The sequence below is a fragment of the Emydura macquarii genome, unplaced genomic scaffold (assembly GCF_026122565.2).
Source record: "Emydura macquarii macquarii isolate MOO-44397 ecotype Brisbane River unplaced genomic scaffold, CSIRO-AGI_Emac_v2 contig_2897, whole genome shotgun sequence".
Taxonomy (NCBI): Eukaryota; Metazoa; Chordata; order Testudines; family Chelidae; genus Emydura; species Emydura macquarii.
Genome location: NW_027133034.1, coordinates 5,214,339 through 5,358,517, shown reverse-complemented (window position 1 = coordinate 5,358,517; position 144,179 = coordinate 5,214,339). Strand labels below are relative to the sequence as shown.

The following is a 144,179-nucleotide window of genomic DNA, read 5'->3' as shown; positions in this document are numbered from 1 at the left end:
GTGAGATTATTATTTTAATGATGGACCACTTCTTTTCAGTCACTTAGGAGAGTGGTACTCCTGATGTGTCAGGGAGATATCCACTGTGCTTGTGCTCAGGCAGTTATGTGATGAGAAATGGAATTGTTTTATACCCTGAGTGTCTTCCACTTTACATCACTCTTAGGAAACAAAAAAGGACTACTCCTAGATGGGAAAGAAATAACACAGTGAAAATACATACATTTGAAGAAAATAGTTGCCTAATGGTAGAGCTGGTCAGGAACTTTTTGCCAAAACTTTTTTTTGTCGGAAAATACCAATTTGTCAAAACTGACACTTTTCATTGGAAAGGGTTGGTTTTGACAAGTTTTTTTACTCAAAAACTAAGTTTTGAAATTGTTGAAATATATCATTTTGTCTTTTTTTAAACAAATAAAATCTGGTTTTCCAAATTGTAATGACTTTGTTTGAAAGTTTAAGTTAATTATAAAAAAAAAACTTAAAAATGTCTGAAATCAAAACATTTTAAAATTATTGAAACAAAATGTCTTTATTGACCCAAACCAACTTTTTTTCAGATATTGGATTCATTTTATATTTTGCCCCAATTTGAGATGGGGAAAAAATTAAATCTCAAAAATATTTGCAGAATGGGGAACCTGAATATCTTTCAATATAGTACGACTTCAGTGAGATGCTGCCATTTAAAACATTGTCAAATTGGGTAAATTGAGGGACAGGACAATTAGTCAAATGCCTCAAACTAACACTCCTACCATTAGAAAATGACCACCTTTGGCAACAACCTGCTACTTGCTTCTCCCCTGTGTGTGAGAGGAACTGATCAAAAGGTGTTTCAGAGAACTGATGTTTCAGGAACTAGCTATCAGCCCTGCTATCAGACATCATTTAGTGTGCCTAAAGTGGTGGTCTGGGGTTCAAGTCGAGGGAATGAATTTTTGCTTGCTAGAAGGAAGCAGTCCCAGGGCCAGCTGAGTATAACAGGTACTAGCTAAGAGTTATTTTAGCTATCCAAGGTGAAACCTTATGCTAATATAAACAAACAATGTTCACTTGTTAGAGAATATCTGCAGATGACTCAAAAATATTTTGAGTTTGTTTGTAATATAGTCATTTGATTAAGTAAAGTAGATGGCTCGTGATAGACCATAAGCATCTTAGTACAGTTATGGAACTTGTATTCTGTTACATCTGTGCATATATATTATCTGCTGGCTTTGGCTGATAAGCATTTGAATGATAAGTTTGTCTGCTAATGTCATACTTTTGTAGAATGCAGTTATTGCCTTCTGATTACCTCTCTGTCTAATCTAGCCAGTCTACATATTCATAGAGCACAGGCCTCCACAATACCTGGATACCTCTTTCTGGTCTCAGAGTATCACTTGGTATTCTTATCACTCTTTATTTTTAAAACACACTCAAGATACCTTGAGTATAAAAGGTGCCAGGAAAAAACCTAAATTCTGACATTTGTCATCCCTCGTGCTCAAGGTGGTCAGGTATAGGCATTGTTAAGACATTAAACTTCTCACTGTTGCTAATTGAAAAATAAAGGTGGAAGAGAGAGTATTGAATGAAGATAACAAAGGCTAAATTAAAATTCTGGCATTTTTTGGAGCATATCATCATTTCCCCCCCAAAAATTCAAACTGTTCTTCAGCTCGTTCCCAACTCAAAGCCAAATGTTTTGAAATATATTTCCCTTGATTCAGTCAAGTCTGCCACCCACCCACCCACCTTAATGTGTGGAACACTTGATGGGACTAGACACTTTATCTATTCATTGGCCAGCCAACGGAGGAAGGAAGCCGATTGGTCCTTGCTAATGGGGGCATGTAGAGCCTCTTTTTATTCTTTTCCTGACACAAACTGGGTCCATCCTTATCTGTGTGACATTCCTGCCCCACAAACTTCCAAATTTAATTGACCCCATCATGAAGTCTAGCAAGCTGGCTACAAGGAAGACACAGGTGCATGTAGATACCAGGATTGCATGTATTTGTTTCTAATAAACAAAGGTATGTGCTATGTTCATGGCATATAAACAGAGAAATTAGATTAAACAAATGTACAATATTCTTGCTGGAAAGTTGCAACATAACACTGTTATTTTGTAAAATCTAGAGCCTTTACACACAAGAACCAAAAACAAAGAGAGAAAAAACAGGTTGCTCCCTAAGGCAGAAAGACACAACTCATCCCTCCTTGCTCTTTGCAGACTGACTGCTGCTAAATTGCATGCTTCCAGCAGAGCCCCCTCACCTGCAGACAGGACCCGGTAACCCCTTATAAACAAATTGATAACTTGTAATTTTAACACATTTTTCAATACATCACAGTATGAACATTTATCAATGCATTCACAAACAGGGTGTGGTTCTCAGGGACCTGGTAAATTGCTAATAAGGTGGCCAGTGTTTCAAAGTTTGGACGCCACAGTCTTAAACAAGTATCTATCTAGGATCTAAATCCCAAATTTGTCACAGTCTTTATACATAGTAACATGAAAAGCATCACTATGATAATACATAGTCTTTGACTGAACATAATAAGCTGTAATTCACCCCAGAGGTGCCTCTAGTTAATATCATCAACTGTGAAAGTACAAATCAGGAGGCTTTATAAATTAAATTGCAAGAAAGAACCCTGGGACTTCATTTTAGTGCTTGATTTTCAGTTCAGATCAAAAATTATTATTATTATTATTACTCTGTTAGCAGTTGTAGGAAATCATGTGGCGAGAAAGATTATTGCATGTGGAGATAAAGGAGACAAAATTTTTTTGAAAAATATAGTGATGGGAAATCCAGATTGCAAAGAGTGAATCAAAACAGATGAGAGCAGTAGGAAAAAACTGTGCTGCTGACATTTCTTCTGCAGTTAAAAATGCAGTTTTCATTTATAATTTTTAGATAGTGGGCCAGATTTTCCTGTCATTGACACTGAGGTAAATCTAGAGTAACTCGAATGAAGTCAGTTACATCCACATAACTGATATGCAACTCCTCTCTCTCAACCAGGCCTAATCCATTTATTACATTATTTACACTGGCGTAAGTAAGTGGTAACTCTGAAGTTGATGAAGTTGCATCAGTCTGGTGGTGAAACTCTTGCTTAGTGACTGTGGATTCACACAGGGAATAGAATTTGGCCCACTGTTTCACTGCATTACTGTGCTGATGCTGGCATTAGAGAACCACTTGGCATGGGGCTTGATTATTGACAAGGCTGATGGAGGCCACAGCTTGGAGCTCCATAGAATAATAGAGATGTAGGACCAGAAGGGACCTCAGGAGGTCATCTAGTCCATCCCCCTGTGCTGAAGCAGTAACAAGAAGACCAGACCATCCCTGACAGCTGTTTACTTAACCTGTTCTTAAAAACCTTCAATGATGGGGACTCCACAACCTCCCTTGGTAACCTAGTCCAGTACTTAATCAACCTTATAGTTAGAAAGTTTTTCCTAATATGTAACCGAAAATCTCTCTTACTACAGATTACGTCAATTACTTCTTGTTCTACCTTCAGTGGACATGGGGAACAACTGCTCACCATCCTCTTATAACTTCAGTAGTCCTTACATATAATGTTTAATAGGAGTGGCCCATCACATATTGTATGTGATATTGTGATGTTTACAGGGCAAAAATTGCTGGTGTAAGAACTCACTCCTCCTGAATTTTACTTCGAATTGCTATCCCCATACAGAGACCGCATACAGACAGGGACTTGGAGTATGAGGGATTTATGCGGCTATTTTGAAGTTGCATACGGTTGAAATATAAATTGTCCAACTAACCACGTTTTGTACCAACCCTGCTCTAAAACACTGACCCTGCGACATATTCTCCACAGGCAGACCCCTGTACCAGTGAGGAATTCCATTGACTTCAGGGACACTTCATGGGCATATGGAAATTGTGGTGTTCGCTGATCACTCAGGTCCAGATTCTCAAAGGGGTTTAGGTGCTTAATTCCCACTGAAATCAAAGAGAGTTAGGTATCTAGTCCCCCTGAGGGTGTGAGCCTCAGTGCTTAAAGTGCTTGCAAGAGCTCTGCTTTATTTTGTGTATGGCTGTGTGTAACAATAACACAAGCTTTGCAGTGCCCCACCCAGGCCCTCTGTCTGGGAAGCGCATCTGTTAAAGGCACAGTCACCCATTCCACAAATATGACTGCACTGAGTCCAATGGAGGATCAGGGCCTTAGAAGTCACTGGGAGTTTTGCCATTGACTTAAATAGGTGTAGGACCAAGTCCTTTTTTTTTTCTCTCTAAAATAATGGTTTTAAACTAGGAATATATCTTGTTTATAACAGTGTTATTTAATTGTTCAGTTTTAAAATTGATTTCTACTACATAGCTTGATGGATAGTGAACAGAAATTTCTTGAATATATTAAATATGCCTGACACTGTACAATTAACTGCAATAAATAGAGTAAGCAATAGAGAGGAGATCACCTGTAGATAGCTGAGATCAGAGGCGTGCACAAGAGAGGGCAAGCAGGGATCCGGGCTTCTCCAATAATCATCTCCGCCACCACCCCCCAGCTTCTGTCCTGGCTCCCTGCCCTGGGATTCCTTCCCACCGAGCCCATGCTCCCCTCTTTCTGTGAGGGTGGGAGTCGGGCTGAGTATGGTTGAAGGGACGTGCCCGGGAAAGGCACTGCAGCTAGCGTGCCCACTGAGCCATGCTAAATGGCGCCCATAGCAGGGAAGCCAGAGTGGCAGCACAGCTCTGCCAGAGAGGATGCTGGGAAGCCTGCTGAGTCCTGTCCCTTTCTCACCCACAGCCTCCAGTTTGGAGCCTCCCTGGGGTGCACAGAAGGGAGCTTGGGACAACGGGTGGGGGAGGTACCAGAGGGAATGGGTGGGGAGCCTGGGGAGGCAGCAGGGGGCAGAGAGCACTGGGTGGGGGGGCTAGTGTTTAAAGTGCCCCTCCAAAAGTAGTCACATTTAAATCCCTGTGCACGCCCCAGGCTGAGATATTATTCCAGTGAAATAGCTTATTCATTATATTTCTAATTATCTTCTGGGCCCTAGACTCAATATTTGGCAATTTTGGGACATAACTATAAAACATGTTCCAGGTTTCCCCTCCCTCCATAATCATGTCAACATGAAGCTGAGATATTTTTGTCAATATGGCTTAATCTGGGGCTAGGAATAATCTGAAATGTATTTTTAATTAAATTTCTATGAGACTACATGACAGAGCTCTACCCCACATCTAATCAAAAACATAGCTCCGATTATCTCTATACAATTTCACTGTTAGCTGTTTTTCTAATTTTTCTATTCATTGACTTTTCCTGACCTCCTCTACTAGCCTCCAAGCTTTGTATAGTTTTGCACTAACTAGTCTGTCTTATAGTAGTGTCTTTCATGAAAAAAACTAATCCTTCAAAGATAAAAACAGAGAAAAAATTGTTATGCAGACTAACTTGTACCCATGGGGGGGAGGGGGAGCATCAAGGTTTGGTGGAATTACAACATCAAAGGTAGCCTTTTTTCTCATCTTCTCCTCCCCCTTCCTTAAGACTTTTATCCTTTGTAGGTTGCAACCATTAGAGGATAACATGATCAGGCCTGCCAATAACATTCCATCCAGAAGAAGGCAGAGTTTGAGAGCATAGACTGACATGAAAACATAGCATGTTGTTCCATAGATAGTGCACATGAGATCTGAAGTCAAATTGTAAAAAGGAAAATGTCACTAGCTTGTACCAATCGTCTATTTTTTCCTTAAATTTAATAAAAATGAATATAGTAAAAACAAAAACTCAACCAAAATGCATAATGGAATCCAGGAGGTACCCATAATGGCATCAGTGGAAGTAACTCCAAACTTCGCACTTGCATTGTTGATATCGTGAGAGTTCTGAAGCCTGGACACATACAGAAAAATGTATGTCAATGATAATTCACATGGCATTTGGTATGAACATGGACCCAAATGAAACTGTATTTGTCTTAGAAGTGACTGACCTGTGTGGCTACCCAAGGAACTGACATACAGAAGGCATGTGACTAGATGTCAGTTTCTATGACTCTGCATGCAGCAGCAGGGTTACTTGGCAGTCAGCTGGCAGGCAGACAAAATAGCACCAGTCTGAGTGTATGAAAGGGGTTGTGCTCTTTCTCTGAGGCAAAAGGAATAAGGCTAAGATCAGACAGGAAACCTTGCTTGAATAATGTGAGAAACGCCCTGCTCCTCAGGAAGCCACGGTGCTTTTTTTAAATTATTTTATCTATTTAAAGTTTATCATAAAAGAGAACCCCAGGAAGGAGAGTGGGGTATCTCAGTGTCTGTGAGCCGTGTTGAGGAGTTGGGATTCAGCTTGTTCCCAGGGGAGTTTTCTTCCCCAGTTGACTGCCTGTCAGAAGGAGGCAACTTCTGGTTAGCCTAGGGAAATATTGACCAAAGGTATCCCTGCCAATGTGGCCTTGTGATGGGGTATATAAACCCCACACTAGGTCAGGATAGGAATGGGTAAGTGGTCTATCCTGGTGATAAGAATTTAAATTGGCCCTGTCCCACAACATCTGCCAAAAGTGCCAGACATGGAAGAAGAACCTCTGGTTGAATTAATAACAAGTGGGGAAAAGATACAAAGGTGACTGCCCTGACCAGAGGGATGACCCCATCCTTAGATGGAGCTGGTTCACAGGCCCGGTGACCACAGTGAGACCAGATGCTTCCAAGGAAAAGAGAAGACTCAGTCAACAGCCTGTTCAACCATTTGGTGGATTGAAGGGCGTGTCCAAGTTGTCCTGAGAGAAGGGCAGGACTAGCTCTGGAGTAGAGGGTTCTTTACTCCTGGCCCTGATACTAGCTCCTACCCAGCTTGGGCCAGGGTTACACTTCTGATTGATTTGTTTGCTTTTTAAGTAAAGATTTGTGTTTTCCAACACCAGCTGGAGGCATGGCCTTTTTGGTCCAGCTCTACCCAGTGGGCACTTTCCTTACCTGACATGCACATAGGGGTCATCTATACTAGAAAAACAAGTCTCTTTAACAGCCACTGCCAGCAACAGTGCATCTGCACCAGTGGGAGCAGTGGTATAAGACCTTAGTGGAGGCAGAGCTTAGGCATTTTTACCACTGTCATGAACATCTGCTCTGACCTGGCTGCTGCTCTGATACAGTTATTCTGGAGTTGATGCACCCTTATCATTTTAATGTAACTGCTCTTGGACTTGCACACACTGTTTAGATCTTGATAGAAAAGATTTTTAAATTTTCTTTTTTGCAATTAACTTATTAGCTTGTTGCTTTGTAATGGTTTGGGAATTTTTTTTTTGGTCATCTTTCAGTAACACTGTGGTTACTACATGGCTATAATACTGTGCTGAAATCTCCAGGCATTCAACGATCAGGAGATGGGCTAAAAATCAAGCGATTCCTTTTTAAAACTAGTGAATTTTGAGTACTTTTTATTTGCCTTCTGTTTTGTGAGTCTTTCAGATACACTTGGTTCACATTTTCTCTGAAGCGATGAGCCCTAGAAACTTACTTTAAAAAAAAATAGAAAAAAAGCTGAGAGTCTCACAGGCCTACAGGAGCTGGGCTTTAAGATAAACTCCAAATATTGTGAGAGTTGGCAACATTCAAAATATTCATGCTAGCTATTTTAGAAGTTTCTTTTCTCCTGCAGGGACAGCTGAATGGCTTCACACTGCCTATGGATTACTAATGGACTAAATATTAATGGTACTTTCTACTCATTATATAGTGCTTTTTTATTGGAGGATTTCAAGTGTTTTAGAAAAGTGGTAAATTACTATTCTTATTTTACAGACGGAGAATAGAAGCACAGAAAGACTAAGCAACTGGCCCTAGGTAAAATTGTTAATAACAAAATATAACTGCAAAAATAATATATAAAAACAGCATAAGGAGTAAATATTTAGAGCATAGTGAAGGGATTTGGCTATGTGAACCACATTAACCTCAATGGAGTCATGTGGCAAAATCCCTGGCACCACTTTTAAGATTTCACCCCCCAAGAGCCTTACTTAAAGCAACAGTGAAGATTCATTGCAAATGCTGGCGTTCTTCCCTCACCCACTCTGTGCCTATGTCCTGTAGCACACATTGCACAGTATATCAAGCCTTAGTAGTATTCTGTAGATCCTTGTTCTGTCTTGCAGTATGGTGGATAAAACTGGAAAAGTCAATATTTATTACACTACAGTATTTTCACTCGTCTGAGGAATTTCCTGTACTTACAACGTATATCTCAGCAAGGTATTATACTTTACCACAGTAAAAATGTTGACAACCTTGCTAGTCTTACAGGGAACAGAAAGGAAGCTTAAATAATCTCCTTGATTTTTGTCACTTGAAATCTGCTCACTAGAAGTCTTACAATACAAAGTTTTCCCTGTATTAATTAATTTGTTCACAAGGACAAATGAACCCAATACATGTTACTGCATTACTGTGCTCTGTCACTGAGGTACAGCCATATCCCCTCCCTAATATTGCACATACTCTGTCTAGATCTCCTCTTAGCAGAGCGTTCATACAGTGACTGTCAAATGCTAAACTTTGGCATCTCGGATTTGTCTCTGTTAAAGGACTGGCCTCCTTGGAAGTGACACATCGTTAGTGATGAAAAAGGAATTGTTCTTGTTCTTAGTGCCAATTTTGCAATTACTGGATAACATGTTTTCTGACTTATTTATGATAGGATTACAAGACCATTTTGTTGATGTATACACACTGTGCACAAGGTTCTAGAAGTTGTTGCTCTCTTTTTTCTTTTTTTTTAAAAGAAGGGATGAAAGCAAACTCAAGCATAAAATACAGCCAAGCCCTCTTACACGCAGTTCCTGTCTGCCCACACTAGAAATTGGTGTACAAATAGCTTCAGGGAAACATTTTGCTCTTTGCTTCACACTGGGCAGCCCACTGACATTAGTAGGGTTGTACTGGGTATGTTAAAACAGAATTTAGCCTTTACGTGGAAGAGAGATTCTTTGTATAATGAAACGTCACTTTCAGATTTGAGGTTTTATAAATCTTGGACACTAACTTTCTCTGTGTTCATCAGCATTACAGTGCTTGCAAATATTATGATGGATATTTCTTTACTATAGAAACAAATATTAACCTTGTTTATGTATTAAAATGAATTTTTTCTTAACTTCTGTTAAACTTTCTCCAGTTCACTAGCAGAACTAGCTCTTGCCTTTTTACGTAAAATATTGTTTGTAATGATAGTACTTTTTGTTCTCGCAGTACAGGTTTTGAGAGCTCTTCTGACCACTCGCAAAATAAATATGTGACTTGAAAAAAATGGACTGAGGGACTGGATGGCTCATGGTATTGGACAGAGAATCTTTCATGTCTATTAACTGTTCAAATCAAACCTAGTTTGGCAGTGATAGAACATTGTTACTATCTGATGGCTCCACACTTTCTTTTTTTGTGTATGATTAATTTGATGGCTCCACATTCTTATTTGACATGTGTTAAGTGATTTTAGTCTTGCTCCCAGCAGACAGGTATCTTTGATTGATTTGTTTGTGGTAGCTCACACAATGTGGTAGGTGCTGTACAAACACTGAGGAAGGCGTGGTCACTGCCTTACAGATTTAACATTATGAAAAGTCACAAGTGCCCCAATTACACCTGGGCAATCTCAACAGTGAGACTGAGAATTAATGGTCAGACTGTGTTCTCAGTTAATCCAATGTAATTGAAGAAACTAGCCATTAATGGGTATGAAAATAGAATCACCCTCTGCCCTAGAGATGGTTTATCCACATCAGAACGTAGGCTCAGTGCAAGGTATCACGGTCCTGTACTAGATATGGACTGGCTACAGAGTTTACTTCTGGGCGAGATACACACCACATGTGTTCACCATAAGATCTTTTAATGCACTGCCAGGTATGGCTGAGGTTAGTTGAAATAAGGTATTTTACACACAGTGCCCCCTAGTAATGGAACAGTATAATATGGTTTAGCCTAGAGTTGTCTGCCGAGATTGGGGCCCCAGTATGCTAGGCATTGTACAAATGTATGGTAAGAGAGAATCCCAGCCTCAAGATCTTATAACATGACTAGAACAAGACAAATTATGGGAGGCAAAATAGAAGTATAGAGAAGCAAAGAGACTTGCCTGAGGTAATGCAGCAGTTCACGCAGGAGCATAAACCAGGGCTCCTGAGTCCCAGTCCAGTGCACTATCAATTGGACAACACTGCCTCCAGAGAGGAGTTCAGTCTCTTGGGATGTTAATCTGACATCTTTTTGAAGTGTAAAATTAATATTTTAAAAAGGCTGGATTATTCGATAACTTGCTGATTCACTGTACTGCCCCATGTGGCATAGTCTCCCGTGAGCTACAATCACTCCATACTTCTACATGGTAAGGAAATGAGCCTCAGTTTAGCAAAGAGTTTAAGCACGTTCTTAAGTGCTTTCCTGAACAGGGTGGATTTAAGCAAGTGCTAAAACTGATTTGCTGATGTGGTGACATATTCAGCTTTCTCCCCAGATGAGTATCTGTTGGAATCCTGTAGCAGTTTAGCAGAGAACTGTATAAAGAGGGCTGTGGCCAATGGTGCAATAGGTCAGAACTGGATAGCGGCACCGTGGATGAGAAGAATCCAAAATTAGCGGTTATAAGGGTTAGGATTAGAGTAGTTTTGAAAGCTTTGTTAGAGACTTGTTCAGGATTGGGTTGGGGGTTGAGGTTAAATAGATAACTAGCAAAGCATTTAAACAATGTAAAAAGCAACTGCCTTATTGAAATAGTACTTTATAAGTATGTCAACACTTTCATGTGTTGTAGAATCATAATGATGTTATAGTTTAAAATTAGTGAATAATGCTATTGGCTAGCTTACAGAACAGTATATGGAATTGCAGGAGACAATTCAAAGGAAAAGTGACAAGTAAGTTTAACTGGAACATTTTAAAGATCAGTCACAGAGCAGCATTCCAATGCCCTGGTGGGCCTTGGCTTTATTCATCTCCTTTGCCTCTGAATTATTTTCTGCCCCATGCAAAATGCACCACTTATATTCTTAGTGCCAGATCATATCCCCATTGAAATTAATGAGAATTTTTCTGTTGGCTACAATGGGAGCAAAAAGGCACCTAGTTAATTAAGCAATCCCGAATATGATGATTAATTTATTCCTTAGATTTTTTTGTCTGTATTTATTCCTTGGATATTCAGGATTATATAAATGTATAATCTGGTACTTTAAAACATGATACAGTGTCATGAGATTTCTAGATCTACACTTTTTAATACACAAGCTTCTTTCTTCCTGAAGATTGTAGTAACCATTTTCCTCTGAGTGCCTTATAGTTCTTTCTTTAAAACAACAATTAGTAGTATATTCAACAAATAGCACAAATGATGCAAGGGTGATATTGAAATTATTTACCCATCAGATCTAGTCTTTAATAGTCAGAATGCTCAAAATTACTGTAAATTTGCCTGTAGTTTTAGAAAAGTAAATTATGGTCATCTAAACATTCCTGACAATTGAGTAGTGAATACAAATCCATGTTTCTCAACCTCTCATAGATTCACTTTGTTTATAAAAATATTTGGTGTACCAACCTTTATTGAAAGACTGTCTCACTATTGGCTAATGTCCATTGGCCTCTTAATTAATTGTGGCTATTGACTTTCACTCTTGGACATTAATAGCTTTAACATACAAAATATTTAGTGGCACAAAATGGTCTAGCAGAGAAGTTTCAATAAAGGATAGTAATATAACACAAGACTGCAGATAAAATAATTCTACCAAACAACACAATTATCTTTAAGTTGAAAGATGTTTTCCTTTTTCAGTGAACTGCACACAACACTGCTATATAAACCAGACCAACCAATCTGACTCCTTGAGGCTAGAGCTCCAACAGATTCTGCTTCAAATGTATGCCTCATTGACTTTTTACTGTTTTAGGTACTGATCTAATTGCATGCCATCAGTTCAGATTCTGCAACCTCATTTGCGACTAGGACCAGGACTGCAGGTGATCAGCCTTTTAAAATTCTGGAGAAATGGAGGTGAAAAAATGATTTACATTGCTTTCCCTGGCTTTTTATTACAGAAACAGATGTTGGAGTTTTACTGGCTGAAATAATCAGCCCCAGAGCTAGTGGGTCATCAGCCCTGCTTTCCCCACCAACTGCCACAACTGTAAAACAAAATGTACATTCCAGAAATTACAAGTTTTGTCAGAAATGCCAAAAACAGCATCTAGAGAATAAAGGGGGGGGGGGGGGGAGCAGAAAATAGCATGATAGCTGTGCATGATGTTGCTTAAATCATTATTTAGAGTAGATTTGTAAATCAGTGACTTCTTGACCCAAGATGCTGGAGGTTGTTTTGCCTTTTGGGAGGTAGGCATTTGTTATAGTATGATGCCCAAATTGGCAGGTACATAGTAATATATAGTACTTAGTACCTTCAAAGCTCTTTACATACATTAACTAATCAGTCCTCAGTCTGTGGTAGTTAAATATTATCTCCAGGTTACACACAAGGAAACTGAGGCATGGAAGTTTGAGATAGTTCCCTCGGGTAACGTAGGGAATCTATATAGAGTCAGGATTAGAATTTGGGATTTTCCAGATCTTCTGCCTGTCTCTACATAGTACACACTAATTTATATGGTACAAATAAAAGCCTGAGAGCTAATCAATTCTTAGCATTCTTGGTAAAAATGTGTGTGATTTAGGAGCCTGTCTCATTGAAAGTTAAACTGACTTAGGCTCCTAAATGCTCCTTAGTGTTTAATGCAATTTAGGCACTTTTGAAAATTGTCCTGAGGGACTCTGAGTTTACAGTCTGAAACTGCAACACAATCCATAGTATGTGCAATGCAAAATGGAACAAACAAAGTGCCATTTGGAACTTCTTTATTGGTATCTTTAGCCAGAGGAAAATAGGCAGTATTCTGTAAGGTGCCCTGAGCGAGAAGGAGTGACTTCTTAATGAAGGGTTATGGGTGCTCTTCAGAGAGGAGAGAGGTCAAATTATTTCCCAATGATCATTCTGCTAATTTCCTGAACATGCAAGAAGCTGTGTTTGGCAAGACAAAAGCAGGGTGTGGGTGTGGGTGTATGGTACAATTCATAACCACATTTATTTCCCTGTGGACATGAGCTGTGAGACTTTTACGTCTGTCTTGGATAAAAAGAATCTGCACATTCTTAGAGGTCTTCTCCTCTGGGAGGCCAGGAGCCAAGACTGAATAATACCCTCCAAATCATTCTGTACAGAAGCTCAGCAGAGGAAACCTCAGTGGGCTCAGTTAGTGCCTCATAATTAAAATCCTGACACTAGTTGTGTACATAACTCTTGCTGCGTGTGCAAGCACATCCATTTTCGGTGGTGGCTGACTATACCTGTCACAGGTGAGACTGAATGACAGTTCATTAGTACCCAATGGATTATAATAACAAACAGTAAAATGAGACTAATTAGCTGAGAAATTAAACGCAGGGTGACAAGTTCAAATGACTGATGAATATTTTGTATTTAAAACAGCTGTAGCATGTCACAGAAGGCAGAAATGAAGCTGTTCATGAAAATGTGACCTTTTTATTTCTTGGCACTGATCCCTCGTTTGGGCATTTTTGACATTTACAGTTGTTCTGCCACATCTCCTGCACTGACAGCAGAACTGAGGCAGGGAGAGGTGCTATTTTCAGAAAGTACTGTGGAGCCCCATAAGGCCGCTATTATCGCACTGAAACCTGGCATAAACAACCACTATCAAAAGTCACCTAGCAAAGAGAGTTGTGCTGAAGGATTGCATCCACACCTATTGGTGCTGGTCACCAGGGATGGGCCAGGCTGGTACAAAGCAGCTGGAGATGCCACAGAGGACCAGTGCATCTTGAGAAGTGGGTGGTGCTGGTGAAATCTGCTTACTTAGCATGTTGCCCCTACCAGCTGTGGTGCCCCCGGTGGAAACGTAAAGCTCCAAACCACTGGCGGAAACCCTGAAGGAAAAAGGCAGATGTTCCATTGCCTGACCTTCCCCAAGTGAATTCCCCTAACTTGTAGGGCTGCCCAGAGAGGTGTAACTTATAGCAAGGGTGAATCCAATTGGTTTTTGTTTAAGATGGGTGCTGGCTGCAAATTGGATGTAGTCCTCAATGCAGGTTTCATTGTGTTACTACAGCACATGGTGAGCTAGTTCCATTGTATCTAGATATTGACAGCTTGTACCTCTTAAGGGGGGTGAATGAGGGCTTCACACCTTGTTTTCATCTACAACTTGGATTCTTTCTGAAAAAGTTTCCGTATATTTTTTCAGACATTTTTAGAGTCCTCTGTGTAGTGTACTGTATCCTGCATCCATCTGTTTTTAATGTAAGTATCAATGTTGGATCTAGTTGCCAGTTACAAAACTGAGTTAATATTAGATTGTCTGTAAAGGACCTTGTATTCCACCACACCCTGGTATTCATGTGCTGTAACATAGACTCCCCATCCCCCACACCAGAGGAGCCCTTAGCTTAGTACCAGCAGATCCTGTAAGGTAGGGAGGACAGCTCTGTGCTTTGTAACATGTGCCGGAGGGAGTTCTGATGGACCTTTAGAGTTCTGTAAATACCCAGGGAACGGTGTCTCACAGATTTGTCAAGGTGTGCGTGGGGGAAAGGAGGAATGGTGTCTAGCCAAATGGATCAATATGATGGAAATCACCCATGCTATTGTCAAATTATTGCAAGGCAGCAGAGCTTATAAATTCTAGTGAATCTCCTTTCCTATTTTCTTTTTCTTTTCTTTTCTTTTTTTTTAACTACTTTGAGTGTTTAAATGGCACAATAAAAATCTCCAAAGTCTGGAAATGCCAAAGTTAAGGTTGCATGTGCAATCTTAACTCTGCTCTGTTATGAATGTGCAATGCAATAGTCTTTTATTACATAAACACACACTGTTTCTCTGATAATACAATAGAATATCAGGCAGCCTTTGCTACAGCATGTGTAGCATCCTGCAGAACAGTGTTATACATTATATATGCCAAAGTGTGAAATGAAAAGTCATTGCTATAAGTACAGTAAACTGCAGTTACACAACATATTATGTATTTCGCATGGCAATTTTGAAAATGTGGTGATATGTTACATAATTTCTCAGCTAAGGTGGGATTTTAAAGAATTTTTACTCCCTGAATTGTATCTTATTGAAGGCTTCGCTGTTGGTTGTTCAGAAAATGTGCACTGCATGAACATAACAACATTATTAAAATACATAGTTCAGAGAAGAACTTACCATATTAAATGTGGGTATCTGATTCTCCACCCCATTACACCAATGTTAGGTTTGTGTCTCCATTGACTGAAATAGAATGACACCAATGTAATGGAGTGATAAAGCAGGCCCTAAGTTAACAAACAGGTTCTTAAGACCCTTGATGATAAAATAATACAAAATGTTACCCATGTGTATGGCATGTAGAAGAAATTGCATGTAATTGACATGTAATATGTGACCATGTAATTAAAGATTGTAGTGTAATGCATACACATGGGTACACCAAATTGGGGTTGCATATAGATACACACATGAATTTTTATTATTATTTATTTGAATTACAGCAGCACGTAGGAGCCCCAGTCAGGGACCAGGATCCGATTGTATTAGAGCTTTGCTATTATCTGCCTTTTGAGTTCTTCACTGAAACCTTAATACTCTAAAAAGTAGTTTTTTGTATAGAATATACAATGAATGTGTGTATAAATTCATTTGACAAGCATTTAAGATCAGGATGACCTTGTTACAAAAGTGCTATGACTAATAGACAGGCCCTCATGATATAAGGATTCTGCTGTCTTTTGTTTTACACTTTGATACAGCATGATAGTTTTTAATCAAACAGAAGTATATGTGGCAGTCTGTGGTCAGAGAGGTGGGGGCCTCTAGGTGGGGAAGAGAGTGAATTTTTTTCATCCATTTTTGTATGAAGCTCATTTGAAAAGGCTTTGACCAGCACTGTGGTTTTCATGTTCTACAATGAAAGAACTCCCTTGCCTCTCATAAATTGCTGCCTAAAAAGAGCACACCAGACTAGATCTTTTACCCTTTTAAAGTTTGATTCAAGGAATCAGAAGGGGGAAATAAGCCATAAGATAATATGGCCATCTACTGATAGAAAACTGCATAACTGTAAAAAGAAGGAAGGAAGCATAAATTTCAATACTTGGTTAACTCACTATCTCTTCTAAAATCTCCATTCTCTGTAAAGGGATAACATGGCCAAGAATAGATAAGATTTATGGAAGATCTAATTCATTTTTAAAAGTGCATTTAAATTGTTCATTATCAGTTTGCTTCTTAGAGCGTATCTATAGATGGAAATTTACTGGAATAACTTCTTGAGCAGACACTCTTATACCAAAATAAGGGTGTACACATGGAGAGTTATACCAGTCTAACTATTACAGTATAATTATACCAGTATAATTATGCAGGTAAATTTTCTTGTGCAGACAAGCTCTTGGAATTACATGTGTATCCATGGAATTTCAGTGGGAAGTGAGTGTTCATCCAAGGGCTGAGAACAAGACCTGTATTAGGCAAAACTATTTATGTCCCCTGTGGGTCTATGCTCACTCAGTGACTCATGGCCCATCCAGTGTCTTCTGGGAGTGGGTGCAGATGAAGTCAAATTAATATTAAATCAAAATAAAATATATAATATTAAAGATTGTTCCAAAATGGCTACCTACATTAGGCTCCTAACTAGGCTTCTCAATCCTTTCTTTAACTTTGGGCACGCACCCATTGAAAAAAGATCTTGGCCATTATCATTATTATGTTAATACTTATATTAAAAAATTAGCACAATGAGGCATCGACCCTAAGTGTAAGTGCTGTACAAATATATACGAGGACATGGGCAGCAGGGAATTCTTAACCTATTGAAGTCACTGGGAGTTCTGCCATCGACTTCAGTGAGCCAAGTTTTCACTATGGTCCCTGCTCCAAAGAGTTTAGATTTTCCCATACCCTGTGGAAGATTGAGGCTCAACAAATTGTATGGACAACCTTGAAAGAGAACATTAAAAAATACAGGACCAACCTAGGAGAGCAAGTTATTCATGTGAATCCCCAATCAGTTCTCCAATGAATGTACCATGGGGCATTTCAAAGATACCCTTTGCTCCTGAATAAATGTGATTATGTTGGAATATCCTCAATATTATTACAAACAGCCCAGAAATAGATGTTGTGTTCAGATACTACAGTGGTGGATATGGTATTAAACCCACAGATAAACAGATGTGGTGGGAAATACATTAGTTCCAGCATTTAAGAGATTATCTGTCAGTGCTGTTCTTGACTCATGCCACTGTAACCTTATTGAACCCCAACAAGATTACCCTAATAATATGCAATGTCATAAAAATAATTATCTTGCAGATTTTCTTTGGTTCAACTCTGACAGCCTAGCACGATGTATCATTCTCTCTTCCTGGACTGAGAATCCATAGAAACCAAATTTTAAATTTTTCCATCATTTTTGCTTAAGAATAATTCTCCCACAGATAGGTCATGTTTGATATATCAGGGGAGATAGTTTAACACATAGCAAAATTGAAGCCTGAAAAAAGGGAGTATCAATTAGCACAGGATTTTAGCCATCAACATTCATGCAATTAATAAGAGAGGGGAGAGGGAAATCATCTCTTTCAAGCTTTGTGTGAGTTATCAGAAAGGGAGATGAAATCACCCAGTTACACAGAATTTAAGTGCCAGGCAGAAAATAGATATAGTAATGTTTAGAATCTTTAGATAGAGGTGAGAATACGCTATGACAGAGTGAGTACGGGTACAGTATCTTCCGGTGAAAAGTGACATACTGCTCTAAGATGGGAACAGAAACTCACAATTTTCCCATTGCAGTGCCTGGGGAAATGTTTTGGGTTTGATCATGCCTGAGCATTATACATATGTACCAGAAGTCTCCCTCTCTCTCTCTCTCTCTCTCTCTCTCTATATATATATATATATAATTTGTATACCAGCAAATGTGTGTTCATACTAGAGTACAAACACTTCTAAACGTATTTAAACATACCTCTAGCCACCCTTGTCTTTGAGATAACACTGGCAGAAGAGAGAGACAGCTGATTATACAATATGGGCCAAATCCTAATCTCAAAGGTGCGTGTGGTATTCCAATTAATTTAGATGTGTGAATTCATATTAGGGATGAATTTGGACATGTGTGTGTTGCTGTATAGCTTAGCTTTCTTGGTAAGCTGGAGGATGAGGAATGGAGCAATAGGAGTGTCCACAAACTACAAATGCCTCAACTTTAAAAGACTGAGGAATTGTCACTTCCATTTAGATCAACCTTCTGGGTGTCTGATGAGGCCAAAGCAACGTTCTACTTTCCATATCGCAATGTGGTCTGTGCTCTTTCAGTATCAGACACAGCAGCTTTTCAAAAGTAATGGAATGGGAAGTTGTACAAATGGATATTGTATCCAGTTGCCTACTCATTTCCTAACCTTCAACTAACAATTTGGAAAAGGAGGACAGGAATTTGGTTTTCAATTGTTCATTACCCCACTAACCTGACAGTGCTCTTGCCGCACTTGTTACCACAACCATGTATTAGGAAATGTATAAGAATGAAAGAAAATGTCCACAGCATGAAAATTCGGGCACTATTAGGCATGTGATGCTGGGAATCTAAAAATGTTTGGTTTTGACAAGTGTTTTGGATCTATGCATGCTTGTAACATTAGCATGCAGCCAAATGTTGACATTTCCCTACCAAAATCCAATTTTCCACCTGGGAAGTATTCCCTTATTTTTATCTTAAATGCATGAAATGGGACTAGTTATCACTTACTCTCTAAAATAGAAATTATTTGTGGAAGATGTTTCTTAATGTTTAAATATGATAATATAAAACATGTGACAGACCACAAACCACTCATACAATTCATAAGCACTGTAATGCCAGCCCCAATCCATCCAAACTCAGGAGTCAGCCCTCCAAAACCATGAGATCATGAGGGATGTTTAGTAATTAATTGTGGGCTGTTTTTATTTACCATTTGGTTTCTGAGTATCTGGGGTTCACTTGCTTCACATTTTGAAGCTTTTCTCTACTGCCATAAGGGCTAGAAACTTGTCTGTTTTTAAGACAGCTGAGATTCTCAGGTAATGTCCTGATTCCAGCAGTTGGGGCTTTGAGAAAAACACAATAAAATTGCAATAAATTTGTGAGAGCTGGCAACACTCTAAACAGTATTATTCTTTAAATCTTCTAACTCTGTGTTTCAATTTACAACTTGGAGGGTATTTTTATGTGCAAAGCATGTTCTGTGCAGCTTTTAAACTCCTGACCCCAGATCATTATCAGGTGAAAACATTATCAATTACCAAAAATGTAATTGTGTTACTTTTGATATTACACAGGAAATCATGCATGGTAATACCTATGCTTTTTATCTATACTGTAGAACAATTGTGTCTAGAAATGTATTATCCTGAGAGAGCAAATTATTTTGTTTCACTTTGTTTGTAAAGACAACACCCTGAAGTATATTTTTAACATATGCTTTAGAAAGGTGACAGCACACTGAGTTGTTTTCACAATAAAAACCTTACCCATGGAAGCATTTTTTACATAACAATGCAAATTTCATTTGTCAGAGACAATTGTTCTTATTTTATCGATTGATATGCAGTATTCTACTAGAGATGGAAATTATGCTCTTGTTGCAACAAAGCACATTCATAGTCCTATTGAGTTCAATGAAACTACTCAAATGCTTAAAGCTATGCACATACTTTAGTGCTTTGCTGCATCAAGACATATATCCCCATTTTGATAGCATACCGGTTAGGCCCAATCCTTCACCCATTGAAGTCTTTTGAGCTCAATGATAATAGCATTGGACCCACTGGCCCAGATCCTCAACTGATGTAAATTGTCATAATTCAATTAAAGTCAAATGATCATTTACACCTCCTGAGGGTCTGGGAATTGTGTTCTACAAGCCATTAGCAATTCCTGTGCTCTCTCTTCCAGTTTCTGTGATTTCAAACATTTATTCACCTATTTTATTTGAAATACCAGTGGTTGCTCAGTTACCCAAATAGAAAATAGGCACATGAACTACCAAAGATTGGATGACACTGGCACAAGAAGTTTTGCAATGATTATGGCAGACGTGGACAACCATTGGCCCGCACACTCTCCACATGCTGGCAAAGAACCCAGCAGTCTTTCTACCCCATGACCCAGGCATGGTACCCCTGTCTGACCCTGGGAAGGAGAAAAGTCCTCCACTTCTCCTTTTCTTTGTGGCATGGCTAGGACATCAAGACATCTGCCAGACTGTGCTTTTTGATTTTTCCAGGCCTCTGGTGAGATCTCCAGATCTGCACTTCGGCCCAATCCAGTCCCATCCCTATGTCTCTTTACAAGTCTCCAGTTAAATACTTTTATGATTGCTCTATACTTTGTTCTGGCTTTCTGACCCAGGACTAGCTGCATGGTCACTTATTTATTGAGCATAATGGAATAATTAGATGTAATAAAGAGTGGTTGTCTGCTTTAACTGACTATTTGGCATTTGGTTTGCATGTGACTAGTTACATACTAATTACTTCTCCAAACTCTACTCCATAATTTTTGCTGCTGATGGTATATGTATATATACATAGTTATTCTGTATTTTTAGGTTTGTACAGTGTTGCTTTTAGTTATATTTTACAGTTAAACATAAATCACATGCCAGTGATAATGTATATCTGGATCTGAATTTGATTTGGGAAATAAGAAAAAAGTCTCAGAAGTCACTTCAGATTAATTATCTTTAGGGAGAACTTCCTCAAACACTGGATCGTCTACCCTGGAAATACAAGGATAGTGATTTATCTGAACCTAGCTTAAGAAGAATCAACTAGAACAAATACATGAACAGCGTCCCATGTCCCCTACCATTCTTAATTTCAACTTAGACAGAGAAAAATCAGATTTGGAAAGAAAGTGTAAATTGACTCTCTCCCAGAATAATTAAAAGAGTAATGTAATGCCACTTAGCCAAAGCTGCTGAAGTTCCTCAGTGCGCGTACTGCATGACACACAGCAGCTGGCTGGCTTCCAAAGATAAGAAACTGGTTGATCAGGCTGCAGGGAAACCAGGGATCTGCCTGCATCATTATTTGGAAATGAAGTGCCAGCTTTTTACTGAGTAAATGATTGACAGTTTGCTCTCATGGGGCCGGCAATTCAAAACAGCCATGGTTGCTGCCCAGAAAGACTTTCAAATATTAAAGCTATTTGAAAATTTTTTTGAGCAGGGAACAAAATTGTTTAAAAATGTTGCTTTGATGAAATCAAAATGTTATGTGTTTTGAACTGTGGAAGAGTTCTGTGGCTAAATACTGTGAAACTAAATTGCATTGTACAGATTGCCTAACTATAATCCAAACCCAAATCAAGGGGACTGTCTAATTTAGCTTGAGTGATAGAGATGAAGGAGCTATCACTACATATGAAGTAAAGGTGATAGAGAGCCACATCAAAAACTTCGCATTCATTTTAACCAGTAAACTGTAAAATTAACCATATAAATTCATTACACCCGCCACCAGCATCTGGTTAGCTATCAGGAGTGGGTAGAATCTCTCTGAGCTGGAGACTATCTCCATGAGATCTTGTTCACTGACTTCCTGACTACATTCAGAATGGCTGGCAGGTCACTTTGGAGATATACCCAAAACTAATTATTATTGAGCAACAGCTACACAATGGTTAAGATTGTATTAAAGACTTTCAGTTTGACAGAGGAAAGAATGGTGAACATCTGTGTCTTTGAGTTTTAGTAAAACAAAAAATGAATATCTATTTACTGTATCATTCTACCTCTGCATCTGACGAAGTGAGCTGAGTCTCACGAAAGCTTATACCTACAAAAATTAAATCTGTTAGTCTTTAAAGTGCCACAGAACTCTCGTTGTTTTTAAAAAATGAATTATAATCTTTATCGAACTCTGCCTATACATTAAGAAAACACTGGTTAACAGGAATATGTAAATGATGAACTTCACAACTTGCAACTCTAAAGTCTTTGGAGAGATGTAAGTACTATAATTAAAGTACAATATATTTTAATCTGTGTAGAAAGTACATAGAAATGTACATTTTACTAAATATCAAAAGCAACAGAAATGTTTACTACCTTTATTATATTTAGAACAACAACAGTAAATCAGAATTTAGGCTGGGAAATATATTGTAACTCATTAGTATCATTATAGGAAGTGTAATTATATTAAAAAAAACAAAAACAAAAGGGAGAATTCCTGAAATAGATTGAAATATTTGTTGACATAGAAAAAATTACCTTATGGTACCTTAAGACATATTTCCCAGATTTTAAGAGGTTTTTTTATTTGATTTGTTCTACCTTAACTGAACATAAACAAAGCTTGTTTTCCTATGAATAATACTAGATTGACTATATTTGAAAGACAGTTTTACTTTAAACAAATCAAGTACATTTCTCTTTTATTTTGATTTATATTTTTAATATTCTATTTTGGAAAATGAATGTGCTCATTGCTCTGGTTATTTTCCAGTATGAGATGTTTTCCCAATAAGGTTGTAGTTCATACATGTGCAGTGGATGTAAATCCAATCTGCATTTTATTATATCTCAGTCATTGCATGTGCTGTTCCAGCTTGTAAAGTTAGAGACAAAGGACGTGATTATTTACATCCTACAGATCAGCGATTACTGCTCTGCATATTATTTTTAAATACAGAAAATGAGAAATATTTTTTGTGATTTGAGCCTTTTTTAGGTACCCACCGAGGTTGAATTTCACATAAGGATGCTGAAGAAAACTGGGTTGTGTGTAACAGGGCAATATGAGAACTGAAATACCAGATCAGACAATTTGGTCCCTTAAGGCCAGTATGAAGCCTTTGGCAGTTGCGTGTACCTGATCTTTCATAAAAGGCCAACACACAATCCCCCAGAACCATTCATTATAATACAATTGATTGGTTGTGAGGTGTTGTGGAGAAGGGGCTAGATATGGTATTGGGAACTGTACCTTTAAGGCTACACCTACAATACACACCACTTTTGGCAGCAGGTAGGGTACATGTGCACAGTGAAAAGCAGGCTGCGTCCACACTGTGGTGCATAGCTACACATCGCAGTGAAAGGCTCTAGCCTGGGAAGGCAGCAGGAAGACTTCAGCAGCTCCCTGGTACTGGAGTCTTTCCTTATGGCAGAGAAGGGGTCTAGCAGCAGAGAGTTGTGGGAAACTTTCTCCCCCGTCTCTCCCCTGAAAACACCTTTCCTCACTGCCAGAGTCCTTTCCTGCGGTGGGGAAAGGCTCCAGCACCTGGGAGTCAGTGGGACACTACACGGCTAAAAATAGCACTGTAGATCAGAAGGCATACCTTGGATGACAAGAGAGTGTGTAGGGTATGTACTCCGGTACATACTCACACCCTTCAGGCATGTCTATGCTCCTCTTGCGTAAGCCTTGTTTCCCTGTCTACACTGCTACTTAAACCTGTGCTAAATCTGGGGGCTACACAAGTACATACACACACTGTCGAAAGAAGCATGCAGTATAGAATGTATCCTATGTGGGTTAGCTTCCCAGACTACATATATATATAATTTGCTGCAAGCTATATATATAATTTGGGGTCTTGGGAGTTGTCACTACTTCATGGATATCATGCAGTGCACATCTGTGATGGAAATCAATTATCACAACAAACAGCAGCAGTGTCAGATGAGGTTGCCCCACAGTCTTAAGATATTGTCACCCTAGATAGACATACTAAGGAGGAACAGGCAACACCTTCTGTGTAGATCCCAGAAGGGAGCGAGAATTTGTTATTTTCCCAGAGAAGTTCTCAGTTCAGCAACAATCGGAACAGGTTAAGACAATCAAGCCCTAGGACATAACACTGCCAGAATAAATGGACTCTCCTTCTCCTGACGACAGTAGTACAGATATTTCATGGGGGACCTGTAGGTCCGAACAGCAGAGATTAATTAAACATTGTCAGTAAATTTAGGTAGGCTGGTTATAATCTTTGGAATTGTGTGTTTATGTAAATGTTAAGTGGTGTTATTAACAAGTTCTGGCTGAGAAGGGAAGATGTGGTGTTGGGAACAATACCATTAAGTGAGTTAGCTTCTCAGACAGGGACATAGGTGCTGGAACTAAGGGTGCTACAGCAGCCCCTGGCTTGAAGTGGTTTCCATCATATACAGGGTTTACAATTTAGTTCAATGGCCTCAGTACCCCCACTATATAAATTATTCCAGCACCCCTGGACAGGGAGTCTCGGTGGGGCAGGTACTGCAAAAGCCCATGTTCTCTTATACAGAGGCAGCTGGAGCTGGTCACTGCATAAAGAGGATTTCTCTCAGCACCTTAAATCCACAGTGGCTACTGAACATCTTCGTAAGCTCCTTCCCGATCTCCAAAGCAATTAACTTATGCCCTATATGATGAGGTTTGACCACACATAATAACACTTACATCTGAAGCTAAGATGTTCTATTGATCAATATATTCTCCAGTCCCCTTTAAAAAAAAATACTCTTACACATAGGTGGTGTGAGTTAAGCAGTGGAAGTGGATGTGATTGTAAATGGATGCAAGTTACATGCTGAACAGGCAGAAGGATCAGGTTGTAGAAAAAGTAGGTAACAGAAGGGTGGTGGTGGTGGTGGTGGTATATATTTTTGTGCATTGAAATGCTATTTAAAATGTTGCTGTCACAGATTTTAGCAAGTGCCCCTTCCTGGCCACCCACTCTGGCTGCCATGAGGGGAATCCTCGCCTCAGTGCTCTGGATCTCTTGGGCAGTTCCAAGCTCTTGGAGCCTCAGTAGGGTGCAGCACTAGTTCCTCCCCTGGACTCTCTGGCATGTTTCCTGGGCACTGACTTTCAGTCTGTTACCCCTCCTCAGAAACAGAGTTTCTGAGCCCACTGCTGTAAACCCCAGCGCCAGTGCTGACCCCCAAGGTACCTCAGTGACTCAAAACACACCCCTTTTCAGGACTCCATCTAAAAGATTTGAAGCTTCTACTTACAGTTTAACTCTGTCAGGGCACACTAATTGTGTGAAGCACATAAATACATACAGGGCACAAGCATAATTTTTTCGGGCCCAGTACAAACTTGTAACACAGACTGCCTCCCACACACACATACCACAATCCCTCATCCCATACATACAATCTCATGAGCCATGAAAAAAGTTTGTATTCTGAAATTACCATTACAATAGATACAGGGAAATAAGTTTGTATAGATATCCTCAGGCATGATCTACAATTTAGCCTCAATTTTTTCCTCATGGTAATGGGGGCTGCAACCTGGGCGGGGCCCCCCAGAGCGTCCAGGCCCCGGTAGAGTGTACCCTTCCCCTCATGTGCGGGCCCTGAATACATACACACACACTAACACCTTTATGTTCTTTCATGTTTAATCATGTAAAACACAGGAGAGTGCAGAACATACAGAACAATACACTAAATGTATGTCCCTGCCTCAGTTTCCTCACCACTCCAGGGTATTCTTTGAATCTGGCTCCTTTGGGTTCTCCAGAGTCCTTGGGGCCTGCTGGGCTCAGGAAAGCAGGCAGAGCCCTCATCACCATCCCATAAGGCTGATTTCCTGTCCCTCCTGAAGCACCTTACACAGCTCCTGCTACCTTGCTCTCTCCTCTGCCTCATGCTTCCTCTTCCTGTCTGGTTCCCCCACCTCCTGTCCTGTGTGATTCTTTATTTAAATTCTTCCTGGTCACCTTCACTCTTTTGTTCTACTCCTGCTCCTTCCCTACCTCCTCTGTTCAGTTTTCTAAGGATGCAGTTTACCCATTTTTACCATATGTTTGCACCTGAATAGGATCGTTGAGTCTAAAGCTCTGGCTACACCAGAAAGCTTACAGCAGTGCCTCTGGTGAAGACACTTTATGCTCATGTAAGAAGCTCTCTTGCCAACATAGTATTGTGCACACGAGTGTTTATGCTAGTGTAACTTATGTCACATGGGGGGTAGAATATTCACACCACTGAGTGACATAAGTTTTACCATGTGGACAAAGTTTTTGTAGTGTAGACATAGCTATAGCCTTAAACACCTTCTGTTGTATCTTTCTGGTGCGTTTCTACTACAGGAACCATCAGTAATAGTGGGTCCACATTCATATAGGCGTAGATGATGCAATCAAAAGTTATAGATTTTACAGACATATTCCCAAATCGTCACAGTTGCTATACAATCATTTATTCATAGTCTGACCCAGAACTCTTTCCTGTAAGGATGCTGCTATTTCAGATTTTATCAGTGCATATGAGTTCAGGTTATGTTCCCCAAAGTGGCTTAGTTTTCATTTTATTTAAATTCATCTGCCCAGTTCTTCTGTTTAATTAGATCCATCTGTATATTCTAGGGATTTTTTGACATTTGGGCAAGTTCTTGGAGATACATCAGTGTGTTTGGGTTTATGATATTAATTCTGCTAGATCCAAAAATATTTCTATTCAAATATTCCTTTTTAATTACAGATTTAGAAACCTTGGCTTCAATCCCATAATGACATCAACAGGGGCAGATCCCAGAACCTGTAAGGATATAATTGAAGGATCAGGCTATTTTTATTAATATTATTTCAATATTTTTTGCTTCCCACTAACAAAACTATTTTCAACAGGAAAAAAGAACTTCCTTCCCAGTAAATATGTTGCTTCTATCTGCAGCTGACCCAACTTTATGTTGTAATGTTACTATACACTTTATACTGTACTATTCACTTTTTCATGTGTCATTGAGACTGGAAAGCAGTTTGCATAGAAGAGATTATCCATGATGTCTACAGGCTCAAAGTCATCATATTAGCACAAACCTGCCTTTATTTCATACTACTAAGCAAGAAGCCTACGTGAAATCAATTTGTGTTTAAATGTACATTTGTATAGGTTAAAAATGTGTGTTTAAAACCTATAATAATGATTGTATCCACCTATTTTAAGATAATATAAACTGATTATTTTAAACTAGGCTGAATTCCTCCTGTATAAGTATTGAGAGGCCATGGAGGGGAGCACGCGGGGTCATATCCCTGCCCCCAATAAACTTACAATTCATTGCAGTTCTGCTCTTGAGACAACTGGTGATACTGAAAAACAAGGGGCTTGTGGGAAGAGAAATGAAAGTAAAACAAATCTACCTTCATTCGAATTCTCCACAGTATTCACAGTTGGAGCACCGTTGCAGTCAGGGCGAAACACTTTCATAAGGGCCCTTAATGAATAAGCACATGTGCAGCTAAGGCAAGTTTCAGTACCCCACTCATGTTGTAACATAATATGGTGACATCTTACAGTTTACAAGTCTGATCCTGCAAAACTTACTCATACAAATAATTGGATTGACTTGAATTCAGTAGGGCTACTTGCATTAAGAAAGATTATGAAAGTGATTAAGGATTGCAGGATTGGGCGTTAATTCAGACATATACAACAAATAGCATCAGCATGTTATAATTCCGATTGCAATGATAAAATGCAGTATAGTTATTTTGAGACAGCTACATACCTAAAGTATGGTGTAGTCCAGCTCCAAGAACTGGGTTTGTTTCTGGCTTTAACACTGACTTATTCTCTGACAGTGGGCAAATTGCTTAACTTACCTATGCATCAGTTTCCTCATCTCCTAGGGGGGGAAATAACACCACATCTCTATATTATAGGCATGTTCTGAGGCTAAATGAGTTCATTTCTGCGAAGTGTTTTGAGATCCTTGAATGGATGCTTAGAGGCGCATAGAAAGTCAAAGTATTAATTAGTAGTTGTTAATTATTATGCCTAATACATAGGAATATTACTTATAAGTGAGAATAAACATAGTGTTTATTTATATGTATTTAAAATCATCAGAATTTTTCATGAAACTCTTTTTCCTTCACGTTAGGCTGCCCCTCAGGCACCAGTTTCAATGAATACAGACTACAAAAGCAGCAGTAAAATTAAAAATGGAAATCTGGATTGGGCAGAGCTAGAAGCTAACTGGCCTCATCCATAGGAAGGGACTAAATGCAGGAGAAGGGAGAGATGAGTTGAAAATCAGGTGCTTATCTTCAACCATTATGTACCTTCCAGTGAAGTTAAGTGGAGTTGTTTGTGTAAGACTGCAGGATCAGCCACTAATATTTTTATTACTTCTCCCCTATCGTATGGAACAAATATTAAGGTGAATTTCAGGAGAAATGGAAACACAGTTCAGACAGAGGTACATCCTGCTTTCTGCTGCATAGAGGCATATAGAGACTACACTCCTATGAAGCTGCAGTGCAAAATCTTTCCCTAATGAACAAAAAAATGCTGGGATGATACCAGATTAGAGATCCAATCTGCATCCTAAAGGGTAAAAAGTATCCTGATTATAAGATTTCTCTATTTTGCTGTACAGCAACAGCCTGATCCAAAGCCCATTGAAGTCAATAGTGAGTCTCCCATTTGGATCAGGCCCCAAGTGCATCTCACACAAAATCACGAAGCCTGCCTGATACAATCCTCCCCTCACTGTCAAGATTGGAAAAACAACAAGAGTCCTGTAGCACCTTAAAAACTAACAAATTTCTGCGGCCATAAGCTTTCATGGGCTGCAACCCACTTCATCAGATGCATGAAATGGAAACCACAGAGGAGGTATATATATACATCCAAGGGTAAGAAACAAAACAATGGGGAGGGCAAGTGCTAACAAGTTAATTCCATTAGGGTAGATGAGGCCTATTCACAACCATTGATTAGAAGGTGAGAATGTGTGAACAGTGAGAATTACTTCTTGTAATGAGGTAACCATTCCAAGTCCCTATTCAGACCCAGTTTGATTGTGTCAAGTTTGCATGAGTTCCGGCTTTGAAGTTTCTCGCTGAAGTCTGTTTTTGAAGTTTTTTTGTAAAAGTATGGCAACTTTCAAGTCAGCTACAGAGTATCCTGGGAGATTGAAGTGCTCTCCGACTGGTTTATGGATGTTACCATTTTTATATCCAATTTGTGTCCATTTATTCTTTTGCGTAGTGACAGTTCGGTTTGGCCAATGTACATGGCAGAGGGGCATTGCTGGCACATGATGGTATATATTACATTAGTAGATGTGCAGGTGAATGAGCTCCTGTTGGTGTAGCTGATGTGGTTAGGACCTGTGATGGTGTCACTAGAGTCAATGTGTGGGCAGAACTGGCAATGGGGTTTGTTGCAGGGATAGGTTCCTTGGTTAGTGTTCTTGGTGTACGGTTGCTGGTGAGTATTTGCTTCAGGTTGAAGGGCTGTCTGTAAGCAAGGATAGGCCTGCCTCCCACGGCTTGAGTGAGTGAGGGATCATCTTCTAGGATAAGTTGTAGATCCTTAATGATGTGTTGGAGAGATTATAGCTGGAGGCTGTAGGTGATGGCCAGTGGTGTTCTGTTGTTTTCTTTATTGGATCTGTCCTGTAGTAGGTGACTTCTGAGTACCAGTCTGGCTCTGTCAATTTGTTTCTTCACCTCCCCAGGTGGGTACTGTAGTTTTAAGAATGTTTTATGGAGATCCTGTAGGTGTTTGTCTCTGTCTGAGGGATCGGAGCAAATCCGGTTGTATCTTAGGGCTTGGCTGTAGATAGTGGATCATGTAATGTGTCCAGGGTGGAAGCTGGAGGCATGAAGGTATGTATTGCGGTCAGCTGGTTTTCGGTATAGGGTGGTATTAATGTGACCATCCCTCATTCGTATTGTAGTGTCCAGGAAGTGGATTTCTTGTGTGGACTGCAGCCCATGAAAGCTCATGCCCGCAGAAATTTGTTAGTCTTTAAGGTGCTAGAGGACTCTCGTTGTTTTTGCTGTATACAGACTAACATGGCTACCCCTCTGGAACTTGTCAAGATTGGGTCAGTGTTCCTGCTCACTGTCAAAGAACTAGCAAGGGCAGAAACTGGGCTATGCAACAGGTCAAATATTCACAATATGGTTTTATATTAAATACTAATATAAATAAAATGATAGTAAAATAGCAAAGAAGTAGGAAGAAATACCCAGCTAATGACAATAAATTCTCTTTTCTCCTTTGTAATTAAATGCATTCAAATGAGGTGGATTGAGGATGGTAAGAACAAACTCAAATGTACAGTATGTATCACATTAAAATGGAATGTATTTCATTTAGTGCAGTTTTAAGAGGAAGCAGGAAATCTACAATCCTTAAAAATGTATAAATGAAATCATGAAAAAATTCCTGTCCTGCAAACAGTTTCTTTTGTTTGCTTGTAGGCTGCTCAAAAATAACTCAAAACACATTTTAAAATGATGAAAACTGTGTGCACGCACTTAGTCCTTTGGTCATGTAGCAGGTTAATTGGTTCTATTAAGCAATTCTGATACGAAAACCTGACTGGTTTCCCAACCTGCTCATCTTGAAAGATTTCAGCTGTTTCTAATGAAGAACATCCATTACTTTTTCAGTCTTCACAGTGTACATTTCACTGGAAGATGTCTTCTCACTCTAACTGTAGTAAATGTGAAAGCTGGTGATCAGTACTGCAAATGAGTGATTTAGTGATCATATCAGAGTATGAATTGACCTCACTATACATTCCTAGAGCTGAATGAAGTGATAGGAAATAAGCAACTGAATGGACTGAAGTAAGGGAAGCAGACATTACTTAACAAGTATAAGGTCAACATTATTAAAAGTTATGTAGCAAGACAGTGAGGATTTGTGCTAATTTCAAAAAGAAGTGCAGAGAATCAGTTTCTTCAGATTTTTCAAGATAAACTGTGCCCTTGAGAAGAATGGCTGCCTTGTGGTTAAGGAGCTGGACTGGGACTTGGAACAGCAGGGATAAATTGCTAGCTCTGCACCAGACTTTCTGTGTGACCTGTACAAATCACCTAATCTTTCTGTCTTAATTCCCCCATCTGTAAAATGGGGATAGCAATAACTCTTTTCTCCCATCTTGTCCATTTGGGCTCCGATCATGCAACTAGATCTGCTTTGAAATCCTTGAGCTCTGCACTGATGTAGGGATCTGCCCCTCTTCATCCAGTTGAAGGATTTGAGCCTTAGATTGTAAACTCCTTGGGGTAGGGACTGTTCTTCATTATACGTATGTATAGCATTTAGCACACTGGAACCCTGATCTTAGTTGGAGCCTCTCGGCACTTCTGTAATATCAGTTAACATTGAATGGAATTTGATCTCTAAGTGGAAGAGCTGGAGTTGCACAATTCTGCAAGTGAGACGTTTTTAGTGTTATTGTCATCAAAATATAGCAGTGATGTAGATTTAGGTCACTCTTCCAGGTCTTCCAGCAGCTTTTCAATGTCCTTTTCATTCAGAAATACTCTTTGATCATACCTGACACCCAAAAAAATGGCAAAGCTCTAACAGTGACTATGTCATAACAACAACTGAAAGACAAAGACTTAAATTTGATAAGACAGTTGCAGAATTCACTCAGGCAAACATCCCCTTCAAGGCAGCACAAAATATGCAATTTTAAATCAATGACTTTGTCTTAGATATAGGCCTGCAGGCAGACTTAAATTCACATGTTCATTGCGAGATTATGCAAATGAAGAAATAAGAGAACAACTAAAAGAATTAGCATTGACATTAATACCAATGGTTGATCAAACATGAATAATACCTTGACTGAAATGGCTACAAGCATCCATACATGGGAAAATAATACCATTCTTTCTACATCTGAAAAGAAAACCACAGAAAGTTGTGTCCAAGATGCTGAAGATGGCATCCAAGCATGCAGAGAAAAATATGGCAAGGATTTTCTGTCATTTTCTTAGAAAATCAAAATGAAATGAAAAAAAATAAAAATTTCTTGATGCAATTATCCTAATGGCAAGTGATGAAAGTGGTATTGAAAGTGTCTCACTTGTGGAATCATCTGAAGGAGGGGGGGAATCTGTTGGGGTGGTTATTTGTGAGGGACAGTGTGCTGGTGGGGTAAATCCTCATTTTTGGGATGGAGCTCTGCCGGAATTCTTCTGGTGGGATTACTGCTGGTTTGGGTTTTGTTTACCAATATCAAAGATACCCAGAGTAGATGATGGGCATCTTTATGTCATAAGTGCAAAGTCAGAATGCATTCTGATTTATGAGTGTTGAGAACACTATTTTAAATCATGTTGAAACACCTAGAGCAGTCCTCAAACACACTGTGGAAATTCAGAAGTTCTTCAGCAACCACCATCTGCCTGATGGTTGGTTGGTACCACCAGCTTTACACTTGGTAAACCTCTCAAGGAGATTGTGTTTCTACATTGGCATCCAACTACCACAAAGGAGGACTTTGATCAAAACATTACCTGCATTTTACAAAACAAGCCATTCTGATAAAGAGGACTAAAATTTACAAAAGCCATCAAAGGAGGTTTCAGGGGGACTGGACAGATTACAGAGCAATGGCACTAATGTCACAGTCTCAGGGGAAAATCTAGCTTGATCTAATTAATAACAAAGAACTGATTCCATGCAAGGACAAAATCCAAAAATTGTTCAGAGTAGTTATGGAGTTTTTCCACCACTTATCTACATGAAGAGGAAGAAAGGAGTTAAGTATGATTGATGGAATGTAATCCTGAGTACATTCCTCCCTGTCTAGCATTTTAACATTGAATATTCAGATTTCTACCTAACATCCTTTTGCGAAGAGAGTTATGCCATACAGTTCACTGTATCAAAGTAGTGGAAAATTGTAGAAGTAAAATCATGGAAGACAAAACAGCTGAATTCAGAATTGTCAAATTTTAGAAGACCTGCACTTCTGTCCAGTCATCTTGGTATTAACTGATCAGAGTTTTTAGATTATTTAGATCGGTTCGGTGAAATTTGTAATAGGCTAGGTCCTGAAATAGCAAATTAGTTGGCATAAACGGTATTCGTTCCTAAGTGTAGACACAAAAGGCTTAACTAGCTAGTAGTCTAAGAACTTAATTATTTCTTATAAAATTGGAAACTTGAATTTTTCTTTAGACTTTTACAAACTGTTTGACAAAGACCTTCCCTAGAGGTTATTAAGGAAAAATGACATGGGTGAGAGGTGTAACTCAGTCATAGTTTAGAAACTGGCTAGGAGAGAAAGCAAAGCAGAGGAATAAATGTCCAATTTTTTTACAAAGCAAAATGCTAACAGAAGTGTACGCAAGGACCTGTATTAAGACCAATGTTTAAGGCATTCATTAATGATCTGGAAAAGAATGAGGTGGTAAAAGTTTTGCAGGGGAAACAGTTATTTAGGATAGTCAAGACTAAGGATGTCTGTGAGGAACTCAAGGAATCAAACAAAGTGAGGGGAATAGGCAGCACAATGGCAGATTAAATGCAATACTGGCAAATGAAAATTCCAACAAAAGCTGTATTGCACTTTACACCATGTATTCTTTATGAACATAGCCAAGATCATACCCTTCTACAAGTGCACTAATAAATGTAGTGTACCAGAAGACAGCCCTCACTAACTTAGAAAAATGAGTGTACATACAGCATGCCCACTTATAGAATCATAGAATCATAGAATATTAGAGTTGGAAGGGACCTCAGGAGGTCATCTAGTCCAACCCCCTGCTCAAAGCAGGACTAACTTCAGCTATATCATCCCAACCAGGGCTTTGTCAAGCCTCAGCTTAAAAACCTCTAAAGATGGAGATTCTACCACCTCCATAGGTAACCTATTCCAGTGCTTCACCACCCTCCTAGTAAAAAACTTTTTCCTAATGTCCAACCTAGACCTCCCGCCCTGCAACTTGAGACCGTTGCTCCTTGTTCTGTCCTCTGCCACCACCGAGAACAGCCTAGCCCCATCCTCCCTGGAACTCCCTTTCAGGTAGTTAAAGGCCGCTATCAAATCCCCCCTCACTCTTCTCTTTTGCAGACTAAACAAGCCCAGTTCCCTCAGCCTCTCCTCATAAGTCCTGTGCTCCAGCCCCCTAATCATTTTTGTTGCCCTCCACTGCACTCTCTCCAACTTGTCCACATCCTTTTTGTAGTGGGGGCCCAAAACTGGACACAATATTCTAAATGCGGCCTCACCAATGCCGAATAGAGGGGAATAATCACTTCCCGTGACCTGCTGGCAATGCCCCTCCTAATGCAGCCCAATATGCCATTAGCCTTCTTGACAACCAGGGCACACTGCTGACTCATATCCAGCTTTTTATCCACCGTTACCCCCAGGTCCCTTTCTGCAGAGCTGCTGCCCAGTTCGTTGGTCCCCAGTCTATAGCTGTGCATGGGATTCTTCCTTCCTAAGTGGAGGACTCTGCACTTTTCTTTGTTGAACCTCATTAGGTTTCTTTTGGCCCAATCCTCCAGTTTGTTTAGGTCACTCTGTATCCTATCCCTACCTTCCAGGGTATCTACCACTCCCCCCAGCTTAGTGTCGTCCGCAAACTTGCTGAGGGTGCAATCTACCCCATCCTCCAGATCATTAATAAAGATGTTGAACAAAAACTTACTTAGTACTTAGTACTTAGACTAAAGAGCAAGTACAGAAAGACTCCCTCCAAAGGACTTGATGGACAGGTCATTAACAGATGGTGCTGGCAGAGGAATACAGCCAAAATACTCTATCAGAGAAAAGAAACAGGGTAGCTCTTCATCAATATGCTCTTCCCTAATAGCTCAGGTCTGAAACCCCAGTCTCCTGATAGGCTTGGTACTTCTAGCCAGTAAAAGCTTTATAGCCTTCCATTTTTTAAAGTTGTCCTGGCAACTACTAGAACCCAGAAATAAAGAGAAACTTGGTATCAATAACTGGCTAAAAATCATACAGCTTCAAATCAGTATTTGAAAACTGATAGCTTGGCATGATTTCTTACCTGAACAAATACAGGTGAGCTAGAGTCTGCTGTCACTTACATTGATTTAAACTGGCATTGAAGGGGTAAGGTCATTGAAGGTCAAAGTTATTTATACCCAGGTATTTTAGCAGAATTTGACTTGGTATACTTTCTGGACTCAGGCAATGACATTCGTATACAAATTTACCAGCAGGGAAATGATTTTTTCCTCATAAAATATAAGGTTCTATTCAAATGGACTGTTGTGTTGAAAAGCCAGTGACTGCCAATCTGTCTGAAATCCAGCAGCCCCTGCTCCCTTTCCCTTTGGGCCCCTCTTTCCATCAGATCAGGTGAAAATACTGCATATTAACACAATTTATCCATCTTGTGCAAGAAGGATGCAGTAAGGTTACTATAAATTCTGTCAGCATAGTCCACCGCTGGTAAGGTGAATTGATTTTCCATTCTCTGTCTCCAAGAGCTTATTTCCTTGAAAAGAAAAGTCTCGATGCAACATTGGTAAGCAGTAAATCCAAAAAGCTTTTATTTCTTGTTATACAGTTGGATCAGTTTCAGGTACCATTGCTCTTGTTTTTCTTTATATTTTGAAAAAAAATTTTTTTATAAAAGTATGCAGACTACATGTTACCCCAGGGATGCTGGGCATAGCCAACAAGGTTAAGAGCCCTGATGTTCAATGAATAAGCTCATGTACTACAGCTGAGGATCCAAATTAGACACACAGTACCTTTTTATTAGTTATAGTTGGCCATAAATTCTCCTGAGTCTGGAGTCTTTAGGACTAAGACCTGTTCTTCAGATGTTTGTTCTATCTTATGCTTTTAAAATTCTAATGAATTTAGAGTTTGTGATAAGAGCAATAAAAGTTAAACCGTTATTTGCCAACACCTGTCAGAAGCCATGATGTGGGTGGTCGTGCCCAGTGGTTGGAGCAGGAGTCAGTAGCCAGGAATAGGAGTCTAGGGTCAGAGCTGGAGTCAGAGGCCAGAGTTGAGGGTCAAAGGCCAGAAGTCAGGAATCAGAACTAAGGGACAGAGCCAGGTTATCTAGAGTGAGGCAAGATAGGAGCAGAACTGAAAATAAGCAAGCATAGGTGCTCTCACAGCCATTGACAACAAATGCTTCGAGCAGCCACTAAACTGCTGCGGCTACTGGGCTCAAGAGCTGGTCTGCTGACTTTTCCCACCAGTCAGGCAGCCTACTCCAGGTCAGCTGTGCTTATTAGTGAAAAGTTCCAGAGGGGTAGCTGTGTTCATCTGTATACAGCAAAAACTATGAGAGTCCTGTAGCACTTTAAAGACTAACAAATTTAATTTCTGCAGGCATAAGCTTTCGTGGGCTGATGAAGTGGGTTACAGCCCACGAAAGCTTATGCCTGCAGAAATTAAATGTGTTAGTCTTTAAAGTGCTACAGGACTCTCATTGTTTGTGCTTATTAGGTTGCGCATAGACTGGCTCTGCTGCAGGCCCTGAGTCCTGGCAACACCATTGCACCTCACTGAGCACAAAAGAAAGGTCTCTGACTCAATGCATTTACAATCTAATTCAGATATAGCGAAGAGGGTGGAGTTATGAGGAGTGATAGAATTAAAAGATTGTGGGACATGCTTATGTTAGCTAAACATCTTATTAGTTCCTTTTCTAATGATAACTGAGTTGCCTGAATTTGAAGAAGAAAGTATTTTCAAGAAAGTAATTCTTAAACAGGGAAGAAAGCTGGATGGGAACTGGGGTGACATTTATTACACCTGAGGGTTAAAACAGATCAACATCTCAGTTTAAGTAAATCTTCTAGCAATTCCGCTAAATAAAGATCTTGTGAAACTGAGCATGGACAGATCTGGGATTGGATCTAGGAAGTGCATGAGGGACATCAAGAAACGTCATCAGCTCAAGGCTGCTTCAGAGTACAGCCTAAGATGTTCAGTTCCTTAAACAAAACGTGATACCTTGTTCAACTCAGCTGCCAGGCATTTTAAGTCCTGTCAAAAGTGGTGACTATCTGTATACCTGAAAAGTAACATGGCTTGGAACACCTTGAATGCTTTTTTATTTTTCTCTTAAAGCTGGCTTCCAAACACTGAAATCTTCACAGCAGCCTTGAACTGCTATTTTGTGCAGTACAGCAATCCCTTCCATGCCCCTCTGTAAGGCTCAGTTCTGCAACATGCTGAGAGCCACCTGTTTCAGGTGGAGCCCCATCCACTCCCATAGATCTCAATAGGAGGTACAGGTGCAGTTATTTTTGGGAATTTCATCTCTTTCTTTCTCAGCTCACTTAACTTTTTTCTGAAAAACCTCTGCTCTGTCTCCTCTCCTTTGTCTAGCATAGTGTGTTTAAAACAAAAACAAAAAAACTACCTCCCACACTAACCAATGAGCAAAGTCATGACTAATCCCCAAATAAAATGCCCTCTCTCATACTACAGTTGTCCTTAAGAATTCAGTGTTACCAAACAGATACTTACATTTCAACCCCAGTGAGCTAAATCATTTCACAATAAGTTATTACCTAGGATTGTGTGCCTTTGTTAGAGAGCTTGTACCCAGTTATGACAAGTACCTGAACTGTATTAGGTTACATGCCTTTCTAACAAACCAGTCATCATACCACCTTTGTTGTGCCAAATCCTGATATGTTAGTGTAATTTTAGAGTTAGTTAAATTTTTTGACAAGATTAAATTTTGCTGAATTATGCAGTTTTGTCAAAGCCAAAATGTTTTAGAGAGACATATTGATTTTGACAAAGTTTTCCTGGGGGGGAGAGAAGGGCAAAAGAGAAAAAGACTGTCTAGGCTAGTGGTAATGACACTAGACTAGGCTAGGGGACATGCAGGTTCAGGTCCCTGCTTAAATTTGGGTCTCTCATATCCCAAGCCACATACACATTTCAGTCTGCAAATGGACATGTCAACACAATTCCTTTTGTGTGAAAAGGTTTGAAAGGTTTTGTTTTCATTCCAGAGTGGAACGAAAACAAATTTCGAAACCTTAAAGCTGCAGCCAAACAGAATTGTCATCCTGTGGTGTCAGCTCTAGTATCAATCCAAAATATCTCCACCAAAGCCAATAGAATTACTTAATGTACTTACTGATACCAAAAAGAATGTAGCCCTTGGCAGTGGGTTAGCTGTATTGTGTTAACTCAGCATTGTGCTGTCCTCAGTTTGAGTGAGGATTTCTGAGTCTACTTTTTGGCTGTGTACATAAAGATTTATGCGTGATTTGTTATAGTTTATTATTCTGTTTGTTGCTGTTTGGTCTGTATGAAACTATGTTGTAGATGATATTTGAACAAACCTTAAGAATCAGTCAGACAACACAGAGGAAAGGGGGAGCCACTATAGCCACTAAACTGCAGCTTGAAAAAGTATGAGCTACTTATTGTTGCTCTGAGTGACCTCTAGTGGTTGAAACAATTAACACTTGCTATCAGTTTACAGTAGTTTTGTAGCCATGTTGGTTCCAGGGTATTAGAGACAAGATGTGTGAGGTAATATCTTTTATTGGACCAACTTCTGTTGGTGAAAGAGACACAATTGAAAGCTACCAGGAGTTCTTCTTCTGAAAGTTTGGAAGTGTTTGTCTTTTCCCAACAAAAGTTGGTCCAGTAAAAATTATTACCTCACCCACCTTCACTTTTTGTCAAACTAGACTCATAAGGACAAATTCTGCACTGATTTACACTATGGAACCACACAGAAGTCACTGGAGTTGCACTAGGTGTAATTCAGTACATGATTTGTCACATGCAGAACTATACGTCATATAAAATATGAAAAATATTCACTATTAAGGTCCTGACAGCATTTCCATTGTAAATCTATCTGGGGTTTGCATTTAGCTCTCTCGTTAGCTTTAGCCAGGAGACCTGATCCTGCATTGCCTTGCTCCTTGTCTAGTTATTTATATCTACACAAAGAGAGTACAAATTCACATTGGTGACACACTTTACACTTTCTTTTCCTGGTGCAAATGATTTGCACAATGTGTGAGGCAGTGGAGAAGCAGATCCCTTACTTAGGTGCAAAAGGGATACAATGGACCAAATCCTAGCAACAACAATAATTATTTCTGTGGATCTACACACGTGAGCAAAACAAGCAGCTTTAAATCAATATTCCATATATACAGAAAAGGAATATGTAACAGTGAAAATCATAAGCTCAGAAAAATGTTCAGAGGGTCAGCCCTGCTTTCTAGCAGTAGCACAGCATGCTATCATTTAGGAGCTTAGGGCTTTGATCCTCAGCTATGCCAAGCTTGGTGCAGCTGAGATAAGAGAGAAACAAAGGTAACTTTAAGACATCTTACCACCTCCCTAATCCTGGGGCCAGCTGTGAGTTGTACTGGTCCCTCACATAAATAATGTGGGCTGAAACCATTCTGCTTTTCCAGGACCATTGAAATGCAGCATGCTTTCAGCTTTTCCCCAGCATGCCCCCTGTATCATTATCAATATAAACGGCTTATAAGACCTTATATAAGATCTTCTAAGAAGCCTTTGGCTTCAGTGATTATTATGTCAGTAAACTCTCTCTGTATAATTAAACATGCAGTTTTTCTTCTAAAAAAAGTTTACTTTTATCAATTTTAAATGTTACCTTTCAACTTCATTGAATGCCTCCTTCTTCTTGTATTATGAGAAAGGGAGAAATAGGAGTGTTTGATTTACCTTCTCTAGAGCAGTGGCTCTCAACCTTTCCAGACTACTGTACCCCTTTCAGGAGTCTGATTTGTCTTGCGTACCCCCAAGTTTCACTTCACTTAAAAACTACTTGCTTATAAAATCAGACATAGAAATAGAAAAGTGTCAAAGCACACTTACTGAAAAATTGCTTACTTTCTCATTTTTGTCGTATAATTATCAAATAAATCAATTGGAATGTAAATATTGTACTTATTACAGAGCAGTATAAACAAGTCATTGTCTGTATGAAATTTTAGTTTGTACTGACATCACTACTGCTTTTTATGTAGCCTGTTGTAAAACTAAGCAAATATCTAGGTGAATTTATGCAGCCCCTTGAAGACCTCTGCATACCCCCTCTACATGTACCCCTGGTTGAGAACCACTGCTCTAGAGCATCCATTGTTTATATACCTCAGTTGTGTACTCTCCCTGGGTGAGCTGAGCCTTTAAGAGGTTCAAGTCCCAGCTATGACATGTGCCACCTTCCTCCTCATCCACATGACTGTGAGCCAGGAGCAAAGTCCCCTGGGAAGAACGAAGTGGGATAAAAGGCGGGCCCTCTCTACCTCAGTAAAAGAGTGAGACCATAGGAGCAGGAGGGGGTTCTCCTCCAGTGAGTAGGACTGTATCTGTGTGGTTCCTTGTTAGGAAGCAGCTTGAAAGTGTCCTATATTAACACAGAGGCAAGCTGAAGAAGCTTGTCAAGGGCCTGAGTTGCTCCTTGCAGACTGGGAACTGAACCCACTCTATGTTCAGTTAAAGAGACAGGAAGAAGGCAGCAGGAGACAGGTAGCATAGGAGGTAGCCCAGGAAAAAAATGAAACAGGGATGTCTTTTGAGTGAAGAAAACAGCTGCTTCATGGTTTAAGGTCCTTTGGTTGAAGCCTGAAGTAGAAGAAGGGTCTGGGATACCCTACACCTCAGTAGCACTACCTTGAGGGGCTGAGCTGATAAACCTGTGACTGAAGAGAAAAGGACTGCTGGCTAGTATGTGATGCAATTCAGCGGAATAGTGGAGAGGCAAGATGCTCCATCACATCTCCCCTTTGATTCATTAATTTTCCAAACAGTCCCTGTCTCTTCAATCTCCTTCACATTTCTGTGTCTCTAATCACAGTCATTACTGTGTTTGGACCTCTTCTAATTCTATTAAATCTCTTTTGAGATGCCGTGACTGAAACTGACCTCTCCTGGGTCTCTTTTCTGAGCAGTTATATTTTACCTTAGAACCTAGCAATATCGTGGAGTAGTTCGAGAACCCTTCCAGGGTGCATTACCTCTGCTGAACCAGTGTTAGTAACAGGTGGAAACTTTTGAAAAACTTCTTTAGTGTAGACAAGCCTTAGAGGTCAGCAACCTACCTAAGTGTAATGTTTTTAACCAGCCCCATGTGCATGCGTGGTGCTTTACAAACAAATTAAAGACAAGGTCCCTGGGCCAAGAATATTTCTAACTGCTGTAGCTGCAAGCTGTGACGTGACCTGTGAAGAGATGACCACAGATGGGGACAGAAGCCACAGGAAGATATACCCAGTATAAATTCAAGAGATTGCTTGGCTTCACAGTATACACATGCTAGTTTCAGTTTTCCTTTGTTGCAGAAGTGTGAGTTAGCTTTGTGGAGGAGATGGAAGCTGTTAGTTCATTACTTTAGGGATGGGTAGGAGACCATGGGAGGTAATGTGGGAAGAGAAGACAACAATTTTTCTTCTATTGTAAAAAAAAGCTGCTTCTACACCAACAAAAGTGCAAGGTTCATGCATGCATAATGCAAAGCAAGAAACACTGAGGATTGTGCCTGGCTAAGGATGTATTTCATATGTATTTCTTGTACAACATGGTGATAGGTAGCATAGAAATACAATATATTAAATAGAGGTGTTTTATGTGACCTTGGCATCTGTGCACAATCCTTGCACATTTGCTGATGTGATGTATAAGCTATTTCTAATTATACAAAAACCAAAATAAAATACAGGAAGTATTGCATACCCGATTATACATAGGGAGGGGTAGGAAAGGAGTTGATTTGGTAAGTTTTCTTGTTTAAGCACTTATGTTTTTTTAGAGTCCGCATTTAAGGTTGACTCTTCATTACGCTTTATTTGTTGTCCATGTATTGGATGAAGTACAAAGGAGAGGATGACACTGTTCTAACTCCTAAAAGCTAACAAACTTCAGTTAAACCTAATTTCAAACTCACTCGTGGGGTCTTGATTCTGGTGTCCTTACTCACTGGAAATCAATGGGCAACTTGTGCAGAACTATTTATTCTGCATGAATAAGAGTTTCTGGTTTAGCCTCTAAACATTTGAAGCTTTCCAAAATTGGCTCAACATAGATTGCAAAGAGGAGCCAGCATCTGCACAACATCAAGCATGATGGCAACAAATTACAAGGTCAAATCTAAAAACACTTGCCCTACTTATAAGCAAATATTCTTAACCAGGGAAATCTAACAAATCAAAACGCAGCTCCCTCTAGTTGTCCCCACATGTCATAGGTTAATTAGCATTGTACCCTTTAGTCTTTATTTTCTGTCCAACTCTAAATGACTGTATCTCACATTGGCAAAAGTATAATGACCCTACACAGATTCAAGAGTTCAATAGCCATGCTTGTGTAAGGATTGCAAACTCACAATAGTTAGGGGGAAAGCCAGTTTTTACCTAAATTCTGAGTTATAAGATTCCACATTTCTGGGGGTTGATAAAGGGTATTTTCTTGGTCCAGGGTGTCCTCTAGCTTCCTGATACACAGAAACACTGCAGATATGGAATATTCCTTCTCCATGTCCAGATACCTGAACCATGCAGCATGATGGAACATGCACTGAAGATGCATCTGATGATATTTTGGCTTATTCCAAAGACATAGTCATGCGTTTTAGGGAATAGAGCCCCACACATTTATTTTTACTAATGGTGGTATTTCACTCTTAAAACTCTCTAGTATTAGGTTAATTTATTTTGCCTGATATTTTCAAAATTCAATTGAATAAGCCCCAAAATTACTGTTCCATCTTAAGGTACAGGGACTGTTTGTTATTCAGATGCAGTAGCAGTACTATGCCTTTAAATACACTACACCATGTAAATCATAAGAAGTCTACATCTAACACAAAGGAAGTTAGATTTTCACACCCCCACAGCTGCAGCTAATAAAAACTGCTTGCTTTAATTGGGAAGTGACAAAATAAGGCTTATGGCTTCATCAAATCCTGCTGTGTTCCTTCTGAGTGCCCTAGGACTTTTCCTATTGAAACATATTGTGCTGAAAGTGATGGTGTATGTTAGCTCGTGCATGTATTATAACCTCCCACCTGAGACATTAATATGGGTGGGCCAGCTACTTGCATACATGTCCCTTCAAATTGGCACAAATTAAAATTTGTTTGAAATTAGGGCAGTACATTTATATAAAATAAAGGCACTTTATGCTAGCTACCTAAAAGGAGGCCATTCCTCCAACTGCCTGCTTGATGTGAGGTAGGAAAGAAATGGTTTGTTTTCCCTTTGAGAGTGGCAAGGGATAAGAGGAATAAAAGAATTCTTGACTGAGATTTAAAAGACATTTAGAAACCTAGGGGTGAAATTTACTCCTGTGCATACAGTTAGGGTGACCAGATAGCAAGTAAAAAATTGGGATGGGGGTGGGAGGTAATAGGCACCTATATAAGACAAAGCCCCAAATACCGGGACTGTCTCTATAAATCGGGGCATCTGGTCAACCTACATAGAACCAGCACAAGCCCCGATTTGCACAAGAGTGACTATAAGAATAGTTGGTTCCCACTCGTGGGAAAGGCACCACCAGTGCCTTGTTGCAAAGCTGTCTGTTGAGGCTGAGCACAGGCACTCTCTTGTGATGTTGGATGCCCAAGTATATGTCAGGCAATGCAACCCCCAAATGGTCCATCTCTGTCCTCCATCACTGAGAGCATTTAAGGAACCAAGAATAGTAACTGCAGTTACACTAGCTATCATAGGATGGAAACTTCATAGTTAGCTACCTCTCCTTATGCTTCAGAGAAAACAGTGGGTTTCAGAAGGTAACTTCCTTTTTCCTCCAGTATATTTTATCATTAACGTACGTTTTGAAATATAACTTTTAAATATTGTCATCAGTTGGCTGTGCTCATTGAATGGGAATTTGCAGGACAAAGAAAATATATACTAATGGGAGGTCTGAATAAATCTTGTTGCTGAGGACTTAGCTGATCTAAGATGGGCTTGGCTAACTCTGCTAGAGTCTCAGAAAATACATTACATCATAATAAATTAATCAAATTATTAGAATGTTTATCTTCCAGGCGTGAAATCCCAGTCCTGTTAACATCAGAACTATCACTGACTTTGAGTTAAATAGGGCCAGGATTTCACCTTAGATGTGTAAATAGGTAACTTTCTTCCTGTGAACACTTGACAGTAATAAGAAGTGTGGCATGTCTGGATGCTTTGGGAGGGAAAAAAAAGGAAAACTACTTCATGTCTTGTGCTTTACCCCACCATCTACCTTTTTATATTGGTATCTCTTCTTTGTCTCTCTGTTTTCAGTTACAAATTTTGTATTGCTGTCATCTCACTTCTGATCAAAACTTCCCTCTGAATATCTGAGACAAGGGATAGTATACTGATAGGTTTACCACTACACACTTCTTTGTGCTGTATAGAGTTCCCGACTTCATATGGTATCTGGTAAACAAAGGCAGCTCAAACTAGAACTCAAGCTCTGTAGGTCTGTTTGGGTCTATAGCTAATAGCTGTTTCGTATAATAAATGTCTCCTGTTTGAGAGGATGAGATTCCCTCTATCATGATATATAGAAAGGCCAGGAAAAAGGGAGGAGGGGAGACCAGAAAAAGGTGGTCTATTTCTGCCACTCCCTTCTTGCTCACCACAGAAGTCCTTCTTAGAAAAAACAACATTGTTGTGACTCAGTGGGATCGGGGCATGTTTGGCTGAACTGGGAAAACCATAGAGCAGCCATCGTTGGGCTACTTTTTTCCAGAAGGCCTTACTGCTCTTAACTTTCATTTTTATAAGTTGGAAAGTACATTTATTCCAAGGAGACAGTATGCCATCTTGTTGTTCATGTGTCCTTTGCTGAATTCTCTGTCCATTCTTCTTTGTATGAAGTCCCTGGTGACCATTGCTTGCCTTCTTAGGATGGTTGAAGAACTTCTCTTCATAGCTGCTCATGTGGCTGACTGTGCTTGTAACAACAAACACATGTAATGTAGACGAGGTTATTGAGGGTGAAGTGACTTGTATTGCCTACACATTCATTATCTAAAGTGGAAGTTAAATCCTCTTTCCAGTTGCTACTGTTGCTACTGGAATTACAAGGAAAAGCACTTTAGTAAACAGAATATACTTCTTTATTATATTTTCTCAACCTATATGGAAGGGTGGGGGCAACTGGTAACAAGTCACTACAGAACAATGCAAAAATAAAGCAACTGTTGGATTTTTTTTTGTCCCCTTCTGCCTAAATAAAGGGAAGGAAAAATTCTAGTTGAAACTAAAGTCAGTCTACCAGCTAAAAGCAGCTAAACATCCATTGTGTTTATCAGTGCTGAATATATGTCTACATTGCAATAAAACACCCACGGCCGGCCTGTGTCAGCTGATGTGGGCTTGCGGGGTGTGGGCTGCAGGGCTATAAAGTTGCAGTGTAGATGTTCAGGCTCAGGCTGTTTTTCTGCAGTATAGACATATGCTGTTAGGGACTGAAACCTGCCATCAGATGCCTCAGCCGTGCAACCTCATTGAAGGCTGTGGGAGCTGCATACACACATCCAAGAGTCAAAAGTTAGCATTTAATCCCCAGATCTAGTGAGGCCACTCTTCCTTCAGACAAATCCTCTCCTTTCACAAAAGGCACTTCCTGAACAACTTGGGAATCAGTCCTGGCATCCTGGCATAATTCCATGATTGGATATTGAGATAGTCCCCCTTGTATGTATTTATTTATTGGAAAGTGATTAAAAAGTTCCACTTCGTAAGGGTGGTGGAAATGCTAGAGCAATGTCTGGCTAATACCCATGCTTCCATTTTGAACAAGGAAGTCTTGTCAATACTCAAATAAATTTCTTAATCAACAGATTGGTTTTGCTGAGCTGTGCAGTAATTCTACAGTGATCTGAATTAAATCTGCATTGTACTGGATGCAAAGCAATGTGTGTTTGGTTTTTCTAATCAAGCAGTCACTGACGAAGGATTGTTTTGGCATGCTGTTTTTGAGCTTTTTTGGAGACCAGTGGAAAGCAGTCAATGAGATTGACTACTCTAAATTAGTAAGCAATACTGTGTTCACCTTAGTTTAGATAACTTCTGTCCTGTGTTTGCAATTAGATCTATTTATTTCAGTCAATATTTACAAAACACTTAGCATTCTCTACTAAGAGCCAAATTTTGATCTGTGGTACATGTATCTCTCACTGACTTTGAAGGGAGTTCTGAAGAATTGAGCTCTATAATATTTATTTAGCTAATGTGCTATCAAATACATAGTCACTAATTAGTCATTAGGCTGTACTATGCAGTTAACTAGCTAGAAATTGACAAGCGTTGGCCGTACTCTGTGATGTCAGTTTTCTTAACTGTGCACCTGCAGCTGGATACAGCAAAAATGTACTGGATTCTGTTCTACCTTGTGCATCAACAAGTTTGTTTACATGAAAGATGATGAGGTTTTACAAATGTCAGAGGTCCTATCTTGGCCTGCAGAACTTTTATATTTGGTGCTGATGCCTGAGCTGGGAAGAATACGGTTTAGCTTTCAAAGCCCAAGTTGTTTTTTCAAGGATGACAGTTAAAAACAAAACATTTAAGCAGAGCACACTTGATATAGTAATCAAAGAGACAAACATGCAGCTTCACAACAATATTTTTACAGTCCATTTTCAGAGAAGAACCACATTTTAAATAACTGATTTTAAATAGTAAAATTTTGTTTTTAGAGCTCTGTGTCAAGCAACACCCAAAAAGTCTGTAAGAATTACTATCATTCAGTTACGCAAAATGTAACTTACCAGCTATAGGAGTTCAAAGACTACTAACTGCAATAGAATCTCACTAATAGACAGTAATCACTGGGAGATCATTATGTGTGTATGTTAAGGTCAGATGCTGATCACATGCTGATTTTAGCACTAGTGTAAGCAACTTGAAAGGAAGTCCTGGCACTCACCTCAAGTGAGAGCAAAATTGGACTGTAAATGAACAAAAACAATAAAACAGATTCACAGAGTGTACTTTATTTTTCAGAAGTGTAGCTTACAATATAATTCTTCACAATATACTAATTTTGTAACTCTAACATTTGTAGTGTATGTCAATACAGTAGTATTGTAGCCATGTTGGTCCCAGTACATTGGAGACCAGATAGGTGAGGTAATATTGCTTGTTGGACCAATAAAAGATATTACTTCGTGCACCTTGTCTCTCTAAAATAAACACATCCATTTAAAAGTGAGATCTTTTTAAATGAGCGCTCACCACTGTATCCTGCAATCAAATCTTTGCTAGGAAGCTTGGAAATAGCCACGTTTCCGCCCCCCCCCGGCAAAATGTATATGTAGAGGATGTTTGGTAATCTATTCACTTAATAATTTTAATATTAGTTAAAAATAAATTGCTAGCACTGACATGAAATTATGGGTACAGTGCTGGAGCTAAGTGCCCCTTCTAGAGTATATGCAAAGAGATGCTGCACTGCAGCTATTTTTGCCTTTGATGTGTGCCTCTGAAAAGCAGCGTACAGTATGGCCAATCGAAGCGCTCAAAAATCACGAGACCAGTATAAATCATCTGCTTTGTCTCTTTGTTTTTAAAATGCAGTTTGTGTTAATTACCTTTTGAATGCACTTGAGTTCTATTTTCAAGCTCTCTTCTACAGCTGCGAGAGCTAGGAACATCCTCTCGGTTAAAAAATGAAAGCTCAAATTCTCATGCAGTCACGACTCCATGAACTGGTGTTTTTACTATACAACGTGTCTATGAAATTCATAACAAAATTGTGAGAACTGAAAATGTTGAACCTGGTCTAGTGGATAAGGCACTAAACTGGGCATTACGGGTGGGATCCATAGAAGTAATTAGGTGCCTATACCATAGACTTAGGTGCCTAAATTCCTGTTTTAGGTGCCTAAGTCCTAGTTTTGGCTCCACTGTGATCCATAAACGTCCTGCCAAACCCTGTAGGAACCTAAACTCACTCAACACCTAAGTTTCCAGAATAAGGCACCTGTGTTTTTGTCTCTGGGCATGTGAGCTGCTGTGTCTTTCTAGGAATCCGGATTCTATCTCCTACCTAAGCCCCAAAGTGATCCACAAACCAGGGGAAGACAGGCGTTCCTCTGCAAGGCCTCTGGTAGGTGTGCTCAGAGTGTGCCTATGATGGATCAAGCCCCATTCAAAAGCCACCTGGAGGAGGAGGTAGTGTTCACTTTATATAACTTTTAGCCCAATAATTACAGTACTCATCCTTGAAGTTGGAGACCCAGGTTCAATTTTCCCTTTTGCTGGCAGAGTGTGAGAGCCGATTTTAAACTGGGGTCTCCCACTTTCAGGTGAATAATCAAACCACTGGGTTAAAATTTATAAGGTGGACATGACAGCCCTTGCCCCCCCCTTCATTTTGTGTGGAGCGAGGCAAGCACCTGACTCATTCCTTCAAGAAACTGCATAGGTGGCTAAGCCAGGAAAGAGACTCCTGTTTGTGGATCTCTAGCAAAACTAGGCACCTCCCTGCAGCCTGGACTTAGGCACCTATCTCTGAGAAAGGGCCAAGGTTTAGCACATTGATATCGCCCATTGGCTAGCTCAGGTGTTGTTCCCATGATTTCCTAGATGCCCAGATGCTCAGTGTTAGAACTCTTAAGTCCCTTTGATGATTCCACCCTCAGGGTCAATCAACACCAGGAAAATGATCTTTGCTAACCATGAGTGTCATCAATAGATTTCACTCAACTTTCCTCAGTTGAAGTGGGAAGTAATGATTTAACTACGATAGATGGCTTGCAATCATATTTCCTGCAATTGTTTGATGATAACCTTGTCACATCTACAGTAGCAGTTTAACAGTCGATGGGGACCAGATGTGAACCATCATCATCAATCACTAGTGTTTGAAAAACTTTATTTGCAATGGAAGGGCTTTTTAGGGTATCCTTTAATCACTTTGTCTCATTGCTGTGACACTGAGGGTTCATCTACACAGGGAAATTGGGAAGCAGCGTGAGTAATCTGGAATAAAGTCACTCTTATTCTGGAATATTGTGTCCACAAGGGTGAATTATATAGCAGCATAGCTACAGTGGAAAAACTATTCCACTATAATTATGTCAGTCACTTTCCCTGTGTAGACAAGCCCTAAAACCAAAATAAGTGTTCTCAGCTAGGTTTGCACCAGTCTAATTACATCAATTTCGAACAACCCCTTTAGTTAAACCACTGGAACTTTCTTATGTAGACAAGGCCTGATCCTCTGCAACTTCTCTTCCATTATCAAAATTTTTAGCAGATTGTCCCCTGGTGCATGTATAACACAGAGCCAGAGCCTCAAAGGTATTTAGGTGCTTAACAGTTATTGAAAATAATGTAAATTAAGCACCTAAGGACCTCTGTGGATCTGGATAATCCTGAAATATATTTTTGGTTTTGCTCCTGTTCTTATTTTCCCTGGAGCCTGTTGACAGATCTCTGGGAGATTTTTCTAGCAAAATTTATAAATTAAAAATATTGAAATACCTTGCAGCAAAAATCAATTAATTTTCATGGAAATCTAAAAATTGATAGACCGAAAACTATGAATTTTAGACCATGTGAAGTGTGCCATACCTTTTAGCTACACTCAGAAATAATACAAGAAGATAACAACATTAAAATCTTGTCAAATCCAGGATAAATTACTAACTGGAGGAACTAGATGTGTTGTAAACTTTTGTTGAACAGGAAGAAGCCATTACAACCTGATGTAAATTTTTAGGAATTAATTATAATTTTATGTTGTGGGTCTGCAAATAGCACTATGAACTAATTTCATTGTGATGAGATTTTCCTGGTAGACATGAATTAAAGTGAAACAGTCACTAACACTGCTGTAAAGCCATGCACTGAGCTATAGAATAAGCAAAACCGAACAAGCAAATAACAATGGATTTATTCTGGGTTTGAAGTTGCACAAAAAGAGGGGGTTGGGGCTTTGTATATCTTCATTTGTTGTGATTTAGATTGTAAGCTGTTCAGACCAGAGATGTCTCTTGCTATGCCTTTGAAGTGCCCAGAACACTTGGAGGTGCTATAAAATCTTTCAAGTTCAGTTTATGCACTTATATGGTTAAATCTAGGATCACTGCAGCATTTCAGTTTGACTATATCTTTGCAGAGGAAAAGAGGGAGGGAAGAAGAGACTCTTCTCTCTCTCAGGCTGAAATTCATCCTCTTCCAAGCAATCAGTCTGTGTGGGGAGATTTACATATGCTGGGGAAGAGAATGGATTCTCGTTTGCTGTTGTTGCCCCTATGCACCTCCTACAAGGAGATGGGGTGTAAATGGATCTATGTAAGTGCAGATGCTGTAAATTCTCCTGCACCTAACTGGGGCTGAGTGAAACTCATTTCTGAACAGGAAGAGGGTGAGGAGGCCTCCCTACAAACTGAACACAATCCCCGTGCTACATGTTGTTGGGTCTGAGTTGCACAGGGAGTCTTCCATGCGGGTGTAAATGTAATCCATGCAGAACTATTAAACAAGGATATTTTTCACAGAGCTATGCTATGTTCCATCCAGGCCTAAGTATTCTTGATAATCTTTATAGAATTTAGGTACTTAAATACTGAAAATAGTTCCCCTGTCCCATGAGTATTAGATCTGGGCTCTAGTTCCACCAAAGGAGGATTGGAAAATTTGGCAGGAGAATGAAAGGCAAAAATGCAGCTTTATAGGAAGGGGATGCAGAGTGGAAGGTTGGCAGCTGTCTAGTGTCCTGGCAGGGTGCATCAGCATGTTGGCTAGCAGAGATGCACAGAGTTTACACAAATTGGCACCTTGTGTCCACAGGGTAAGATGGAAAACTTGTTACATGATAACCATCAGGTAGTCAGAGTTCAAATCCATTTTTCTGATACACCAAAACCGCGACCGCCTCTAATCACCAGACACTGTCAATCTAAATTCTGCATGTACTATTTAGGAAAGACCTTCAAGAGGGACTTCTGGTAACCATTCAGGGATCTGGTGAAATTAAAACTAAACATCTCTTGCTAGCTTCAATATTTCTAGCGTGCAATTAATGAAACGATTTTTGTTGGATTTTCTTAGGTGTTTATGGTGGTCAAATTCACTTCCTCTGAAGACTCACATAGTACAAAGACATGAAAAAAATGCTTCTGGTTGTGGGTGACTCGTTCAGATCAGAGTGCACTGTGGTTAATATGCTGTCTGGCAATGTTTCCTCTCAACTTTTCATCTCTGTTAAAGAAGTTGTAGATTGATGGCCTATTTTGTTTGATTTAAAATGAAGTAACTTGCACTTTTAAACTTAAGGAGCCAACAGTCAATCTGTGCTGCAAGCTCTTGCATATTTAAAATTCCTTCCATGTGCCACTAACTTATCAAAAGGTCAGAAACTGAGTGGAAAGCACATCCTTTGTCCTTGATTAAAAAATTCATGTATAAAGCCACAATATACATGAAATATCCGTTCCATTTAAAACTGTTCAGAACTGCCAAACACAGATCTGAGCTGCAGATAATGTTAAAGGAAAAGGCCACATGATCTGAGTATTTAACGTGACTTCATCTTTCTGAATACTGTCTCTTGGAAATCATAAGCACACAAATTGCACTTCAGGGAGGTTAGACATTTGAGAGTAGAAGGTGGCGTAGTGTGCATGTTTTGTTGGTTTTTTTTAAAAAACACCTTGCCAAAGCAGTACAACAGTCGCTTAGGATAAGTCAACGGGGCCTGGCTCCAAAGGATTTAGTTGTTGCAATGCCTAACTTTTAGGCACTTAGGAAATCACAGGAACAACACTGCAAGTCACAGAGCCTGAGTTAAGTGCCTAGGTTCCTATGCAATGCACAGGGGGAGAGAAATGTCTAAAAATGTGAGCCACAAAAGTCAGCTTTGGAGACATGGAGCTTCCTAAGCCAGCCAATGGGAGAGGTATACTCCCCTCTTGTGGGCTAAACCCTGCCTAAATCCACACGAGCGGAACAAATGCCTTCTAGCTCAGTGCTTAGAACAGTCTCACGAGAGGTGGGAGACCCTCGGTCAAATGTTTTCTTCCCCTCAGGCAGAGGAGAGAGTTGAAGCTGGGTCTTCCCACATCCCAAGCAAGTGCTCTAACCACTGGGCTAAAAGTTAGCAAGAGTGTAGCACCCCTACCTTTGGCCAGATTTTGAATGGGACCTGATCCAGTAGGCAAACATTGAGCTCACCTTCTAGGCGGGCAGGCAGGCATTCATTTCCGCCCCGTTCATCAATTGCTGTATGGCTTAGGTGGGACATAAGTGCTTGGGCATCCAGAGGGAGGCAGCAGCGTGCATGCTCAAATGCAGCAATTTATGCATCAAAGGAACTTCTAGCCTGAAAATGTATGCATCTAGTGAATGTAGGTGCCTACAGGGTTTGAGACAAGTTTTTATAGATCACAGTGGTGCCCAGAGCCCCAAACTCAGGTGCCTAAGTACCTTTGTGGCTATGGGCCCTAATTTGGCTGGAGTAAGAACTATCCCAAATTTCAGCTCAGTTCCTACTCTGAACCCAAAATTTAACAGCTCAACTAGGGTATGTTGATTTTAAATCAGGTATTTAAATCACCAAGTGGAAAGCCTCCATTTTATTTTATTTTATTTTATTTTTTAAAAACCCTTTAATTTGTACTTCCCTTATTTTCTGAAAAACTGTGCATTTTCATTGGTTGGTTGGTATAACCATTAAAACATTGATTTACAACTAAATACACTAGATTTGGTACATCTCTTTGCTACCTAGGAGAATACAGTATAACTATACATTTATTTAAGCAATTATATAGATTAATATTCAGATTCTAATTGTACATTTAGTATTTTAGAAAATGGTGAATGATGTATTATTTAAATTCCAGTTAAAAATCTAATGCTACTTGATACATAGTGAGGAAAAAAGTTAATTATCTAGTAAATAAACACAAAACAGCATTTTTATTTAAAGGTTTTAAGAGATAATAAACTTAGGTCTTCATGTATTTTATATTAAATTTAGATTTCATTTTAATCAGGCTTATTTTTAAAAAGAAATATAATTTTAAATAAAAAAATCCAGTTTAAATTTAAATTTTTATCCACCTCAAGTGAAGAATCCTCTAATTGAATTTGTGTGATTAGGAAATGTAGGCATCCCTTTTCCCTCCTTTTTGATTCTGTGAGAGCCCAAAATGATCAAGGTGCTTCGCAAACTTGGGAGATAACAGCTTGTGTCCCAAAGCACACAACTTTTGGCTGGAGCCCAACTGCTTCTGAAAGGAAAGGCACATACAATACAGTTAGGTGTGTCTGACAAGAGAAAGCATGTATTTGAGTTTTTAATTCAGAGCCACCAGAATGGTTGTCACTACAGCTGTACAATTAAAAAAAATAAAAATAAACTGATTTTCTTACAAACCTGAAGCCAGCTAGCTTTGCATAGGTTCCCAGACCTTTCAGGAAGCCTGTGCTGACGTGTGGTTTCAGAGGAAAACCATGAGACCCTTTTGCATGGTTTCAACTTGAACTTAGCCTCTCTGTTTCCAGGGTGTTATTGTTCTTTTGGATCGTTCAGACGTAAAACTCCTAAGACAAACTTTGGGGATTGAAGATCCCCAGAAACAGAAACTGCTTGCACATAACTCTGCAAATCAAAAACCTCTGGGTCCTGTACGCATCTTGTGCAATTGAACAGCTAACAACTAAATGTGTTGATGGGCGTTCAAGGAAAAATGTAGTTTTTTGGGGGGACAGACTAATAATTTGATCCCAGAAACAGTGTTAGGGTACCAGCTACTGCCTGACACAATCATGCTTTTAAATTTTAAGAGGGGAAATTGGAAAATCTTGATCAATGCAGTTTACAGTTAGGCTCCTGAGTTGAACTTAATATCTCTGTCACCACTCCTCCCTCTCAAGCACCTCACAGATGTCCCTTAATGGTGGTTCTGCATGAAAGGGCTCCACAAGGACATGGAGGTGAACAGCTAGTCTCCTACTCTGATAAATGGCTGCTTATCCCATGGGTATGTTAGTGGAAGCTGATGTTTCTTAAAACGGCATTATCTCCTGCTGGGTGTCCTCTTTAGCTGCAATTGAGCAACTTACAGGGGGAAAGGCCAAACATAGGTTCTGCTGGAGAAGTGTTGCTTCAGGGAGGAGAGAAGGGAGCCTGCAGAGTTATGATGCAGGAGTAGGAGTTCTTTGCAACAATGTTAACTAATTCATGTTTAACATGGCTCAGCGCCCCCTGGAGACATGGGCTGCTGTGTTTAACAGGTGATCTGGGTGCGGTGAACTCTATGGCTAATTAAGCACAACCAGAGACGCAATGTGGAATAGGACAGGCAGTGAGTCATACTTAACTTAACCAGTGTTCTAACACTCTGCCTTTTCCTCTACACTTGAAAGGAGGTATGACCCAATACCCTTATAGAAGTGGACACATTCATGGAGTGACCTAAATTAATTGTGAAATTCTCTGCAATTCTGTGATTTGTCTTCCTCCCTCTTCCCGACTTGTTTTTCAAGATCTTGCCAAAATGACAACTTTTTTTTTTAAATGTATTATGGTGTTGGAACTGTTCAAGTTGCTAATAAATATACATGCAATGAAATACTTATCCCATATAAGTAACTTCATGACAGGATATATTTATCAGCATAGTCTATTGCCTTGTCTAAAGCTGTTTGGAAGGCATTTCAGTAGAAGGAAGTTTTTAAAGAGTAAGTGTACATGAAGGTTAAAAAGAAGTGGCTCAACTCACTTTTTTGTCAGCTCTGTTGAATTCATAGGAACAGACCATAACTTCAAGTGTTTTAAATGCTTTATTCAGACCAAGCAATTTTCTCAAGATACTTTTGGTTTAATATATATATATATATATATATCAAACATTTCAGCTCTGAGACAAAGTACTTTAGAAAAACACTTTTTAAAAATAAAAGCAAAAGATCAGTAAAATTCTTAGGTAGGATAAATAGAAAAATATTCCCTCCTCACATCAATGTTAATTATTTCAACACCAATACAATTTCCAACTGCAAAGTAATCCAATCACTGAGTCCAAAGCTGAGTTCCTTCCTAAGACAAAATTCTAACTCCACAAGCAATTTGCCTAAGTAAGGATTTCAGGATTGGGCCCATAATAGTAAACAGAGAAACTGGTCAGGGCAGATCTTCCCCTGCCATTCCATCCCATCCACCCACTCCCATAAGGTGGAAATAAAAATAAGCCCTACAGTCTCTTCCTGCTCCATGGAGGTAGAAGATGACCATTCACTACTGCATCATCCCATCTCTTACCTGCAGGGTTTCCCTGTGTCATATAATGCTGACCCTGCCAGCATTATATTTTAAGCAGGTTCCCTATCCATACATAAGAAAGCAACCCCAAGGATATTCTTGAGAGCACTGCCAGTTGGAGAACAACTATGCTGACACAGAGGACAGCTAGGATTAACCAGTGTATTCCAGTGGTACTAGGTACCTGCAGGGATATCTTGGAACGACTGCGTGTTAGAGGGCTAAGTCCCCTGCCCATTCAGCAAGATGGGGAGAGATACCAGCATACAGCCTCCAGCCTGATGATTCCAAGGAAACTTTGATTTAAAACATGCCTTTTCCTGGCCTTTGTGGGTTTTCCTTGTGCAAGCGATTTCACCCTCTGTTTACATGTTATAATGACAGATTGCAAGATTTCATTACTCTATACGTAAGGTACTTTTTACAGTTGCAAAGATGATTTGGGAATGACAGGCAACAGAGGTTATAGTTCTTAAGACGTTATGAAGGAAGCTAATCAGAGTCTTCATCATCGAGGTATTCTTCTGCATTACTTAATGTCCGCAATGTTTCTGAAAAGAAATAATTCTACTTTAACCAGGGATAGAATCAGGTATAAAAGAAAACTTTAAAAAGTTTAAATTTGTGGCACTGTGGGCAAATACTTGAGCAACTCTAAATTAACAGGTGTGTGTGGGGGAGGAGGGGGTAGGAGGATTTCATAGGGTTTAAGATATTTGTAGATGGTCAACTGGTCACATTTCCTGCACATGAAAATTTGCGTATGTCTATTGGAGGAGCTGACATGCCTGAAAAGCTTTGAGCACCAGGAGGAGAAAATTGGACATTTGAACCCGTCTAACGGGAATGTAAAGTTTTAAACACTGAATATATCATTGGTGAGCTGGAAAAAGTTTCTCTAGCTCACTTCCAAGGTTCTAAACCAGTCTTCATCATCTGCCTTAATGCCTATGCAGGCATTTTTTGCCTCTTCTCCTCTCAACCACTGTCCCTTGTTCTCTTCCCCACCTGGCTTTCTTCTTCTTGACTACGTGTTAGTTTTTTGATGTGGACATGTATAACTTATACTTTCAAAACTTGTATGTATAAAACATATCTTAACCTTGTGCTTCTAGATGCTGAGTAGAAAATTAGATACAGCAAAGAGGGGAGGGCATTGGATCAATGGACACCGGGAAAGTGGTCCTCCTTCCCCAGCTCTGCAGTAATGCCAAGAGAGGAGCACCTAGCTTGTGCTCCTCAAGCAATGCACAGGAGAGGAATTCTTTTGTGATTAGACAGGCGTTTCCCTCCTACACACGTTCAGTTCCGAGGTCTAGGAGACAAGCCCTGCAAGGAGGTTCTCATTTACATCTTATCTACTGAAAGAATGAATTACTTAAGATATCTGATCTGGAAAGCAGTCCTAACCAACAATGGCTTCTGTCTGTTTCCTCAGAAGTGACTTATCCTACAGAGTTATGTTGCAGAACCCATTCTCCATCAAAAGTAACTGATGCATGATCAGTTCCACACTGATTAATAAAATGTATTATGATGAATTCTAAAGTTATGCAGTACTTAAAAAACAAAAATAAGTATCTTAGTAAACCAGCCCATGTTTTAGATTTTGGAGTAATCGAGACGGGAGTCAATTTTAAACTCTGATCTTAGGAACTGTTTTGCTAAAAGGATCCACACAAAAAAAAGCGCCTTTCTTTAAAAATCTCAGAAAATTCATCTAATCTCAAGAGTGACGGTGGTATATGTGGGGTATATACCCCATCTTCCTTAATGAAGGCTTAATCCCAGCTGTAAGTGCAAATATCCACACAGCCTTATCTATGGAATGACTATAGCACTTTCATAATACTTTGTGTTGTACTAAGGTCAGCCTCTTACTTCTGATTCTCAGGCCTAGCACATTTCTCACCTTTCTATTTTCTTCCCATTCCTTTTTCCTAACACCATTCATCTCCTCTGAGTCTCATCTTTCTTTCTACAGCTGTCTGCCAACTACTTTTCTCTCCTTCAAGTCTATCTGTTCTACAGCCATCCAATGAAGGATCTCTAACATCCCTTTACAATCTTGAGTTTGAATACTTATCCCTTAACTGTGTTTGTCTGTCTGAATCACAGTATAAGCTTTCTGGGAAGAGATTATGTCTTAAATTGAATATTATGGAATGCATCACATTTTCCAAACATCAGAATTTCTCAAAAATTATTTTTATTGAATACTCTCCCCTTACCTCCCACACTTTTAAACACAACTGTTATGATTTGACATTACTACAGTACCTTCTGAAAAGAAGAACAAAAGAGGGTTCCCAATATTTTGAAAAATAAGCTTTATGGAAAGAACCAATGGAATGCAATGCCACCAAGTATAAATGCATTTTTTAAAACATGCACAAATTAAAATATTGTTAAATGAGACCAAGCAGTCACAGAAGTTATAAATATGCCACATTCATGCTATGGGGAACGTACCGGAAGCAGACTAAATTTGGATAGTTTGATACTAAAAACAGGAAGAGTCCTGAAATAAGACGCATACTATATTCTTGCAAAGCAGGGGTTCTAATAAGACCTCCTGGCAAACAGACATAGGAAGTACTGAAACTTAAATTGCAAGGAGTTCAATAGATGAATATACATTTAAGAAACACACCTAATAAGAGGGGAAGAAGAGAAACAAATGTGAATGATCAGAGAAATTCAGGAAACAAGAAAAGCACACATATAGCTGTGACCCTATTGACAAACAAGAGAAATTCTGATGTTGAGGGAAACTGAATTTTATGCTGCCACCCGCATTTTGCTTACATAAAGTACTCAAAGATAACAAGTTGTCAGATGTTTCACTAACATTATTTAAGGGTGGTTATAATAGCTTTCCTTGCCTAGTTAAGCATTCCATAAAACTATTCCTCAAAGTTGTTGCTACCTTTTTGAATCAAGATTGCTAGATTGCATTGGTGAGATACACTGCCTCCTATTTCCTTATCAGCTCATTCTCCATCCCACCTACACTCCTTATAGGTTCCCCATTTCAACTTCTACCTTCCTCCCACAGTCCACCTATCTCTGCCGTGATCCTGAACAACCAACTTTAAGCATTTTAAAACTGACTGTATCAGTGTGTGTATATATATATATGTGGATATAGATCTGTGTTTGAAATGCGAATGTGTCCGGGGATTGAGAATATGGATGGATTGTGAGGGAGAATATACTCTGACAAACAATAGGGATCTTGTTAGAGCACAACCCCCTTTCTCACCCACCCCTCCCCCTAGTTACTTGAGAAGCTGAGTTCTGATGAGCTTCCTGTGGTTCATCAAAATGGAGTTGCTCTGATGAGTTGGTCTATCAGAGCATTGCTCCCTGTGGCTCCTACTTTATCCCCAGCAGAATCCCCCTCTCACCATTACCCCAGACACAGCTCTACTTACTTCCGATGGTCCTTAAAATTCTTCTGAAACTACCCATATAATTAAATTGTGTGTGTTGTGTGTTAACATTTTCCTAATAAGCAGGGTGTTCCAACTGAACAAAGAAGTGAGAAACAGTACCTTTCCCTTGTTTCTTTTTAAGCAGGGAAGCACAAGCAGCATTGGTAGCCATATCGAGAGCCAATTTCTTCTCATTGTTTCTTAAATCTGTTCTTGCCCCTTAATAAAAAGAGATTCCAATTATGTTCAAAAGTACTGTCCTAGCAAATCCTTCAGTAACCGTATAATAAAGTTACTACTTATACAAGCTAGCCTGGTCAGTATGACGGGTGGTAAAGGGCAATGGAGAGATCACCTAGGGATTTATCCAAAGCTCACTGAAGTCAATGGAAAAATGCCAAGTGAGTTTAGGATTAGACTCCTATTTAGGAGGGGTGGAACTCATTTGCTGAACTTCTCCTGGGAAGCACTCCCTTGCTGCTTTACTGGGTTGGTGTACCTTTTTTTGTCTTCCACCGCAGAGTGAAATTTTACCTTTGTGCAATAGGCTAACCTGCCCGACAACTTCCATGGTTTGCATGAAGACACGTTGGGCTAGCTAGGAACCACAACCAGATTATAGAAAACAAGCTTATAAAATATGCAAATTACAAACTCAGAAGTAATTTACACACAGGAAGCAGCTTTGCTATACACAGAGTATTGAAATCTTGGTGAAAATCTTTACCCTTTGCCAGTAGCATCTCTACAATATCTGCATAACCCTTCCAAGCAGCAGCATGCAAAGCTGTGTCTCCCAATTTGTTCTGTGGAGTTACAGGGAAAAGCATCAGGATTAAAACACAGCCAAAAAATATCAGCCTGTACTAAGAATTAACAACAGCACTGTAAGTGTTTGAATGGATACAGGATAAATTTCCTACCTGTTGATTTAGTTCTACATTTGGCTGGGTAAATAACACTTCCACTATATCTACATAAAATGAAGAAAAAAAGGAAAATTCGATGAAACCAAAACTTGCTTTCTTGTATTCCAAGTACAGCATTACAGTCAGGATTGAACAGAGAAAGGATCCAAACCCAATCAGTTAGATAAAATCTATATAATTAAAGCCTGTGAAGATTGTGCTGAGCAAGCACTACAAATACATTAAGAGAGAAACATCAAACACCCTTTTTTGCTCATCCCCTCAGTAGCTTGCATTTCATCTCTCTTTTTATAACTGTACTATGATTACGGCCTGCCTGCTTTTACAGCAAAAGGATTTAAAGATGTCCCATTTTAAAAATTGACAGATCTGAGCCCTTCTCTGCTGTTTTTAATTTTTAATTTGTGCTAACCTGAATTACATAAAAGGGTTTAGATTCTGTTACTGATTAGAGCAGATTAAGTAGTAACTGGTCCATTAGCCCAGCAAATAAAGAAAACTAGAACAATCTGTCGAGTTGAGTTCTGCTGTACCTTTGTGCCCACCATGGCAAGCCCAATACAGAGCTGTGCTTCCAGCTTTGTCTAAGCCGTTGACACCAACTTGGTTATCCAAGCACTCTCTCAGCCAGCTCAGGTTGCCTGAAACAAATAGAAAAACCATTTAAAAAAAAATCATTTTGAATAGAGATTTTGTTTGAAGAATTGAGTAGCAGAACAATTAAGGGCATTTAACTCTATGAATACTATGTTGCATTAGAACTTAATTTTTGTTTCTCAACTGATTAGAAACAGTGTTTAGCAGTAATAGTTTATTGCTGCAGGTTATGGAAAAAAATAGTCCAACTACCATTAAACATCTTGTTCAGAGGACAATTCTTTTTCCAACTGAAAGCTTTAAACCTTAAAAACTAATCAGTAATGGAGTCAGACATACACATTATATATTGTGTCCACTTACAATCTGGCAAACAGATCTCCCTTTTTATAAATTCAGTTACTCAACGCTGCAGAACTTAGATACCAAATAATGTATTCAAAATATTCATGTTAGCCAGCCAAAATATGCAGTGCACGCAGTCTTTAAAATTCAGATAAAAGGCCTTTGTTGGCGCACACGTGCATGTGCTGACACATACAAACCACACAAAGACTGCTTTTGGCATTACAAAAATTAAAATTCTCTAAATGAAAAGTACAGGGATATCATAGCTCAAACCACACACACATCCTCACACACCTCTTTTGGCAGCTTCATGCAATGGATTATCAATGGACTCTGCTTGTTCAGCCACTGAAATGAAATGAACAGTAAATTCAGTTTCTGATAGTAATGATTTTTGTATTTTTTTTTTTAAGACACATGCTAATTAAGTCTGAGAAGCAAGCATACAGAAGTAGATTTTTCATTTTCTTCGGAAGGTGCTGAGGTTAGTGCTCTTCCTGTCTCTTGTGAAAGTGGGCTCAAGAATGGTGGGCTAGTCACTGAAACAGTTCTACTTCCTGTGTACATGAGCTCAATTCAAAAGAGGCTGTGGAAGCGAGAGGTCCTGGGATGAAAGCCTGACCTTACTGGAAATCTATGGCAAAATTACCACTAACTTCAAGGGGTCCAGGATTTCACAGGTGGTATTTCTTAGCCTAATGTAAGCTTGTGACATGGCTGTTGTGTGACTGCAATGGGTTGATCACTAGCATCTAGTGATCTGTGCTTTAGAGTTTGCATTTCCAGTGAGTGTTCTTTCTAGCTAAGACTTGGAATGAAGAGGGAAGAGTTGGTTGGCATTGGTGAAGATCAGAAGGTGATGAGGGGTGAGCTCTAGTTGTCCAGGATAATGCAAGTGTGTTTGGTGTCCCTGAGCGCTGTGCGGTTGCTGTGGGAAGGAGTAAACTAGTGAAACTTCACAGCAGAGTAGCAGGAAATGGAATGCTTCTCTTTGAAAAATGTAGGTACAAGTATTAGGTGACTTTGGAGACATGTCAGTGGTATAGTTATATTCTGAGGAACATGCTGCTAGGGGTCCCTACTCTACATGAAAGGTTTTTAATTCCATTGTCAAATCCCCTGTCCCATCCAGACCTGCTTTGAATTTTCCATTTATATCAACCAACAATGGCTTATAACTGCACTGTTTAATATGTTGAAGTATTTAATTATTCCTGAGCAAATAAAAAATCCAAATCCTAGATTCTATGATTATGCACACAAATGGTAATTAATATATGGAAGGAGAAGCAGAATTTGATCAATGTATCTTAGCCATTCTGCAAACAGAACCTCTTAATTATGCAGTACACTAAAAGTACTATACAATGTGAAGTATAACATCTTTTTATTCTATATGGATTGTACTTTTCTCAGAAGCCTGAAAATGTCTTTTCCCATTTCTTCTTTACTATTTCCAAATGACAATTTTCCCCCTCAATTACTCATGATGATGCAATTATTCTGGCACTTAATATCTTCCTATAAATTTACATTGGTTTTCAGTTTCTGCTTCTGCAGATCAAGCAGATAGAGCACAAGATCACAGTACAGGCATGCCTGCTGTATCAGGGCACATACCCTGAACTGGACCTCCTGCAGTTTGTCTCTTTCTTTCCCACACAAAGTTTACATTAAGGTTCAGGCCAATATACTATGCTCCAAAGTAGCTTAGGGATCGGGTTGGGCCACTGGGAAGGGATCCGCTTCAACAGGAGTGACAGAGATCCCCACATTAGAATACCCCACAGCACAGTGGTTAGAGCACTCTCCTGAGAGGGGTGAGACCCCACATTCATACCCTTCCCCCTCCTCTGGCACAGAGGGAGAAACTGAACCTCTTACATCCCAGGAGAGTGATGTAACCACGGGGATAAAAGTTATAAGGTGGGCATCTCCTCCAGTTGGATTTTGAATGGGACCTGATCTGGTAGGCAAGCTCAGAGGCTGAGACTCAGGTGAACAAATGTGTGCCGTCCCTCAGTTCATGAATCTTTCTGGGGCTGAGATGGGAGATGGCATCTGGAAGCCTAGAAGAAGGCAGTAATATGCATTGTCCACCACTCCATTGAAATGATACATGGTCACAGAGTGACAAGCCCTTGCAAGAAAGGGAGCAGGATTCAGTTCACCTAAACTGATTGATTACCTGCTGCCCAGCTGGGCTTACGAGAAGGCACCTGGACTTTATAAAGAGGGAGACAGCTGCAGGTGGGTTGTCAGATGCCTGCAGGACCCGGAGTTAACAGGCAGAAGGCCTAACTCCAAGCAAGAGGTGCTGGAAACTCAAGAAGACAAACCCTCAGGGAGGAAGGGCTGTGCCCAGATTGTGACTGGGGAGAAAGAAGGGAATTTTAAAAAGAGGACAGAAACCCATGGATGAAGACTGTGTGTAAGTTTGAGTTCTATTTTTGAAGACTTTGTGCAGGACTTAAATTGGGCTACCAGAGGGGAATGGGTGGGTGAGTAGGTTTTTTTTAGTATCTAAACTGCATAGACTTTAAGGGAGCCTAAGTAAACGGGAAACTCAGGCAGGCCTCTGAAGAGCCACTTGGCCAGAAAGGGGTACTATAGGGCAGGCATGTCCTTTGACAGACATGTATAGACTGAAAGTGTTCCAAGGTGAACCAATTGTTGCCTTTTGAACTCATCCACAAACAAGGATATCTGGAATAATCAGTCCTACCACCACCATGTTTAGCTTTTAAGATCACCTCTTAGTCAGAGCATTCCCCAAAGAACCAGAATAAAACTTGACAGCATACTCAGAGGGAGAAACTAATAGTTAAAGCAAGAAGTAGGACAGAGAACTGGGGACTGTCTGGAAAGTCCTGCAGTTTGTTTGTTTTCTTGATTTTTTTTTTTTTGGTTTTTTTTTTATAACTTACGTACAGTGTCTACCTATGGTGGTGATAGGTACTCGAGAAATGCTGATTAAGTTCGCTGATGTACTTTGATACTGGCCACTTAACTGCAGCACTGTTACCAGTGTCCAAGAAAATAATTATACCTAGCAATTTCTATTTAGTTTCCTTCATGCTTATGATTGTTAGTGACATGTAAACAAAGAGAAAAATAAATTCTAGACTTTACCGTAGTTGCTTGGAATAAGTCCAGTCCTGCCTTTGCAAGTTCCTTTCCACCAATTTGTGTCACTCTGGAAGAGAAGGGAGGGGGCTAAAAATTAAGAACTCTATTGCATTTTAAACTTAGTCAGGCTACATCTAACACTGCTACTGAAATAATGATAGACTCACCATATCTGAAATGTAGATAATATCGCCTTCTTCAAAATATAATTCATCTGGCTGAAAAAAAAATTACATGAATTTGTGTGAAGAGATGAAGTACGTACATGAAAGGAGCACAGCACCTTCAATTTTTGTGGTAATATCGCACCTTCCCAAAATCTCCAGTGTCAAGACAACTGTTTGACAGTTATTTACATTCTTGGCAAGTTAAACTACAGTAAAAAGCGAGAGAGAGTACTGTATGAGGCATGTACACTAGAGGAGAAAGCTGGTCATCTTCCTGCTATGGACTGAATGCAACAATTTAAGTAAGTGGGATGGGGAGTAAACAGGGTATAGAGTTTTTTTACTTTTTTATTCTTCTACACAATAAATCTTTGAGCAAAAACTGAATGTCATTTTCCTGTAAATACTTGTGAAATCTTTGTTTGTTTTTTTTTTTTTTTTAAATCTGCGTGTGGAGAAGGAAACACCAAAGATTCTAAGACCACTCTAACAATTTGACTTTGTGGAGGAGGGGGAAATCTTAGGGTGTTATAGTGGGGCTATCCCACCCTTATCATTAAGGTTGACAATAGCTTACTGTTTAATAGCCAATTTTCTAATTGCTCTTAAAATCTACATGTTTACTTACACTACCTTGGAAACTGATGAAGGGATCCAAAGTAGGATGAATGATCCAAATTTGAGGTTGTTTAAGGAAGGGTTTTCTGAGGCTATGTCTTCACTTACGGCGGCAAATTCGCCGCCATTAGATCGACTTATCTGGATCAACTGAGCGGTCAGTGAAGACCCGCTCAGTCAACCCAGAAATTGACGTATTAAGACCACCTTATCAAGTGGCGTAGTGCTGCGTTGACAGGAACAGAAGCACAGAAGTCAACGGGAGTTACGCAAGTTTTTTGCGTAGTTTGCGTAACTCCTGTTGACTGCTGCCGAATCTCTGAGATAAGTGTAGACAAGCCCTGAGATACAGATCTACTGCTCCTTTTCTGCACCCCCCAATCCATATGACCTCAATGTTATAGTTCTTAACTTTTGTGCCTAACTGGGGTTCAAACTATGGCTGTGATCCTCCTCAAACTGATAACTATCCGCTCAGGATTGATCTTAGTTAGGATCTGGCACCCACTGCCCAGTTGGAAAGCAATATTTAAATAGTTACTCCGAATAAAAATTGGATCTCCAATTTGGCTTGAGCCACGCTGACAACCACAGAAAGTCATTTGTGTATATGCAGCAGGCAGAGGCCCCATTTGCAAATCAATGTTTGTAGGCAGTGTGACATGACAAACAGGTGGCTTAAGGTGACATGCCCAAGCTGAACCCAAGTACTAGGCGTTCAAGTGTTGATCTTGGCAGCTTTCTGAGAATGTGTGTGTGGGGGCTGGATATTAGTTGCTCTCTGCCTGCATTCTGCAGTGGCTCCTCCTGTAAGTTTTACCCTAAAAGCAAAAATTCTGGTTTGAAGAGCCAATATTTCAAAGCACTCTTAAAATCCACATGCATGCTTCCATTGTTTGAAAGTTGCTATACTATAACTATTTCCTAGTTTTCAGAGGCTTGAGTAGAATCTCACTTAACATTCTGGAAGAGTACAAGGCAGTGTGAATGAACTTTAATTCTGTGTCAGTTTCTGGGCAGTGAATTACACTCCTAATTGCCTCTTTAACACCCTTACACCTACCATAAAGGAGGCAGACTTCAAAAAGACAACTAGCCCCTGTACTGTCACCTTACTGATTGTAATAGAAACCTTTTCCAAAAATACTCTTCTTATTCTGGGGGTTCTGCCAGGGAAGGGCACCTTTTAAGTTTTTGCCAGGACTCCACAGAAGCCGTGCCGGCAAAGGCTGCTCTGAAAATGTGCTTGTTCAGCAATGAGTACTAAACGGCAAACTTTTACAGGGAGGTTTGGTTTGTTTCTCTCAGCCACCAATCCAATTAAGTTAATTAAATGGGGATAGACATAGAGCAAGAAATGGTAGGCCTGCAAACCTGCAACCATGATGGAGGGGCAGAGGGTTAGCATTAGTGGGAAAAGGTGCTGGTTTTATTGTAAACAAGTTCTATGCAATAACACCAGTGGACTACATAAATGCTCCCTAACCCCCGTATTTGATTTGCATCTCAGACATTCACCCCATCAATCCTGCTGAATTTTTATGCTGGCTTTTGGAGGAGGAAAAATAAGTCTCAATCTACTAATCCTCAATTTGTGGACATGTGGTACCAAGAAGACACTGAGGCTCAAAGCATCACCTAATGGAAGTTACATGTAGAGGGATCTGATCTTGAGAAAGAAAAGGATAGTGAATTCTTGTGTACCTTTGGAAACTAGTTATAGCCTTGTTTAAACTAATTTTGTTTTTATTTATATAGCAGGGTAACAAGGCTGTTTATACTTTTTTTAAGAGTCTGATGCACTAACCCAGTAGTTCCCAACCCGTGGCCCGCGGGGTCTTCAAAGTGGTCCACTGCTCCCCTTCCGCTGCCTGCTGAAGGGAGCCGCTGCTTAAGGACCCAGTTGGAGCATGATGCCATGGGACTACAAGACCAGTGCAGGCTCCTTGCTGCAGGCCAGGGGAGGGGAAATCTGCACTTCCCTCCCCCTAGCTGTAGCAGGGAGCATGGCAAAGTGCTGCACCTGGGTCCACAGGTGCTGGGGTCCCTGCTGGAGTGAGAGGGAGGGGAGCACTGATCTCCCATCTCCCTGGCTGAGAAGGGAGCCACTGCCTAGGGACCAGCTGGAGCACACAGGGCTATGGGACACGTGCAGTTTCCTTGCTGCAGGGAGACGTCTGGATGCAGTGAGGGTGGGGGCTGCTGGCGGAGACTGGTGGCCCTTCAGAGTTATAAAAATATCTGTGGCCCTCGAGCCAAAAAGGTTGGGAACCACTGCACTAGCCCACTCAATTCTGGTCCCTTTGTTCTGAGAGAAATGAAAACCTAAATACTTACAGTTCTGGGTTCAAATGTATACAGGGCCCTGAATACTTTGACCTGTCCTAAAAAAAGAAGGAAAAAACATTAATGACAGAGAGATTTTTTTCCCCTTCCTTCGGGCAAAATACATAATCAGCATCACAGATCTAGCTCAAAAAGGTCAAAGCTGCATTTCCTCCCCCAATCGCATCATGGTTAATTTAAAATAAACAGCCCTTTATGTGGCATGTTTGTATCTATTAACTCTAAAGTCACACTAAAGCTCTACTCAGTAGCATTGCTTTCATAGTAACAGCCAGTCTGTCAGCTAAAGAGAACCTGCGTTCTGTGGAAGGACACAGGACTCTCATCCTGCACCATTTAAGTCAACTGGAGTTTTGCCATTGACTTCAAGGGAGTTCCGCAAAAGCAGGTTCAGAGTCTGATCAAAGCCTCTTGAAATGAATGGGAATCTTTCTACTGACTCCAATGGTGTTGGATCAGGCCCCAAGTGCTGAGGAAGGGATAGAGGAATTAAGTGCCTAACATGATGGTCTCTTACTAGCATTTTTTCAAGCAGACTATATAAATGGGATTTAGCCAGCCATTTGTATCAATTTTTTTCCTTCAAGAACCCACTAAGTCCAATAACATTTTCTGTGTACTGATACATCTTTCCCAATCCACAAAGAGATGAGTAATGTGTGGGGAGAGGGGAGGGAGCAGAGAAATTCAGATAGGGATTCTGTTTGGAGAGTTAAATTAAATTGTATTCTATATTATGATGCTGTTTATTTTAACAGTATAGTTTTAAGACTGTTAAGGCCACCCACAACCTGGCATGGGTGCTCTTACTGCAGAGTATCAAAAATCTAAATACAAAAAAACTGCAGAGCAAGCTTCTATATGGACATAAAAGTAATGCAGCATGGGCATATTTCAAGAAAACAAAGTACAAAATTTTTAGGAGAAAGTAGAAATCTTATGCAACTTATCAGCTGGTTAAAGAATTGACACCTATAGAATTTGCTGAAAAAACATCTTAAAGAGACAATTCTGCAATGCTTAGATTTTAAGTGCTTGAAGTTTTGATCATTAGTACTTCTATAACAGTATTTCCAGTTCCTAAAAATTATGAAGTTTCTTACATGGTGAATCAGACCAATTTGCACCCAATGTATGGTATATCATGGTGTTGCATAACTTGAAACCACATTCTATGTTCTGCATCCTCACAGGCATCCGTGAACTTAAAGTTGAGGTCTGGTACTGCAGAATAAACTGTGTGCTTACACAACACTTTTCAGAAGCGGATCTTAAAACCTCAAGTCAACGGGGAAGAGTTAAACTATTTCCTTAGGTGTTTTACCCATATGCCCCCTCAGCTACTGTAAGAAAGGACAGATACTGCTCAGAAGAGTCCTTTATTTTTATGTAGGTACCCATCACCCTGGTATTTGAAAATCTCCCAAGAATAAGAGCAATAACAATAACTTTCTCTTCCAGGACTGTTAATAGGAAGTAAACTTAAGGGGGTTTTAAAGTGGTGTTTTGTTGGTTTTTTAAATAGAAGTTAAGCATTCACTAAGGTGTTCAATAAGGCTTTTGGAGATTGGTATGTAGCTGTGAAAGTGGTGAGGTAGATGGTCATTCTCATTGCATCTGGCAGTAAACTCCACAGGCCCGGATTGACCTATTTGTGTACACTGCTTAGGCTATATACACACTACAGTTTACATCAGTAGAAGTTATGTTGCTTGGGGGTGTGATTAAGCCACCCCTGAGTGACATAAGTTACACCAACCTAAGTGCCAGTGTGGACTGCACTATCTTGGTGGGAGAGCTTCTCCCACCGACAAAGCTATTATTGTTCGGCGGGGCCTGGAGTAATTAAGTTGATGGGTGATCTCTCTTGTACAGCTTAGAATGGCTGCATTAGCAATGTAGCTGTAGCCTCAGAAGCCATCCTGAAGCATATACTTATTGAAGGCTCCTGTTTTTAAAACCTATACAGGGGTAACCTCCAGAGCAAGATATTTCTGTAGCATGGATCTTTCAAGCTCTTTGTGGGGTAATTATATTTAAATGGTATATCTTCATGAATAAACTCTACAATCTTTGAGTTGCTAGATGCATATAGCAACATCTCAGGATGGGACTTTTTTCCAATACATAACTTGACCCCTTAGCTGACCACAACTTTAAATATTTGAAGAAGAAAGTAATATGGGACTTGACCAGCAAAGTGAGAACTCCCCCTTCACACTCATGTAAGTTCTCTACAGTCATAGAAATATGGAAGGTTCAAAACTCCTCTGTTAGGTACTCCAGACCAAGTACTTTTTCACTAGAATGACTATTTTGAGAAGGGTCTCCAGGGTGAGGCACTTAACTCAGCAAGTACCTTAAAAAGGGGGTGATTTCCTGCAGTTGGAGAGTGTATGCAACAGGACTAGAAAGTGAAGTGTCCTAATTCTAATAGTTTTCAGTTTGCAGCATGCACATACCACAACAGAACAGAGGGGGAAGTCAAAGGAAAAAGGAGAGAGATGATGACCGGAAGGCTATAGTCAGCTGGGGAGGAAAGTGCAGACATTGGCATATCTTTGTGCTTTGGGTCACACAGGATACTGAGTTACTGTGAGCATTCTTTCCCAGGTGTCTGCCTGGTGGATTTTGTCCACATGCTCAGGGTCTAACGGACTGCCATATCTGGTGCTGGGAAAGAATCTTCCTCCAGGTCAGATTAGCAGAGACCCAGTGAGACAGGGGTTTACCTCCTCTACAGTCTGGGGCGAAGGACACTTGCTGGTTTGAACCAGTGTAAATGGCAGATTCTCTGACCTGAAGTCGTTAAATCAGGCTTTGAGGACTTCAGTAACTCAGGCAGAGCTTAGGGACCTATTACAGTTTTGTGGCCTGTGATGTGCAGGAGATCAGACTAGATGATCATGATGGTCCCTTCCGACCTTAAAGTCTGAGTCTATCAGAGAATACATAAATGACGTGTTTAACTACTGATGCTCTTTAATCAATTACATGCTTCTGTAACTTACATTAAAGGAAACAACTGAACCAGGTGAGAACAACATGGCTCTCTCTGGGCCTTTCTGGATTACCGCTTCCATAAAATGCTACTATTAGGCAAGGAAACAGGTTGCTCATAGAGATTTCTAAAACTCCCTTTCCGAATAAGAAATTAGTTCGTTTGAAAACGATGAATAGCAAATACAATTTACAAAAATAAAATCCCTAAAAGGCCTGCAATGGCAAACTAGAAGCAGCATTCTGAAGTGCTGTGACTATGTTCTGTTACAACAAGCAAGATGAGTACACAATTTTATTCAAGTTTTATAATGTAATTTAAAAAGTAAAATAGTCTCACACAATTTAAAAAATCATTTTTCCTCTGAGTAATTTCTAATTTGTTTTAATTGCAGGTTTTGTTTTTAAATAAATGTCTACTGTTTTCCTGACAAGTGGCTATAGTTTTCTCACATTATGGTTTGTCTAATCAGTTCTTTCCTTCCCCCTACTCCAACTCTTCTGTACCATCCTGCTGTTTTTACATACTAACCATGTAACAATCCCCTCTTCTACTATGCACACTACTAATGCATTCCCTGCCTTCCTCTTCTTCAGCAACAACAACAAAAAAATCCCTTGTGTGAAGCTACTTATTTCAACATACAAGCGAGGCTGAACATCCGGAGAGGAAGGGGAGGGTTAAAAGCTAGTTGGTTAAAATAAGTTTTGCTTCTGAAATAGAAGAAACATAACTTAGCCGGAGAAGCTGTTTATGTCTTCTGTCTGGAAAATGAACATAGAGTAAAGCAATAAACTAACTTTTAGAGGAACTGGTGCTTAGCAGAGTTAGTTGATGCAACTCTTCTGTTAGAATCAAAGGGCCCCATTCTCCTGCTGTAGGTTACAGTTCCCCTTGACTTACTCATATTCTTTCCCAAGAAAATAGGACTCCAGGGACCAGATTCTGGCCACTACTGTGATTGCTTTGCATTGTTGTGACAATTCCAAACAGCCAGAAAGCCATCTTAACTAGCTTAAAGGGATACCCTGGGTGTCTCATAAATCACCATCTTAACACCTGGTGTAGAAAGGTTTGATGCAGTACTTCTAGGCCCTCAGGCTTATTTAATTTCCTAAGGGATTAAACTAACCCTGGGCTGGCTCTAGAACCTTGGGTTGGCACACAGTCATCTTCCTCCTTCCTACCCCTCCATTCCCCATTAGGCTTCACTGGGCACAGTTCAAAATCTGTGACCAGGTACCTAGAATTGATTTGGATAATCAGGACTAAATCCTGGCCCCAGCATGCCACATAAATTATTGGGTCATGCACTAGACATTCATGGGACTGAGGGACAGAAAGAAAGGAATACCTCCCAGGTCTCACAGCTGAACTAGATTCGGTAGCTCCTGCATGCCTCTTCTCCCAGAACTCCGTGATTAGTTGGGGACATGAATTTTGATACAGCTTGTGAAGTATTTCCATGGCCATGGAAGTAATGGAGTAGGAGAATGATTTGCCTCTAACCAAAAGGGTGGGGGTGGGGGTGAAAGGGTGAGTGAGGAGAAAAGAGTTAAGTGCTCTTTTCAGAGTCCCTAATCATCACTGAAGACACAGTCAATATTCCCAATTTGTGCAATCTGCACTTGTGACAATGTCACATCCAGAACTAGTATAGCAGAGATGTTGCAAATCAGAAATAAGGTGCAGTAGTAAGGCCATTTGGAGAATTTTACACAGAACCTGCTTGTTCTATATCCAGTGATCTCCAGTATCACTTGTCTCATTTTTTATCATCACCAAACAGGAAGAGGACATCAGGATACCACCTTCTAGTTCTTTATGGATTTTAAAAGTTCAGGATTAAAAACTGGTAAAAATCAATTGTGCTTTGAAATTTTTCAATGAGGCTACTTTGGGGAAATTAATTCGTTAGCTCCCATAAAGCTAGCAAGGTCTATCATAGGTATTTCAAATGCATCCATCACATAGATCAACTTGCAAACTTTGGAAGGTCATGCATCTGTTTGCTGACAGTGGTCTGTATGGACAGTAAGTTAGAGCAGCGTTTCTCAACCTTTTTGATACCAGAGATTGGCTTGCTGTCTTTCTAAATTGGGTCAGGGGGATCTCAGAGACCGGTGCCGGTCCACAGACGGGTCATTGAGAAATACTGAGTTAGAGTACCTTAGCTATAGTAATACTGTATTAATCAGCACCTCAAATATTGTAGGTACCATGGGTGCTTATCAGTTGTTTGTTTTAAACAGCAGTGGGATACTTTAAGGAAAAAGGTATGAAGTTATTTAACATAAGATTTACTTGAAGATAACTTTACAAGTGAAATCCAGGTGTCCCACTGCTTAATATTGGGAACTTCATTCATTCACAGAGGTCTTGATCCTGCAATCTGTTGTGTGCATGCAGACTACTGCACTTACATGGAGCTGGACTCTGCACAGGCACTGAAGTCCACCCAAGTGCAATGACTGTCCAGGCTGGGGCCATAAATATCAGTTCGCATTTAAGCCGCTCAATATAAAAACTATCAGTTAATCCAGAATTTAAGCATTTGTTTAAAAACAAAAATTAGTTCCAAAGACTTTCCAAGTATGAATGAATGCAGTGCTGCCTTTCTGCAACTAAGACTGACCCAGTGCCTCTTCTACAGCTCCAGCTTTTCCTAACTCTGTACTATGAAATTAACAAGACTCTCATCAGTTTCACTACTGATATTTAGAATCCTGTTTGCAAATGTGAAGCCTAGTGGCTTTATCTGCATTAAAACAATTAACACTTATAAATTGTTAAAAATAGAAACTAACTCTAGGCATATGTTACATTACTTCATAACCCTATCCTGTATATCTCACTTTTCCTCTTGCTATCCATCCTCTCTATCCAATATCTCATTTTAAACTGTAAGGTTCTTGGGGCAGGATCTTTTCTCTGTGAAATGCTGTGCACACCTATATGGTTATATAATTAAATAACAGAAGTTGCTTAATCTGGAGGATGTAGTAGTGGATTTTTAGCTATTAACAGCACACTCTAAGCAGTTTGCCACAGATCTATGTGCTGTTCTAATTCCAGAAACACCACTGGACAGAGAGCACAATCCAAGAACACAGCTGGCAATAGAAATTCAATTTGTCAGGTTTGTAATTTCTGTAAATTATGCTAACATCCTCAGCACGAAAACTTAAACTATTAAACTCTGAAAAGGGCAATATGGTTTGAGGATAGAATGGAGCTACTGAAAGAAAAAGGAGGATCCAATACTTGCATAAATGCCAACTATTGAAAATAACTAAAATTTTCATCTTGCTCCCATTCACTTCATTTGAATTGCCAATAACAGACATATCTGAAATAAGGCACATTGTACTATTCCTTCTTCCTAGCATATACAAGGTAGAGACAGTAAAGTTATCACGGGGGTAAAAAATATACAGCAGTACCTTGTCCATGAAAGGTATTTTTTTAACTGACCTAAAGAACCAGGTTCTCTGGTTAACAAGCTGAGGAACATGTCATATGATTTTTCCAAAAACCATAGATGCCTGAACATGAAGTCAGAGGTAATTGGGTTGCGGGGGGATGGAGGCAGCGTCAGATTTTACATACTCAAATGAAGTCATAATAGATTGTGACAGGATTACTAAACATACACAGCTGTTGTCCGATATTCAAAGGAACTTTCAGATGTTGAGCAAAGATGTATACATGTATTTGTTTAGGATCCTTTTTTAAAGTAACTATCATTTGCCTCCTCTACCCAAAGTTCTCAAACTTTTTCTCTAATGTGTACAATTCTTAATAAACTACCTCACTGTTCACCTCCCCTCTCATTTGCAATCATATAAGATCCCTGGGGCAAGTATAGTTGTTGCTTGCATGGAAAACTGATATGAGGAGAGTGCTTATATATTTTTAGATATCTTTTTATTGTAATTTTTCTCTTTCTAAAAAAGACTAATCAAACTATTTCAACCTCCTAGCTGTCCAATTTCTATCTGCTAGTAGAAATGTTTCTGTCACCTGGTCTGTCTCTGCTCTGCTCTTCTGGACATTGCTCTGTGTTGGTGGCTGCAATACCTGAAGACAGCTCCTGTTTTCTCTTCTACTTCACTTATGTAGTAGCAGCTCATAGTAGAGGTAGCTAGGTTAGCTACTCCTTAGGCCCCCTCACCCTGCTTTACAGATTGGACACATAATAGCTGTGAACAAGAAAAACCAGCACAGTGTGAGCAACCACCATTAGGAGGTGCTCCACAGGGAGAACTGCTGCTACAGAGAATCCTACTGCCAGGGAAATTATTCCACTGGGTGTGGTCTCCATAGCTGATTTATTTGTCAGAGTGTATGTACCTTTTGGAACATTTAGAACCACAAATAAAGATTCATAAGACAATGATAGTATTATAGGTTAATACAAGTAGCCTTATTGAAATAAAAAACACACTCCAATACAGCCTTCATATAAAAATGGCTTCTGTATACATTTTTAAAAGACTGACAGCCTCTCCCTGAAATGGCCTGACAAGTTATTGCTGTGAAAGCTATACATCTGCACCAGGCATTCTCTCAAGAATTAAGCTGAGCAATGTTCAGTCAATTAAAAAATTTCTCTGAACATCCCTTTACAAAGTATCTGAGATATTATCAATAGATTTACAGATTACGCATTCCTTGAACAAACTTTTTTAAAAACCAAATTCTAACCAACGTCTGGTAATTTAGAAGATTCAGATAATTAATATATTATATTAAAGACAAAAAGATTACCCATACACACTTGGGTCTTAAAACTAGGTCGACTCCACTGGGACGCCTCTGAATTTTGCTCAGCTATAATCTTTTACAGGAAGATCAAACTGTGATAGTTTCATCAACATTTTCTTTAAGACTCATTTTCAAAGGGGCTTAGTATTCAGCAAGGGAGGGGAACATCAGTCACAGGCTGAAACTTGGCATTTAAATGTTCAGCTGATTTATTTTCTAGTCTATACATTTTTATTTTCCATTATTTACTGTGCTCATCACCACATCATCTGAGTGCCTTCCAGTAGAGCAGTAAGCAATGTGAGTATACATCTGTCATATTTGTGTTCTCCTCCTCTCCCCAAAGACAGAGAAGCGTGTGGAGTGTCTTGTTTTGGTAGGTTTTTTTGTGCTGTTGTTGCTTGGTTTTTTGTTTTTATTTCTTCTTTAAATATAGCTGTTGATGTATTAGAAAAGACAGGGTCAAAGAAATAAGCCTTACACCTGGACTTTAAAGTAGTAAGGTTTGTGATAATCTTTACTTCTTGGGGTAGTTCCTTGGTTTTGGACCAGTCCTGGAGAAAGTTCTGTCTCCCACACAGACAAGTTTTATTCTTATTGTTGAGTTCCATTCTGTCAGGTGTGTGAAGCTGTTGACCGTAGTCTTCGTCCCAGAGCTTTACATTTTTAGGTATCCTTGGCCCAGATCCTAGAGTGCTTTCAAGTTAAGGACTGAGACCTTGAACTTGATTCAAAATTCTATGGGAAGCCAGCTTCAAGAGCAGAGGGCAGGTGTAACGTACTCATAGGCTATATCTACACTGATGGTGGCAAATTTGTCGCTGTCAAATTGATTCCCGGATCAATTAAGCATGTCTTCACTGTTGCTCAATCGAACCGGATAAATCAATCTATTAAAACCACCTCCAGAAAAAGCATAGCGCTGTGTCAATGGGTACGCATTTCCCATTGGCACAGCATAGTGGAGACGGTGCATGGAACAGAAGTTAGGAAGTTGATGTAAGTAGCTTGCGTAATTCCCATTGACTGCTGCCGAATTTGCCGGTCACTGTAAACCAGGCCATAGTAGCCTGTGTGGCTGAGGAGACATGCTGCAGCCTTTTGGAGTTGGCACTTCCTATGTGCTGCAAATTTCATGCCCAGGTAAACTGTATTCTGCAGTCCAGACAAGAGGTGATGAATGCAGGAATATTTGCATACCTAGTGGGTGGTGTTTGTTGTGGGGCAATGATTTCATGGGGATGGGAGGGATTGTCCATTTTCAGGTCATACAAGAAGTTTTGCTTATTTGACTTTAAAGTCAAATGCAAAAAAGTTACTTTCACAGCTCTATAATTTAGAGTTGTTTTGCCCTTAAAATAGGGATTCAACCTCTTATCTATTAAAATACAGTGTATTCTCCCCCAAAATACAGCATTTAATGTAGAATTAACTTTCTGATCATTTAAAAATCTGTTAGTTTGTTATAGAGCGTTTGTTTGGAAATCTAAATAAGGATGTGTTATGCGTTCCAACTATATTAAAGGCCAAATCCTGCAAATTATTCAAGAAATTAGTCCTTGCTCAGGAATTTAGGTAGATTAAATTTGTATAAGAATTAAAGATCATCTCTGGCCCAGAGGCCCTTCCTCCTTCCACTGAGATAAATAGGAGAAGCTTTTGTTCTCCTTGTCCCTCTAACACAAGAACAAGGGGATACTCAATGAAACTGAGAAGTGGCAAAGTCAAAACTGATAAATGAAACACTTTTTCAAACAGCATAACTAGACAGTGGAACTCACTGCTACAGGATATCATTGAGGTCAATCATTTCACAAAAGTCAAAAGGGGACAGGACATTTGTATAGACAGGAATATCCTGAGTTTTAACAGTTAAATGTTAAAAGATTATTAAGGAATAGGAAAAAACCTCACATTTCAGGGCTTTAAATAGCCTCTGCCTATTAAGGATTAGGACGAGACCTCATGGGGCAGATTATCCCATATCAGTCTACTGTGGGATTTCTTGCACCTTCCTTGAAATTGAAAGGATACAGGACTAGATGCACTATGGGTCTGATCCAATAGGGTGATTTCTAAGTTCCATCATCAATTTTGTCATTAATTTTAACAGAATCAAAACTGATGGTTGATTAAAGGAGCCCTGATTCCATTGGTAAATATGCATTCCTTCATATATTTTGTGTATGTTCATAATTAAACTCCATTTCCTTGAGTAAACCAAGCATATATTATAGCTTTCAATTTTTCTTTTTTAAAGAGATGCTATCAAGAAGTTTGTCACCAGATAATTTTTCTTTGCATAGACATACAGACAGGTGTAGTTAATTTCTCCTTTTTTTTTTTTCCCAATGGAAAGTTACTTGACTGAATTCAAAATAAAAATATTTTATATAGGTCTAAAAAGGAGAAAAAGCTATAGCATATATAAAAACCTCAATCACTTCATACACAATTATTTTAGAAAATACAAAAACCAGTAAAGTGCTAGCATTTTTACAAATGAGAATAGACCATTCCCTACTTTAACACAGCAAACCAGATTTAGGATCTGATCATCTTGATATCATCCTTTCCTAAAAGGAAATTGAAGCAATAGTATTTGTCATACATGTGCAAAAGTCAGAAAATTCAAAAGTTTAAGGGTGACAATTTTAACCACTTTAAAAGCCATTTGAATCCAGGTGATCATACAAGGATCAAGGGCTCCATTCAACAAAGGACAAGACTGTGTACATAGGTTTTGGAAGAAGACAGATTCTTCTGTGCTTTGGCAATTTCAACATATTTTTACCAATCAAGCCTTGAGCTTCACAAATCTTTCTCTGATCTTTCATCAGTTACTGTCCCAACTTTAATGTGTTTTTTCTTGTAATAACAAAAACAGTTTTAAATCTTGTTTTATTTAGGAGTAAATCTCAGATTTATACCAAGTATATACCAAATCCCTGAATGTTGCTGCAAGTAAAGAAAACTGCTCCCAAGAAGGGTGCTTCTTGGACACCTCTCCCTCGTGAAGACATCATAATGACACCCAACTTCAACTTCCTAGTTGGACGCGCCTTAGTTGCAGAATAATTCGTGGTGCATGTGTTGCGGTTCGTTCAGCAAGCAGCATTAGCCGAGCTTTTTAACGGAGGCTTTTTCCCGTCCTTCCGCAACTATTAGCAGCGAGTTCACTAACGAGAGCTGTAAAATGATCTGCCGATCAATAATAATTGCGTTTGCTTCTGCCTCTTCCTCCTTTCGCCAAAGCCTCACCACGGGCTTGAAGAGCTCGGCTCACTTCCTACTTCTCCCCGCGGGGGGCCAGGCCACTAGCAAGTGCGCTCTGACAAGTGACAGCCCGAGCCACGCCCCAGCAAAAAAGGAAGCCCCTCTCTCCCTGGAGCAGCCATTCGCTGGCGATCTGCCAGCCCAAGGAGCCCCCCGCCCCTCTGCAGCACAGCGCGAAGGGACCCTCCCGCCCGGCCCGGCCCCATAAGAAGTGAGCAAGGAAAACAACGTCCACGTGTCAGCGGCAGAGCCCAGCTCAGTGTCCAGCACCCAGCGCGAGCTGCCATCTCCGAGACGCGGGCCCGTGCAATGCAAGTGCCGCCAAGGTGCAACGCGGCGGCGGCGGCTGCTGCTCTGCAGGGCAGAAGCGCGGGGACGGGCCGCTCCCTTACCTGGTTTGACTGGTTTAGGTGGCGGCTTGGACATCGCGGCGGCGCGGCTGAGCACAGAGTCGGGCGACCCCCTTCCTGCGCCTCCCCCCGCAAACTGCTCTCGGCTGGGCTGGGCTGGCCAGTCACCGGCGGCCGGCGGCAGCGGGTCTCCCAGATGCGAGCTCCGGGGTGCGCGAACAGCGGGCGGGGCGCGATGAGGAAGTGAGGACGAGCCGGAGCCGCAGCGACGCGCGAGCCGCTGCTCCCCCTATGGGCGGCTCCGGGTCCTGCGGGACCAGGCCAGGCAGACACACGGGTCGCCCCGCAGGGGGACGCGGCAGCCGCTCGCCGGGGGCGGACCCGGCAGCGCGAGGCAGCCAATCCCCGCGCGCGTCGCGCCGGGCAGGCGGCGCCCTGCTCCGATGTGGGCGGGGCGCCGAGCGCCCGAGCCGGCCAATCCCGACTGCGGGGCGGGGCGCGACGGGGCGGGGCGGTCCGTGGCGGGCAGGCTGCAGCTGTCTGTCTCCGGCCGTGGCGGGGCGTCACCGCGCGCGCGTGTGTGTGTGAGTCCTCGTGCTCGAGGGGGAGGGTCTCGACTTTCTGCGAGGCGTGCGTGGGTCCCTGGCCTGCTGCTGCTCAGCTCGCCGCCGGCCGGCCGGGCGGGCGGGGCTCCGCGGGGCGCCCATTTGTGGCGTGTGACCCGGCTGGATAGTTCACGCGCACCTCCGCGTTGTCGCTTCATAGGTCTCCTGCATTGCGGCCGCCGCGTTGGGGGAAGCGACGGCAGAGGCCTCGGCAGCTCGGGTGACGTGGGTCGCACTGGACCCGTTCATACGGCGGTAGGGAGCACCGGGGCGCCGAGGTGGCATGAAAGCGGAGCGCCAGCGCCGTTCACTTGCGCAGCACTTGCGCATCGGGTCCCTAGGCCGGGTGTGTGGTTTACGGACTCAGGCACCAGCTGGGGACTGCTGCCGCCAAATTGGCCGCTCAAGTTTGAAAGTTCTCCCCGAATTCTTTGGCATTTCCTAACTTTCGTGTGTGGTGGTGCCGCACCAGTGATTCATTGGACATTCGCGCAAATACTTTCCATAGAGCAGTAGTTTAAAGTAGCGTAATTAAAGCTTGCAGCCAGAAAGTTCGGAAATGCAAAATTAAAGTACTAATTTGTGCACATTTGTGTTGGCAGGATTGGTGCCTGAATCTTTAGCATTGTAGGCTACTCGCGGTGAGCTTTACCTATCTTGTGCAGCATGATGCCATGCAGCCTTACCATCTGCAGTAAGCTGGCATCTTTTTATGTATTTTTTTCATTGATCCAGCTGCTGTTGGTGAAAGAGACAAGGGTTGGCGCTTACACAGAGCTCTAGCTGGAAAGCTTATCTCTTGCACCAACAGAAATTTGGTCCAATAAGAGAGATTACCTCTACCACCTTCTCTCTGATATCCTGGACCAGCAAGGCTACAATCAGGCTGCAAACAACATATTTTTAATTGTCAGTTTCTACTACCCGCTCTTGGTTTCCACTCTCAGTGTGTGTGTGAGTGTGAGTGAGTGAGAGAGAGAAATAAAGTTGCCTGTTTTGTTTACTCTGGAATCCTTCCCTTAGATCCTGACTTTTTAATATAGATAATGATATAAACGCACAAGTTCAAAGCTCTTCAGATATGTATAGATGTTATATGATTGGTCAAATAGTGCTTTTTTGGGTCAAAGGTTACCAGTACTGAACAGTCCTTATCAGTGTTCATTCATCAGTTTGCTAAGGGCTTGACTATACTTGAAATGCTACAGTGCACAGCTGCACTACTGCAGCTGTTCGGTGTAGACAGTACCTACTTCCCATTGGCATCAGTAATCCACCTCCCTAATTGGTGGAAGCTAGGTTGATGGAAGAATTTGTCTGTCAACCAGGTGCTGTCTACGCTGGCAATTAGGTCAGCTTAACTGCACTGCTGAGGGGTATGTATTTTTCACATCCCCAAGGAATATATTTAAGCCAACTTAATTTTCTAGTGTAGACGAGGTCTGATAATGTCTGGTATATCTTCCTTCTTCCAAGGGATAGGCTACCCTGGGAACTTACATCGGCATAGCTACATCTCTCAGATGTGAAATATTCACATCAGTGAGAGCTGGTCTACACTAGAGAGTTTTGCCAACAAAAGTCAGCTTTTGTCAACAAAAGAGTGTAGGTGTACATATTCAAATGCTCCTCCCACCAATGTAACTCCCCTGCTATGCCAACATAATAAAACCACCTCAACGAGAGGTGCGAGGCTTATGTCGGCATTGATTGGGTGACCCAATGTCTGTGTAGCCACTGCTTGGCTGTTAGTTCCACTGGAGCCCTGAAATTGACAAGAATGACAACTGGACCTTGCTCTAGCCTGGGAGCTGGGTGAGAAGTCCAGAGCAGCTCCACCCTGCTCGTGGTTGGACCCCGCTGGCTTTGAGCAGGGTGAAAAGCCACTGGTAGCTAGACCCTGGCTCCTGGCTGGGAGCAGGAAGGGAAGCAGCCCCGAGTGGCTTCTCTGCTCGGGGCAGCAGGCGGAGAGAGGTAGGGGAGCTAGAAGCCAGGGTAGTTGGACCCCACTCTGACTCCTCTGACTCCTGGGGGGGGGGGGGGGGTAGTGGGAAGGGGAGAAGCCCCAGAAGCTCTTTCCTGGCAAGCGGGAGGGCAGCCCGCTGAGAGCCCTGGAGCCTGTGTGGCTGCTGGGCTTCTGGCAGGGAGCTGAGAAACCAGTCTCTGAGCCCCCCACAATGCCCCTCTTAGGTCGGTAGAAGAGCTCCTTGTGAGGACACGCACCACTGATCCAAGGAGAGTAGTGTGGACATGCACCACCGGAGTAATTACTGTAAGTCAACCTATATAGTATCTTTCTAGTGTAGACAAGGCCTTAGAGACATAGCTATGCTGACCTAATCCCTGCAATCGACAGTTCTAGGTCAAGGGAAGAATTGTTCTATCAACCTAGCTACCACCTCTTGGTGAGGTGGATTACCTACGCGGAGGAGAGAACCCCTCCCATCGGCATAGGTAGTGTCTACACTGAAGCTCTACAGTGGCGCAGCTGCAGCCCGGTTTTCCCTGTAGACATGCCCTAAGTGTGTGGTAATACTGTCTATTAAATAGATCAGAAAGAATAATACCTTGCATGTTTTATAGCATTATCTGTCTAAAGATCTTAAAGTTCTTGAGTGTTTGATTTGCAGAAGTGTTGAGCACCAACAACACAGTCAGTAGCAAGTTCTGGGTGCTCAGGATCATTGCAGGTCAGGCTCTAATTAACAGGTAAACCTGAACAGGTAAATATGTTTTTATTTTACCTGTTGGGAAAAACTGAGGAACAGAAAGATGAGGATGGTAGCCTGTCCAAGGTCACATAGGAGGTCTGTGAAAAAGAGGAATAGAACTCAAATGGTCTAACTACCAATCTTGTGGTGTAAACATGTTTGTGGTGTAAACATGTTTTCTCTGACGCATGAAACACAGGCTGAAATGCATGTGGTGCTTTAACAAAAATACTGTCGATTCTGATTTTGGTAACAGTTTTTTGTGACAATCGCCACTGCATGCATTTACTGCCTTTGTCCTATTAAATCTTGGTTTTTCTCTTGTGCCTCAACTTCTTATTTTATGTGTTTTATGTGGTATGATCCTGACAGTACAGTGGCTTCTGCTGTTGGTAACGTGTCAGTTTCATGCATGTTGGATCTCCTTGCAGTATTACAGTCAATATTCCAGGTGTCATGTTGTCACAGTAGTGTACATCTCTTAGAAATTAATTTAACTTCATGTGGGCTGGCCACACTAGTGTATATGCTGAGGGGAGAGTTGTTCTTATTACATTCTATCAATTAGCAGTTGTATTAATGAATATTCCTGTGATATTTTGGGGATCACCCAGACCAGTAAGGGATTCTGACACTGCCTGTTTTATAACCCGGGGGCCTAAATGTAGTGCAGCTATGATTCAATTCTCTGACATCAGTAGCCTGCCCACAAGCACAAGGTCTCACCAACCTAGTTACTCCTCACAAGGTGACATCAACAGCCTTTCCAGTCCTGAGTCGCCCCAAATCCATCTTCCTTGAATTCTTAAGTACCGGACACTCAGACTGTTCCCCTCTGGTTCACCATCCCTGAAGGTGTGTAACCAGCTCAGATACCAGCTTACTTTGAGATACACACTTCACACAGTTTGCACACCACGGACCCATTTAGGGTAAAAATAAACAAAAAGTGTATTTAATAGAGAAACCATAGATTCAAAGATGAAAATAGTAAGCATATAGAAAGCAAACATAAGCATATACAAAAAATAAACATAAAGATGCAACCTCAGGCTTTACACTTCCATATCAGATAAATCCCTTTTCTAATATGTTACCTGTTACCTTTGAACAGTTTCCCAGTATATCCCATAGCTATTGGAGGAATCCAAAAGTCAGGGACAGCCTCCTACCACAAGACTTTTGTGTAATTAGGCCTCAAGTACCCTGCCTTCATCCACCTCCCCCATTTTTGTCACTTCCCTTGGATATGTATATGTTGCTTCCAGTATGATTTCTATTACTTGCATCTGAGGAAATGAAAGCTTATGCCTGCAGAAATTAAATTTGTTAATCTTTAAAGTGCTACAGAGCTCTCATTGTTTTTGCTGTATACAGACTAACACGGCTACCCCTCTGGAACTTAAAATGGGTAAGTTTATCTCATCGGTGCTGCAAAGTTAGGCACGTCTATGCTTCTAAAAAGGGTAGGTTTGCTTACTCATTACTTAAAAAATAGTTGCAGACCTTTACAAATCCCTGTCCTATGGGAATGGAGTGTCTCTTTCATAGGAGCTCTGTTTCGTTCAAAGGAATTCACATGATGGGCAGGGAATCTCTTGAAGAACAGGAGAATTTCAAGGCCACAGAAGTATACCAAATCTGTTTGACTGATTTTAGTTGGGCACAAAATTTACAAATATAAAATTAATAAATTAAAATAAGAATTTTTTGAAATGGGACAACTTTCCACTAAGAAAAAATTATGAAGACGAGAAATTAATTTTTAAAAAAATCATTCTTTTAACTGTGGAAAGGAATCAAACACTAGAAAATGGGATACAGAACATTCAGACTGGAATCTAGTGCTCAATAATACAAACAAAAAAGTACAAATCTGCAATTAATTAATAGCATAACTACTAAACACAGAGTGTTAACTTACACTTTTCATAAAATTATTAATGTCCATCACCAGTTACTCTTCCCATGTTCAGATAACCACAGTATTTCTTCTCCCACTGGATCTCCTTACAAATGGCCATATTTTGCAAAGTTCTTACACAATAATTTCATTTGGTTCTTTAAATTAGAATGTTATTACAAACTTTCCATTGTGTTAAAATGTTCCGTCAAACAACACTTTTATTTCTTCAGCTAGAATGCTAAAGTTACCCACAGTCATTTCTTGGATTCTGTTCTCATGCTTGATTTCTCAAAAACTCCCTCTCTGTACAGATATTATTGAACCATTGGAACAACTTACTAATGTCTGTGGTGGAGTCTCCATCACTAGAAATCTTAAAATCAAGAGTGGGTTTTTCTTTTTTAAAAAAAAAAAAAAAAAAAAAAAGGCTCTAGTTCATACAGGAATTAATTTAGGGAAGTCATATGACCTGTTATTCAGAAGGTCAAACTAGCTTTATAATCTGTGAATAAATATATGGTGAAAATAACCTATAGATCATCACTTCATGCAAGCTGAAATCTTCATAATCTCCTTTCTGCTCTACTGAGGTGTCAAACTTTTAGTGCTTCCTTGTCTACAACGTAAATCAAAACAGTTATCTCCTCTTTTTAAGAAGCCCATATAGCTATCATGAATAGCTGAAAATGCTGTCCCCTTCTGAAGTATTTACCTAACTTTTAATTCTTGTTTTAGCCATTTTTGTGGGTTCATCAGCCTGAGAAGGTTCAAAGTTCAAATTGCTGGTCTCAATCTCAACATGCTATTTACTTGAGCAGCAGCATCTTGACTATAATGGGTTTATTACTGTTTTCATCCATTGAATATAGTTTTTCTGGACTCAAAGTTATTAATTTTTGCTCACTGAAGGCAAAAATCAAAATATTCTCTTGTACATAAAACTTCTGAGGTTTCTCACAGTTTTTGTTGCCATGATATCTCTTTATTGTCTGGGGTTGTTGAATGCAGCAATTCGGGTGGCTTCACTTCCTAGAAAAGATGTACTAAAATGCTTATTTCAATCTTGAGTCCATTTTATTGTAAAATAGAAAATTTAGTTGCAGGGCAAAGCTTGTGCTTTTTTTATATGTAGTATTAGGAGTATAATTGTGGTGCCTAAGAGACATAGGATCCAATTGTGTTCATTTACTGATTTCCTTTCTGTTAATTTGTATTGAACGCCTGCAGTTTGCCATGTAACATCAATGCAAAATGTCTGGTCATTGATGATGCTAAGGAAAATGTCACTAGCCATTAAGTGAGTATAAGCGACTAATGATGAATATAACATGGCCTTTCCCCTTCTTTCAGCTTGTCTTGCCTGTCTTTTTCTCCCCTGCTACAGATGCAGAAGTGTCTCAAATGTTTCTCTAACCTCTACACTTGCCCCAGTAACTCCATTCCCATCTCCCGATCTCTTTTACACTCATTCCCTCCCCTCCCTTGTTCTTCTCCTTAACCTCTTACTCATCTCTGGCTCTTTTCTTCCCCAGTACAAGCTTGCTTTAGTTTCTCCCATTAAAAACAAACAAAAAAACCTGGACCCCACTTGCTTCTCCAAATACTGCCCCTTCTTCCTTTCATCTCTAAGCACATTGAACATGCTGTCTGGATTTCTTCTCTCCAGTTTCATCCAAGACCCTCCAATATGGCTTCTGACCCTTTTACTTAATTGAAACCATTCTCCCCAAAGTCTCTTAAGAACTTTTTCTTAGCCAAATCTCAGAACCAGTAATCCATCCTCATCCTCTTTGGCCTGTCAGCCCCTTTTGACACAGTTGACCATGCTTTTCTTCAAATCTTGTCCTTTCTTTTCTTCCATGACTTTTTCCTTTTGGTTCTCTTTCTAATCATTCCTTCAGCATATATTTTGGAGGTTCCTCCTTATCGTCCATTCAACTTTCTGTGGGAGTTCCCCAGGGCTTTGTACTTGGTCCCTTTCTCTTCTCCCCTTACATCTTAACTCTGGATAATTTCATCCACAAACACAAATTCAACTACCATCTCTATGTGAATGACTCAACTCTGTACTCCAGACTTGTCTCTCTGTCCAAACTAAAATCGCAGCATGTGTCTGACATTTCCTTGTGGTTATCTAGTGATCAGCTCAGGGTCATCATGACTAAAACAGAGCTTGTAATCCCCAATCCCTCCCAGCTACCTCCTTTCTCAGTAACTGTGGACACCACCACAATCCTGCTTGTCAGTTAGGCCCATAACCTTGAAGTCATCTTCAACTTGCTCTCTAGGTCCTCATGTCAAGGCTCCGTCTAAGGCCTGATCTACACAGATGGCTTAATTCGAATTAAAGTCCCTTAATTCAAATTAATTACTCCCGCATCTACACTTGCACATTGTTAATTCGAATTAAGGAGCCTTTAAATCGAATTAATAAAACCACCTCTGCAAGTGGATTAGCACCTGAAGCGCATCAGTTAATTCACATTAGTGTGAGTGTGGACGCAATGGGACTTAATTTGAATTAATTGGCCTCCAGACTGTATCCCATGATGCCCCATTTCAGTACCCTCCCCCAAAGCAGCCCCAGGAAGTTTAAATCTTCATTTCCTGCTGTGAATGGGTTTAAAATCCAAGATGCGATCATCCCCCCCCACACACACAACAAGTCCTTTGCAGTTTGTCTCTTTAAGGGTTTGAAAGATTTCACCACCCCCCTCCGCACGTGGTGAATGCGTTTTAACTGCCCAGCAAGCCCTTTGCACTTTGTCCCTTTAAGATTTGTCCCTTTGAAAGTTTAGCCCTTTAAAGCTTGTCCCTTTGGAAGATTTCACCACCCACCCCACTCCCCGCCTGGTGAATGCGTTTTAAATGCCAGCCCTGAAAGGAAATTCTTTGCTACATTGTTTGTGGCCAATCATGGAAATTGATACTTTCATAAGAGTTTATTCACAGTGCTACATGTGGATACATTATATCATGCTTTCCATGAGTGAAATGAAAACATTTGTATCACTGTATTAATACACTAACTGACTCCCTTGTTATTTATCTTACATTCTACAGACACCTGTAGAATCAAAATCAAAGGCAAGCAATATACAGGGGGTTGTAGAGGGAGCATAAAAGGCAAACAGCATATAGTTCTAAAGTAATCCAGGATAATCTGCGATGTATTTGTCATGGTCAAAATGAGAGCATAGTCCAGCTGGCTCCGTGTGCCTGCAGCAGTGGTGATCGGGGGAGTAAAAAAACAGCATGAAAATCCTTTTCCTGTTTGTTTGGGGGTGGGGGAAGAGGGTGGGAAGCAGCGCTGCATCCTAGGATTATGACACTCATCACAACAGCCTCTATGGTTAGTTGCACTGTGGGATAGCTTCCCACATTGCACTGCTTTCTAATTCGAATTAAGGCTGGCCAGTGTGGACGCAAGAAACCAGCACGAACATTGTAGTGTGGACAGTCTGCAGTGCTTTCTATAGATCGCTTTCTGTAATTCGAATTAAGCTAATTTGAATTAGTGCTGCAGTGTAGCCTAAGTCTTGCAGTTTCTTTCCGTCTCCAAGATGCAGCCTTTCTTTTCCATCCACACACCTAAAACTTTCATCCAGCCTGTCATCATCTTGCATCTCTTTTACTGCAGTGTCCTTTTCTCTACCTTGAAAAATGCAGTTTTGCCTTGCCCATAGCCATTCAGATTGCTCTTGCAAAGATAATTTCCCTAGCCTGTCTCTTTTTGAGTATGCCATCATTCTGCTGCCTCCCCCTTCTGTTGTTTCAAACCTAAGCTACTTGTTTTCATTTTCAGGGCCCTACACAGCACCGTACCTATCTTCTTGCATTCAGTATTGAGTCCTAGACAAAGGAATGTGGTCCCACTTCCTTGAGCGTGTCTGCCGTGTAAATTGAGCAAGGGAAGAGAATGAAGGTACATTGACATAAAAGGTAAACAAAGCATTAATCAAACTGGCAAGTGGGGGAGATAGTTTCACAACCGGGGGGAGGGGGAAGGACTGCAAAAGTTAACATAGCGTCAGCTCCCTGGTGGACACAACAAGTTGAGCTTCCAAGGAGGGCTTCCTGACTTTGAAGACAAAAATAAACTTTGAGGATATAAGCAGAGAGAGGGAGTGTTATTTTGGCATCTGTCACCTGAAAAGACAAAGAGACCATGTGCTTTAGGCACTTGCCAGCCATGCTGGAAGAATGACTGGTGAGAAAATTACTCTGAACAAAAGACTCTAGTTGGATAAATTAGGTTTTAGCCTTAAAAGAATATTTTTACTTTGTTTGCAACCATTTCTGTCCCAATTCCCTCTGCTTGGTATCACTTAAGTATCTGATCTTTGTTAATAAACTTAATCTTGCTTTATTACTCAGCCATCTCAGTGCAGTGTTTTAAACTGAAGAGAAAAATCCTCAGTGTTGCCTGATTTCTAGGTGTTTAATAATTTGAATGGGGTTATAGACTCACCAATTGATCTGATCAGAAGATAATGAGATTCTGTCCCGGAATCAGGCTCCAGAAGAGTTTTATAGGGACCCCCAGGGTGCATGACAGGAAGGCTCACACTGATAACTGAATCTGTATAATTTTATAAGCTTTTATTAAAATAACTTAAAGCACAGATTAAGCACAGATTTATTAAGATAACACAAAACACAGAAGCACCCAGTGTTGCAGGGCATGTGGTTGTGATGACCCGTCCGTACCTAGGGTAGCCCCCCTGAAAACATCAAGGTCAGGGCATGCTGCATAAGAAGAGCAGATTCTCCCAAACTGATGGCTAACACTTCAGTTAGATTTATCAACCAGTCACAAATAATGCTTCTGATCCCCCACACTGGTTATCAAGAAGCTAAAAACAAGATGTTACACAGCCCCCTTATTACATTTCAGCCTCTGGCCCCCAATTAGCAACTAGGTCTAGTAGAGAGTTAAGTTATTAAAACTCTATTCCCTTTACCAGAAATGTTCTCCTGATCCCCCAAGGGTCAGCCACATTACCAGATCAAACTTGGATCTTACCCAAAATATCACGCTGCCAGCCAATCCCTTAGTAACTAAACTAAAGGTTTATTAAAAGGTTTCAATAAGAAGAGAGATGTTAAATGATTAATGCAATCAGATATATACAAATGCCTTTAAAGTCCATATATATCAGATTCTCAGCAGAATTGTGGAGTTTGCAGGCTTGTATAGTTCCTCTGGTGTACATCCAGTACCTGGATGGGTCTCAGTTCTTTGTTTCACAGCTTCAGGTGTAGATAAGTTGATCCAGAGGTGGGAAGTAGAAATGAAGACAATATGGGGATGGTACAGCTGCCTTTTATATCCCTTTGCCATGTGACTTGTCCCAAACAGAGCCGCATGGAAAAGCCTCAGAGTCCCTTGTCCATATGCATGTTCTTACGTGTCCTGGTGACTAATAAAGAGTAGACCTTGGATTCTTTCACTGGATTCCTCGTACATTTCAGTCCCCTTGATAGGCCATTAAGCAGGCTTAGTGCTGCTGTCGGGGGATGTCACGCAGAAACACCGCACAAGTTTGAAATACAAATATACTACACATATTTAGAACTTATAATACAAAACTGACACATAAATAGAAATGTGCTTATCAATCTTAGCTAATCATGACTCTTCCATTGGTACCTTGCATGACTTATCCTATACAATATTTATTGCAATTCCGTAATATTGGTATCAGTAATATTATAAATGATCACTCATATGCCTGACAGCATCACAGTGGTGACAACCCCTTTATTGGTCTGGGTGAACCCCCAAAGTGTCACAGTGCCAAAGGAACACTTCTCAGTGTCCAAGAAATCCTCCAAAAAATTGGAAAGACAAGACCTGAGATTCCTGATACTTATAATGTTTAAATAAATAAATAAAAGCAGAAAAGGAGCTTCCCAGAAGAAACTTCAGGTCGTCTTTGAAACAAAACAGGACACAAATTCATTTTGTCATTGTCCAAACTGGTGTGTTCATTGACTGTTCTTATTTTAAACAGTGGAAAGAAAGGGATCTGGATGAAACACAAATTATGAAAGTTGTAGTCATTGGACTTGGTGGGTAAGTGCAAACAAGTTAAATCTCTCTTAAAACAAAAATGTAAGATTGCCTCAAACTCCATATTGAGATATAACAATCCCTTTGTGTGAATATAGATGTCTTTAAAAACAAAGGAATTAAAAACTTAAGATTAATACTGTATTGTCAGTTTTATTTAATTTTTTATAACTTGTCCCACCCTCCATCATAGATTGACCCTCTCAGACATCAACTTTAGTCTTCCTTTTTTCCATAGTCATATAAGCTGACTAAAATGAGTTAGAAGATCCAGACAAATGTTGGAAAACTGTGCAAACAGTACTTAATATTCTGAATAAAATTAAATTTTTGTAATTGCCTTGTTGCTAGTGCACGTTGCATTCCTAGGTTATTGATTATCTTTGTCCTGACTGACACATTGTTTATTCCATTTTCTATCTCAGTGTGACAAATGGGGGGAAAACAACACTGGCAAAACGACTTAGGAAACAGCTTCCGAACTGCATTGTACTCTCTCAAGATGACTTTTTTAAGGTAATAGAGTTGATGGAAAAACTTCATACATAAAATTAGACTTTAAATGTAGTTCCTGCAAGACTATATTTTTTTTCTGGATCTGCCAGTATGTGACTATTTAAAATGTGTCCTGTTCATAATAATTTATATTGACTCTATTTGGAAGAAGGGGAAATAAAATTAATAATTCTATAATAATGTTAAAGCTGTCAATTGCCCAGAAAAGATTTGGAATATGACCAACAGATTAATCATCTCACTGCATCCTCTGATATTATATTTAAAGATGAGTGGAGAAACAGATATACTTCACAAAATGCTTTGTGCTACTGCAATTCATATTATTTTTGCAGTTTATTTTTAACTTTAGATAGAAGACAACAAATCAAAACAAAATGGCAACAAAATTAAATGTTTTTTCATATCTTAAAAAAATGCAAAAGCATAACACTTTCTGTATCTATATGAGTGGGAATGGCCAGTTCTTGTTCCTGATGTGGTTATTGTTCTCGAGAGTGAAACTGTAGTTTATGCAAAAGTTTATATTAAAATCCAGAGATGCTTGTGTTTATATAATACGTGATATACTATCATGATGCATTTCAGTAGATTAGCAAATAATTTTACTTGGATGATTCTGTTTGGGGGTGGGACATGTGGGAAAGATTTTTTTTTTTTTTTTTTTTTTTTTTGGATCAGAGTAATTTTGGAGGAACCTAGTGATACATCAAGATAACATCTAAGGGGAAGCAGCACTCCCACTGTGTTGCAACCCATTCTTTATGAAAAACTCTGTGAATGCTCTACTACTCTCTCCCCCACTCCCCTGCTTCTTTGGCTCCGTTTCTCCTCCTGCTCAAGCTACGTTTTCTGCTCCTCCTATACTAGCAACCTAACCCTTCCCCCTACGCCTCTCACACTGGCCTTCCAGCCTTCTTCCCAACCCCACCATGAATATTACACAAGGGAATTCAGAGTAAGAGGGTTACTATTGCCTTTTGACCTGATAACTTCCTTCAATACATTTTTTTCTCTCTAGCCAGAAACTGAAGTAGAGGTAGACGAATGTGGATTTAAGCAGTACGATGGTTAGTAGATTGGGTATATTGCTTGCGAACATTGTGTTGAAATGTCAGCTGTAGCTTTTAACTGTTTCTTTTGGATCAAGGCAGTCATCAGTGGGGACAGTGTTTTTGCTTTGTTTTTTGTTTTTAAAAAAATGGTTAGTGGGGTATGTCTGACAAAAAATAAAAAATGTAATTCGAAAGGATTTTTTCAGGATGTTGTTTAACCAAAAAAAGTCAGTATTTTAAAAGTTCATAGTCATCATACTAGACAGTTTGATGTAGCAAACCTTTATTTGGCTATTACACAATACCATTACTATGGAATAGCAATAATATTTTCACCTCCCGCATTTATCACTGACTTTATATCTTTGTTTTGCAAATTAGCTAGCCCGTCCTGGGCCCAGAAACAGCTTTTACTTAGCATAGCATAGTAGGAATGTTCTGGCGACAGCATGTATGTATCGAAAGTTCTGGGGAGATGAGTCTCCAAACTGCTACCTCTTGTGCTGTCCTTCCTAAAGGCTAGTTAAACAAACTATCTGCAGCAGACTTTATTCTTTCAAGTCCTGAACTTTCTTGGTCTTCTAAACTATGATGTATGACACAGCCAACTGACGGTTACTTAGTGAAACCTTGTCAATTTATTAAGACTTTTCTGAACAGCGTTAGTAGTTGTGATTTCAAACCTAATGCCAATTATACCATTTTATAGCGTTCAATGTTTGTTTTTTGTTTGGTCATATAGGGCCAGATTCTGGCACTTTTACTCATTTTGGGTAGCCTCTTGCTACACAAGTAGCCCCACTAAATTAATAGGGCTACTTATAGGGTATGTTGTCAACATGAGTATCAGCATCTGTCCCATAACAAGCAATATACGCCTTAAAACCAAATAAGTAAAAGACAGATATTAATACCTTCTTTGACAGTAAATTAAAGAAAACTGCATTCCAAAGGCAAAATCCTGGTCCCCTTAAAGTCAGTGGGAGTTATATTTGGGTTCCAGGCCAGTTCAGTGAGATTGGTTGTAATGTAGAAAATTATCAGATTAGCAAATAGCAGAATTTAATTTAAATGATTGTCCTTTTTTTCCCCTTTGTAGAGGTGTACCTCATGACAAAAAGTGTCCTTGATTGGTTTGATGGCTATTAGCCTGAAAGTTAGTGTAGGCCTAATCCTGGGAGGTTCTGAGCACTTCCTGTAACATCCTCAACTCTCAATGTGAACTCACTGAGAGTCAAGGCTCTTTAGCACCTCCCAGAATCAAATCCTAAAGCCTTGTCTACACTAGCACTTTTGTTGACAAAGCTTTTGTTGGTCAGTAGAATGAAAACACACACGCACACACACCCCAACTGACATAAATTTCACCGACAAAAGCGCCAATGTGGACAACACTATGTTGGCAGGAGACACTCTCCCACCGGCATAGAGTGGCTACTTGGGAGACCTTACAGCGGTGCAGTTGCAGAGGTACAGCGAGATGAAATCAGGCAAGATGAGACCAAAGTTTCAACCTTTTTCTCATGCAAGAATAGTTACTGAATTCAGGACTGTACCACAGATCAAATGTGTTGCAGATTATAACTAAAGATGAGCCCAAATTGCAGTTTGAGATCTGGGTCTAAACTTTAAATTCTAGGCTATTATTAGTTTGGTACAGGCCATCTCTAATTATAAACCTACAGTTTAATATCCTGCAGCTGATCTAAGATTTCCTGTAATATATTGGTATTTATTTATGACATTAGCCTAAACCTTGAATTCTGTGTTTACTACCAACATTCATCAGCTATGTAACTTTCAGTTAAACTTTTGAGCTTCACTCAGCTTGAACAATGAAACTAGATGAATCTGTTTGACATTCTGGTTCACGTGCCCAAGTTCAGTGCTGTTATTTGAGGTTCCAGTACTAAATGGGAATGTTAACATTTACATTTATTTTAATTAATGCTACTGCTTTTATGTAACACCTACATTTTGATCTTAAACTATTTCACAGGGTGCCTACTTAACTCAGAAATAATGTAAACATTAAAAAAAGCCAAAACAAAAATGGTTTAACTTAACCTTTGTGTCTTTTCTAGTACTTGATGCCCTTTATATGGAGGAAATGGTGACAAGCATACGCTCATGGATGAAAAATCCAACAGGCTCTTCTATCTCAACAGCAGAATCAAAGAATACACATGACAATCTGAAAAGTACGGAAGAAGTTCACATTTTAATAGCTGAAGGTTTTCTTCTGTATAACTATGAGTAAGCTATGCTACCTTACAAATAAATTTTAAAATGTCAGGTTAATATAAACTGTAAATGGGAGTGAGTAAAGAAACAAAATGACTAAACATGTTATCATCTTAGACCTCTGAATGAAGTATGGGATAGAAGATATTTTCTGACCATTCCATATGAAGAATGCAAGAGGAGGAGGAGGTAATGTTTTAAAATTATTGCTCACTACAGGTCATCATGCCCTAGTACTCATAAGATAGAAGGGTTCCTCTGTGCCAATGTGTACTCCCACATCCACCAACTGTAACAACTCTTAGAGCAGAAACTGCTGACTCTCCTGAGTCCTTTATTGTGATCTTGCTATTGCTGAGGTAGTCAGCTCTGCCTGGTTGCTATTCCATCCCTGACGGTAGAGCCTTCGTGGTTCCCAGGATTATTCTAGCAGCATCTGTAATCCTTAAAAGTACAGATCCACTCCCTATTTATTATTATTATTATTATTATTATTATTATTTCATATTGTAGTTGTGCATGGCGGCACCAGTCATTGTTCAGAGTGTCAATGTACAGACACAAAGTAAAAAGCCCCTCCTCCAAGGAACTTACAATGTAGGTTAATTACAGTATAATTGTACTTAAGCATTGTTTAGGAGGGGAGAGAAACAGATAAAAACAAAGCGTTTACTCTTGCACCTACAAGAAGCTGTTTCACCACAATGCTGGTCAGTGGCAGAGCTGACATGCAATTCATTGCGTATTATTTGAGTTAGATATTGGGCCACTCTCTGTCTTCAGTTACTGTTGCAAACTTGGAGTAACTGTTGCAAATCTGGTTTTGATGGCATTATTCTACAATGACACAATTGTATCTTAGGTCAGAATCTGGTTCACTGACTGCAGAATTCCTATATTCATAATGGCTTATGTTTTGAAAAGTGACTAGTAGATTTTGGGTGCCTTTATTTCCAGGAGCCAATTTCAGAGACCTTAAAGGAGTTCCATCATCAAAAGGTGGGTGCTCAGCACTTCTGAAAATCAAACCCTCTAGAGTGTTGCAAGTTGAGCAACCAAACTCACTAATCACTTCTGAAAATTTAGACCGATGTGAAAAATATTAAGTATGATAGCAATGTATTTTGGCTATTTATATATAACTTACTTATGAAATAAAGCTTAATTAAAATGTAACAGCTGTTTCAAGAAGAATCTGCTCTTGCCCAGCTTTGCAGTTGAAATGATAGGCAAAAATAGGTCAGGTGATTTGATGATGGTTATGTGAGCAATATGCGAAATCCTTTTATAACTAAGGAGTCTCCTTTGCTCTGACCAGCAGATGCACTCTTTCTCTAACATTTTGGATAGATAGTCTTACCTAACAAATAAGGGTATACGAGTGCACACCAGAAACAAATGTAAAACTTGCATAGGAAAAGCAAATATATTTTTTGTAGTACCAGAGTCTACCAACCAGCAGATCCACCAGGATACTTCGATGGACATGTATGGCCTATGTATCTGAAACATAAAAAGGAAATGGAAGAAAATACAAATAATATCGGTATGGTATACTTAATCTTTGAATATATAAAAAATTATGAAAAGTAGTGATTTTTGCAAAGCACTGTATTTTTCCAGAAATTTTTTTGGCATTTTATGTAGCAGGTTAGATGCTTTTATTGTTTTCTCATGGATAAGTGATCGTCATGCAAGAAAAGTCTTATAAAGATTACCCACCTTTGTGAGTTACAGGAATAAGCAAAAACGTACTTGTCACTTTGACTAGTAATTCCTGAACTCCATGTGACAAACCAGTTTGCATGTGTGTGCAGTTCACGAGAAAAATTCTGGGGAGCTATATGGCACATGGGAGATCAATGCATTAGAACATGGTTTACAATCTTGAGTTAGTTCTTAGATAGAATAAGTTTAATGATTACAACAGCAACTTGGAGAACACATTGCCAAGCCACCTCACAGTCTGGCATGAGGCATGTCAGGATTTTGATGCTTTTGTGGAGCTATATAGGGAAGTTTTCATAATGCTAAGCTAATGCTGTTAGAGCCTGATCCTGCAACATGTGGAGCACTTCCTGCAAGGTAATGGGCATTGAGCATCTTCAGCTCGAATGGCAGGGGTGCTCAACACTTTTCAAGATCAGACCCTAAATTATTCCTTCTGATATTGATCAGTACCATACTAAAGATTTTTATTTATTGAAAAGGTTAATGGTGAAATTCACCCCAGTGGAATGAGAGAGCCTGTAAGAGACTCTATATACTCCATACATGATGCACAGAGCCTTGCATTATCTCTACTATGAGGAATTGTGCCAAAATAAATGTCTGAAGTAAATGAAGCACATGTTTCAAATCAGTGGAAATGTGAGAGATGAGATAGGGGGAGGGAATAGAAACTGCCTAAAAAAAAAAAGCCTTGAATGAAGGATCATCGTAGAAGTAGTTGTTCCTCTGGGTCACTTCCAAATGGATTATGCTGGATTTGTGGGACATACAGTCCTATATAATCTTTATCTGGGGCACTGTTAGAAGTAACCCATCCTAACACTGATTTACAAGTAAAATCTATTGCATTAAAGTATCTTTTTGCTTTTTTTTATTAAAACAGCAACAAAATTGGCTAGCTGTTACATATGTTAAAGCTTTTTGTTTGAAAGTGAAAACCTTTCCTTTCTCTGTAGCAGCATCTTTTAGCCCTTAGAGAATCTGCTTGCTTGTGTTCCTTTTTGGGAGTTCTGCTCTTTTCTCTTGAATGAGAGGCTGAATTATGGGACTTGTATTTTGTCTTTGTTTTTTAACTATGAAATCAAGTAGAAACCTATGTCTTGTGCCTGGAGAGACTGATGTCCCCAGCAGGAGATACTGGACTGTTTTCAGAATTCTGGGTCTTTTCTGGAAAACAGAAGAGAGGAGAATGAATGTAGGGTTTCAGAAAATGTATTAAATAACCACCTGCAACATGTGTTCTTACTCCTCAATCTGAGAAAATGAGGTTCAGCTGTTTGAAATTAAGATGGTGGCCCCAAAAACCTGATAATTAGGAACCCTGTGTATATGATTCTATCCCCTGCAGTCCCAGCCTTTCCTTTTTGATCCTCTTGTTCCTCCTAATGCTATGCTGAGGAATTGCTTAGTACTGTCCTGTCTGAAATTGGAGTGTTTCTTTCTGAATTGTCGCTGCCACTTCCTAAAGCACCTGGGTGTTCCTCAGAAGACTCTCATCCATATACTGACCAGACCAAACCCTGCTTAGCTTGAAATTTGACATGTTCAGATAACAGAGGGCTGCAGAAAGATGCTGAGAGACTCAAACATTGTCTGGTGAGGATTTTTTTATTTTTATTTTTTTAATGACAGAATGAACATCAATCTTGCAAAAAGGAACAATAAATAACTTTTTCTTAGGTCAGGTTTACACTAGACATTTTTTTTTTGCTGGGATAGCAATGTCAGTTGTGGGTGTGACTTGTTTTTTTCTTTTTGCAGTGTTTCTATACACTAAGGCTTTTGCTGGTAAACAGTTATATTGACATAAAAGTGTTTTGCTGGTTTAGCTTATTTCACTTGCCAAGGTGGGATAAGCACTTTTTTGCCAGTTTAATAGGGTGCCTCCACACGAGCAGGATTTGCCAATATAACTAGACTTGTCTGATATAGAGCTGGACTTCATCAACCAATCCATATATATAGTTGGGCAGGAAAAACAGTTTTGTTAAGTTTGTCATTATTTCCTTTAGGGATGGGAAAAGCAATACAAGAACACACATAGCACAAAGATTTAATCTCTTTCTTTGCCTGTGCAAATATATATATATTTAAATTTAACTAAACAGTCTGGAACATTAGAGATTACAGCACATTCATCATTCTATCCTCTGCCTGTCAGCAGAGTTATTACATCCTAATTGGAGGTCCTAAATATAACATATTGTGGGCCACAGAAGAAGAATAATTTGCATTAACCCTGAACTTTCTAGTTAGCTGTGCAAGTTCTGGCAAGTTCTCAAACTCATTCACCAATAGGCTTCCATTACAGGGGGAAATTTCTGATGAATTTCTCAATTTACCATAAAACTAGGATTTCTGTCCTTTTGGAATTACTATGGACTATTTTTTTTTTTTTTTTTTTTTTTTTAAAAAAACAAAGAATCTGGTATTTTTGCATGGATTGATCCCCTTATTTATGGACTTCTATTTAAGTGATATTGGGTGAGGAAAGGAAGTATTTATCTTTTTTTTTAGGTGCTATCACAATAGAAATAGGTGCCATTCAGGATTGTGCCGGGTGCTATACAAACTTATAGGAAGTTACAGTTCATTTTAATTAGTAATCTTGTGTTCACTTTCTCTCCCCTTCTTTTTCAGTTTATTTGGATGGAACAAAATCTGAGGAAGACCTTTTTTCACATGTGTATAATGATATAATACGGGAGTTAGAAACTTGGAAAAAATAACTCATAGGAAATTGGAACAACTCATTAACAAAAATCAATACCAACATTAAGGGATAAGGTAAATGCCTAGCATTTGAAGTCTAGTGTTGCAAAACTCTTATATTTCTCTGAATAGGAAGCAAAAAGCTACAGAAGCAGAAGGGTAGCTGTGGTCTGAATCTTAGATCTAAAATACTTGGACTCCCTGGAATCATAGATTCCAAATCCATCAGGGTTGGCTTAGCCCTTCATCCTTTAGTGGTAGGTTAATAGAGTATACTAATCACTTTACTATGCATGGGTTTTAAAATAAAACTTAAAAAACTCAGCTCATGTTGGTGCTCATTGGTCAGAGAAGACCTTATGGCCTTCCATTTAGAGCTGGATTTTGATCAGTTTCTTTAACCCCACTGAAAAACTCAAAATTACCTTATCATTTTAGATCCACTTTCTGCTCTCACTCTCAATGTTGCTTGCATGTTGAAGTAACATTTTTATTATATTCCTCCAAATTCTCAAACACTTGCTTTTCATAAGTAGAGATGAGCAGGTAGGCCTGTGGATTGATTCACAACTAAAGAGAATAAGGAGCTTCTTGAATAATTTATTTAAATATTGAAGAACAGGGAAGTTTAATAAATCAGTTTTCCCTAATCCATTATTCCAGGCCTTTTTTGGTTTGCAGTTTTGGAGTGTTTTTTGTTGTTGTTTTTTAACTTCTGTGTTCTCACAATAATTAGAGAGATTTAGCTAAGATTCCCTTTTTCTTTATTTAGATTGGGAAGCATACTCAAAGCTTTTTCTTTTTTCTTTTCTTTTCTTTTAAATTTAAGCAGTAGTTAAATGAGTTGCAGCACTAATTTAACAACTGGAGTCTGTCCAACAATATGTCCACTGATTCTTAAAAAGAATTCTAGAGGAAGAACCAATGCATATGTATCTGAAAGAAAAAGCAAAGTTTGTATTTTAATAGTTGATCCCGTAAGTCTGGTCTTCCTACTGTGTAGAATGTGTGCAATGCTTTTACTACCTCTTTGATACTGATGCAGTGCAGTGAATATATAGATATAGCTGGTCAGTATGTCTTTTTTTAATCTCTAAATAATGTATAATAATTTAATTCTTAAAATCAATAATGTTAATTTTTAAAATATCCATTCAACTTTGTATGTTCATAAAACATGCATCACTACACAATATAAATAAGTGGGTACAGAGTTGTGGCTGATCTTTACTATTAAAAAAAAAAATCTAGAACAGGACATAGGAGAGGCAGCAAAACTCCACTCAAATAAACCTCCTGGTCATATTTTGTGCCAGTATATAGCACATGTAATAAGCATGCAGAGGCCATCACAAATACAGCACAATATCATTCACAATGAAGCAGGTTAACATTATTTGAAAAATAAAAACTAAGTTAAAAATAATTGAATATATAGTCAATGATATTATGTGGATGTGCCATATCCTTATGAATGAGAGGGATGTTTAGTATCTAGATGCAGATTATATACAAACTGAATGTAAATACTTGTTTCATAATTGCTTCAGATCTGGAACAGATCAATGGCTGGATAACTGCAGAGTTCAGATATATCTGAAAGTTTTTGAGAGAAAGTGGTAACAGTATATTACATAAAGCAAAAAACTAAGTTTGATAAGATTTGAGCGGAAGAATAACATATCTGAGCTTCAAGCAGGTGACAAAAATTGTGAGAGACATAACAGTAGATGCCATGTAATATCTATGAACTTATATCTTTTAAGGTGAGCAAGTCACTGCATAACCATGTGGGACGTTGGGACTCTCTTCAATATGGATTCAGAATCAATTTTATGGTGTTTGGCAAAGTGATCATCCAATCTATTGTATGTAAATCAGTAACACCTTTACAGAAATCCATATTGTATTGTAGTGAATGTTGATTCTGTTAGACTCAAATATTGATGAACAGTATAGCAGGGAGTTTTTTTTAAGCGATAGCCTTGCTCAGAGTGGCATCTGTAACCCTGTGTGAAACTTTAAACCTGATTTAATATTTAATCATGTAATATAAAGAATTTAAAAATTACCTTTAAAAATGTAGTTCTGAATATTTTTTATAAATATTGCATCATAAGTATACACTGTGAACAATTTCATATGCAAGTAAAATATTTTTGGAATTGCAAATCATAAATGCAAAGTGATTGTTTAAGATGAAATACTTTCTAATGTGAATTTCTATATCTCAGTTTTATACAAAAAATAAAATATACTCTAGTTCTGGCAAGCCCTTTGGGAATACAAAACAATAAATGACTTTACGTATATATATATATATATATTTTTTTTTTGCAGGGAGGTGTGCAAGTCACATAATTGTAAAGCAAGTGTGTGTTCAACTATCTGATACTTCCCAGACACTTCTTATTTTTGGTGGTCAGAAATCCTGGATTCTATCCCTGATACAAGTGTAATAAGAAAGATAAAACTGGGGTTGTTACATTAGGGACCTGGGTTCTATTCCTAACGGATAGAAAAGGTAAAATAGAAATAGGTAGAACTTGTTAATTAACTTTAAGTCCTTAAGATCAATGATCCATGATCTTTAATACATCTTTTTTGATTTTAGCTGTATTTTTAAAGACATGGAAGAGTTTAACCACCTTAAGTCAGAGAACCTGGCCCTGAAGGGTCAAGTGGACGTCTTAAAGCAAACTTCTGTTGCCCCGTCCCTTGTTTATCCTCCCCTTCCGTCTGGTCCCTCTGCCCCCCAGCCTATGAGGATAAACTCGGTCACAATGACCCTACCCTGTTTGTCCTATTGTGACTCGGACAGTTGTCCGTGTTCCCAATGCCCCTCCTGATGCGGATCTTATCTGTCGGTCTGGTATCCAAATTCCTGCTGGTCCCCACCAAGAAGGAGAAGAGGGCCCCACCGTCCGTCATGAAGTTACACTCACCTCCTTGACAGACAGTGACCATGAATGTTTGTATAGAGAACTGGGTCCCCCGCCATGGGAGTGGAATTTATTTTTGCAATGGTTAGTATGTGTAGAGAGCCAGTTGATCTGTTATACTGGGCAAGATTTAGAGCTAGCCTGGGAAACCCTTTTAGGCCTCCTGGCAGGAGCTGTGGGTCTCCAGAGCAAGAATTATCAAAATATCATCCTGGATACGGCTAGAATTTTATTTGGGGTGTACTCACAAGCAGAGGGTCTGGTGAAACTCGCCCCACTCCCTGGGGAGTATCCCCAAGCTGCTATACAGCGTATTGAAGCATGGATCTGTGCCTTTGAGGATCCTCTCCCAAAGGGGTGGCAAATGGCTCCTGGTGTGGGTTTCGGTACGTCTTTACTGGACTCTTGGCTTTAGTGCCTAAGCCCGCCAGTTCACCACTGGCTTGAGCTACAGGTGGGACCCTTTCATGCTGACAGCCTAGTTTTGCTGGTGGAAAAGGCTTCCACCTATATGCACCAGCACAATAATGCTCAAAACACCCCTGTTGAGTCTGATGGACCCTCCGGCAAAGCCGTCAGCTGGAGGAGCGCCTTGATGCCCTTCTTAGGGATCGCGGGCCAAAGCCGCAGGGGTTCCGGTCTGGCCCTTCGACCTCCCTGAACCCCAAGGCCAGCCATGCAATAAACACAGTAGACTGGCCATGCTTGGGATGCCAAGCTAATAATTTTGCCAGCAGGGGTGTGCGCTATAAATGCAGACAGGCCCGGCTCCCAGCATGGCTGCTATTGACTAGGGAAGCCCTCAGTCTGGTCCACGGAGCTGGCCTCTGTCCATGGATCAGTTCGGCCTCCCGGTAATCCAGGGGTGGGTGAACAGTGGGCCTGAGGGGGAATACCTTTTGGATTCCGGATCAAGTTTAAATTTGGCAAATGGCCCTGCCTCAAAACGGGGACAGCCAATCTCAATTGGGGGACCCCTGAGTGCGAAAAAGCCTTCACGACATTGCCCCCAGCTTGGCCAGCCCTGACCATGAAAAATCTTTTATTCTGTACCCAGAAGTTTTTGGGGAAGATATTGAGGTTGTGGCATGTCAGCAGTCAGGATCTGTGCAAAGCAAGTACGGTCCCTGTGAAAGAATGGTGTTAACCTGCTACTGGGCTCTTCAAAAACTAAAATACATAATTGGGGAAGGAAAAGTCATCCTGCGAACCTTTCACACTTCAGGGCAATTAATACGCTCTAGTGACCTACTGAAGGGGTCGGGGGCCATGTAACTGACACCCAGATTGGTCGGTGGGCTATTACTCTGGAAAAAAGTCAAATTAAGCAGCAGCACTTAAAAAATCCAGAACATTGAGTCGCAGGATTCTTGATCAAGGAAGTATCCCCCATCTGTAAAATTCCAGAAACACCAAAGGTTACCAGCTGGTTCCAAGCCCCTTCACCTGATCAGGTTAAAATCAGGGATGAGCTCTGGTTCACTGATGGTAGTTGCCATCTCAGCCCTGCTGGAAAGTGAGCTACTGGAATGGGTATAGTCAGCCCTTGGCAAAGTTGGTCATATGCCCTACAGGGAGGGAGTGCGCAGTGGGCTGAGTTAAACGCTCTCTGGGTCCTGCTCCAATTATGCGAGGATTTTCCATTTGCAGGGCGGAGAGTGGCAGTTCGGGATAGTGACTGTGTTTCGGGGAGCTACCCAGTTGTTGGGGTGGGGCTTCCCATGACTGGCTGGATACTTTGGGGAGCCCCATATGTCACCTGTGGAGGACAATTCAGGATAAAGTCTGTGGTCTAGTTCTAATGGTTAAGGTGAAAGCTTACCAAAGGACTGGAGCTGGAGCATTGGAAAACGCACAAGCAGATGCAGCTGCCAAAGCAGCAGAACACCTGGTCCGGTACCGAGTGCCCCCGAAGGATCCTTTCATAGCAGTCGTTTGTACCCCAAAACAAATGGAGTGGGCTGCTGCCTTTGAATGGGAGCAATGGGACCCCCCTAGGTTTACAACAGGAAATGGGTCTGTAGGTTAAAGAAAACAAGCAGGGCCTCCTCATTCCCTACGTACTCTGTGGGTGGAGGGATACCCTGCTGCGGTGGGTACATGGCTCTAAGGCGGGTGGGCACCCAAGGGAAGAGGAAATGATGGGTACAGTAGGAAGTTTGGGTTGGTGGCCCGCATGGCAAGGGGATGTTGAGTGGGTGAGTAGATGCCTGGAATGTGCCCGGCATCAGCCTGCTCCGGTAGGCCACAAGGGAAAGCTTATGGAATGGCCTTTAACTGGCCCCTGGGAAAGAATACAAATGGATTATGTGGGCCCCATCCCCCGAACTAAGGCTGGGTATCGCTTCATGCTGGTTATAGTGGACGCATTTAGCAAGTGGGTGGAGGCATTTCTGACCTGGGATCAGACCGCCCAAACTACTGCGTCACTGCTTGCTACCCAAGTCTTTACATGCTGGGGGGTTCCCCGAGTAATGGACTCAGATCGAGGTCCAGCCTTCCGTAGCTCCCTGTTGTGCCATCTCTGTAAGCTACTGGGCATTGAGCAGCAACTCCACATCCCCTACCACCCCCAGGCCGATGAGCAGGTGGAATGCATGAATCACACCATCAAGGAGGAGCTACGAAGAGGTGCCAATCTGGGAGGCACCAACTGGGCTGAGGTCCTACCCTTTATTCTAATGCGAATTCGTGCCCGGCCTGCCAAGGCCATGGGTATTAGTCCCCATGAGTTACTGACAGGAATGGCTCGATGGGAAAATCTGCTTACCCCTCCACCAATGGAGCAGGTTGTACAAGCTGATAAGGAAGCTTGGATCCTCCAATTCCAGGAACGAATCCAAGTACTGCAAATGGAAGCAGCCCGCTTGGAAGGCAAGGCAAAAGCCGAAACCAAGGCTTGGTATGACTCCCCTCCCCCCCAACCCCCTGAATGGAATTCGAACAGGAATGCTAGTAATGTACTGGGCCCATGGCCCCCATCCCTTCCCAGTGCCTCGATGGGAGGGCCCCTACTTGGTTGCTGACATGATCCAGCCATATCTGGTCTGCTTATCCTATGAGGGCCAGCTTTTTTTATTCCTGTGGATATTCCTGTGGATACTCCCCAGGGCCGCTCGGGTGGGGTATGACCGACCTCGCTATCCACCCCTCGATCCAGTAGACTTCGGAGAGCAGCAAAAACCAAAGCAGCAGCCAAAGCCAAAACCAGAGCTGGAACCAAGGCCTGAGCTAAAGCAGGAACCAAAATACTACACCTCAGAGGAAGCCCGCCAGTGGCCTTGGTACCAGAGGCGATCCATTCCCTGGTGGCAGGGAGGAACCTGTGGAACTACAGGCTGCGGCATGGGATATTATCTGGGGTTTCTTCCCTATTCCTGGGGATGTAAATTTGGGGAGGCAGGGGGTGTTCAGCCTTACCCGAACGGCCCAACCCTGAACCCAGGTTCCTGGAGCAGCAAAGTACCCCAGCCTCAGGGTTATCCACCAATGTCCCCTGCCAAGCTGCATTCCCCTCTTCGTCTCACAGCCCACCATTCCCAGACCCAAAAATCATCGAAAAACGGTGCCAAACCTATCTGTGGAGCAGGCATGGCCTAACTAGTCAAATCATTGAATGGTTTAATAATGGCTCCTTAAAAATGCATAATGTTTCTCATTATACTTTAGCAAGCAGAGGAACAATATGGACAGTTCAAGTGCGGGGGTGGGGGCAAAATATTCACTCAGAGCACTTGACACAAACAATCCAAGTCCTCATTTATGCTGGAGAATGTACCTTTCCCCCTGCTTTAACCAAACAAACAAATGATTCAATGGTCTGGGGTGCTTGGGCATCTGACAGGAGTGTCACACCCTTTGGATTCCATTAAACTCTTCGGGCAGGGTTTCCACCCTTTAATTGGATCTGTCATACTACCCACTCCCAGATTGAAAGGAAATGCACTGTGATTGGCCCTCTCCCTTCCCCCACATCTCCCCCTCCTTACCAAACCGTCTCCCTGGTGGCCTACCCTGCTTCAAAGACCTATAGTCCTTAATACATCCGGACAACCTTGTTCCCCACTGATTGGTTTCTGAATAACACCATTGCTAATTGTTCCCAATTTACCAAAGTAGGAGAATAAATGCTGCTGTGGGCAATTACAAACTCAGCAGGGGTTAACTATTTGTGGGAAGGGTGGAACTCTTTACAAGAATCTGACTCAGCAGCTCGAGTCCAACTCCTGGAATATGCCCTGGGGCTGCTAAATGGGTGGGGGGAAGATATTGCAGGGATCTGCACTAAGCTTCACCGACCACCTGCTGGGAACGGTTATTTTAGCCCTTGGAAACCTCACCAAAAGTCTTATAACAGATTTGGTAAAAAGTGTCAAAACTATTTTATGAGGAGGGGCTTGTGACCAGGTCCAGCAAACTCTAACAGATCATTTTGTAAACCTCTTACGGGATGCCCGTTTGGGGGTATGGCCTTCTGGACTAGAAGGTACCAATGTAGAAAAGCAATTAAAAAACTATTGGCCTTTCAGAGTCACTTGGTGAACAACCCTTAGGGGCTGTACTCTAGCTCAGTGCACTCTCAATATCAAAGGAGTAGCTAGAGGGACCCTACTGCAAGCAGGTTTCGGAGGTGGGTGCAAATGGGGATGGTCCCGAGAGCCGGTGTGGCAGGTGCGGGTTGGAACAAACAACACACGGTTTCTGGTTGGGCCAGAGGTATACTATCCACAGATGGGACTAATTTGGGCAGGACAAGGTAACACTTGGGAAGGATGGTCACAAGAACCACCACCATTACAATGTATAGAACCAGTATCCCCTCAGCACTGGGTGGACCAGGGAATTATCATCTGCTGGGAGGGATCAGCCGTGCTCAATGGTCAGGGGCTAAAGGATGGAAGGTATGTGGAATGGGTGGGGTTTGAACCAGGAAACTTTTCCCTGCAACTGGGAAACTCCACCTATCAAATCCGCATACCGGCCATAAAACAGCTTAATATAGCAGGACACCCAATAATTCCAAACCGGAATTAACTGGACTAAGGCTATACCAGAACTCTCCTGGATCAATTGGGACCTCCTGACACAGCTTTTAAAACAACACCAAATTGAGCAACACAGAATGCAGGTTTTGGAAGCCCAGGCCCTCCGAGGAACCAATGCATTCCAACTAGCCACTAAATTGCCTGCTGACTGTGCTTGGACTGATGTAGCCCGTGCCCTTCAAACAGGCTTAACAGACTTTCATTCGCTCCTCAGTCGTATTACTCATGTTGTAGGACTATTAATCATATTAGTTGTTTTTTTAATTACGGCCATGGGATGTTCAAAAATTTGCACCATCCTAGCCTCTCCCCGAAAGCCAGACCTGTAATTTTAGGCATATTGTCCAGTCAGTAACCCGCCTGCCTCGACTCCCCGTAGCATGACCGGTGGATCAAGGCATTGGTCCATTTAGAGCCAGGGCCTCCTGAACCACTGGCCAGTGTGCGGGAAGGATGGGCTTCTGGGCCTTTCTTTGAAAGAGAGTAGGGGAGTGTAGGAGAGTAAAGAATTAAAAGCTGTTCAAGTATCCAGGTCTAAATTACAAGGAACGGGGTCAAGACAAGGGCAAATCTTGTTTCTGTGATTTTTAGTTAGAGTCTGTTATCTCTCTTGTTCTCCTCCTTTCCTGACCATCTGCACAGGGGATAAGTTTATCGGCATTCCTGTGCAAGGTCTTTTGGTGGAAAGAAAGCATTATTTTCCTTCTCTCCTGGCATGCCTTTACTTCAAAGAATGTTAGTGTAAAATTTATAGGCGTTAAGATGATGTGCCTGACCTCTGTATGGTAATCTGTAAACAACAAATCGGGCGGGTATAATTGTATTCATTATGTAGTTGTTAATATTCATTTTATAGGTGTCAATGTAACCAAATAAGGGTCTATGGGGAATTGCTGGAAATGGACACAGTTACATACTGTTATGGATAAAAGGATTGTAAAGTAACCCCCTCGTTGCTCACTCGTGTTGTCTAGGTGGAACGAGCGGGCACTAAAGTGTTCCGTCGCCCTAATTCACCCCCGGGACAACCTGTTTGATTATTTCTAACAGAGTCCAGCTGCTCCTGCTCTCCATGGCACTGACTAGAGCAGCCCGGGGAGGAGGGGGAACAGCAGCAGCAGCAGCTTTGGTTCCCGCCAGTTGAGGGCAGTGGTGGTGCTGGTGATCGCCCCTGCTCTACAGTGTGACCCTTCTTGCACTGTCTCAGGAGAACTCCCGAGCTAGTGGGAGAGGGCTGTTCTGCGGCTGCGCGCGGGCCGGGCCCATTGCGTATGGCCGTTGGAGGGCGGGCGCCCTGCCCCTTTCGTCACGTGAAGCGAGTGCTCAGGCGGCAGTGTGCGCCGGCTCTCTCGCGAGTCCGAAGCGGGCGGGCGAGCGGGCGCAGCGTGAGTTGTCGGCCGCATGCGGCCTGGCTGTCCTGGGAGGTGCAGTCGCTGCTCCGTGGCCCGGCGGAGGCGATGCTTAAGGGGGGCCAGCAGAGGGAACGGGGGGAGGAGGAGGCGCGGGAGCAGCGGCCGTGGCGAGAACGGGTAGGCCGCGGCGACGGGGAGGTTCCGTTCAGCAGCGAGCTGCGCAGGCGACAGCAGCCGGAGCAGGGGACGGCGGCCGGGACGAATGAGGACGAGGAGGAGCGGCTGGAGGGCGAGCATTTCCGGAGAATTATCAACGCCTTCCGATACTACGGGTAACCGATACCTGCCCCGCGGAAGGCTGCCGAGAGCCGAGACCACTCTCACCCCCCCCCCACGCCGGGTCTCCCGCGCCCTGAGTCTAAGAGTCGAGAACGTCCCCGGGCCGGGTCTTTCCCCACCCCCCGAGCCGGAGAGACGGGACCCCCACGCAGCCCTAGGCCGGGTCTTGTGTCCCTCCGCCGAGAGACGGCACCGGAACCTCCCCAGTCCTAGGCAGGGTCTCCTCACCTCCCAGCCCCAGCGCCCCCAGCCAGGGTGGAGCCTCCGTTTCTGCCCATTTCCTCCCATGCGATCCCCTCCCTGTGGGTGCGCTCCCCATATTTTCCTCTCCCCACGACAGTGGGTTCTAGTTTTTCGTATGATAACTGGAAATAAAAAAACCAACTATTTAGAAGTGGAACCAAGTGCATGTGCCAAAGCGACAGCAGAGGAAGTTGGTCAAGCTGGTTCTTTGTTAGCTGGAGAAACAGTTGAAATGCCATTGAGAGGTTTCATAACATCCCCTTATGACAGAGTTGCTTCATTAGTGGAGATAAAATGCAATATATATTTCTGCTTTTTAAAAGGAACCTGATCGAGTATTGGTTAAGAAATGTAAAAAGTACGCAACTGTTAACGAAAGTTTATTTTGACCGTTGAGATGGATATTTACAGAGTATCCAAACATTGCAAAAATCAGGCCTGTTAACAGCACACTTTCAATACTGAGGTTGAAGGATATAACAAACTTCTGAGCTTGGTTTCCTACCAGAAAAGTGCTTTATGTCCCTTAGAAAACAGTAAGCTAGAGGAGAGCTTCAAAAATAATTTTCTAGTTGAATGCATAGAACAGAGAAGACACATCTAATAGATTAAACCAAAAGGAAATGGTCTAGAGCAGTGGTTCTCAAACTTTTTGTCTTGGTGACCCCTTTCACACAGCAAGCCTCTGAGTGCAGCTCCCTGCAGACTCCCTACTCCCTTCTTTGCCCTTAGCTCTCACGGGCTCCCCACTCTCCTCTTCACCCCTAACTCCTGCACTCTCCCCTCTTTGCCCCTAGGTCCACCTAGGGAAACTGACCTGGTATTGCTGCTTGCTCCAGCTTTGAATGCTACTCCTCTGAGCATCCCTAGGGGTCTATGTGGGGGGCTAGTAAGGAGCAAAGTCAGGGCTCTCTCTGCATCCAGATCACTTTCCGTAGCTGGACTATGTAAGGAGAGGACAGAGAGCAGCAGCTCCTGATGTTCAAAGTGACCTGATGCAGGGAGCCCTGGTGTTGCACCCTGTCCCCTCCTTTACAGCCCCATAGCAGGCGTGGAGGAAAGTTTATGTGGGAGGCGGGGGAGATGAGCAGTATCTGTGTATCACGGCTGCTTGTGCCCCCTGCCCCCACGTTTCTCTGCCAGGAGGAAGCAGGGAGGCTTATAGCTCCTTGTGTGGCAGAGCTCCGAGCTCACAGCCCCATGCCTGGCCGGGGTTGGGGCTCACGTTATGTGTCCCCCACATAATGACTTTGTGATTCCCTGACGGGTCTTGATCCCCAGTTTGAGAACCAATGGTCTAGACCAGTGGTCCCCAAACTGTGGGGTGGGCATCTGTAGGCGGGCACGGAGGAACATCTCGTGGGGGCATGGTGGGGCCTGGGTCATTTTCGAGGAGGGAGCGTGCCACTCAGCCCTGCTCTGGTCCCCGTGCTCTCGGCCACGGCCTGGGGGGCATGGATTACTGGTAAGGGTGGACATGAGAGGAAACATTTGGGGACCACTGCTCTAGAGAAAACAGCTGCTTATATGCTCATCTGTGACATATCTTGGAAAACTCAGTCTTCCACCATTCTAGAATCTTTTAGCAAGCATAAATACATGAAACAGATTTGGGATGTTATGATCCACATTATACTTTTTATACTTCAATTGACTGATTTAACATTTGGGGTCGTTATAGTGTAGTTGTCTTGTCTCGACAACATAAGGCGCCATTCATGGTCTTTAAATTGTAGGACCACCTCTACAATTCTTTTCAAAGAGCTTTAACCAGATTGAGTTGAAATGGGCCACATGTTCAAAAACTAGTGTCAATAAAACATGTTTCAAATAGGTTTATTTTTTTATAAACTGTACCATGTAAACTGTGAATGAAGTGACGTCTAATTCAGAGGAGTGAATGTCTACGTGACTTTAAAAAAAAAAAAAGCTGGCAATGTTAGCAACCCTTAGGAAAGGGATAGATAATAAGACAGAAAATATAATGCCACTATATACATGTCTGTGACATGCCCATATCTTGAATACTGCGTGCATTTCTGATTGCCCCATCTAAAAAAAAAAATTGGAAAAAATACAGAGAGAGAGAACAAAAATGATTAGTGGTGTGGAGCAGCCTCCATGTGTGAACAGAGATTAAAAAGACTAGGACTGTTCAGTTTAGAAGAGAGACAACTAAGGGGAGATATGATAGAGGTCTCTAAAATCATGAATAGTGTGGAGAAAGAAAATAAGGAAGTGTTATTTATTCCTTCATGTAACATAAGGAATAGGGGGTCACCCAGAGAAATTAACAGGCAGCAGGTTTGCACAAAGCACAGTCAACCTGTGGAACTTGTTGCCGGTAGATGTTGTGAAGGCCAAAAGTATAAATAAGGTTAAAAAATAATTAGATAAGTGCATCAATTAGACAAGATTGTCAAGGATGCAACCACATGTTCTGGGCGTCCCTAAACCTCTGCCAGAAGCTGGGACTGGATGATGGGGTGGATCACTCACTAAATTGCCCTGTTCAGTTCATTCCTTCTGAAGCATCTGGCATCTGCCACTGTGAGAAGACAGAATACTGGGCTAGATGGGCCATCGGTTTGACCCAGTATGTCCATTCTTATTGTATGTTCTTAAACTTTCTATAGAATACTCTTAAATTACATTGATGTGAAAATTGTGAATTCAAAACCAAGATAGCAATATGTTATCCTATATAGTTACAATGAAATTATTTAATAGAACATTTAAGTATGAACACGTGGGATCAAATTCAGTTGTGTAAAGATTTACCCACATACTTAACTTTCCATGTTGTGAGTAGTTCTGTTGATTTCATTGGACTATTCAGTGAGAAAAAGTAAGCACGTGCATAAGTCTTTGCAGGATCATGGTTCAAGTAGATATATTGACAACAGTCCTTACTGTGATATTATTAAGTGAGTTCCTTGTATTTTATGCAGCATAGTTTATATTATTCTAATGTTATTTTCTTTACTGTTTCAATGCAGAATTAAAAGCTTGATATTTTCAAGCTGTTTTTCCAATCCGTGTCTATCAGTGAATTTCTACTGGTATTAAAACCATTGTAAACTTCTGTTTGTGAACTAGTGTCATTGATGGTGACACTAATGTTCACAGTTCTGGGGATATAGAACTGCTTCATAATTTGCGGTCTAAAATTACATTCTCTATAAAATTTTTAAGAAGTGAGGTTTTTGGTTTGGTTAGAGGATTATTGCAAAATGAGATCTAAGAGTTTCAAGTAAAGATGGAGGAGTTATGATACCCCAGTTTATAGCTATCTTCAAATGTGGATTCTTTGCATTTGTAGTTGATGCTAAACACTGACAGACTTTAACTTTTTTATTTTCTAGAACTAACATGCATGAGCAAGTGAACAGAACTGAGAGACAGTTTAAATCTCTCCCAGCTAACCAACAGAACCTACTTCCTCACTTCCTTCTTCATCTGGACAAGATTCGGAAATGCATTGATCATAATCAGGAGATCCTACAGACCATTGTGAATGAGTGCAAACATATGTTTGAAAATAAAGAATATGGAGAAGATGTATGTTAAAGCTGGACTCTTTTTATATTTCAGAAGTAAAAATTTCTGTACATTTTTAGTTTGTTTTCCTCACTTCAGATTTTCATTTTTCTCCCTCACCCTCTTTATGAATTCATATTTGCTTAATTACCCTGCCCCTCACTTTTGCATGTCTTATAGGCCTGATGAATTATATTGTATAGTTTTTCAAATAAAGGGATCTTTGGCTTTTTTTTCTATATTGAGGTGTAGTTAATCTCTCAGGAGAACAGTCCTTAAGTCTGCTATGGCAAATGTCAATAAATCACTCTAAGTAACAAATTAGTGTGATAGAACTCCAGTGAAGTTCTAACTCCACCCAAGTTATTTTTTAAAGTTGACTTTTCACTTGGTTGCATTAACCAAAAATAATAATTTTTGTAGTACTTTAGTTTACAACAATCTAAATCACCTACAGGTTTAGATAAGTTAACTATTTTTGTGGTATTATATTTCTGTTAAATTTTAACATAATTTCCCCCCTACTTGATTTACATTTTTCATATCTATTTTTAATGAAGTTTTACACTTATGTTGCTTAAGGGACTGGCAGTGATGGAAACAGAAGTCCCCCCTTTTTTTCTTCCCCCTCCCCCCCCTTTTTTTGTGTGTGTGTGTGTGTATCCATAGGCTAGGTACAATTCTGGGCAGCTCTGAGCTTCTCAGTGCTGCCTCATCAGTGACCTGGAGGGATCTCCCTCTGAGTGAGAAGTTCGGTCTCCATACTAACTCACCCCTTGTCCTTTCCTGAATAAGGACTACCAGTTGTGCTGAATTATGCTATATTATATATTGATTTTGTGATGTGGACCCTGGTCTATTGAGGGCTGAATTGATACCACCAAACTCATTTCATATAGGATTCTAAGCTGGACTTGAACCCTGGTCCCAGAAGTGAGAGGCAAGTGCTTTATCAACTAAACCAGTGGCTCTCAACCTTTCCAGACTACAGTACCCCTTTCAGGAGTCTGATTTGTCTTGCATATCCCCAGGTTTCACCTCACTTAAAAACTACTTGCCTACATATTATTACTGAAAAATTGCTTGCTTTCTCATTTTTACTATATCATTATAAAATAAATCAATTGGAATATGAATATTGTACTTGCATTTCAGTGTATATTATATAGAGCAGAACAAACAAGTCATCATCTGTGTGAAATTTTAGTTTGTACTGATTTCACTAGTGATTTTTATGTAGCCTGTTGTAAAACTAGGCAAATATCTAGATGAGCTGATACATCCCCTAGAAGACCTCTGCATACCCCCAGGGGTACATGTACCCCTGGTTGAGAACCACTGAACTAAATCACCCCTATAGCTCCTCTACAACATGTCTGTTTCAGTATTCAAAGCTGAGGTTGTTTGACTTCTTAAATTTCTGGATTTATTTTTTGTCTAACTTTTATTTGCACTTTAATCAGGAAAATGGGAAGATTGTGCCAGCCTCAACGTTTGACATGGATAAATTAAAATCCACTTTGAAACAGTTTGTAAGAGACTGGAGTGAAACGGGGAAACCTGAGAGAGATTCCTGCTACCAGCCAATCATTAATGAAATTGTAAAGAACTTTCCAAAAGAGAGATGGTAAATAGTGCTTTGTTTTTAAGATTTGTTTTAAGAGACTATATAGGCCTTACATTGTTGCGTGCCACTTGTAAAAAGTTTATAGAAAGTAATGGGGGGAGCAAGCTTGAATTTAAAAACAAAATTAGGTGCAAATAGTGTCAGGTTAATTGCATAAACAAAAAATGCTTGGCTGCTTCTACAGAGGATAGGTAGCACACTAGGAATACAAAACATTAAACCTAGAAATAATCAAACAGAATTAGGTATTGTCTTGTGGGCCAATATAGCTAGGTCTCAAAGTATTTTTATTATGTGACAGTTAAAAAACTTGTAATATGGTTAAACCCAGTGATTCTACAGCAGCACGGTACAAAGTTCCAATTTGGCAGCTGCTGAGAGTGCTGTGGCTGGATCCATGTCCAACCTGTCTCAGCTCAAGAGAAGGCTATACTGTATGGGAAGGGGAAGTAAAATGTGGTTATTCTTGGTGAGAGGGGAAAGGAAAGGATTAAAAAGTTTCTATCATCCCAAATATAGTTTTATTGCATTTACAATCCTGTTTACAAGTGTTCAGGTCCAATATTGATTTCAGACACAAGATACAATGCATCCTGAAAAATTCTCGTGTTTTTGTGTGCATAACTTAAGTGACTTGACGAAGTAATGCATGTCTTTGTGTCTGAAGGTAGGATGAATTCTGAGATAGTAACAAATGTACTCTTTTTAGGTTATTTACCAAAAGTAATGTAGTAAAAATTAAAAACAACAAAAAAGCACTCATTAACGAAATCCATATCCTAAGAATTATAGTAAATATACATGATTTAGTTACTTATTAAATCCATGCAATTGTCATATCATTTAACTTTTAAACTTTAAGAGGCTCTTTTAATGAGGAAAAACAGTGGCCAGCACTGACACTTCATTTTAATCTCATTTGTAAATTTGGTGTTAATAAAAATAAGGACTGATAGCTCTGGCTAGCTTGACACAGCCAATAGCTTCCTCATACAATACAAACAGTTCACCTCCAACCTGACCTATAAATGCCCCTTACTACCTGTCATTTGGTTCTCTGCAGCAGGGGCTGCAACCCATTGCAGACAGCAAAGTGGTTTTTGATGTAGTCAAACATCCATGCTATAGAGATCAGCAATTTTTTTTGGTTTGACTTTTAACTTGTCTTGAGGTGAAATGTTACTGCATCACTTAGCCCAGATTTTACTGGAAGATGAGATTTCATAGAATCGTAAGATCTCTATAGATCTTCTGGTCCAGTCCCCTACATTCAAGTCAGGACCAAGCATTAGTTAGACCATTCCTGATAGGTGTCTGTCCAACCTGCTCTTAAAAAGTGCTTTTGTATAGCACTTTCAAAAATAGAACTTGAATACCCTTCCCTTTTAGATTCAAGAATGTCTACTATTATAGAAAAGATACAAGTTTAGTTTTTACAACTTTAAGTAACGCTATACTTCTGTTTAGAAATTCCCTCATAAAAAGTGGCAAAAATAGAAAGTCGCCCTTTGTTGCAGCTATTTATGCATTATTATATGGGTTTCAATTTCAGGGTCATGTTAATGCAGTTCAAGAATCAATATTGTTAGTGGCTTTTTCTAGTAAAATGTGAGCAGCAGTTGGTGTAAGACCAGTCTTTGTCTTAAAGGCTAAAGTGGGTTTTATATTTGGCTTCATGGAATTCCTCTTTTAGTTTTGCTTTGTAGGGAGGGCTGTGTTGATGTGTCGCTACCAAAACCACTTGCAGTTCCTGTAATTGAATTCGCAATGGACAACTCTGATTGATTGAATATCAGTTTTCTGTCTGAAAGCCAAATTGGATGAAAGTTGGAGAATATTTGTTAAGCTATTCACCTCAGATATCTTGTGTGCACTGTGCCTACGAGGAAAAATGATGTAGAAGGAAAATTTCAATCTTTTTTTTACTTGTAAACCCGCAAATGAAAGGAGTTACTTGGAATCCATGTATATTTAAATTTAAACAGTGAATCAAATTCTGTACTCCGAACAAAAGTTTCAATTTTGGGGGAAGATACAGTGCATTCTTCATGTATAATGTAAGTTAAGTCTTTGTTTCAAATGGAGAACTCACCCAAACCTTAACTGTGGAGCCATGACTAATGTTTTTATATCAAATGGCTTTGATAGGAAAATATGTAACAGTGAAGAAATCATATTCAGAATAAACTGCTTATTTAAAATATAAAATATATATATAAATATAAAGTATAAAATAGCTGTAGCTGACCATAGTTTTGAGATACAATAAAGATATGGACTTGAGCCCAAAAACTGATATAAGAGAAATTTTTTCTTCAGAATTCTTAATCCTAATTTTTTCCTGTATGTGACTTTTTGCCTCTACCCCACTCTTCAGGTCATAGGGCCAAATTAGTGTCTTCTTGCTTTCCTACCTATGTTGGTTAGCAGATCATGACTTATTTTTAGATGTGGACCTTGGTATCTATACCGTTGACTCATTGGATTACAGTAATGTGCTCTACAAAAGGCTACCCCTGAAGACCACTCAAACTGTAGGTAATGCAGAAGAGCAATTCCTATCCAGGCTTTTGCCTCAGGGTATATTTAGAGAACAGTGAAGTTAGAGGAAGGTGGAAAATATCTTTTATTGGCATTGAGCGAGGTAGTAAAATTGTTCCTAATGATTTTAAAATGTGTGTAAAAACAGTTCTGAAAATTTTTCAAGTCTAAATTATTTCCCCATTTCTTATTCTTATAAGACAAGCTTGATGGATTACTTGTTGTTCACCTTGTTTAGAAACAGCTGTTTAGACTTTTCAGACTAAAGCCTACCTTGAACTATGAGTTAGAAAAAGCTGTCAATCCTAGATAACTTTTTCCAGCAAGACACGTTGGATCAGACTTCCCAAAGTCTAAAACTCCCTTAAGCATTCTTCCAAATTTCATCCAGTTTGTACTTTTAGCACAATATGCAAAACAATTAACTTCAGTTTTCTCCAGGTTTCCTTGGTTTATTTGGCTTTTCCTAAGGCAGAAGTGCTATGGGAATTGGATTAATCATATAGTTAAAACACCACATGTGATTCAGGTTTTACACATGTTCTGAGTGACTGTTAACAGGTGCACTAAATAAATTAAAAATTGCATCAGCCACTGCAAGTTAATTGAAGTTTTTCTACAGATGTGTCTCCAGTGCAGAACTAAAGGAGGGATCATAGTCAACTAACTTTAAGAGTAACGGTCTTAACTTTAAAAATTAACCCTCAAAAGTCAGGTTGAAATTTTTGAAAATTTCAATCTGGCTATGGAAAAGCTCGCTGTGTTTTAAGGTCTTAACACTGTATGCCTGAAGTGGTACAAGTCAAAACCTTTGATTTGTGATCAACAAACTCAAGTCAAACTTTCGACTTGCATGTAGGAAGCAATATCCGGCACAGATTGATGTCAGTTGACAGCTATGTTCTTGTTTTAAGGGCTTTTTCTTTTCACCAAAATATTCAATATCACTTCCATCCCAGTAGCTATATTTCCAAGATATTTGTTCTAAAATGCTGGTTGTATGTTTGGCATTGTTTTTAGTCCCTTTAGCTGCCACTGAAAAGAATCTAACCATTGGTTTAGTTAGGCCACTCAATAATGTCTTAGTTACACTTCAGCTGAGTTTCTGTGAAATAAAACTGCAAATATCTTTGTTTTAATACTATATGTGGGATTTCTTTAATGCATACTATATTAATTTAAAAGAATTTGCTATGTTCAAAACACTATTTAAGTATGGAAATGTGAGTGGTGCTTACATAATACATTTCTCTCTCTGCAGTACTGTATATCATGTCTATGGGGTTTTTTGACTCTGGAAGCGTTCTGGCTTCAGAATATCGTTAATCTTTTGTATGTTCATCTATCTGTTTTTGGAGCTTACTAGCAGTGTTCTCTTCCTAACATCCTTGCCTACTCTGTAGAAAAAGGAACTTGTATGGCAAAGAAGGATATCCCTAACTTGGATCCTCTTTTTGGATGTTGGTGGGGAACAGCTACTTCCCTCCACAGGAGGAATCAAGTTGCAAAGGAATGGAGGTGGATGCAAGGTGCCCCATCTGAGCAGAGTGCAGTGTGGAGGGTACTCTTGCTGTTGAATATGGGGCAGGTCGTGTTTCCCCTTCCTCCCACCAGAGTTGGTTATAGAAGGTTGGAGAGTGGGAATCTTAGAGAAGTTGGAAGCTGAAAAATTTCCTTCTAGTATTTCTTAGAAATTGTCATGAAGTGCTGTGACGATAGAATTTTTTTTCTCTTTGCCTGTGGTGGGAAAATCAGCTGTGGAATCTTGTGATCACACCAGTGGATAGAACTTTTGGCCAGACTTTAGAAAATGGGATTGTTATCTAACTATATATAGTTTAGAACATACTAAAACTTTCAAGTATGGCCATGTGTTCTCCTGACATTCTCTTTTATGGAGGTCTGGTCTAAGTGCACTTTGAAGATGAAATTTTCTGGTAGGAACATGGCCTCTCACCTAGAAAATAGCATTTAAGGAATGCTGTCAAGGTTGGTAATGTTAATGGATTCACCTAAATGTTAAAAGTGGTTGGGGTGATATATACACAAAGTTGAAAGGTTGTTAGTCTGAGAATTGTCAAGATATAATGCGCTGCCTTTTAGTTTTTTAAAATTATTTGTTTAGCTGGAATTGTATATGCAGTACTTAGTCTAATTTGTATATAATTTGTTCACACAGTCAAGTATTATAAAACTCTTATCCATTTTATTCATAAGGCTGCACAGTTGTCTAGAAAATGAACAAGAGGATCTGACCTAGCTGGTTTAATCTTTTATCTCTTAAAGAAATTCCCAAGCCACATGAACTACTCATTTATAGCTCCATGCACTCAGAGGTGTCATATCATCATCACTTGTTTTCTGCTCTCTATATTGGACCAGATTTCAGCCCTTGTGTAATTCTTCCAGTGTAATGCAAAGATGTGGCCCTGTACTGCCATTCTACACAGCCCCCAGTATAGGATCATGCTGTGGGCAGAGAGCTGATACTAAGAGCAGGAGAGGGATTGATTAAACACTGTGTACTCCTGCAGAACAGCTCCATAGGTAGCTGTGGATGGTTGCTGTAAATTAGAGCATCCCCATTGGTGGGACATACTCTTATTCTGAGAGTCACTCCAATCTCCTGAGCAACCCAGAATCCAGGAGATGAAAGCATGTAATAAAGCCACCTCTGCCCCCTTCCCCCTTTGAGCTGTATCTTGGATGATGTGCTTCCTTTGAAAGGATCAGTGCAGAATCTGGCCCATTGTCTATAGAGCAGCCAAAGCATCTTGAAAACATAAACTTTGAATAAAATAAAGTCGTATTGGACTTGTAAAGCATTTTTTATTTATATTTGTCTATATATAGTCCAAATTCCAAAGCCTTGAAAAATGTCAGCTTCATTGGTCCAGCCCTCTGAACCTCCTGATCATAGCTTATTATACAGCTACCAGTGGTAACAAACAATAGTACAAAAACATGTTTCTGTCTCAGTAAATTGTAACTCATGATAATTCTTATGCAAAAGCACAATGAAAGTTGAAAACACACTGAGACAGTTCACTTTATCCTATGTATTGTCCACAAATTAGATTTGTGCTTTCTTATGTTATCCTCTCTCATTTTACAACATGCTTTTCCACCTTTACAGAGGCTCATAAGAACTTCCTCAAAACTTCTGTCGCCACCACTCTAGTTCTTGAATGGAGTACATCATCGCTGTATCACTCCCAGCCCTTGTTAGCCTATGGAGCCAGCAATATAAACCTAATTATTTGTAATGGATTGTATTGCCACAGTGAAGTTTTACCAGTATAAAGTAGGGTGTAATTTTTAAGTGTTAAAGGTGTGCTGGTATAACTTTATGTGGACACTCTTTGGTATGAGTGCTTTTTTCCAGTTTAGTTTATGACATTTTAGAAGCAGTTTAAACTAAACTGAAAAAAGCCACACTTAATGAGGAATAAAAACGTCCACACAGGAGAATTATACTGATATAACTGGAAAAATCTCCTATGTAGACAAACCATAATATTAGAACCTTCCATAACAAATGGATATAAATAGTGAGGAATAAGAGAGATGCCTTTGATACTCTCTGGATAGCCATTGGGACCCAGAGCCACATGAGGAGAACATTTGAGGTGAGAGGCCCCCACCATTGGAGAAAGCATCTGGAATATGGTGCTTTAACTTAACTTTTCCCTATAAGCGGATTAGGTTTAGCCCATTTCTAAAATACTTGCGTTCTGATCGATTATCCTGTCATAAATCCATCTTGCTACATTCACAGATGTTGGGATTTATGTTTGCTGGTCCACTTTTCTATTTCTCCTAGCTGCTTTTTTGTAGGAGCGAAATAGAGAGGAGAAAATGTCTCTTGCATAATACACACAGGTAGCTGGGATATAACCTTCATCTTTTGCTCCCCTGCAACCAATAATGGAAGAGACTGAAAATGTAACAAAAAACCCTAAGAACTAAATTTAAAAAAAGCAACTAGACTGGGATTTCACTATAGAAGACCCCACAGTCTAGGAGAGTGGGGGTGAGAATACACCCACCATAAAGGAGCTTGTTCTTTGAATGATTGCATGTGTCTATTCCACTTCAGGCATGTGTGGATAGATATTTTTCCATCAGTGGTACCCATTGGAGTGGTGCTATGACCTCTGCTTCCCCTTGCTGCTGCTTGATGGTATAAGGGATGGAGCCACCCTAGCTTTCTTCAGTTCATTCTTACTGCTTATGAAGGTGATTAGAATGTCTTGCTATTGCAAGTTTTTTCCTTCTGTTTGTATGTAGTTAATATCCATTTGTACTAGATTGGTAGCTTATAGTGTTAATTAGTGATAGTTAAGTTTTCTTTCTACTGTTTTTCTTTTTAAACATATAGTTCCTGTTCTGAATACCGTTAACAATTGCCAAGGCATGCCTCAGTCACCAGGATACAAGCATTGCCACTCCTGCAAGAAATCAGTGCTAGTGAGGGACCCCCACTTTGGTTGCCTGAAGTGTCATGGGGAGTCGCATGTCAGAGATCGATGTCAAATTTTCAGGGACTTTAAACGTAGAACAAAGATGACAGGGAAGCCAGACATTAATTTCTCCTGATGGAGTCAGCTCTGCTTCCACCATCAGAGCCTTCCTTCTTGGCACCTATTCCAAGCATTTTGACCTCAGTGAGGAGCGCTCCACCTAAACTGGCGGAGTCCCAGCACTGGTTGTCTTCCCCATAGCTGAGAAAGAAACATCACAAGTTGTCTGATCCCCTGTACTAAAGGCTGACGGGCATGCAAACAATGGAAATAGTCTGAAGCCGAGGCACTTATCTTCTGAGACAGGACTATTGATGCTGGCCCCCTGAAGTGGCATCGTCGAGCTAATCAATGCAATCTGCTTTAACCCACCAACTGGAGCCTATCCTGGTGCCATCAACTTGGGAGCATTTGCTGTGACCAGGGACTTGTTCAGCCTCTTGGTACTGGTGTTGCTGGTATTACGCAGACCACACTTTGCCACCTACTACAGTACTACATTCAGTACAGTGGGCATCTCTGAATATCTGAGTGGCTGATCATACAGTGCTATGGAGAGGAAAGCCAGCAATGATTTTTCCAGGACGGTCATCCCCAGGCTCCCAACGCTGATCACTGGCACAGATAGCCCCCCACTTCCCACCCCCTCCCCCCCAATCAAAAGAAGCTGATGTCTCTTCGGACTAAGAGGTCTACTCATATGTGTCACGTACTGTGCCGTTTCCCTCCACTTCTTGTATCCACAATAGAGACGATGAATATAGAGCCCATCAGGCTCTTCTAAAAAGGATGGCTTCTGCCTTGAATATCCAGCTGAAGAGATTTGCAAATCATCCCACAGGCTGACATTTTAGCCACTGCAGGACCTTCTTGGGTGTCGCTTCTGATTGATGAAGCTATCCTGGAGCCCACCAATGTTCTGTGACAGACTCTATCTTTTCTTCCCTCCACATGAAAGTGAGCTGAGCGCAGATATGATGTACCCTCTCAAAGGTTCAAGCATCTTCTACACCCACCTCTCTCCGGGTTGCTGGTAGTGTCAGCCGCCAGTGAGAGTGCTGGGGCAACAGTTACCTACCTTGTAGAAGCCTTTGTCTTCAAACTTGATGTGTTCAGCAGAAAGCTTTATTCAATGGCTGGCCTACATTTCAGGATTGCTAACTGCAGGGATTGTTAGGGTGCTGCGACTTCAAGTTCTGGTACAGAATATTAAAATTTAGAGACCGATGGCCAGAGAATGTGAAACAGGAATTTCTTGCCTTGTTGAGGAGGGTAAATTAGTGGCTAGAACCTCACTTCAGATGCGGGTAGACATTGCCAACTCTGGTAATTGGGCCACAGCATCAGCCATTGTGATTTACAGATGTTCATGTCTCCAGTCATCAGGTTTCCCTCTAGGTCCAACAAACCATACAAGACCTGCCTTATGAGAGGTCATCGCTCTTTGAGCAGACTGGCAGGCTGCATAACCTGAAGGACACCAGTGTGGCTCTCAGATATTTGGGCATTTAAAAGCAGTTTTGTCCCCAGTAACCACACCACTACTTGCTTTCAGTCCTCGCCACCATGACCCCAGGAGAAAAAACCCCAGAGATTATAGGAAAAGATCTCCCCCTTCTTCTGCAGCAGCTTCTAGTTCATCCAGACAGACGAGGTGTTCCAAGCAAATATTTTAACGTTTGTCAAGGACAGCATACTAATTGTGCCAGCCTATCCCACCCTTCTGTCTACCAACTAGCTATCTACTTGCCTAAGTGCTTGGCCTCAAATCACCGCAGACCAGTGGAGCTTAAGCACAGTGGAATTGGAATACACCTTTAGTGCATTTCTATCCCCCTCTTCCAAGCTTAGGGTGACCAGATGTCCCAATTTTATAGAGACAGTCACAATATTTGGGGCTTTGTTTTATATAGGCACCTATTACCCTCCCCCCCATCCCCCTCCCCCCCACCACACACACTTGCTGTCTGATTCCCCTATTCAAGCCCTTCCCAATCTCTCTCTCCAGGGATCACTCTGACCAGGAAGTTCTGCTTTGGAAGATGCAATCTCTCCTCCATTTGGGAGCCATAAAGGAGGTTCTGCAGTTACTCAGAGGAAAGGGGTTTTATTCCCACTATTTCCTGATCTCAGAACAAAAGGAGGCCTCAGATCCATACTGGACCTATGACAGCTTAGCAGACATCTCTGAAAAAGATGTTTTTGCATGGCCATGATGGCTTCCATTATCCCTTTTTTGGAGACTGGTGTGCTGCCCTCAACTTGAAAGACGCATATTTCCATGCGGCAGTGTATCACTAGTAGAACCCCAGGAAATTTCTGAGGTTTATGATCAACCACTGCCATTACCAATTTGCATGCCTACCATTTGGCCTGTCCACAGCTCCATGTGTATACACAAACTATGTGGTGGTGGTGGTGGCATTTCTCATAAAATCAGGATTTTAAGTCAAGTGTTTCCTTACCTGGACAACTAGATGGTGAGAGGCCAGTCTAAGACTCAGGTGCTGTCCAGCGTGACTGTCGTCCAGTCCATCTTCGATACCATAGGGTTGCTCATCAGTGCAGAGAAGTCAATCCTGTCTCCAGTACTAAAAATAGAGTTCATAGGAGTGGTCTTGGACTGTACAGAAGCCAAGGCCTTTGTCCCTCAATTACAATTCCAGATGGTGTTGGCATAGATTCATCCCACTTGACAGTGTGAAATTGCCTCAAGGGAGTATGGCCTCATGTATTTATGTTGTCCAGCATGCCAGGCTCCATTTCAGGAAACTGCAAGGATGGCTGGCATCAGTTTACTTGCCAATTCATCACCCTCTAGACATGGTGGTGCAAATGTCCACTTAAGTTCTGGCCACACTGGGCTGGTGGACAGATCCTTCAAGTGTGTGTGTGTGTGTGTGTGTGTTTGCGGTGTGTGGGGGGGTGACGTTTGCTCCTCAACCAGCTTTAATGTTAGTTACAGATGCTTCTGCTCTCAGGCAGGAGGTCTCACCTGTGTTCTCTTCAGACCCGAGTTTTATAGTTTTACACAGGATTTAACTGCATATAAACATCAGAGAATTGAGGGCCATTCAACTGGCTTGTCAATCTTCCTCATATCGAGAGAAGAAGTCTACATGTACTTACAGAAAAGGAAGGACCCAGTTGACTCTACTACACAAAGAGTCATTCAAGCTGTGAGACTTGTGCATCATCAATTCAATCAACCTCAAAGCCTCACCTTCCAGATGTGAAGAATGGTCTGGCAGACTGGTTAAAAAGATAATTTACCAGTCATGATGAGTAAGTAGTCTGTCCATCAGGACATTCCTATATCCATTTTGTGGCTGTAGGGAACTCCCCAGGTAGACCTCTTTGCAAGGAAAGTCAGCAGGAAGTGTAATTGGTTTTGTTCTCAACAAGGTCACAGTCCAGGATCCCTCATGGACACTTTTCTGTTGCTCCACTCCCACTCTCACACCAAGAATATTTTTGAAAATGTGGCAGGCCCATGCTTAAGTCAAACTTACAGCTCCAGCATGACCTCGGCAATCCTGGTTTTCCACTCTGCTGTTCCTCTAAGTCAAAGGTCTGCTGACTCTACCACTGGATCCAAATCTGGTCTCTCTCTCGACCACAGACTTCTCCCCAGCCTGCAGGCTCTCCAGTCTGGATGCTTTCTGGTTAACTCCCAGGAAGAGGAGACATATGTTGCATGTATCCATTCTACAAGCCATCCTCCATCCCCTCCTATATCATTCTCTCCAGTAAGAAGGAATTGAATGGATTGGGTGGCTCCACCCTGTATGCTACCAAGCAGAAGTTCAGGATAGCAGGGGGCGCATGAGCCAACCTGATAGGTACTCCTGAGAGAAAATTCTCCAACAGTGCCCTGTGCACACCTGCACCTGAAGCGGAGTGGACATGTGCAACACATCTTGAAGAACAAGTATTACAGAACAGGTTTGTAAAACTTTTTTTTGCTGGTCTGTGTGGTCTCTTTTTAAGGTGGGTGAGGTGTAATAGCTTTTATTGGACCAACTTATATAGGTAAGAGAGAGAGAAGTTGGTCCAATAAAAGATACTACCTCTGCCCACCCTGTGTCTCTAATATCCTGGGGCCGACATGGCTACAGCTACATTGTGCGTACATGGCCTTTTTAAAAGAAGACCAATCTTTAAAACTGGTCAGCACTTTCTTCGCTGCCTTCTGGATATGTCTCTTGAAGGTCATTCTTTCCAAAGTTAACTGATTTTTCTCCACTCCTGTTTATGCTTTGGAAACCTGCCATGCCAGTTCTCTGTGCCCATTCTGGCCACCTGGCTCTCAATATTCTGAAGACTGTGTTTCATTTTCACCCACTTCCACATCTTGAAAATTGGGGTTATGTCCTTCATACCTGTCAGATGCTGTTTTAAAGTGTCTTAGTTGTATCCATATAATGACTTCTTGACTTAAAGATAACTTGCAAAGGGGGGAGGAAGAAGTTGAGTGCACACTTTTTTGCTTTTACGACATATAAAAAAGAGGCCTTGAAAGTTTCTCCCTCTTCCTCAATTTTTGTCTGCTTGTTTTATTCTAGAAACATTGGGAATATCAAGTGATATCTTTTCTGTTTTTATTGGTAGACTCCCTGCATGATGTAAATATGGATTGGGAGCTCTTTCAAGCTTTAATAAAAGGGGGTGCTTACTCTGTTAAAAAGTACTTGAGTTAAATATGTTAACAGACGTTTTTAATAGTCTGAATACCTCCATGTCAATTCATAAGGTTTCATTTGTTTTGTGTTTTGGTGTCAAACCCTACTAGGTCTGCAATTGTCCATAATCCTTAAGGAAAAGATAGGGTAAACAAGACCTGAATTATCTAATGTTTAAAAACTTTGTAGATTGTGACTGTGCATCAAGAGAAGCAAAAAAGGGCACAAACCAATTTTTTTCTTTTGCCAGGCACCTTCACAAACAAATACATTTGTTTTTTACAGTGATAGTTTAAAAAGTTAAAGAAACTATTTATTTGAAGAATAGCTGTCTTTTAATTTTGTATTACATTGCAGCTAAGGATTGCCTAAGTGAATTATTTTATCTTTTATTCAGTGTGAACATTATTTTCAAAATTAGACTTTTTGCTTATAGATTTTTTTATTATGCTAAACAATAGATTGCTCTGAGATTCTATAACTTGTTCTTTTACAATATGTTTTTTTCCCCTGGGACATCTGTTCACAACTAGTCTGATTTGTCTTCAGAGAAATCCTAACATATAAATGAAAATTCTTGTGGAATTATCTCTGTTTAAATATATGAAAAACACAATATTTGATCAGACCCATAGACATTCTATTAAGACATGTTGGATAAAGGTTTAACTACTATTTTTGTTTTGTTGCAGGGATCCCTCCAAAGTTAATATCCTGGTACCTGGTGCTGGGCTAGGTAGATTGGCCTGGGAAATAGCTATGCTCGGTTATGCTTGCCAAGGAAATGAATGGAGCCTCTTTATGCTCTTTTCTTCTAATTTTGTACTCAACAGGTACTTAGCTTATATTTTACTTGCTGGTTGCAACTTTTATGTACTAGGGAGGCAAAAATGATCAAGTCTTTAACAAAGCGATACTCAATCAAAACAAATTCCCAAATACTTAATCTAGGTAACCAGATCTTTCAGAACTCTTGCCTTCATGAAAAATATCTAAGAGAGTGTATGAGAGAGGAATGGGGGATTATTCCAAAATTTGACTTGGAAATTTAATGGGGAGGGAAGAACTATATCCAAAGTCTTACCTGTATGTCATAAAGACTGTAATAGCAAGAATGGTCTTGTTTAAAGCACTGAACTGGAACTCAGGAGATCTGGGCTCTGCCACAAATTTCCTGTTTGACCTAGAGCAAGTTAGGTAACTTTGTGCTTCAGTTTTAAATCTGTAAAATTGATGTACTTCCTATCTCATAGAGATATTGAGGATAAATTGATTAATATGTTCAAGGAGTTCCATTACTATGGTGATAAGTACCAAAGAAAACTTATAAACAAAAATAGGTTGCACTTCATGCTAAAAGTTAAGGCAAATTTCCACAGAGATTTCTTTAATTTTATTTATTCATTTTTGGGGGAATATTTGACAGAAAAATACTTTATTAGTAGATGCCTCATTGCTATAAAAATATTAAAACACTTATTAGATAAGCTTTCTCATCCAGCAACTGCTTACACCTTCTAATTACTCATAGATTCACAGTTACAAAATCCACTATAAATGTTAAATTTAAGTGAGGTTATGGTCAGAAAAGTGATCTTATAAGCATTACACCATATGTATAATTAGAAGCATGACACATTGATGTCCCATATTCATTTTCCATTAATGACAGATGTTAGTCACATTGCTGAATGCACGACTGGAAGACGCTCAGATTCTATGGTGATAAGCGCAGTATAAAAACCTATATAGAACAGTATGACTTCCATAACTTATCTTCAGTTGACAAGTCAAAACAATACTAAATCAGCAGTGCGCCAGTCTTTATCTAGGTATCAAGCTGCTTTCTGTTTTGTACCTCACCAGCTATTTCCAACAATACGTTACCTGAAAAATGATATGGGCAGGAATCTGGTGCCATTTTTAGTCAGTTTCTGGATGATGCTCTACATTTCCTTTAGAAAGATCTCACTGCAGGAGCCTTAAATTCAGAGTCTTTTCCAGCAAGATTATAAAAGCTTCACATATGAAGTGAGTTACTAACCTGTTTTTTAAATCAGTAGATGTTTCCTCTTTTGATACTTGCATTTTTATTTACTGACTTTATTTAACCCTCCTCTCCCCCAAAAAACTAGTGCTTAATTCATTAAAAAGGACTCTTTTATGGATTATATCAGGATTTAAAGTGTAAATAGCATTTCTCTTCTTTCCTTTGTCAATATCTTGTTTATCACATTTTGAAAAAATAGATTGTATGTTAAGTTTAAAAAACATGCAGGTTATGCTAGCTAATTTTTGATAGATACTAAAATCCTATCAAAGTGCTTTCCTTTAGCACATACTCAAACCACTTCCATACTTCTAAACTGATATGGACTAAAAAAAGTAATTAAAATCACATCCCTCTCTAGACATGCATCCCATCAAAACTTGGTTCAGATTTGTATTTAAGTGAGTGAAGTTAGCATTTGATTCAAAAGCATTATAATATGCAAATTTGTTAAGAACCACGGGAATTTGATGGGGAAACAGAGAGGAGAGTAGTTGGCTATTATCACAGTCCCAGAAAGGAAATAGCCAGTCCTACTACTAATGAGCTGTTTAGAGGGAGGAAAGCAGAAAGAGGATGAGAAAAGGAGAGGGGGGCCAAGATACCATAGTTGTTCTTATCCTGAGTTGGAATGCCAGCAAATATATGGGAGGGTATCACATTTATTATCTTCCTAGGTCCAAAAGGAACCAGATTACCAGTTGACTGGCTCCTCTGTCTGAAATGACACATGCTTGTGAAAACATTTAATATTTTTATTCTTATACTTTATTTTTAATTTTTGTATTACTGTAGTACCTGGGAACTCGTGTGTCTATGCTACAATTAAAACCCTGTGGTTGGCTTGAGCCAGCTGACTTGGGCTTGGGCTAAGAGTTTGTTTAATTGTGGCATAGACATTCGGGCCCAGGCTGCAGCCTGAGCTCTGGAACCCTGCAAGGTGGAAAGGTCCCAACATCTGTAGCACAATTAAAGAGCCCCTTAGCCCTAGTGAGCTGGCACAATCCAGCCATTGATGTCTAATTGCAGTGTAGACATACTCTAAGTATAAAACAAGAGCCAACAGATGCATACATACAGACAAACTGGGGAAAGGAGAGAATAAAAGGCAATATAGAGATGGTATTGTTCATCATGATAGGCAGTGATATTTGGATATCTGGTGGTTGGAAGACTGCTTATTTTCGGTATTTCCACTTTTATCATTCATAAATGAGTAATAGCTCTTAGATATGACTTCCTGTGTTTGGGTTGAGACCCCTACATGCAAAGTTGTATCCTATATAAAAATCATAAAAAGGTCTGGAAAGGATTTCAAGAGGTCATCTAGACCATCCCCCAATTAGTTATGTGGTAAAACTAATGTATTCTGTAAACCACTGTTTCTTCAAGTAGCATCCCTATGTGTGCTTCATTCTAGGTCTGCTTGAGCCCCTTGCACCTTTGATCAGAGATTTCTCAGAGCGGTGTCCGTTTGGTCTGCACATGCATGTTACTCATCTCATGCTCCTTATTGTTATATAGCACTGCATGGGTGAACAGTCTTCAGTTCCTTCTCAACCTCCTCATCCTGAGACAGAGCCTTGGCAGTTGTCTGTGTTGAGTTTTACCTCCACTGTGTTCCCTTAGCTTTTTTTAGTAGTTAGTACTAAGTAGTACTTTTAGCTGTAATGGTTTATATAATTTTTCTGGGAGGCCATGCTGGGATCTCCTGGTGTCAAATGTTGCTTGTCATGCCAGGAGGCAACTCAGTTGAGTTAGTCCTGGTGCATCTGTTGTCTGAGTATCTCTTTATTTCCCAAAAGTGCAACTTCCATCTGACATTAAAATCTAGAGCCAGAAAAAACAGGGAGCTTAAACTTCAACTCTTCATGATAGAGTTCATTGCACCTGGCCTCTGCCACTGGCCAGGGGACTCCCTTTGTACTCCAGTATGTGAGTAAGTCTGTTGTCCTTACTATCTCTGAACCGCACTCTTTGAGGGTATCTAAGAGGAAGACTCAGGATTCCTCCCATAAGACACCCAAAGACCATCCCTTGAGTTTCTCCATGTAGGGACTCTACTTCTAAGAAGTTGCAGTCTCCGATGACTCCTCCACTTTGGCACTTATTGCTCTTTGACCCAGTTACCCATGAGGTTGCTAGTTCCTCAGATACCCAGGGAACTGTCAGAGCTGAAGACTAGAGTTTCAGGTTCGAGGGGGTCATCAGTACTATCAGTGGAGCAAGGTGTCAAGAAGAGCTCTACCTTTTCCCAATCAGTACTGGAGAAGCCCACTCAGGCCCACTCAGGCTCTGTATTGCCTTCAGTTGAGATTCATGGTATTGTTAACTCCCTCAGCCACTATTAGTTCAGCGCAGGCCTACTACCAACAGTAGGGCTTTCCCTAAGCCCTTGCTGTGTCTGAGATGCCTGACTCACCATTTCGTGGCTCCAGTACACTCCAGTACCAAGGTCTTCCAGATCTCCTGACATTCACTTGGTACTGATGGTTTGACCTTTCTTCCAGTGCACTGCTGCAGAGTGATTTGGAAGAGGCGGATTCTGATGATCTTGCCTCAGTCTCCCAAATGTCTGTTTAAAAGCTCTCCCTCTGGTCCTAGTGAGGTTCTGTTCCAGAGGTGTCTGAGGAGATTGGTACCACTTGTCAGAGATGGGCACAAGTATTGTCTCGCTGGTATGAATACCCATGGATGCCTCCATCCATACCATATGCACCACCTCCTTGGCCATATTGGGACCTTTGGGCAGCCGGTCACCAGCATTTTTCTAGGCCTTTAGAATCACCAGTCATAAAGATAAGCTATCATCACTCTCCCTCTCTAGGAGACCAGAACCTTGGGAAGAAACCTTTGAGGAGCAGGAAGCTAGGGTTAATGAAGAGGTCTCTCCATCAGTTGACATCTCTTCTTCATCCCTGGATGAAGGAGTTATGCCACCTCTTCCATCCCTCGTGGATGACTTCAAGCAGTTTCAGAACCTTGTCGAGAGAATTGCGAATTCTTTGCTGATCTCTCTGGAGGACGTTAAAGAGCTACACCATAAGCTGCTTGACATCGTTCATGCAGCTTCATCTGCTCTTATTGCCTTCACTATTAATGAGGCCCTACTGGACCCCGCAAAGGTTATTAGGCACATATTGGCCACAGTTCTGCCTACGTGCAAGGGAGTGCATAAAAATATTATATTCAATTTAAGGACTCAAAACTTTTATTTTCTCATTCGTTTCCTATCTCCTTGGTGGTCAACGTAGTTAATGAATGTGGGGGTCAGCACCGTGCTAAATCTACGACTTACAACAAGGAGCATAAGCGTCTTGATCTGTTTGGTAGAAAAATAGTATTTTTCAGCTACTTTACAATTCAGAATTGCCACCTACCAGGTGTTAATGGCGAAGCACAGTCATACAAATTATACCAAGTTAAACTCATTTATTGAACATTTATCAGCAGAAGTCCAGTTGCTTGCCAAAACATCTCTGCAGGCCTCCTTTGATGCTGCTGATACTGCCACCTGTTTGATTTCTACAGTAATAGTTATGAGGAGGGCCACCTGGCTCCAGCTCCTAAGATTTCCAAAGCAGGTCCAAAATATGGTCGAAGACCTCCCTTTTGATAGTACTAAGCTGTTCACTGACAGCACGGATGAATTTCTGCACATGTTAAAGTACTCCAGGGTTACTTTGCATTCTTTCAGGATTCAGCTGCCTACAAGAGGAAAATTTAAGTCCCTGATGATGAAAAGATCTCATCCTGCCCAATCTTCGACCTCCCAGAGATTATATGAACCTCAATGTAAGAGACGGGTTTCAGGGAAGAAAACCACACGCTTCTCAACCTTTACCACTTCCAGTGGGCTTGGAAGTCAATCACTCTGGATGTGTGTTTTGGAGATCATGGCCACAGGGCACTCCATCCACTTTACTTCTCTTCTGCTTACCAGCACCCTTTCCTGTCCCTCTTCAGGGACCTCTCTCATGAGAACCTGCTATGAAAGGAAATAGATTCTCCTATAAAATTGGTTCTCTGCAGCACAGAGGGAAAGAGTTTTATTCCAGATATTTCTTGGTTCCAAAAAAGAACAGCGGTTGGAGACCCATCCTAGATTTTTAAGGCTAACAACACCTTTGTTAAGGCCCAAAAATTCAAAATGGTGACACTTGCAGCAAAAATTGCATCACTGCACCAAGAGGATTGGTTTTCTGCTCTTGACCTTTAGGACATATTAGGATCTATATAGCGATCTATCTCATAAAAGATTTCTACGTTTTCCTCTTGGTCAGGACCATTTACAGTACAGGTTGCTCTCTTGTGGCTTATCTATTCCCAATGGCCTTTTCAAAAGTTGACAGTAATAGGGGTATACCTCCGCAGAAAAGAAATTCTTGTGTTCCTTTACCTAGATAGTTAGCTTCTTAAAGGTCGCTCCGTGGACGTAACTTCATGAGCAACTTGTAAAGCCACAGACCCCTTCCTCAAGTTGGGTCTACAATGGAACATTCAAAGTGTCCACCTTGACCACTGTGCAAAATTTAGAATTCATAGGAACTCATCTTGATTCAGTAGTGGCAAGAGCCTACCTCCCAATGCACAGATGCATGGCCCTATCTAACATAGTTAATGCTATCCAAATCAGCCCTCAAACCATGGTCAAGAACTGTCTTTGGCTTTTGGGGTATATAGCTTCTGGTATTTTCACTATAAACCATGCAAGACTGCAAATGCGTTACCTCCAGGGGTGGCTTAGGACTATTTATTCACCAAAGAGACACAATCTAAGCACTACTTTTTATACCCACCTTCCAAAATGAATCTCTTAATTGGTGGAAATACACTCAGAGCATTTGTGAAGGGAGTCCTTTTCACCTGTCCTCCCCCAATGATTGTCATAATGATGCATGCATCCCTGTTGGGATGGGGAGCACATCTGGACACACATGACCCAAGGCAGGTGATTGCCTCAAGAAACCACTAATACACATGAACCTCCTGGAACTCAGGGCAGTCGGATATGCCTGTGTCTAGTTACTACCATTAATCAGGAGCAAACACATAAAGGTCATGACAAACAACATGTCATGCATGTTCTATATCAATCTGCAAGGAGGGACAAGATCCCACTCTCTCTGCACTGAGGCTCTCAAGCTTAGAATTGGTGCATACCTGATCAGATCATTATAGAAGCTTAGCTACTTCTTTGAGTGCTTGCTCATGTCTATTCCATGCTAGGCATGTGTGCGTGCCAGATGCATCGGTGCCAGAAATTTTTCCCTCTGTGGTATCTGTAGGGTCGGCTCTAGTGCTCTTCTCAGTGGCATACACGTGCCGGCATATAGGTCTCCGCTGGCCTCCCTCCCTCTCTGTTCCTTTTTACCATGTATGATGATGCAGAAACATCCTTGCCTCGGCCAACATCTCACTGGTTCTTTTATCAGTAGTTTTAGTGGTTATATGTTCTCCTTTCACATGTTATCCCAGGGGATGGGGGCGTGGCCCAGTCCCAGGGCTTTAAGCCATATGTATCCTGTTAAAAGCCTGTACCCGTGAACGATCCTCACCAGAGCTGCCTGAAGTGCCCTAGTGAGGCTTGTATTTGGGATAAGTGCAGGATCTGTAGGAACATCAGACCCTGCACAAAGAGAGACTGTGACTGTGACATCAGGTTGAGAGCCTGGTGGAGTCAGCTCTCAGACCAGTATCCGAGCCAGGCCGATCAGATTCGGCACCTAGTACGTTGGCATAGACCTGAAGGGCTTCCCTAGTGCTGAACTCATCCAACCACCAATTACCATCACCGGTGCTGAAGAAACAGCACAAAAATACACAGTTTGACAGAGTGTGCTCCCCACCTAAGAGGAGCAAGTCTGGAGTGGGGGACAAGTCAAGACCTGTGCTGGGCTGCTCGTCTCTTCTGGAATTTGAGTTGGCAGTGGCCTCAACCCCTAGAACTCCCAGACTGCCTCGGGACCCACCTTCAATGCCAGGTAGTGGCAGAGGCCCTCGGCATCTTTTAGTGCCATCAACCCCCAACACCTTTCAGGTGGCTATGGACTTGCTTTCGCTCCTGGTGCCCTCAGGCCAACAGGCCCTTACACTGGGACACCATGCCGGGCCAATCAGCCAAAAGTGGCTCAAGGGGCAAGTCCATAATGGGGGGCCCCCACTCGGATCTCCAGTGTCACGGTGCTGCTCACCATCCCTGCAGCGCCCACTGCCTTGACAACAGTTGCTGCTACCTCCTTGGTCTCCGAGGCACAGTAGCCACCAGCCGGACTATAGGTGCCGCTGATCGGACTTTCAGTACTGGTCACCAGAGTCCCAGTATAGAGCATTAGGGTCCCAGCACCAATCCCCTGACTCGATGCTATTTTCAGGAGCATTCCTGTCGGTCACCAGAACATCGGCGCCCAGGGAATCCCTTCCCCGATCACTGATGTCTCGGCACCGCTTCTTAGCATCAAAGCACCGCACCCACCACTCCAGGGAACCAGAGGCGAGATTAGTGCTGCTGTGGTCCTCTGGTATGGAATCAGAGGAAGAGGAAGGTGCTTCCCATAAAGGCCATAGATACCCAGCTGCAGGGTTTCCCCTTGCCCTACCAGGCTCTTGGCCACCAACACAATGTACTGGACTTTGGCAGTTCTGGAACCCATGGGGATTCCTCACAGTCTTTGGGGTCTCAGCATCGATCCATCTCAGGGACATCAGAAAGACGCTTGGCAGTGGTGTCACGGCCACCCCCAGATTTGGATGATGAACCGGGCCAGGCGAAGGGGATGTCAGTGACCCACCCGAAGGAGATGACCCCAATTGCGGGGGAACAGTCACCTACTCCTCCCCTACCAGCATCCTCATGTTCATTGCCTGATGAGGCAGTAATGGGACTTCCACTGCAGTCCCCCAGGATGAATTTAGAGATCATCAAGAGCTACTCAAATGAGTAGCAGCCAATCTGGGCTTGGAGGCAGAGGAGTTAAAGAAGTTGGCCAACTCGCTTTTTAACATCTTGGCAGCAGCAGCCCCCTCTAGGATGGGCCACTCCTTCCATGAAGGGGTCATGAAGTTGGTGAAAGCCCTATGGCAGAACCCCTCCTCCTTGCCCCAGACATCTAAATGGGCAGAGAAAAAAATATTACGTGCCTGCTAAGGGCTTTGAGTGTCTATACTCCCACCCATTTCCAGGATCATTGGTAGTGTGAGCAGCCAACGAGAGGGACCGACTGGGGCAGTCAAGTTCAACCCCCTAAAAATGAGGCAAAAAAGCTGGATCTCTTTGGGCGGAAAATTTATTCAACTGTGAGCCTTCAATTCCACATATAAAACCAGCAAGCAACGTTGGGAAGATATGATTTTAATGTTTGGCACTCTATGGCCAAGTTCACTGACTTCTTGCCCCAGGAATCTAAACAAGAGTTCCTGGCCATCCTGGAGGATGGAGTCAGTGGCCCAGGCTTCCTGCCAGGCAGCCTCTGATGCCACAGACTCAGCTGCCATAACCATGGCATTAGCAGTGTCAATGAGAAGGGCTTTGTGGCTGCAGTCATCTGGCCTGCCAGCGGAGGTCCATCAGTCCATCCAGGACCTCACTTTTGAGAGCACAGCCCTCTTCTCTGATCAGACAAGGCCATGCAGTCTGACATCTAAGGACTCGAGAGCCACACTCCACTCCTTGGGGCTGTACACTCCTCTGGTGTGTAGAAAGTACTTTAGGCTGCAGCAGCAGCAACAGTTCGCAAGCCAGTAGAGGAGTTGAGCCCTATAGAATCTAAACAAAAACTTTATATGCTGTAAGGGCTAACCTCCCTCTGTGCCTCAGTCAAGTTCAGGCTGCTACTCATCGGGTGGTAGATGGAACTTTTGAGGGCGCACCTAGGAATGACTTAGCAGTCTCGGACCAGTATCCATCCCTGTTTTTCCTTTCAAACCACTTATCCTCCTTCTTCTCCACTTGGTCAGCTTTATCAGACAAGTGGGTCCTAAACATTATCACAGCGGGATAAACCCTCCAATTTACTTCCATTCCTCCCTTCCATCCCTGTCCCTCTTCAGGGACCCTTCTCACGAGCAACTTCTTGTTCAGGAGATACTCCTGCGGGTGGGGACCATAGAGGAAGTTTCCCTATGACTGAGAGGGAAGGGGTTTTACTCCTATTACTTTCTGATCCCAAAAGCCAAAGGGGTCCTGCGACCAATGCTAGACCTGTCGTCTCAACAAGAATCTGAAACTGCGGTTCCGTATGATTTTCCTAGCTTCTGTTATCCCCTCCCTGGATTCAGGAGACTGGTATGCTGCCGTTGATCTAACGGATGCGTATTTTCATTTTCCAGGGCCACAGGTGGTTCCTGCATTTTGTAGTGGGAAATGACCATTACCAATTCATGGCCCAACGCTTTGGCCTTTCAACGGCACAAAGTCTTTACGAAGTGCATGGCAATAGTGGCTGCCTACTTCAGATGTTGAGGGATACAGATTTATCCTTACCTCAATGACTGGATCATCGAGGGACACTCGAAGGCTAAAGTCCGGCAGCACATCAAGGTGCTGCAACCGACCTTCCAAAACCTGGGCCTGCTGGTAAATGAGCAGAAATCCACAATAGCACCAGTGCAAAGGATAGAGCTCATTGGAGCAGTCCTCAACTCCACCTGGCCCAGAGCATTTCTACCTCAGGCCAGATATGCAGCCTTGTCAGACCTAATCCTTCAATTCACAAGCCACCCCCTCACCACAGTGAGGGTTTTTCTGAGGCTGCTGGGCCACATGGCAGCGTGTTACTTATGTGGTCCAACACACAAGAGTCCATCTCCGGCCCCTTCAGATGTGGCTTGCATCGATCTACTTCCCAGAGAGACAGCAGCCTGGACATAGTCATCATGATCCTGCCCTGGATACTTACCTCTCTGGCTTGGTTGGACAATCCCTGCGCATATAACAGAAGGGGTTCCCTTTGTAGTTCTGTGCCCATTGTTTAGCTTGGTGTCAGAAACCTTGGACCTGGGTAGGGGAGCCCACCTTGGCCCACTAAGGACACAGGGTTTCTGGTCCTCGAAGGAGCTGAGATTGCATATAAATGTAAGGGAGCTCAGGGCAATCCACCTAGCCTGCAAAATGTTTCTTCTCCAAATGTAAGGAAAGGTAGTGTGAGTGCTGACAGACAACATGACAGCAGTGCACTATACAAGCAAGGAGGAGCAAGATCCTCAGTACTATGTCTGGAGGCCCTCAGCCTGTGGGACCTGTGTGGGGCACACGATCCACCTTGAAGCTTCTCACCTCCCTGGGTTCAAGAACAAATTAAAAGATCACCTAAGCAGGTCTATCTTCATTCACTACAAGTGGTCCCTGCACCCGGAGGTGGCAAGAACTATCTTCCAGAAGTGAGGGACTCCCCGAGTGGACCTCTTTATGACCAGATAGAACAGGAGATGCCAGCAGCTCTGTTCCCTGAGAAGACACGACAGCAGTTCCCTGCCTGACGCCTTTCTCCTTCGATGGTCAGGAGACCTCATGTACTCCTTCCCTCAGATTCCTCTTGTCCACAGAGTCCTCCTAAAGATCAAGAGGGACAAAGCGAGGGTTATAACGATTGCACCAGCATGGCCCTGCCAACGTTGGTTTGGCATGTTGCTGGACCTGGCAGTGGTAGCCCCAAGGATGCTCCTAGTCCGTCCATACTTGATCTCACAGGATCATGATCAGATGTTACATCCAGATCTCACCTTCTTATACCTGTCTTCATGGATGCTGCATAGTTAAACCAGGAAGAATAAGCCTGTTCCACCTAGTCCAGAGAGTCTTACTGGAGAGCAGGAAACCCTGGACTAGGCCCACTTACCTGGCAAAATGGAAATGCTTCTCCTGCTAGGCGAGGGAGCATAATCTCTCTCCCTGTCTTGATTACCTCTGCCGTCCATCCTGGAATACTTACTCTACCTGAAGCACCTGGGCCTAGCACTATCGTCAGTTAGGGTATACCTAGCATCCATCTCAACTTTTCATCCACACATCCAGGGCAGTTCAGTCTTATCCCATGAAATGAGTCAGATTCCTAAAGGGCCTAGAAAAGCTCTTCTCACAGGTCAGAGATCCAGTCCCCCCATGGGATTTCGACTTTTGGTTCTATCCAGACTCACTGGGCCCCCCTTTGAGCCCATGGTATCCTGTTCCCTTCTCCACTTGTCCTGGAAGGTTGCCTTCCTCTTCGCAATTATTATTAGCGAGGCGTGTCTCGGAAATCAAGGCACTAACTTTGGAGCTTCCCTATATTCCTCAAAGATAAGATCCAGTTGCGACCTCATCCTGCGTTCCTGCCAAAAGTAGTGTCACTTTTTCATGTCAAATCAGGATGTCTTCCTGCCAGTGTTCTTTCCCAAGCCACAAAGCTCTAACAAGGAAAGACGTCTTTATACATTGGATGTCAGGCGAGCATTGGCTTTCTATATAGAGAGAACTAAACCCTTGCAAAAGTCCACATAGCTCTTTATAGCAGTGGCCAAACGCATGAAAGGTAGACCAGTCTCATCCCAAAGAATTTCCTCTTGGATTACCACCTGCATACATTTGTGCTATGAGCCAGGCAAAGACTGTGCTTCCTGCCACTCTTTCAGCTTATTTGATGTGAGCTCAAGCCTCCTCAGAGGCTTTCCTAGCCCAAGTCCTAATTCAGGACATCTGCAGGGCTGCAACTTGGTCCTCGGTGCACATCTTTACGTCTCACTATGTAATCATACAGCAAGCCCGGAACAATGTGGGCTTTGGCAAGGTGGTTTTGCAAGCGGCACGTCCATGAACTCTTGGCCTACCTCCAGAGGTACTGCTTCTGAATCACTTAGTATGGAATGGACATGAGCAAGCACTCGAAGAAAAAATGGTTACTAACCTTCCGTAACTGTTGTTCTTTAAGATGTGCTGCTCATGTCCATTCCATGACCTGCCCTCTTTCCCCTCTGTTGGAGTTCTGGCAAGAAGGAACTGAGAGGCAGAGGGGTTGGCAGTGCTCTATATACTGGCGCATATGCGTGTCACTGCAGAGGGCGATAGAGCCACCTCTAGGGATACCACTGAGGGAAAAATCTCCAGCACTGGTGCGTGTGGTGCGTGCGCACATTTAGTATGGAATGGACATGAGCAACACATCGGAAGGTTAGTAACAGTTTTTTCCAGGAGTTCAGAATGTGACTGTGGACACACTCAGCAGGCACTTTTCTCAAGACCATGAGTGGGGGGAGAAATTCCATCATACTTCACCATATATTCTGATAATGGGTCACCCCTGGAATAGACCTGTTTGCCACGGTGATAAAAAGAAAATGCACTCAGTTCTGTTTCCAAGGTGAGCTGGGTCACTGATCCTTGAGGGATGTTTTTCACCTTCATTGGTAACCAGGTCTGTTGTATGCATCTCCACCCCCATGATTCCTCTAAGTTCTAGGAAACATAAACTTTGCAGGGCAATTTTATATCCTAAGTTATTCCTGCATGTTTCAATTGTCCTCAGTTGTGCCTGTGCAATCCCATTTCCTTTAGTGGGGCTGCATGAGTATAACTGAGGGCATATTGTTTCTGCAGAATTTTATTGGTAATGTATTGAATAGAATGAAAAAAGCTTCACTTTCTGATTCCAGGATGAGTTTGCAAGAACATCAGAAAAACATCTTTTTATGAACTGATCAAATGTGATCTGGAGCCATCGATACAAAGAACATGGAACTCTACTATGACATTTTAGTCACTTTTCAGAGTTGAACTTCTCTGTAAGGGTCCCATGTTAGTTTGCTATGTCTTGGTCCACAAACTGCATTGTACAGATACAGAAATGGCATGAGACTGTTAAGATTAATTGCAGTACTGTCGATGTATATGCTCAAATAACATTAGTGTAATACTACCCAATAGCAAATTATTTGACTTTGCAAATTTGTTGAAATAATCTAAATACATACTTTTGTTTAAAGGATGACAGTTTCAGAAAAATGCTTTTACTTTGCTGTACCACAAAGCCTCTTCTATTCTGGCTCAAGAAAAGCAACTGTCAGCAAGAATCTAGAATGAAAGTAGGTATTTTTAGGAAAATATAAAAACAAGATGGGAAGGGACTTGAGTCATCACCCTTCTCTTTATAAAATAAACAAGTACACTCTTCCGTGACAAAGCAAATGGGAATCCTAATTGTTTAGCACAACTGGACATATGTAATGACAGTTTTCACCCATCTTGCAGAAAGAACTGCACTACTGGTTTTCTTTTCAACAAGACATAAATAAAAAGTGGTTGAAATACAGGAAGCAAAAACAAGAAACCCCATTTCAAAAAAACTTAGTGTATTTTATTTGTCTTGTACAAGTTGCTACTTATTTGTATCTTTTAGTAGTGTTAAAAAAAAGTTCATTATTCATTGAATTATTAATGTCCTAAGTGAAAGCCTACAGAAATATTTTATAACATCCAGCTTATCAGCGAAATTCATCCTAGATATTGTTGAAAATCAATTTTAAAATAATTTTTATACTTACCAATTTTTATTGCAAAACACCTACTTTTCTAAGTAATATGTGAGCTGTTAGTTGAAACTGAATCGTTCTGATTTTCATATTTTGCAGATGCTCTGAAATTAACTCTCATAAACTTTATCCCTGGATTCATCAGTTTAGCAATAACAGGAGATCTGCTGATCAGATACGACCAGTTTATTTCCCTGATGTTGACCCCCACGGTCTTCCTTCTGGTGCAAACTTTTCTATGACAGCAGGGGATTTTCAAGAAATTTACTCAGAGTGCAGTAAGTAGAGAAATTAGAGGTCAAAATTCATGATCACACTAAATATAAACTCGGTATTGAAGAACAGAATTAGTTAAAAAATTAAAACCAAATTATGCCTAGAATCATTAAAGCAGGATTGTATATTACACCAAGATTATTCTCAAACAAAATAAGTTTTGCTTTTTTCAGTCAAAATTATACATGTGCTCTAATATATTTAAAAGTGTCTAAATTGTATCCTTATTGTAGGGTTATATATACTCCCTTTTAATGAGAACAGTGATAAATCACACTGTGGGAAGTTTTCCAGGCATTCATGCCTGTTTTTCTTTCCCTGAATTACAAGTGTGATGTTAAAGAGAAATGCACAATATTAACTGTATGTTTTACATGGATATAAATGAAGTCCAATTACTTATTGTTGCTTGGTTTAAAAACAGATAGCATAGCACATTTTTACTATTGTAATTATTTACAAATAAAACAAATATATACTCATTAACTATTAGTGACCAGTATTTCAAGGATATGCTAAAGGATAATATTTATGTTCCTATGAACACAAATATCCTTTATTGTCATTAGTGAAATTTGTCTGGTCAAATCATTTTTGTTGCAACTGTTAGGTAACTTTTCTCTTAACTCAATTCTGAATTCATGTACAAAAGATAATGGTACTTACAGTGCTTAAATATTTACCACCTAAGTTCCTAGAACTGGTGAGACTGCAGATGGCCATAGATTTCTTACCTGTATCTGGAGGTCACTTGTCTATACAAAGTAGTAAATGACCCAGCTGGCTTAATTGGATGTATATATTTTAAAGTGAAATCCCCAAATATTTTGATGATGGACAGCCTTCTGTTCTGGATTTTAAAAGTGCTAACAAGGCCCGGAGTCTCAGGGTACTAGTTTTCCTACTAGTGTGGCATCCATGTTTGTAAAACAAACAAATAAGATCTGATGCTTTTATTTAAATGTAAGCCTTGCTTAATGGAAATCTGGCCTTAAGGGTATGTCTACGCCAGTGGTTCTCAAACTTATTTGATCGTGCCCCACTTCTTTGGGTCTGTAGTAGTTTACACCCCCCACCCTACCTAACACACAAGTATACATACTGATATATGCAGCGGTGTTGCTTCACTTGAATCAGTTTTGGCTTCTTTGTTTTTCACTTGAGTTGGGTTTCTTTCTGTTGCACGAATGAGCCAACAATCCATTGTAATAAGAGCGAAAGTAAAACTGCAGTCGTGGTCCATGCTTACAATTACAAATGTGCGCACCATGTTGTAGCAAATGGATTAACGTACACATGGGAACGACTTTAATATTATGCAAGCTTAACAGAAATCTGTCAAAATGCACAATGCCATCTGAGGACCTGATAAGTCTGGAGGAATCAGCTTTACTAGTTCTTCATTGTTGTTGGTAAAATGTGCAAGTTAAGTTTTTGTGTTTGTTTTTTTCCCGAAAGCTTCTCACGCCCTTCAATTTGAGAACCACTGTAATTACAAACCCACAGCTGGCCTATGCCAGCTGACTCAGGCTCACAGGGCTCAGAATAAGGGGATGTTTAAGTGTGGTGTAGATGTTCGGGCTTGGGGTGGAGCCTGGGCTCTAGGGCCCTGCAAGGTGGGAGGGTCCCAGAGCTCTGTCTGCAGCCTGAACCCATGTTTGCCCCACAATTAAACAGCATTTAGCCTGAGCCCATGTCAGCTGGTACGGGTCAGCTGCAGGTTTTTAATTGCAGTGTAGACATACCTTTATTGTCCAGCTTTGCAGTAATACAGTATTGGTTTCTTTTCAATAAAATGTAAGGCAATTTTCAACTTCTAGCCATTCTTTTTTACTGTTAGCTGAAACTGATCTTAGAGGTGACTAAATATATATATATATATATATATATATATATATATATATATATATATATATATATATATATATATATATATATTGATTCTGATGTTAAATACAAACCAACTCTTAAGTCTTACAGAGAGGAGTGATGTTAAAACTGATCATGTGCACTCGATAATATGTTTTCTTTGTACAGATATGTGGGACTGCATAGCAACCTGTTTCTTCATTGACACCGCACATAATGTCATTGATTACATTGATACAATATGGAAAATACTCAAACCAGGAGGAATATGGATAAATTTAGGTAAATTGTTTATCTTGCTCTCCGTTCTATTGCCAGACATGACCAACGGCCCTGATGACTGGGAGGAGCCATTGCAGGGAAAGTTTTGATCAGCATTGATAGCCATGGAGTCTTAAGTATTTTTAGGTACCACATTCTTTCAAACCTGTTGAGCATATGCCACATGATTTTCAAATTCTTATAATTCAGCCAAATCTGGGTGAATTTTCACAAAGAAGCAAAATGCACCACTGCCCTGGCTTCAGGACTGCTCCCTCCCAGTGTCATATCAACACTCCAAAGCATTGTGGTGTTGAGTTTAAGTTCTTAAACCATTTCTTTTTAACAGTGGCAAAACAATGTATTCTACCTGTCAAACTTGTTCTCGAATGGCTGAGCCATTTGTTGCTGAAACTTTAGTTTGCTAAAGCTGTAAGCAACTGAAAACAGGCTAATAATGGAAAGTGGTAGACAAACTTAATTACAGACATCACTGTACTTATTATCAGTTTATTTTACAGTTTAGGGTGTCATACTTGTTCCATATGCTGTATTGACTTCATATAAAAGTTTAGGTAAAAGTGTACTACTGACAATAAAATTGGTATTAGTGTTACTGAATCTCTTTATCTTTGTATCCTAGGTCCTCTCCTTTACCACTTTGAAAACTTGGCAAATGAACTTTCTATAGAATTGAGTTATGAGGATATAAAAAATGTTATATTACAGTATGGATTCCATTTAGAGGTACGGATAGATTGTGGTTTGGGAGTAATACTTATTGGAGTAGATGGGTCAATCAAAACTATACATATTAGGGCTTTACCTTAAATGCCGTTTAATGATACAGATTTTTAACTTTAAGATGTTCACATGTTTATGTTGCCAATTGTAGTTATGTTTAGACTGTCTGCCTTTTAATGAATTAAAAACAAACACTGACTGTAAACACATAGCACTAATAATGCCTGTTCAGTGGAGAAGTACACAGTTTTGAGGGAATTGCTTAAGATGTTATTTCAGAAAATATTCTGAAAACTTCAATTTTTATTTTCAGGTGGAGAAAGAATCTGTTTTGTCAACATACACTGTGAATGAACTATCCATGATGAAATACTACTATGAATGTGTGTTGTTTGTGGTTAGGAAACCAGAGTTGCAGTGTTTTAAATAGATTTTTCAGAAAAATTGCTGGAGGTAATGCTAAAATTGACAACACACAGTGGACTAGGTAATGACTGGATACAACCTCAAATCAATGGTGCCTTGTTTATTCTTAACAGGAAGTTGAGAGTGTCTATTTTCTTAATATCTGTATTGCTATCCAGATATGTACTGTGCCATGCATATTTGTACTGTACTAGTGAAAATGCAAGAAAATGTACACATGGCTGCCCTCTTTCATGAGAATGCATAAAAACCATTGGATTTTCAGAAGTATTAAATTCATATTTTGATGGCTGCCATGAGGTTGTCCTGACAAGGCTGGATTAATAATACTCAACCGTACTGAAATTCAAAATAATTTCCCTTTCACATGCAAGCTATCTGTAATATGCACAGTCTACAGCTCTCAGAATCTGTTGGAAAAGATGTATGGTCTGTTTTTGATATCAAAACTGGGAATATTATTTCTACTTTGGAGCTGAGGCTTAAAACAAAACATGCGTATTCTGCCTCAGTTTTTACACAAAATTCTAATTGTTTTCATTTTTCCTTGTGACTTTATGAATGTTTAGAGGTATAGTACAAGCTCAGCTACAGTTTAGAGAAGGATTCCTTAACATCAACATACAAAATAGAAAATTTACAAAATCTGAAATTGTGGAAAAGTGCTAAAATGTTTCTTGGAAAGCTGCATTCATTATGACTTTTAGTTCTCCCAGGCCTATTTTCTGTAGGACTAAAAATAGAACCACAAGATAAAATATTTTAGAAACTATAATTTTCTGGCTATGCTAAGCTTAGCGCTCTATTCTAATAGTTTGTTGTGTTTTGGTAATTTGAATATTGGTATATGAAATCATAGTACTGCGTGAAGCAAATCATCATGTCACAAAGGAGCAGCAGTAAATTTATCTTGAAACAGAAATAAGAGTTGGTCTGCCAATGCAGGAACTGCACTCTCACTTTGCCCATTTGAAGTTTATCAGTGTAACTTACCGGTTGCTTAAATAAAGTGTTTGAAGCATTATTTTTTTAAGGATTATTAGACAAAACACCCTGATACTTCCTTTTTTATAAAGCAGTTATACAGTTGGGACTGCTATGCCAGGAGTGTACAGATGTGATACAATAATGGGAATTACTAAGTTTAAAATTAATGCAAATTATGTGTGTTGTCCCTTTGCCTTGCGCAGTAGCTGCCCCTGGGCTGTCTTTGCAATGCTTATCCCTTTCCCCCTCTCATCCAACCTGCTGCTGGAAGTAGTTTCCATCCCTTCCAGCCCACACAGCACACAAAGGCAACTATAATGTCTCTAGGCTGCTGCTGGCCCCTGCTATAACCCAGCCATCTCCTATCCCTCCACTGCAGCACAGTGTGGTTAAGGAGGCATTTGTGCACTGGTCCAGAGAACCTGCAGGGGTGGTTGGGATCTGGTAGAGAGGAGGAGAAAGAGACACTGAACCCCAGCCCAGGGAGTGTGTGGTGAAGGGCCCAGGGCAGCCTGGCTCATTCCTTTCCCTGCCAGTGGCACTGATGCCTGACCTACACAGACAGCAGCAGCCAGCTATGGAGGCCT

The 144,179-nt window shown here is 40.8% G+C and overlaps 3 protein-coding genes across 3 annotated transcripts; 2 read left to right on the top strand and 1 right to left on the bottom strand.

The window, feature by feature from the left end:
• Positions 1-54,626: 54,626 nt before the first annotated feature.
• On the bottom strand, positions 54,627-78,258 carry OSTF1 (osteoclast stimulating factor 1). Its single transcript, XM_067568434.1, has 10 exons — positions 78,131-78,258; positions 66,686-66,732; positions 63,731-63,781; positions 63,567-63,630; positions 60,729-60,782; positions 60,023-60,130; positions 59,484-59,533; positions 59,288-59,366; positions 58,681-58,779; positions 54,627-55,674 (listed from the first exon to the last, which is right to left on the bottom strand). The coding sequence occupies exons 1-10, from the start codon at positions 78,162-78,164 to the stop codon at positions 55,616-55,618; spliced, it is 645 nt and encodes a 214-aa protein (XP_067424535.1). The 5' UTR covers positions 78,165-78,258; the 3' UTR covers positions 54,627-55,615.
• A 552-nt stretch (positions 78,259-78,810) lies between these two features.
• On the top strand, positions 78,811-99,946 carry NMRK1 (nicotinamide riboside kinase 1). Its single transcript, XM_067568436.1, has 10 exons — positions 78,811-78,948; positions 87,116-87,235; positions 89,328-89,389; positions 89,812-89,902; positions 90,924-90,972; positions 93,042-93,213; positions 93,319-93,390; positions 94,641-94,747; positions 97,573-97,719; positions 99,411-99,946. The coding sequence occupies exons 2-9, from the start codon at positions 87,230-87,232 to the stop codon at positions 97,659-97,661; spliced, it is 648 nt and encodes a 215-aa protein (XP_067424537.1). The 5' UTR covers positions 78,811-78,948; positions 87,116-87,229; the 3' UTR covers positions 97,662-97,719; positions 99,411-99,946.
• A 6,896-nt stretch (positions 99,947-106,842) lies between these two features.
• CARNMT1 (carnosine N-methyltransferase 1) lies at positions 106,843-143,776 on the top strand. Its single transcript, XM_067568448.1, has 8 exons — positions 106,843-107,315; positions 110,931-111,126; positions 112,569-112,732; positions 125,171-125,311; positions 139,129-139,307; positions 141,343-141,456; positions 142,079-142,182; positions 142,493-143,776. Exons 1-8 carry the CDS (start codon positions 106,903-106,905, stop codon positions 142,607-142,609), a joined length of 1,428 nt encoding a protein of 475 aa, XP_067424549.1. The 5' UTR covers positions 106,843-106,902; the 3' UTR covers positions 142,610-143,776.
• The last annotated feature ends 403 nt before the right edge of the window (positions 143,777-144,179 follow it).

Coding starts and splice junctions, on each gene's coding strand:
- OSTF1 (XM_067568434.1), bottom strand. CDS start 78,164: ATGTCCAAGCCGCCACCTAAACCAGTCAAACCAG. Junction 63,782..66,685: donor ATACATTTGAACCCAGAACT/GTAAGTATTTAG, acceptor TTTTTTTTTCAG/CCAGATGAATTATATTTTGA. Junction 60,783..63,566: donor ACTTATTCCAAGCAACTACG/GTAAAGTCTAGA, acceptor ATTTCATTTCAG/TGGCTGAACAAGCAGAGTCC.
- NMRK1 (XM_067568436.1), top strand. Junction 90,973..93,041: donor TGGATTTAAGCAGTACGATG/GTTAGTAGATTG, acceptor TGTCTTTTCTAG/TACTTGATGCCCTTTATATG. Junction 93,214..93,318: donor TTTCTTCTGTATAACTATGA/GTAAGCTATGCT, acceptor TTATCATCTTAG/ACCTCTGAATGAAGTATGGG.
- CARNMT1 (XM_067568448.1), top strand. CDS start 106,903: ATGGCCGTTGGAGGGCGGGCGCCCTGCCCCTTTCGTCACGTGAAGCGA. Junction 107,316..110,930: donor AACGCCTTCCGATACTACGG/GTAACCGATACC, acceptor TTTATTTTCTAG/AACTAACATGCATGAGCAAG. Junction 111,127..112,568: donor ATAAAGAATATGGAGAAGAT/GTATGTTAAAGC, acceptor CACTTTAATCAG/GAAAATGGGAAGATTGTGCC.